This window comes from Phaenicophaeus curvirostris, chromosome 1 (assembly GCF_032191515.1).
Source record: "Phaenicophaeus curvirostris isolate KB17595 chromosome 1, BPBGC_Pcur_1.0, whole genome shotgun sequence".
NCBI classification, from domain to species: domain Eukaryota; kingdom Metazoa; phylum Chordata; class Aves; order Cuculiformes; family Cuculidae; genus Phaenicophaeus; species Phaenicophaeus curvirostris.
Window position 1 is genome coordinate 109397908 of NC_091392.1, and position 128894 is coordinate 109526801.

The 128894-nt window shown below is 39.7% G+C and overlaps 4 protein-coding genes across 6 annotated transcripts; 2 read left to right on the forward strand and 2 right to left on the reverse strand.

Annotated features, from left to right (window-relative positions):
* Positions 1 to 28267: 28267 nt before the first annotated feature.
* MRPL39 (mitochondrial ribosomal protein L39) lies at positions 28268 to 38497 on the reverse strand. The gene is made up of 10 exons (XM_069870722.1): positions 38376 to 38497; positions 36544 to 36750; positions 36072 to 36211; positions 35480 to 35579; positions 34770 to 34837; positions 33267 to 33379; positions 32011 to 32076; positions 30596 to 30749; positions 29659 to 29706; positions 28268 to 28430 (listed from the first exon to the last, which is right to left on the reverse strand). Exons 1-10 carry the CDS (start codon positions 38425 to 38427, stop codon positions 28320 to 28322), a joined length of 1059 nt encoding a protein of 352 aa, XP_069726823.1. The 5' UTR covers positions 38428 to 38497; the 3' UTR covers positions 28268 to 28319.
* Positions 38498 to 48026: 9529 nt separating this feature from the next.
* Positions 48027 to 88507, forward strand: JAM2 (junctional adhesion molecule 2). Its single transcript, XM_069870732.1, has 10 exons — positions 48027 to 48156; positions 73836 to 73901; positions 78243 to 78356; positions 79515 to 79667; positions 81445 to 81650; positions 83132 to 83234; positions 84779 to 84886; positions 85557 to 85572; positions 86458 to 86491; positions 87621 to 88507. Exons 1-10 carry the CDS (start codon positions 48102 to 48104, stop codon positions 87651 to 87653), a joined length of 888 nt encoding a protein of 295 aa, XP_069726833.1. The 5' UTR covers positions 48027 to 48101; the 3' UTR covers positions 87654 to 88507.
* A 270-nt stretch (positions 88508 to 88777) lies between these two features.
* Positions 88778 to 93504, reverse strand: ATP5PF (ATP synthase peripheral stalk subunit F6). Of its 2 annotated transcripts, none has more exons than XM_069870758.1 (4): positions 93435 to 93504; positions 92309 to 92497; positions 90937 to 91061; positions 88778 to 88901 (listed from the first exon to the last, which is right to left on the reverse strand). In XM_069870758.1, exons 2-4 carry the CDS (start codon positions 92476 to 92478, stop codon positions 88873 to 88875), a joined length of 324 nt encoding a protein of 107 aa, XP_069726859.1. In that variant the 5' UTR covers positions 92479 to 92497; positions 93435 to 93504; the 3' UTR covers positions 88778 to 88872. The 2 variants fall into 2 exon arrangements, with proteins under 2 accessions (XP_069726859.1, XP_069726849.1); XM_069870748.1 differs by lacking the exon at positions 93435 to 93504 and adding an exon at positions 93347 to 93431.
* A 275-nt stretch (positions 93505 to 93779) lies between these two features.
* GABPA (GA binding protein transcription factor subunit alpha) lies at positions 93780 to 119911 on the forward strand. 2 transcript variants are annotated; one of them, XM_069870702.1, is made up of 10 exons: positions 93780 to 93951; positions 97713 to 97813; positions 101471 to 101615; positions 102453 to 102537; positions 107701 to 107946; positions 109498 to 109692; positions 110485 to 110541; positions 111583 to 111723; positions 113072 to 113264; positions 116296 to 119911. In XM_069870702.1, the coding sequence occupies exons 2-10, from the start codon at positions 97737 to 97739 to the stop codon at positions 116522 to 116524; spliced, it is 1368 nt and encodes a 455-aa protein (XP_069726803.1). In that variant the 5' UTR covers positions 93780 to 93951; positions 97713 to 97736; the 3' UTR covers positions 116525 to 119911. The 2 variants fall into 2 exon arrangements, with proteins under 2 accessions (XP_069726803.1, XP_069726811.1); XM_069870710.1 differs by lacking the exon at positions 93780 to 93951 and adding an exon at positions 94539 to 94558.
* Positions 119912 to 128894: the final 8983 nt, after the last annotated feature.

Below are 128894 nucleotides of genomic sequence, written 5' to 3' on the forward strand. Positions count from 1 at the left end.
TAAAAGAATCTGAAGTGTATTTGAGGAATTAAAAATTAACTAATAAAAAATGATCATGAAAATACAGACAAGCAGGTATCATTACTTTTACTATGCTCAATGCTTCACAAAAAGAGATAAATGCACTCTTCTCTGACATATTAAACAGATCAGTTCCCACTTCTCTGCGCATAACTACTTACACTTCTGTTTTGTCAGGAAATACTGAAGTTTTAGGTCTCTATTCATGCCTTACAATTTGCCTGCATACAAAACTTCCCAATGAGTAGGAAGAGATATGCTTTTAAAACTGCTTTGGTAAACCACTGTTAACACTCATGGGAACCCGGTGGGCCAGATGGGGTGTTATGCTAGGAACATAAAGTCTATTTTAAGTAAAATATGAGTATAACTACTACATTATCCAAGACAATTTCTTAAATTGCAGATTGCTTATCTCACACCATCACAGAAGGTATTTACATAAGTATTTTGTTGAAGGCCCTAAGTCAACACAACGAAATATCATGGGTCTATAGTCCCAGCAAAAATGAAGGGAAAGTATCACTTTGTCTTCTATGAAAGCAGAAGACAAGATTGGGAGCTCATCTCTCCCCTGTGCTTGGCAAGAACCCTGAGTAATTTCATGTGAGTACATGAAGTTTCAGGATGAAAGGTGTAAAAGTGAGAGAAGTTTAAGATTTTCCTTGTAACGTTCCCAAGAGATATATCAAACTAACCCCACACTGATTTGTTTAACGATGTTTTCAGCTTTAAATTATTGCAGACCACTGCAAAAATTGGATTCATTTCTTGATAACACACATGGAGAAAGGACATCTATGTAAGACTCCATCTCCTTGCAACTCAAAACAGATTGTCATCCTGGGACTTGATTTTATTTAAAATAAAAGACATTACCTGAGTGTCAAGTTTAATTTATAAAGAAAAAGTAAACAAAAGATTAGTTTTTCCTCTTCAAATAGAGAAATCTGTTTCCTAATAATTTCTCTAGCTTTTGAGTCATTTGACAGTCAAAAATAAGAAGCATTTGTGTGTAACAAAAATAAGGTTACACAAGAATTTCTATTGAATTTAATATTATGTTTTCAAAATATCTCTGAGTAAGTACATATGTCTCGCAAAAGTATGCGTGTGTATTACTTTTCTTTATTCTTAAAAATAGTTCAGACTTTCTGTCTTCATAAACTGAATCCAGATGTCACTGAAGGAAATTCACGCTGAAGCAAGTTGGAGCCTTCCATAGATACAACATTAGGATTTGTATGTGGGACCAATATGAATAAATTCATTAAATCTCTCCAGTGGCTCTTTATTAGTTTTACGTAATATTCAAACAAAATAAATACTTGCTACTTCTATGGTACATGCCCTATAGGCTTCAGTATTAAGAACACAAGACATGAGTTAAGATATCTTTGAATAACCAACTACATTTAAGAAACCATTAAACTAATGAGGTAACAATTATTTGTTGTTAATAACACATTATATCCTGCAAGAAAATTGGCTTCCTGCTCCATCAGTCTTCCATCTATTTATGTATTCCAGATGATATTATAGAATTTGCTTCTATTTATCTTTATTTTATGTATTTTCTAAGCAAATCTTCTCCAACTGAAATCTCTTGATCACTCATACTTCTTTAAAATATCAGTGGAAGCATGTCCACCATCCAGAAAGTTTTCTTGTTGTGATTTTAAACTAAATGTTACACCTGTGTGTGGTATTTAATTGACAAATCAACTTACCTAGTACCCTACCCACTAGGAGGAACTCAGCATCCCAAATTTCCAGTAAAGCCATTATATAATTGACTGGAATGAAACATCTTTCATTTTCATCAAGCTCAAATACAATATCCTCTCACTACACCAAGCTCTTATAGGTCAACCTGCTCCTAAAGTCGTGCTGAAATCTAAGACCACTTTTTAAAATAATTTCTCTTTTTTTCCCCTGTGCATGTGCATGTCTCAGAATTCAGTCAGAATATAGTAATCTTGTTTCACATTGTAAATGCTGTGGTTAAAACATAGTCCTGTTTTGAAAAATCAGACATATTAAGTGGCATTTCCTGTTTGAAAGAAGGGAATAGCAGAATTTTTCAGGAGCATGCAATGCTAGTGACATTTCAATGAGGCAAATGCTTTCATGGCACATCTCTCTGAGGCTAGCATATGGCATACGGTTCAGAATGTAAGAAAATGTATTTCCTGCACAAAAAAAATAATACAAATGTGCTCATGCAAACATTGATATCACATATTAGTGGGTTCAAGAGTGAATTCAGTAACATCCAGGCAGCCAAAATTTTGTGTGGTCAAGCAACTTGCAGCGCTACTGAAGTTGACATCTATGGAACACTATACAGGTGACGCTGTCTTTTGGTTGAAGTCAAAATTAAAAACTTTTGCCTTATCTGTTTACCAGGAGGTAGGAATGCAACATTAGAGTAAGTCCTTAGATGAACATCTAAATAAAGGTTTAAAGTGTAATTCTGCAAAGCTGTGACTAGATTCCTTCCCTATCATCCATTTTTACTCTGCATTTGTTAGATCAGGGGAGCAGAGAAGTAGACAGTAAATCCAGTCTACTACTTTAAACAGAACAGATCAACTGAATATGACAAACCTTTAAGGACTAAAATATGGTTATCAAAATTCAGACCCCTGCATATAAATATCCACAGAAAGCTTTGTTATTTAGATCAAGATAAATTTTCTTATATTGTACTCTATAAATAAGAAACTCATCAGTTAGTTAGCTATAATCACAGCCTGCCAAGAATGCCTTCACATTCCCAGATGTTCAGCCTCTCTCTCCTTATTTACGGTCTTTGGCAAATAGACATCGTTACAGGTACATTTAGTCAGATGCTGTATTCAAACCAGTTGTAAATAAAACCACAAACTGATATATTCGATTTAGTAGTTTTGATGAATCGTTTTCAAGCATTTTCTCCTGAGATTTTTGGTTTCATGGAATCTTATAGCCATATTTGGACCATGTCACAGTAAATTGAAGCAATCATCTGCAACTTCATGTTAAAAACAAAGCCAAATAAAAATTGAAACAGCAATTTTTTAAAGTAAATATACACCCTAAATCTTGTAGAATAATGCCACAAAAACTTTACGATTGTGTTTATGTTGCTAATTTTGGTAATCAGTACTGGATCTTAATCACTATAGCTGTGTAACCCCCTGCTTGAGGAGGATGCTGAGGTTAGTGCATTCCATTGTGGTGTCCTAGTTAACCTTTGACTTGGCCTGGGCTCTGTGAATAGGGTTCACTTGAAAAAATGTAGAGTCAAGCATAAGTAGACCTCAGCATCCGGGATAAAAATATACATTTTCTGAGGAATCATGGAGATAAAGAGTCTTCTAGGTACAAATCATCTCCATCTAGAGCAAAAATCTAAAACAGTCCAGATGAACTGTGTCCAAAAAAAGTCTGTTTCTTCCCACTTACAGATCTTGCAGAGAATCCAGGGTAACTAGCACAGACACAGTTGTCATTACCATGTAAGCCCGTCTTACATGACATGAATCCCTTGTCAGGTTCTAAACCTGATCACATTCAAGCCCATAGGGACTTCTGAATTGTACTCTTCCTGTAGAAAGACCCAAGTCCATTAAAACAACTTGGACCTGACATTTTTAAAATTGTCCCTAGAACATCCCTAGCAACAAAAGATTCCACTAACAGGCTTGTTCATCTGCATGCAGAGCAATTCTTGAGCAAGGACTGATCTTTCCTATGCATCAAAACACCCTCAGTTTTAGTTTTCATGTTAAATAGTTCTACCCTGCCCTGTACCTGTCATTTCTTATTGGAATTTTCAAATATCCAGTAGCCTGTCCTGGCAAACAACTGGAAATCTGGTAGATTGCCACCTGCAGAAGCAGGGCAAATAAATTACTATTAAAATGACTGTCAATTAAGTAACCAGTAAAATTAGGTCAGCAGTAACCGTAAGATAAAGCAATGCACCTGTAGTACGAAATATAGGAGATAAAAATACATGTAACTTGACAAGGTGGTTTTTAGAAGTCTTTTCTGAATGTCTGTTTTTTTCTAAGGTAAAGTATCCAAGTGCCTAGGCAACAAATCATATACACAAAACTCTATGTAATATGATAAATGGTGTTTCTGTAAGTAAATGAACACATACCCTTATACAGGAATTAAATACAGTCTAAGACAAGAATGAGTGTGTAAGTTTATGAATAAGTGAAAGTACACAAAGTAAGGCATATGTAAACTTATCTTGTGTTATATGAATCATTCTTGACATACAACTATAACGGTAGCCTTCATTAGAAAGAGGAACAGCAAAAACTTCTAAGAAATGAAGAAGGAATGCTTCCTAACGTTCAGTGGTTTGGCACTCTTGTTAAGGTGAAGAAGGCATAAACAGAGCCCGCATGCATTTCATGAGTCACTTAAGACATTAAAAGTTTTTCATATCAAGTTATGTCACTTGGAAAAGAGGACGATACATATGTGGTGGGCATGAAAACACTAGATACATCTCTTGTTGCTAGTTGTGGGCCCTGCTTTATAAATGCTCATCTTTCAAAGCATGATATTTTGAAGAAACAGGTAATATTTGATACCTGAAGGTTTGCATTTTATGCTATTGTGTAGGTACATCCTATAGAAAGGATGTTGTCATTGGGATTTCAGGAACTCAGAAAATAAGTGTGTGGTGTAAACATGTATATCCTCTTGTATCATAAATTAATTTACAGACCTATTGATCCTCCAGCTGATGTTGTCCTACCTTTTCTGAAAATCATTCATAGACACATTTAGTATTCTAAGAAGTGCCTATATGGCACACAGTCATCTGGAGGCCTGCTGCGAACACTGCCATGGGGTGGGGGCAGAGAGAGGAGGGATGCATCTAGACATTTATAACAATCTCATGCAAATTTCTGACAGGAGACTGAGCTACATCTTTAGAGAGAAAGTCTTAGAGGAAATGGACTGTTATTTGCAACCAGCCACCTCATCTCAAACTAACTTCCCTCCATCTGAGAGATTTTACAGGTACTGGTCTGTCTCATCTCCTCCAGCTAGATCATTTCTTTTAATCCCATCAGCACTGCTTTGGCAGCAAACTTTCTAGACAGATGGTTGTTGTTGTGCATGCTAAAAAGAACTAGAAAAATATGAACCAGTCTTTCAACTTCTCTGAGCATCAAATACACAGCAACATAATTGTTTGATATTTTAAATTATTTGAAGGGAATAGTCCTCTCCTAAGTTTCGTTTTGTGCTCAGTTGTTAACTACTGCATGGAGCTAAAGTGACAGAGGCAAATGTTTTGACTTATACATAACCTCTCTTGCTCTGCTGTGCCACCTGCTCTTCCTGCAGGATAGGAGAACTCAGGGAAATGGAGGACAAAGTGAAAGAATGAAGTTGTGCAGTAGCTATGTACTGCCGCACAGGGCGCAGCACTGCAGTAGTAGGTGGTTTTCTTAGCAAACTCAGACTCAAGAATTCTGCAGTAATATCATATTTACTGTTGTCTCTCAAGGAAGCTTGCAAGCTCTCACAGTTGCACACATATACACTGAAAACGTGATCCGAAAATGCAGAATACATGAAGGAACAGGAAAACCTGTTTTACCATTTCTGAATCAATGTGCTGAATCAATCTATTTGCTCTTTACTCCAAGTATTTGCACTTGGAGGCATCACATAGAGTTGGTAAAGAATACTGCAATATAGTGTAATTTTATGATGACCCTAAGCCTCACGGAAACACTGGAAACATGGAATCATCAAAGGCTTTTACTAAATAGTGAACAGCATTCACCTAGTATCCTGCCAGCTCATCTCTCCACTGTGAACTGATGACTGAGCCTTGTGGCCCCAGAATACCACTTCCCTTCACTGGGACTTCCTCAGGACCAAACTGCCCCAAAATTAAAGTAGGACATCAGTAGTAAAGTAGTAAAGATGCCTTAGCAAAACCTCCAGCTGCTCTGGAGAGCAGAACATTGGTCACAGTGGGTTTTTGCATTCCCCACTATGCAGAGATGTACGATGTTTTGCTCAAGCCAGACTTTCTCTGGCTCCTAGGCTTTACAATTCATAGCAGGAATATGCCCTGAGGGGCTTTCCAACCACCCTTGTGTGCCAGAGACTGCCCAGGACTCCAAATAGCTTCCAAATATCCGCCAGCTGCTGGAAATAGCCCCTGATCAGACCAGAACTCCAACTTCATGACATTTGCTGAATCTCACCTCCAATTTTACCTTATAGGGCAGCAATTGTGTATGCTTATGTTAGCCATGTGCAAGCTGATGAGTTAGCTTGAAAGTATAAGGGATCATTCACAGAATCAAGACCTGCACAAATACCTATATACTCTGCTACATTTTCACACTGTTAGCCAGTTTATTAGGTGTAATGCTACTTCCCTGCTAGTGTGTTTGCTGTTGAGTCAGGCTCTGGTCTGAGGTATCTGTTTTTCTCCAGTTCCGGAAATGTAGGAGGAAGAGATGGTCTAGATCCTACAGTTAACAGACACAAGTGTAATCTTATTTAACACAGCAGCAAGACTGGTCGTGTGAGGAAGTTCTCCTCACCTGAGCAAAACCACAGGGTATCCAGTCCTCAGTGCTACCACGTCCTTCTTTAAAAACATAGCATGTTGTTACAAATGCAGCTGTAACTTTTTCTTGGTGCAGGATTGTGTTACTCCCTTTTGAACGAGATATATTCCTTCATTCTTTCCTCTAAGGGAGAAGATATAAGCCGAGGCTGTGACTCAAACTGTTGGCCTCATTGAAAACCACAGCCTCTCCTTCGAAGGTTGCATTAGATGTGAGTTAATAACATGATTTTTAGGCACATAATTACTACTTGGTTTCTCCAAACAACTTGATGCTCGTAACACATGCTGTCAGCCCCTCTGAGGCTTGATTATTCTAGTTGCCCCATTACTACTCACACGACTTTGTAAGTAAGGAGTCCTAGGGCTCCTCGTGACACTGAAACACCTTCATATATCACCTTCCCTGAAGCTGCTAGCTTTCAGGAGGTCAACCTGAAAAATGGTGGACTCTATTTTTTTCTTTTTTCTAAATACATGAATAGAAGTATAGTTATAGTGATATTGTTTATAGTGAGATGGTCCCTATTCCATGAGTTTTTGCTCCCAGCTACACTTTAGTTTTAAGTAAGTGTGACACTGTCCCACCTAAAATCCTTTCTTGGAGGCATTTTACCTCACTGAAGCCAGCCCTTTTCACTTGTTTATTTATGTGTTGCTTTTGTTTTTCTCACCTATTCAGACATGTCTTGAATGGAGACGTCTTATAATTAATGAGAATTTTTAATTACTGTTATTCAGTAAATGAGTTATGCATTAAATTATTAGTTGTTTTTACTATTGTTACTGCTGCAGTTATTAATAATAAATATAATTGACATTTACCAGTAAACCTCACTGACATTTCAGGAGAAAATGTAATCGTGTAACCGTACTTTCAATATGGTTAGCAGATTTATATTTACAAAATAGTCAGTTTTCCTAGAAATACACAGGAGCATAGAAGACATCCAAACATATAATTTTTCACTCAACATATCTGTCTCTGTGACATAAAGATACTTATAATGATATTACCAGACAACCTTTTTTCTTTTTCTAATCCCATGTCTCTGTAGTAGCAACCAGTGTTGTCAATAAGGGGATTCTGGGAAGGAAATATTCACCACTGAAAAAAGCATAAAATCCCATGTACTTTACAGAAAGAAAGATCATTGATTGAAGACTGACTTCTTCAGAAATTTCTGAACTTGTGCGTAGACAGTAAAAATTCCCCACCTACATTATTCTCTTTGAAGCACACTCTCACAGAGCTGCTCCTTCCATTTCTTGCCATAAAACTGTCAGCTGAGTGTTTCATGTTGTGATACAGTTCTCTATGTTACAGGAAATTGACTTAAGTAGTTTTCCTGTGGGTATAAAAGAGGCAGATAAAATCCATTAACCCTTTCAATACGTGATATATTTACACACTGGTAACTTTGCAGGTCTTAGAACAAAGAAAAATAGTCTCAATTGGAAACAGCAATGGATGCAGGGAAGGGTTTTTCTCCTTTAAGGATATTTTTTCTACTCATTGGAAAATTTTGTTTATCCACAAAAGATATCTGTGGGTGTTTTCATGAGTGGCCTTTCTTTACAACATTGGTGTTTCCAAGAGCTGCAAAGTAATTATTTTCATACTAAACATTAGCATACTCTCTCAGAAAATAAACATCCGGTTTTCTCCTTGCTTCTCTCAGCCCCATAGGTTGCTGAAAGAGAGTTGTGTTATGAGCTCAGACACAGCTCTAAATTTTCAACGTGTGATAGATATTTCCGATTTAGTTCTTGCTGAAACCTCTTGCTGGATTGTCAGAGGTGTGCAAACTGCAAGAGGTCAGGAGCTTTGAATAAGCCTATACAAATTCATAATCCTTATTTAAATTCCCCTAGGCATCCAGACAAAGAGAAAGTCTGGTACTGTGATAAGGATATCTTGCATTGTGGAATTCTTAATAATTCTTAATATCCTGCAGATGATGGTTTATCAAAACACACACTTGCTAAAATCATCCTAATATTTTTACATTAATAAAATTTACTTTGCAGTCCAAAGTGGAGAAGACATCAAAGAGGCCCTCAGCTTATATCATAGTACGAGGTGAGCAGGGATCTTAAACTCAAGATTCAAAACTCAAAATGTGTAACATTAACTCCAGCAATCAGAACTTTTTGTCTACTACATGTGAATTTTGTATTATTCTCTAATAAATCCTTTATCTGTGCTCTATTATATAGTGAGCTGAACTGTGCTGTCAGAACCACTACATAATATCAAGTTGGAAAGGACTTCATGCTACAATACCGCTTTATCTCACTGCATCCGACTATACTGCAAAACGACTAAATAAAATCATTGAAATGGTACACAGACATAGCTCAGAAAGGAACAGCATGAGAACCATCTTCAAAAGCAAAATAGGTCATATTCCAAGGAAAGGATTTTTGACCTTCAAGTGCCTCTCACAAATAGCTGCAGACAGCCCCTAATTCGGATAGAATATTGCCAGGTCTTCTATTGTGAAGAAACACCAGGCTTGCCTAGCCTTTCTTTTGCTTTGTACTCAGTCTTATATTCTCATAAATTCTGAACTACTGCTTCTCACTGTTCTACTTCCCACTCTCTGGCTGAGGATATGTCCCCATGCATCTTTGGTATATCATTTTAATTCTTTTAGTAAGTTCAAACAGCTAATTTTTATTGTTGAAGTCAACCGTCCCTTCATTCAATTTCACATCTAAAGCTACTTATCCCGGGAAAGTCCGGTTTGAGAGAACGCACAATTCCTTTCACAGCACCAACCTGGCTTACACTAAAACAAAAAAATTTACCTCCCTCAGATATGCAATAAAACTTCTGAAATAATGTATTCCACAAAATGGCAGTTCTCCTCAGCATATAGATCAATAATCTATACAAATATTCTTCTGATTCTCAAAAACATAGTTCTGATTTTTCAGGAGGAAATAAGAACTGAAGGATTTGGTATCTCGACTGTGGTGACTAACTTCCTCAGTCATATTTTCAATGGCTACCCTTTGCTAATGCAACTGTGGGTTATATTATGTAGCTGAACAGGAAATCTCTAAGAAGTTCTTAAGAAGCCGTGAGGACAAACATGCAAATTCAATTTTTCTGAATTCTGCCAAAGAAGTATCATTTATTAATTTATTATTTTATTATTCAGCAAATGCTCCCGTCCCCTCACTCCCTCTTCTTCCTGTCAAACCCAGCAGAGGCTTCTCTTCCACCTGTCGTATATTGTCCCTTAACTGGTACCTTCTGAGAGAGGCTGACGGGGTTTATGGGTGCCACACTGGCAGGGAGCATTGCTAGTGGACAGCATGCCCCCATGTTCCTCGACAGCTTCCCCCCAGGGCAGAAAAACAGGGGGCTGCCCCTGAACCGTGCCACTGGCAAAGCCATGAGGGAGACCACAGAGGCCACATGATAAAGCACCTGCGCATGTCCAGGGCTGTTCTCCATCAAGTAGAGGCTCAAAGTACCAGGTGTGCTACTTGGCACCACTTGTGGTGTGAGAAACTAGGATGAAACAGAAGATTCCTACAGGAGATTTCCACAAACCAGAACAGTGCACAGAACTCATCTGAGCAAAAAGTTAGAAGAAAGCCAGCCAGCTGTTTTCCCCCATTGAATTCCCCCATGATACTAGCAACATTTGAGAATTATAGAAGTGCACGAGTTAGAAGAGTATGGGCATCAGATTACCTTGGCCTCTGGCCCTAAGGTTTGTAGTGATATTCATATTCCCTCTGGTATTCTGTATTTGAAATGGTGACAGAAGTTTTTACCATCAACAAAGTAATAGGAAGGGACTTCTAGTATGTCAAAATTATTTCCAGTTTGTGTTTTATTGCCTTCTTTCCTAGAATTTAAGTGGACAAAGCATGGATGCTAAACATAAGAAAAAATAAAGGTGTACCTCACAGGTTGCTAGAAATTAAAATTACTGAAAGTGTGGGAAAAAATGTGTCCCTTCTCCCCCAAGAATATAAGGCTTTAGTAAAGAAAATATCCAGAAACTATGAGAGCTGCAACTGTAAGTTGAGAACACTCAAGAAAGATATAAGAAATGCCTTTAGAATACAAATCCAAAAATTTTTCTGTGATGCCTGGATGCAAATCAAAACATTTAGAAATTGCATGCAGTGATTTGGCATTATTAAACATGCTTTTAATTATACATGAGTTCTATTCAGTCACACTTATCCAGGATGCATTAGAATGTGTATTTCATAAACACAACTCATTCTGCCATGTAAAGATAATCTCACTTCACGATAACATTCATTGCTTTTTTGTACTGGAGTCCTCCTTACTAGTTCTAGTTTTATTGCTTCCCAGTACAGAGGCTTTTCCTGCCCTTAAAGGAGAAGAAGGAACCTGTTTTCCCTAGGATGTGGCTTTTTAAGCGGCTTTCTCCATCACTGTTGCCTTCTTCTGTAGCCTTGAGCATGGGGGCTCTGAAGTTTGCATTCAAAGCCTGATCTCCAGCTTTTTCTGAGGAACAGCCCCCAAGCTGCACTCAGGTGTCTGTGCAGCCTATTGCTCTGTCCTCCTGGATTTCTCAGTGGAAGTTTCAAGACAAGTGGAGGACCCCAAGCAGTTCATCTGCTTTTCCTGAGCCTCCCCAGTTCCTGGGATACGCAATGTAGTCCTAGTTCCTCAGGTAAGGCCACAAGTTCCACTGGAAAGTAGGACCCCAGAACATCTTGTTTGTGTGGTAGGTTTAGAAAGCAGCATCTCCATTGCATGGACAAGAGAGAGTGTAAAGAAAGGGAAGGCATTGATCATCATCGTTTAAACCTGCATCTATGACTTATGACCTTTGAATCAGAAAAGGAAGATAGATCTGAGCAATCACAGTCTAGCCCCTCTGTGACTCACCAGTAGGATTTCAATATCACAAAAAAAAAAAAGATAGGCACTCAAAAAGCTACTTCAGAAGAATTTTGGTGCTCACAGGAAAAAACTGTTTTCCTATAAAAACAACCTAGTTGTTATTAAGATCCAGGACTGCATAAGCTGCAGTACAAGTAGCTGTTGCAAAGGGATAGAGAACACAGAGAGACGGCTTGAACAACCTTCAAACATCCATCTCAAATTATGTTTTAGACACTTCACTATGCAGTGTGACAAGAATTGATGAACCATATACAATAATTTTTGGCTATCTGAATAGTTAGCTTTCAAAGAACTTTCATTCAAAAATATCTTGTCTAATCAATGTCAAAATTTCCATTAAAGTATTAAAAGCGTACTCAAAAAAACCTTTACATTCAGCTCTTATAGTAAAGCCTAAATTTAGCAGTTTGGGAATTTTCAGCTAAAAATCTCATTAGAAGAATAAAAAGAATTATTTCAAAAAAGAGAAGGCGAGTCTGGAAAGTCTGAAGAAAATTGGAGTTAATTTAAAGATAAGTTTGTTGCCTCTAAAGTGTTATTAGCTTTTCCAGTGACCTATATTTTAAAACCCTGCAGTTAGTCATGAACAAGGTCTATTTGAAGATGGTACTTCTGTTATTAAACAACTTTAATTAAAATTGGTGTTTCCACCTTTTTCATTGTTTATTCTCTAATTGAGCTCAAATTGTGATCTGCTTCTGTCTCTGATAGATGTCATTAAGGGTCTTAACAACTTTCTCAAGCAAAATTAGTATTGAGTGTTATAGTATATATATATACAACCAATGTTGTACTAAGCTAAAACTCTCCTTGATTTCTGTAAATTTTGGACCAGGGTCTGTTGCTTGTATGAATGTATTGCCCTCTGTTGGTCAGGCATATCTCACAGGACATCGTAGCAGACAGGAATCCTAGCCATCTTCACCATGTCAGTTAGGAAATTCATGTTTCTGTATATGCTGGACAGCTAGAAAGACTCCAGGAATTTAAAAATACACGGCCTACTTTTAAAGACTGATTTGTTTTTTCTAAATACACTAAAGGTCCTTTTTAACATTCTTGCAAGGCGTTACTGCTTTGCATCTCTTGGTGTAATCACTGAAATTACATTCACACATTTGAAAATAAGAAGCTATGGTTCTGTGCCATATTCAAGCAGAGAACCACAGTGGCAATAGCTGTAAGATGCGAGAAAGAATCTAGAGAATGATACTCAGAGGAGCAGGAAGAGAGCATGGGGCAGCCTCAGCAGCACCCTGGAGCATGGTAATGCCACCAGACAACCTCACAGCATTCGTTGGTCTGGGCATTTAAAGCTGATTTCCTGCCTGCTTTCAAACACAAATGCATGCACATAACCCTAATCAGGCATCAGTACCTAATGGACACCCTTCTTGTTAATTTATCCACCCATACTGTTCTTAGCAACATTAGATTTTGTTTACTCTTTAACCCAGAATTGCTCGATGCATTAACTGGTGTTTTCATACATACAATACAATCCCTTACAAACCAGATCATTTTGTGAATGGCAAAATGAACAAAATCTGATTGCCTATGGATTTGTAATCCAGCCACAACTTCAAACTTTTCTCTATAACTGCAGGAGCCAATATCCAATATATTTTTAATGAGGTGTGAAGGTCTGATGTAATCACATAAGTGTAGATTGCGAACAAGCACCCAAAATTTATATGGGCTCAATGGGGAAAATGAAGACATTTCTTATTACAAGATATTGTTCTAAAACAAAGAGAAGAACACTGTGTTTAAGATAGGATTTGACAGATTTTTTTTATTTCTTTATATTTCAGTGTTTCTTTCAGCCGTCTTGATGAGTTCTGAAATTAAAATATTTCTTTAAAATGTCACTGAACTTACAAAGTGCAAAAAAAAGAAATTCTGTCATTCATGGAAAATGTAGTATTTTGAGGGTACACAACTGTCAGCATCTGAGGAAAATCAGGAGGCAGCAGCCAGACCCTTCCTTGTTGGAAATTCACATAAACTGTATTTCTCCGGGGATATGTTCAGAACACAAGAACTGTATAAATTTATCTCTCCTCCACATTTAGACCAATCTGTCTTTCCAGTTATCTGCAGTGGACTTTCAAAATGTGAAAAATGCCATATAATTTTAATAACATGTTTCTAGAGTCCACGTTTTAACAGTCTTCTGTGTACACTCTAATTTGGCTAGAACTTGTCCTGGTTTTAGAGGTTTATAATTATTCCAGCTACAACTGTCAACTGTCCCCACATGTTTCTTGAGGACAGGGAGAATTTTAAATAACCTGCGACTATTTTTTTTCTGCCTGGATCTACCAGGGTTAATTATAATACAAAAATTCTGGGCAGGACAATTCTGGATGACAAAGTAATAAAGAGAAAAGTGAGAAACAGCTCACCACAGTGAACTCCCTCTCCAGTTAGATCTCTGAAGATAGCAGCATGAACTCTCTCTCGCACAGCATACCCCTAAATTGTTTAAGTGTATCGTCACTACTAAACAATCATTTGCATTTATTATTATTACTCAAATCAAAGGCTGATGTCAAGCTGTCTGAGGGAAGGAAAGTACATGGTGTATTTTTAAAAAATCCTCAGTTTGATTGAAATTTTCTCTTTTCCTTGGGTTTTCTCTTTTCTTTTTTTTCTCTCTCTCTCTTTTTTTTTTTAAGCTCTGTTCTAAGAAAAGGAAAGCAGGGGATTTACTAAAGGCAAGGCAAGTCGGTTAGTTATGAGTCACCTTCATGACTTATAAAGGGTCTCAGGTTGTTTGGAGCGGGCTTTCTTCATCTAACTTGTGCTGCAGGGATATCAGGCAACCAGCCAGACCAACAGCTTCTGTGGCAACTGCTGCTGCCTCCATTGCTTTTTTTTTTCATTTTTGACTTGCTTTGTTTCTCTTTCTCTCTCTCTCACTCTCCTTCTCTTTCTTTAGAAGAAAAAAAAAAAAACACAACCCAAGCTCAGTGATCATGGTTAACCTGTGAGATGGAACAAAGGAAGTCTGTGGCCTTCTTGCTGCGTTGGTTTTGCTTGCATCTCTGTGTAAAGAAACTGCCTCATAGCAGGTAGGTTTTTCAAATTGGTTCTTCAGCTTTTTTGTTTATTTTTGAGTGTGTTCCTTTTTTTTTTTTAAATAAGCTTGTACATTGCAGGAGATGGGAGCAGGACAAGGGAACGGGCCCTCAGACAGGGTTTAGAAACCTCCAGACTGAGAGAGAGTAAACTTCACGCAGGCAGAAATACTCAGACAGGCATCCTTACAGATATGTGCCTGCCTTCAGCCCTTCAGCATCACATGAGGACAACCAGTCTCGAGCAAAATCAAACCCAGCCCCCTTGCTGTCTTTGCATTCACTTTTGTAGGTGCCTACACCTCACGTATCGGATAGAACAGGGCACACAGGAAAGGTTTCTGCAGACAACTGAGAGGACATAGGAGATGTGTGCTGCTTCTTAGCTCCTGCAGCCCTCCTTATTTTGTTTTGAGACGAATAGTTTAGAAGACCATGTAGTATGGAATATAATTTCTACAACATTTCAGTTATCTATTTGGAAGTTTAATCACTAATCTGCAGTTATGCTCTTGCCTAGCACTTGCCAGAGACACCTTGAGGAGGGGAAAAGTAACTTATCTAATTTTGGCCATACAAATAGTTTTGGGCATGGGACAAGTTCTGGTCCTCATTTCATAAATAAGCAACAGAGAAATGCCTTCTTTAAAGCACACCCATTAGACTTAAATCATTTAGTTACAGGTTGTTTTAACTCTTTTCAAAATGAAGATGTTTAAAATGTCCACGTAAGAACTTTGCATAACTTTCTTGACATACGTATCCATACTGACAAAACAGGAGCTCCATGTGCAGCATTAATACCTGTCTGGTGAAAACTGTGAGGTTTAATTTGATCACAAAATGTTGATCTGAACTCAAATTTGGCCATCAATATTGAAGATTAATAATTTCTTTTATTAGCTTATTAGTATGGTGATTTTTAATTTACAAAGGAATGGGCAAAATTGATGAAATATAGTATAAAAAAAAAATTCAGTCCAGCTACTTGATGCACAAAATGAAATAGAAGTACATTTTATTTTAGAGGCAAGTAACCAGCAGAGAAAAACCTCTTCAACACAGATACACACCTTTGGAGCTCTTGAAGTGTCTTAATTAATAGACTTGAATTCAATATTTTAATAAGTGTTTTAAAAAGAATACCTTTACTGTATTCTTAAAACTTAAAACCCTCCCAAAAATAAGGTACCTGAAAATGGGTGTCTGGTGTACTGTTTACATGTAATGACATTTTATAGGTAATTAAAAGAATTATAAAGTATGCTTATTATATTAAACTTAATTCTCTTTCAGTCAGAATTAGATTTCTGCCATTCAGGGGTAAAAACATCTCTGAAATTAGTACATTTAATTTTGGTCTTATTTTTTACAAAATTAACTTTTTTATGGCTACAGAGGAAGATATTGATGCACTGTATCTGAGTATTAAACCAAGTATTAGTTTTGACAAATAAAATCAAATCGGCATCTCCAGAGGGCAGTCTGCAACACTCTAAAGAAGACATAAAATAGGTGAACCATATTTGGCCAGTGCCTACTTCTCTCTCTCTTTGGTGAATGTTAAGGGAGGATATGCAAATAGACAGCATAGACAGACAACCTAATTTTTTATAGCTGCATATGGCTGATGTAAGTCCAGTCTTATGTCCCCTACAAACCTATTCACACAATCTGTTTGCTGGCACATCTCTTTCAAGACCTCAAAATTCCTTCAATTTTATTGCCCCAGAACCAGGCCTTTAATTTATTTTCAGCAAGTAATCTGACGTTGTGCTTGTGAACTATGCATCATTTGTATGCAGGTAAATGGAAATAAAAGACTGCAGCTCGCTAGGTCTGTTTCAAAGTCTATTGCGGTCAGAGTGTGTCTCTATTCTATAACTTCAAAGCATTAGGCTTGGGGTCCATTACAGTCTAATTCCTCCAATGTGATTGTGAGCATAGATACTCACAGGCATGAGCACTGCAGATCTTTGGCCTCTGTGAATTTTCTTTTCTCCTTCATAACCTCCCACTGAAAAGCGTTGATTGCACAACCCTAAGCACCTTCATGTAAGGCTCCCCAAAAGGCAAAAAGCTCCAAATTCTTGTTGCTGTTTGGAGAAGACCTTTTATCTTTTCTAAATTGGCTATCAAATTTTGCAGAGTTGGTATTACTTTCCTAAACTGCATGCGGTTTTCATAAAGAAAATTATATTAGGAAGTAATATCAAAGCTGTCCTCTTGCTACCAATCCAAAGACAAAATGTTGAGGTTTACTCCAGACTCATGACAAAGAATCCTCTCTAGTTGACCAATAGATAAATAATAATTGGGTCATTTGGACTGGAGAGGCAAAACTGGCTAATGATCACATAACTAAACTAACAAGGTGGATGCTTTTAGTCCATTAGTTGAGCAGCGTAAGTCAACTCAGACCCCTGAGGTACCATGCAATGATGCACAAATGTACAGGTGGGGAAATGAGCTCTTCTTTCATTTAAAGTTTGACCTATATTTGTGTAATCCTTCTGAAGAGAATCTGAATATAGACTGTGGTATGGATTAACTGATTAACCACTGATATTTCAATGACCAAAGAAAATCCTAGTTAGAAAACAATGAGCTACCTACACTTGAGCAGACGTTTTAAGTGCCTCAATAACTCATAGATTTTTTTTTAAAATATATTAAGAACAAAAATAGCTATGAATATGATGCCCATTCTCACATATTTTGGAAAAGAGATTGCAAAGTAAAGTTACTGTAGTCTTTAAAATTACTAGTAATTACTTATTTTTCAATAATGTCATAGGTCTCAGTAAGTTCTCAATCAGTTACATTAATATTGCAACAGAAACAAAGATAAACTTTGTCACATACTGAGGAAATTACATAGAGAAGAAATTAAATATATCTGCCTATGTGTACACAAAAACAGAGAAAATCTTGTCAATGTTTACTAATTTTACTTTTTTTTTTATTGTTTATAGTTCAAACTAAGTCATATAGCTTCCCAGTTTATCCCAACAGCCTTGCAGGCTTTGCAGAAAGCACTAGTAGATTTCTTGAAGGTGACCTTTAGGAGGTACTTGAACTATGGAGGAAAAATCTTTTTGTCTGAAGAAGGGTGGTCTGTAAAAAAGTATGAGGAGAAATAGCATAGAAAAGAATACTTCAGTTAGAAAGTACCTAGTCCAACTGCCTGACCAATTCAGGTCTGGTCAAAAGTTAAAGCACATCATTAAGAGGATTGTCCAAATGCTTCAGTGTCCAAACACTGACAGTCTTGGGGCATCTAAACCTCTATAGGAAGCCTTATCTAAGCAGATGAAGTACAGTAAGGAACATGGCTGGTGAACAGATCACTTCTTTATAGTTGACAGGAAAGGTGGAGAATGCTGAAGCAGAAATGACACTGGAGGAAAAACTGTGTGTTGCACTTTATATGTCTCAAGTCAAATGTGGCTACTAAGGAATCCAGAGGGACATCTCAGAGGAACAGGCAAAGTCAATGATTAAATGAAGGCTAAAAGTGCAGAGACAGGTCTGTGGCCACAGAGGTGGAAGGACCAAGAAAGAACAGTCACAAAAAGGCAAGGTGGGACAATCTTTTATTGTATATCTGACTATATGTCCATGTCAAACAGGGGTAAAATAATCAAAGGGTAGAGCATCTAGCCTAGGAGATCAATTCTGATATGGACAGTTTCCGTGAAGTCAATAGCAATGAAAGGAGATATGAGGTTTGAAAATTAAATTAAAACACACGCCTATCTGAAGTCACTACAACAGATGAAGAAACAGGAGAGCAGATGAGTAGATGGGACCTGATAACCAGACATCAGGACATAAGATATGAAGAATAAACATGTTATTCTGATGTTAGTGGCTGAAGGAAGACAGTGCTGGGAAGAGGGAAACCACACCAGATATCATGAGATTTTTCTTTTTTAATGTTGCAAGGGAATTAATAGGAGATTTTTATTTTATTATATTTAAGCATGAGTAGATTGTCATCATTTCCATTCATGGCAAGGCCATATTTTTAGAGCTGTGTGAGAAGACAAGCAGCAATGTATGTATTTGTTCATGTAATGGAAATCCTACAGCTGTACAGAAGACTGTTACAAAGGTTCAGCAAGAGGAAGCACGTGTCAATTCTCACCACTTCCTGATAAAGCATGATTCTTTTTTTTGCCTTTAGTACACAGAAGCAAAACAGTTTGCAGCTATACAGGTTTTCAACCCAAAATTAAAATACTAGGGTATCAGCCTAAGAAAAACTGTTCCATTACATAAATTCAGGGTCATGGGAGTAGAAAAGCACCAAAGACAAAGCTTATCTGTGGTTATGGCTATCCCCTTCCCCACTTTTGCCTAAAAGCACTGGCTCTGGAGTAAAGCTGTGGAGAGCAAATGCTGTCTTGAAGTGTCTCGCTTCCCTCACTGTTCGACAATCATGTTGGAAGTAGGCATGTGCAAGTATAGAATTCCTTCTTTAGAGAAACAGTTATTAGATCTATTCGAATGATCAATTTCAAAAACATCCCTTCTCCAAAACTGAATGCAGGGGAAGGCAGACTGAAGAGGAAAGTGTTGTCAGCCACAAATGGCTGCTGCAAACCACAGATAAAAACAGTATCTTTTTTAGTAAAACCCATAGGAGCCTCTAGCAAATCCTAAAAAGATATGAAAGAATTAGGCTTTGTGAAGCATAGTGTGAAGAATAGCAAACTGGAATGCATTTGCATTTAAGAGAGAGCTAATTTATAAACAGCCTGCACATATTCTTGGGACAACGGGCTCAGAGGTGACAGAAGCTTCTTGTAGCAAAGCTCTTGTCCTACTCCCTGGTGTCATCCTTATCCAAAGTTTAATGAAGCCAAATTTAGTGTTCCCACCAGAGGAACACATTTTTTACATCAAGCCTTCATGAAGTTGCATGCCAGCTGGGTAACCGAATAAGAACTCAGAGACTTAGAGACATTAAAAGCACAATAATTAAATCAGAGAATAATTTAGGTTGGAAGATCATGAAATCCAAATCATTGCTTAAAGCAGGTTGAATCCACACTTCAGAAAAGACAGTAAGCTTTAATTGACAGAATAAATTTGTTTTCTTTCTTCCTAAGAAAAAGAAAAGAAAATTAATACCTTAATTTGCATATCTCATCCTCCTTCCCTGACCTGCGCCCCTCACCCTCAACGCACATGCCACATATGCTCACACAAGTATTGATGTATAGGTTTAGAAACTGTTCCCTTCTTTGCCCACAAATGCAAATGTTATACCACAAGTCTCAGTGTCTGACTCCAGTAGGAGTTTAACCTGAACACTCACTAGAGCTCTGAATCATCATTTTAAATGTGAGGTGTGGAAATTTCTAAACCACTCTTTTCTGCCTACCAAAATTCTTCTATTCATCTTGGAATTTTTGTTTGTTACTTACATATCATGATCACGTACTTGGCTGGTTTCATTTAGAGTGGCACAAAGTGAAAGGTAATTTCCCTAAAATCTCTAAATTAGTTCACAGTCTTACTATGACATTTTAACTTCCTCTTAAAACATGTGTTAGTAAGAGTAGGGAAGTTATAAAAGTACATAAGTTTCTTTACATTTACATACAAAAAAAATCTCAAAAATAGTGTCTCATTTAAAATGTCTAATTTCCTACATTTTTTTTCTTACTACTTTTTTCTTAAACAGTAAATGTTTGGGGGTTTTTTTCAAAGTGGTTACTGGGAGACCAAACAGAAAGCAAACAAGATTCAACCATTTCTGAACTCTGCCCAGGAGATGATACTTTATTTTACAAGGTTGGAGAAAGGAACATGTATTTCAATCAAGACATGATTAGCAGAGAACTGTGTGTGCATTACTTAGGCCTTTTTAAACCTTCTTGGAATGACTGTCTCAACTATTCCATCCTTATTACCCATGTAAGTAACTAAGAATTATAAAAAATCAGATAAATGGATAAATAATGAGGATTCTCTAAACTTTTCTTCTACTGAGTGCATTTCTACTTCATTATGCAATTTCTTTGCAGATTTTTGAAATATTTTATAGAATTACTGATTTCTAAAACTCTTTTCCTTGTTAGTTTTCAGGAGAGAGCTCACAATAGGCTGAAAGAAGTAAAAACAAAAGGTTCAATTTTGATTAAAAAAACCCACTTATTAATTTTATGGTCAAACCATCAGTAACTGGTGAGTTTTAAGAAGCAATTAGCAAACAATGCACTGCTCAACAGAGACAATTATAATCATTACTATCTTTCTAGCCTACTGGAATGACGGTGTAGGAACCCTGTATATAGATCCTCGACCAGTAACTAAATCTTTCCAACAGGTTTTCTCTCTGATCAGCACTTGTTTATTCCATAATTCAAAGGAATATTTGTTGCTTAATAACAAACACTGCATACTAATGAAACTATGATTGTGTCTTACCTCTGTTTCTCACATCCTATTAAACAGTCAGCTTTCCTGATAGGCATTGTGTCTTATTTAAGTAAAAATAAACCCAAGTCATTTTTGCTTTTATTTATCTTGGGTTCTTAACATTTTGAGGAACTTTGCTGATACTAGAAGTCTTCATTAACTGTTATTTAAAGGGGTTCCAAGTTAGGCAAGATCTGTATTCCTTCTGCTCAGTGTAAGTAAAGCAGTACAAAAAACACAATAAACGGAATGATGGAAGTCCTTCAGAGAAGTAGAGTGAGTATATTCTAGTTCTCTTATAAAAGTAACTGAAATAATTGCAGGTTTGATTGCTTTTACATGTACAGCAGATGGTTCCTGTGTATTGAACTAACTACAATCCTTTTTCTCTGGTGTTTGTCCTTTACCTGACGTGATTTTTATGTGCATTTCTGTCTTTTTTTCTTCTTCTTTTTTTTTTTTTTTTAGGTATAACCAGGGGAAAACCCAGTGGTTTCAGTTCTTAGTGTCTCAGTACTCCAGTCCCTGGAGTTCTTCTGTAGGCTGTATGTTGTTAATGCTAATCGTGATAGGGGTTTTTACATCTGACTGACTCCTACATATTAGCATTAACACTGTATCATGCCTCTTACCAGAATGCACATGGAACAAACTGCTGCTGTGGGAGGAGAACAGAAATCATGAATCATTCAGTACTATGCTGGGAAAACCTCCGTTTTAAGTGTAAAAAGACAAGCTGTTCTGCATACAGGCAAGCTTGCTTGAATGTTTGCTAGGTTTAAAACCACTGGAAAAAGCAGCTTTATGTATCATTAAGTCCTCAAGGATACAGAATGTGTAACATTTTAAGTGCAACAACCTGTTTATTATCTTGTTTTAATTCTTTTTCAGCTCTTCAGGCTTTACTTCCCATACAACTGTTAAATTTCTTCATTTTATTTAGGAAAGAAAAATGATGAATTGAACTTTTGGCATGCGTAACTGTGCATTCTATGTCATTCATATGGAGTTTTATCATATGTAAGTGAAAAACTGACAGAAAATGTTTCCCTGAGATTTTACTGTCAGTTTATTAGGAGAAAGGGGTCAATGGGTCATTAGGGGAAAATTCAAATATATTTATCTTATGTTAGGATTACCAATGCATTCTAAAACTTTAGAAGAGGTCCCAAAAAATTCTAGAGAAATAGGAAAGTATTGTTATATTTATTTTGTGGAAGGTCAAAATAGATACTGAATATTCAGTCAGAAAATCTGAGTGACGGAGACAGTCTTTAAAACTCTCTATCTTATGCTTGAATTAAACCTGCTTTATGAGTAGTTTAGTTAAGAAACATTAATTGCATGGGAGAACAGAAGAGGGGGAAAAAACACTCAATGTACTCACCATTAATTAAGAAATAAGGTTAATGTTTGTTCTGTATCAGTACATATACCCTTTTCTGTTTGCAGTGTTTTGACTGTGAACCCCCAGCATGAGGTATGATTACAAAGCACCTTGAGACCGCAGACACTTATGAATCAATGGTCTCACATATAAAACAGTCTCACGTACAAACAGTCTCACTGAATGTGATTTTTCCACTCAGAAAGAACAGCTGCAGGGTGTTAAAAGTTTTCCAAATCAGGCTATAAGTTCACCAGCTCCCCAGGGGTGCACAGAGCCAGGGGCTATGGCCACCAATAAGGAAAAGCCAGCTTCATCCCTTCCAAAGTCAGAGCCATAGCTCAAGGGGATTCTCAATGTGGTAAAGCACATCTTGTTAAAGAAAAACCTACTCCTATTCATTCTGCAGAAAAAATAGCTTTGAAAGTGGGGTGGGAATTGTGGCAAAAGAAAGGAGAGTCAATAGAAATTCTCATTTCCTGAGACTATGGGCAAACAGTGAAATGCAGTTTGATTTCCCTCTTCATTTGAGGCAACATTTGGCAGTATCAGTTTTCTTATTGAAGCCAAGGTGGTCCCCCAGTCCCTAGGAGCAGGGGAGTCCTAGATTGCTGGTCACTGCTGATTGTCTTCTCTGTGGTACAGTTACCAGAGAACCAGCAGCAAGCCCAGCCCTGCCCTGACACAGTTGCAGAGTGTATAGCTGCGTGACTGACAGAGAAAGACAATTTTAAAGCTAAGATTTCTATGAAATGCAGAAATCTGGAGATGCTGTTGAATTTGTCTCCACAACTTCAACTCCTCTGTGGGATGTATAGACTAAAGTGAAGTATTAATGAAGTGATTACATTTATTACATTAATTGTGCTCGCAGAAGGAAAATTACACATTTTTTCCTTGGTTCCTCATTGTGTTCAAAGAAGTCTCATTCACTGCCCAGCACCCCAAGCCTGCAACCAGTAAAAGATTTTTTCTCTTCTTCAAAGGTTTTAATTAACATTAGAGCAGTCTACTTGGAATACAGTGCCGTCCTCAGCGTTTGTGAATGACACAGTACAGAAACAACGATCAACTTTGACTTCCTTACTTCACCCCACCTTTCCACTCCCCAGCCTGGACTTCCCATTTCTACCTTATACAGACACATGCCAATGGAAGGTATATTAAGGAAGAAAATGGGTCTAGCCACTCACCATTCTGATTCATAGTCATGCTATGAAAGTCAAATATATGTTCCCTTGCATTCTCGTTCTTTAAAATGTAACTTGAGTAACCTGCAAACTTAAGAACAGATAGCATACATACATATGGTCATTAGACCATTTATATGTACTTTTCTGCATAGCTGATTCCCTAGAAAAGCAGGCATATTGAGTTACAGATACTATATTAGCAGCTATTTTAAAATAGCTTTTCTTTTTACTCTGAAAAAATGTTAATGCTGTCCATGACTGGGGTTAAATCTTGTGAAAGACCACAGCATGACAGCATTACCATTTTCAGATAGTTGGGATTCTTCAAGAAATATCCACTGCCAACTCTTCCCATTGAACACCTCTATGACATTGAGTTCTTGTGTCTGAATTCCCTAAAAAAAAAAAAAAAATTAATCTAGCTGCACCAGCAAGTTCACTGGCTTCAAATATAACAAAGCATTGTGATAAACTGAACAGTATAGCATTAGATAAGTTACCAAATAGCAGCAAGAGATTACTGCTTGCCAGAGGTTAAAATAGAATGGGAAGCTCATTCTAGGTACTGTCATAAGAGGACTTGACGTCTACCGATGATTGAAAGTTTTCATCACTTGCATGTGTTCAATTTCCCAAGGAAGAAGAATTTCACATCCTTTGGTAAGAAAAAAACAACTCTTTCTTGACATTTAATTCCTTCTGTTATGAAGGAAGTCAGACAGTATCCTAATTGCCTTTTCTAGCTCCAGAATCCATGATAACACAAATTACAGAATATTTCTTTGGAAAAACCTATCTCATTTGGTAAGGTAATGTGTATACAAAGCTGGAACTGACTCAGCTCAAAGTTCCCACTAACACTTCTTAGGATCAGGAAAATATGTAGCTTTAACCGTGTTACAGACAGGTTTATTTAACAAAATCAATAAATAAAAGGGAACACTCAAGAGTCCTAATCTCAGAGCAAAAATTCTGCAATTTGGAGAAGTTTTGACTTTCTTTCAAACAAGGTGTGGAAGGAGGAACAACTTGAATGTAAGAAACCATGGAGTTACTATTGATATGCACAAGGAAGAAGGCTTCAGTTGCTGACTTTTCCTCATCATCACAGAATTAAATAATTATTTGAGTTGGCAAGGACCTTTAAAGATCATCTAGTTCCAACCTCCCTGTCATAGGCAGGGACACTTCCCAGTAGATCAGGTTGCTCAATTCACCTACCCTTTAACACTTCCAGGGTTGGAGTATTCATAGCTTCTCTGAAACACCCATTCCAGTGTCTCTCCACCTTCACCATAAAAAAATTTCATCCCTCTTTACTTTTTATCAGAATCTGGCCAGTGTTGTCTTCTGCTCACGTATGTTGACCTAAATCAAACTGCCTTCCTCTTTCTCCATCTGTATTTTGCAGAATAGATTCTTCCTTACCTTTAGCTGGCTCTGCATTTCTTCTACTGAATGGATAAAGTAAAAACTGCTCCACTGCACCTGAAAAACAATTTTTAAAAGAGGACAAATAGCCAAGGAGGGGACTTTACTCAGTTCTGCAGCCTCTTTTGTCCATGTACCCTAATCCCTGTAGTTTCTGGGTTCTACAGCATTCAGCACTGAGAAATAACAGTATCTACTTTGTTGTCTTTTTTTGAATGCTGGTCTCTTTTGGCTGCTTCCAGTGGAGAAGACTGTGTCAAGCCCCATGGTGGGCAGAACAATGCACACACATCTAGAATCCACACACAGAGCTTTGCCATACCTAAGTTCATTTTGGTATTTTACACTACCCCACAGCTTTAAGTTTGATTTATAGGTACAGTTGCAGGTGTATGTCGCAGCACAGCCCCAAATAACCAGCCTGGCTGGTTCCACCCTGTGGTTCAGCTGAAGTTCATAAATGCTTGAGCCAAAAAGATAAAGGCAGCATTACTTGAGCCTACCTGCTGTAACATTCTTCTTACTAGACACTTTCAGCATTTTATACAAAACCAATGTCCTTAAGCCTGAGGTCTGGATCTCCCTGTTGCTCATTGACTGCCCTGCACACTGTTTCATTTGTTCCCATGCTTGTCCAAGAAACATTTGGAACTTTCTTCTAGTAGTGGCAAAGTACCCAGCCACAGATGTTTCCCCCAGCAACTGCAGCTCCAAATCCTTCTCTAGCAGAACAGGAAAATGGGAAAATGAATTTACATCTGCTTCGAAACATGCTGTCACCATCATATTGGTGCTAAGAAAGAATGGGACACTACATTCTATTGTACAGTTCTCTTTTAACTGCCTTATCCTCTGAGAGAATCCTGGCCCTTGTCTAAAACGTCCTCCAGCTCTTTCTGTCCTAAAGGAAAACCCATCTTCTGGAGCCCACGTAAGCTGAGAGTGACCCAGCACCAATTTCTGCATAAGTTTGAGCTTCTACGTTTTTATGCACAAAGCTCCAGAGAAAAGCAGGGGTAAGTTTAATCATGCTAACTTCAGCTGGCAGCCCTCAAAGGCAGTTTCACTAAAGTAGTTCTGCACTGGAAGAAGTCCCTTCCACGGGGATTCATCCGTGTACCCGCAGGGCGACTCTCTTGCCCCCGCATCCTGCCGGTCAGACAGCATCTCTCTTCCCCAAGCCACTGCTCCCACCTAGCGGTACGAGCTCTGCAGGCTCACCACGCTCTGTGGTGAAACTTCCCGACAGTCGCACACCCACTTGTCTTAGATCAGGACATTCTAAAATCCAGGCTCCCTCCCACTTACAGGAAAAAAAAAAAAAAAAAAAAGCCAGACAAGCTTTGAAACATGAAATTCCAGCTAAGGTTAAAATATTTTCTAAGGAAGAGCAGCATTATCACTTTCTTCTTCAGGTGGTGGAACCCAGGAGGAATTCTGAACTAGAACCCTGAAATACAGAACAGACATCAGGAGACTGTGTGGGTTGGTGATATAACTTGCTGAAGATTCAAAACAAACCACCCACATCAGATCCCACTGGTGTCGTTTCACTATAGCCGTGGGTTGATTGGAGACAGCAGGTACTTCCAGGAAAAAAAAAAAAAAACACACAACCCACCAGCAAATTCTGTGCTCCTGCATACAGGAACCAACACCTGCTTTTCCAGTAGCACCAGGCACAAAGCTGAAGTATACACTGGAAGACTGGATTTGAAAGAAATACAAATATTTAAAGTCCAATGCAAAGATTATACATGATCTTAAGAAAATATAGGGAATGTGTATGTGTGTTTCTTAAGGTAAACCTTGAATCAAAAACCTTATTTGAAAAAATAAGCATCTGATACCTCTGCAATACTAACCTGAGGAAAAGAAAAAGTTTTTCACCTACTCTGAGAAGGCATGGGCTATCCTTTAAGATGCATTCTATTTAATAGGAAGCTAAACCAGAGGTCCCAAGCTGTTAGCATACTGACAGACTTCACTCTATGTCAGTGGATCTGAATAGCTGAAGATTGCAGTAAGCACAGAAATGCATGGCAGCAAACAGATTTAACACATACCTTAAGCAGATTCCTGCAATTTCACCAAAAGCTGCTTTTGCCACCTGCATTTCTTCCTCTGTGCTCTGACACATTCAGCATTTATTAACTTATTATCTATCTTAATTAAGATTTCATTACCTAAACGTATTTTACTGCTTTTACAGAATTGTAGTGCCAATTGATTAAGAAGCAAATGATGAAGTAAATGGTTAAAATCGTAATTGGGATAAAATTCAGAGAAAATATTAGCATTTCAGAAAGTAATAAAATGTCTTCTGGTGTAATGAGAACAGCTCTAATGAGCTAGGGATGAAAACACAAAATGTCAGAAGATGTCATCTAACAAAAACCCCTTGTGAACTTTAATTGAAGTCACCCTATTTAAATATCAAAGAATGAAAATACATAATAGATCTCACTACACTGGGGATGCAAATAATGGACTACATAGCAGGTATTCCGGAAAATGATCTTTAACTGCACTTTTACAGCAGAAAATATTAAACTCAAAGACCTTTTCAGCTCTTACATTCTGCTATTTTTGTATTAGCAAAGCAATGACAATTACACAGTGGTCTCCTGAATGGAGTCTTTTGAACCGGAAACACAATAGAATATCTAATTTAAATTCTCACAGGAAATCAAGATGAGTAAAATAGTAACTTTTTGTAACCCTTTATGGGCTTCTGAAAAGGCCTTATTTTTTCTTTTTCTATTTTTTCTGTAAAATTACTGTGTCTCAACTTTATATTGCTGTAGGCAAAGAAGTCCATGGAATTTCATCAGGAAATTGTAGCAAGAAACAAATACATCAGGTCAGAAATTGGAAAGAAATACTTTCTTCATGAAGGACCTAATCAGGGATCTTGAAATTATATCAAGACCAACTGTCAGTTCAACTACAGTCTGCAGGCCAAACCGCACTAATAACAGAGGACGATGTATGAACACAGACAACTGTTGTCAAGGCAAGGACAAGGGTAACTAAAAAAATTAGTTGTGGCAAATAAAACATTATCTCCCCTCTCCCCTTTTATTTTAAAGTGAAATTTTAAGTGGACTGAAATGTCTTATAACAGTTTTACATCTATCCATTACGTAGGTCTACAGAATTCAAATTAATTACCCAAGATATTTACACACGTAGCACAAATTAGACATGTAAAAAAAAAAATTTATTATATACATTCAGAAGGTAAAGTAATTTAAATTGACAGAGGTTTTCCTTCTTCAGTTCCATCTTTTGCCTCTTCAGTTCCATCTTTTGCCTCTTCAGTTCCATCTTTTGCTGCTTCCAAATATTTTTCATCAGAGACCTGCAGAAACATATCAATTTTGTTACTTTTTTTTTTTAATTATTTAATTCTCCTCGATCCTGGAAGTCCTCCCCTCATACCGGTATTGTAACAAAAAAAGACAGCCTACAAAGACAATTATTGTCTCCAAACTAAACAACCTGAATGACAAGCATCTTCAAACTAATTTCAGAGAAAAACGTTAAAAGTCTAGGTTCTGAACACGTTCTTGGCTAACAAGTCTCAGTAGGCATACAGAATCTTTCTTCTCACTCTTGCCACAGAAATAAGTAAAATATTTGGTCTGAAGGCTCCAAAACATCTGCTGTTTAATACTTATGAAGATTTCCTAGATTTAAGGATGCCCTGATAGTAAGCCCCTGGTTGTATGCAGCTTATAACATTCTACAGTTCCACTTATCTTGACTTCCTTTGGTATTTATTCAGCCATTGTAAAGCTTCTCTTGGATAAGTACTTTTCAACTTTGAAACACTGGCTGTTTAAACAGAAGAATGTTTCCAAGGAACTCTCATTTTCCATGTAGGTTTTAAACTGGCATAAAATAGCCAAAACCAGTCCATTTATGCAGTTTACTGAAATAATATTCCCTTTTAGCTCCAGTAACTTCCATCCAGGTTCACCCAGTGGTATTAGGTTTTATCCCAACATTTACTTATAAGAAACATGTTCACATTCGGTCTCTCAAATCTGTGGCAGAAAATTTGTTATTACCTAAAATCTAGGTAACTTTAAATATATTATTCCAGTTTTTAGTTTTCTTATTTCATGTTCACAATTAAAAAGGAAAAAATACTTTTAAATTTTACACGTGTGATACCAACATTAATTTTAGAGCTTAATTTGAAAAATACTACCATAGTTTAAAGCAATAATTAACAACAGCTTAGAGAGATTATTACAGAGAACATGTGGGATTCTCAGAAGCAGACAACTCCAGAGTCATGGATGGCAAGCCTAATACAATTTGTTTTGGGTTCTTTTTAATAGTACAAATTATATCAACTGAATAGTGTTTTATAATAGGGTTTTATAATAATCAGACTTCAGAAGCAATACTATCATATCCTCTACTACACAGTAGCTGATTTTTTTTTCTTCACCTGTGAACACTTCCATTTCTAATGATACGTTCTTGAATATTTTACCCATCTCTAACCATTCAAATTCTACTCAATCACAGCATATCTTATATTTGGTGAGCCATACTTTACCACTAGCAAAACTTACCAGCCTCTTCGATCTTTCCAGCAGTTTGTGCCACACGGTGTGGTGAGCCTGTATTAAATGTCATCGAATTACATTGCTGAAGGTCAAAACAACCCAAAAACTTTCTCATACAATAGATTCTGACAAGTCTATAGAAATGATGGCACAAAAACATAACAATCCTAATTCAGACACTACAGCTTATCATTAGAATGTCAAATTTGCCCATATTCCTCTGGGGGACTTGAATACATGTCTGCTGAGCATATCCACTCATTGTGTAAAATCATCAAGGGGGTAATGGGCAAAGACAGGAATTAAAATCTTGTGATGAGGAAGGGAGGTGAGGAGGTGAGGAACCCAGTGCTCACTTGTGCCTTGAGAACTTCCTCTACTGAGACAACAGCCATGTGTTAGACCACAGGTCAAAATCATATACGGCAACAGGAACAGGAAGAAAGACTCGTGCTTCCACCTTTGATCAGCAAAGTCTTTTTTAAGACTGACCAGTACTAGGACTTTTTTTGTTATTAAGTCTTAGTTCAGTGTCATTAAAGACTTTAAAATGGTAAACTTTATCGTGAGTATAAATTCAATGTTATGCTCTTTCCTGAATCTGAATAAACACTGTCAGCAGCCTCAATTTCAGAAGATTAGCATCCACAACCAACTAAGGCAAGGTGAAGAAAACATCCATGCAGAAATTGCATTCAGTACTGAAAAACACATCAAAGGCCCTCTGAAGCAAGCTTTTCTAGTTCTGATTTCACATCCACAATAATTCCAGGAAAACAAATCCAAATATCCAACACAATCATCATCACGGGCCTTCCTTTTCTGCTACTGTTCTCAGCGCCGAATTAAGTTCAGTTACTAGCACAGCATATAATAAAGATCAGAAAGTAAGATAAATGCCCTAACTTAAGGAAGAAAAACATATACAAAATGGATTACTTACCTTTAAATGGACTGGCAGGGACACACCCTGGAATCTCCTTATCAATTCAGATTGGTTAATATGAAGATTATGGGCTGCCGTTATCTCATATTGGAAACAGAAACTTGTCCTTGGAATATGAGGGCCTTCACTAACATCTACAAAGTCACCAAATCTAACGGGAGGGAAAAAGAAAACCAACACACTATGTCAAATGTATTTGGAAAGAAGTACAAATCTATTCATTTCTATTTTCTATTAGAAAACTCCTATCTTCAAAACAGACGAAAGAAAATCCACGCAAATCCCAGTCCAAATCAAAATAAATCCTCAGTTCAGTATTTATAGGTTTCCTGAAGCAAAACAACAGGTCACACAATTTCTTAAGATGAATTTGTGAAATATAAACCTCAAGTCTACAAAGAAGATCCTGGGTCTAATAAATCTTCAAAATCATGTTTGCTTTAATAGCAGAATAATTCTTGCCATTCACCAGAAAAAGATTTGTCTCCAAGATGACACATTTTCCACAGTACACAGTTTACAACCTGCACAAGTCTTTCCCTTTCAGGTCTTGGAAAACTGCAAATCAACTAAGAAACGTGAGAAACAAAAAGAAGTACAGCAGAACGTTGAGAATAAACCTCTCCCGGAAATCAACAGGTAAGCCCATTTTCCCTCTTATTGAGCAAAATTGAGTGTGGGAGGAAGGACAGAACCACAGACACATCATTCTAAAACGTCAAGAATCATGACTGCAAAGATATCTTTTCCTTGGAGAGATGTGCAACTCCACAACCTAATGCATAACAATCTAGACATCTAGAAAACTGAATATCCTACACTAGCCTAAGTTAGTGACAAGTTCTTTTATATACTTGAGATACAACACAAGCTTATTGTCTCCAGCCTAAAAACTTTCATCTTACACTGTACCACAGGAGCCAGCTCCATTCTCATATCTAGCACTACAAGACAGTAGCTTGCTAGGAAGATCCTGACAACTTTGGAAGAAAAATCCATTATACAAGGCTAACTCTTGTTTTCAAACAAGTATTTGGTTTGTATTTTATTTAACTTACCAAGTTCTAGAGATTTACTTAGATTTTATGTAAAAGCATTTAAACCAGTAAGACTACTCTGGCATTTACCACCTTTAACATAGCATGAAACAGAAATGTAGTAAGAACCACCAAGTGCTAAGTACCATAAAGGTTGCATTAAAAACCAAAGGTTGTATTAAAAAAAAAAAAAAAAGAAACCGAAAACCTATCCAAACAACAACTTAAGACAGATTAGGGACAGTAACAAATAAAAGTGATTTCTAAATTGAAAACCATCACAAATAAGTTACTCTTCTCACCTGCAGAAAGTACTTGCAATGCAATCAAACCCTTCAGTAAATCATTAAAGAATGAGAGTTCAGTTTTGCTCACCTATGTAATGCTACAATTCTTTCCGCATTCTGAGAAGCTTTCTGCTCTACAATCTCCATTTTGTATCTGCACAACACAAAAAAAAAAAAAAAATTAAAAAATCCTCATCTTTAACACCCAGTTCTTATAAGACTACTTAGAAGATCAACTTAAGGAGTACTCTTAAAAATCATGCCTGTATTTATCAGATTTGAAACAGCATTAAATTCTTACTTTTTTGTGACAACACATATTGGAATGTTTCATAAAGCATGTATATGTTACAGGAGGATCACACTCTCTCTCAGCAGTTTTATTCAGAAAGATAAAATGAACCCACTAGTTCAAATAAAAATAAGAGGTTTTTCAGTCACATGAAAGACAAGAAGTTCACTTAAGAAGACTATCAGATCACTTAACCTGATTTTATGCAATGTGTGGTGCTCAACAGCAGCTCATCTGCAAGAATGCTGAGTGTTTTCTGCTCTTTCTATACACACAAATATACCAACAATGTCTAAAGCTATTATCAAAAGCCAGCTTACACACGCTGTCAATGCTTGCCAGCCAACATTGCAAAAAGATGCTCATCTGCATGTCACATTAATATCATCTTCATTATTAAGCTAGAAAACCAGGTATTTTTGCAACTTTAGCTTTAAGCATTATTTTATTTTGGTTCACAAAGTGATAAATTATTTATTATTTCTCTTCAATCTCCAAAAAGTTGTGGACCAGAAAATCTTTTTCTCATAACATAGCTTAGGTGTTTTTTCAGCAAAGACAAACAGAATTTTTTGAACAAGCCTTTTATAGCACAGGCCAGAGCATTTTACCCATCTTCCCTTGCAGAGCTCAAAAACTGCATTTCATCAAACCTTCATTTGAATATACCATGATATGAAAAAAAATTCTTTGAGTATGAAAGCCTTTCAGTAAAGGCTGAGAGTAACTCGTGTGCAAAGTCTAATCACCAGAGCTTCAATTTAAAAGCAATGAAACCTTGAAGTTCACTATGAAACTAATAAGTCTAGTCTTTCCATTTGTCACAAAACTACATCCAGTAAAGGTGCCTGGTGTTGGCCTCCGGAGAGAACATTAAAAATGAAGTGGGGGGAGAGTGAAGAAGAAAACAGAGGCACATTCCTTCAGTGTACTTGGAGAAGTACCTTCTTACGTCACCTATCCCATATTATTTTAGATTTACAAAAACAATAAGAGATTTAAAATAATTTATAATTGCCTTTCTAAAAAAAAAGGCAAATTCAGACACTTACCTGTTATGCTGAAACATTTCAAGTGCTACTTTTGCTTCAACGTGCAGTGTTTCAAATGGCAGGTCTTTATGAATTAGGTTTTTGGCATCCCTTGTAAGAGAACGGAAGTTGTCCTAAAACATAATTGATACAGATAAAACTGTCACCACTGTTTCACAGCTGTATTAGATAGATAGACAAAGCACAGGAGACACTAAATATGAGTCAAAACAATAAGGATCATCTATTACAAATCCTAAATATAATAATATGGCCATAGGATTGTAACTCTTACTATTTATCAGCAACAGATTGCCACAGATCATTGTTGTTTGAATGGACTGATTTACTGCCCAGTGAAATCAATCAGCATTTTTCCACCAGAGACAACATGTATTAATTGGAGTTAAACTTCTCAGGTTTTCCCAATGTGATATATACATATACAGTCTTGCAACTGTTAAATATTAATCTGCGTATGCTGTTTCCCAGAGTTTTGATTCCACTTATAAACGGCCTCTATTCTGACAGAATCAAAATTAAAAGTACTGAATAAGTAATAAACAGACATTGATCACCTTGGTCCAGAATCCAAATCTCGGCATACTCGGATTCGTCAACAAATAAGAAATTGTTACTAGGAGAAACTGTATTTATAATGTAACTCAGAAAAATATTTCAAATTAAGTTACTTCAAGACCATATTGAAGAAAAATTCTGCATCATACCAACACTGCTTTGTTTGCAATACACACCTCTGCTGATATTTGGACATAAGAACAAGAATAGGCACCAGATGAGTAAAATACTCATGATTCCACTGCTTATGAAATGGCTATAAGACTTCAAAGGTTTGTAGGTTATTAGACTTACTGAAGAGTGTGAAATATTATATAAGCAAACCATTAAGCAGAGCTTTGGCTGAATGTGGCCACGGTTCTTTTACAACAATAAACTGAGTATGTTGTAAATCGCTACCAGGAAATACACACATTACACACATACTTATTTTCAGAGGGCTCTGTTCATACAAAGGCTATAGGGCTACGGTTGCATCTACACTACCAGGCAAGAGCAGCTGAGTAGGAGTAGATGTTTATAGGAACAAAAATGGCACTGAGGTCCCAACAGCCACACCAACGATTTTGAGAGTTCTCTTTCAGACTAGAGCTACTCTAGTCCCATATACCTAAAACTTGTAAGAGTCCAGAAAACAGCTCGAGGTTTAATTTCATTTGAAAGAAACCCAGTCTCTGCATGAAAGCCAGTATACGGTAAATATGGAGATTAGTTTCCAAAGAGTACTCCTGACCTAAAATAAAATACTAGAGTAGATGGAAGGTGTCCCTGTCCATGGCAAAGGGGTTGGAACTAGACAATATTTAAGATCCCTTCCAACCCAAACCATTTTATTCTATATACCTTATAAAAAGAACTCACTGCCCTCTCCCCACCATTAGAAAAGAACCACTGAAAAACAATGCAAGCTTCATAACTTTTTAAGGAAGACGTGACTGTGCTTACATTTGTTGGTTTCCAGTCATTCAGTCTATTGTCCAAAACCACATCGTAACAGAAAGCTCCAGAGATCACTGTAATTCCAATGAGAAAAATATTCATGTTTGTAACAAGGTATGTACTCATTACCATAACACACACTTATAAATATGTAAAAATGAATAAGAAGAAAAACAAAATTATCACAAGAAATCCATGGTAAAACAAAAATGCTCAGTTGTGATTATACAGTCAAATGACAGACTAAACCTGTGTGAGGTCACAGGTGAGCAACATTGCTGCTAGCCCTGTTTGTACTTCAATAATCTTCCAACTTGATGCATACATCATTTTTACTAACGTAGGTGCTCACAAGGTTATGCAGTTATTAGGGCAAATTTCACAGAAACACACTACTTCCTCTAAATACCTTACTCATGTAACATCACAATAAAAAGGTTATGTCCTTAAGTTACTACCTTCACCTATGAAATCCTAAAGTAGACTGAAATCCAGTTACCACAAAGACAACATTCTGTACTTTGACAACAAAATTGTTCTCAGTGCAGTGACTATAAATTAGAGGCTACAACAACACCTTGTCATACACATATCAATACTAAGTACCTTCAGTCATTGGAAAAGGACCCTCTGATATTTTCGGTAACACTATTACAAACTCATTGAAGAAGCAGCAAAAACACAAGGTAATCAACATTAAAAAAACCTTCGGTCACCTGGCACTTCTGGAGCTTTAATCAGATTCACTGAGTACTCATCTTTGAATGCCCTCTTTAACACACATGCCATGATCATGGAACAGGAACGCCAATAGGCCTATGAAGAGAATTTCAAAACACAGATTTATTACCTAGGAGCTAACAACCCATACCAGGTGAACATCAGCTACTTGTTCCAAAGGAGTACCAACACTCAACTGAATGACACACAAACCTAGCTGTGAACCCAAACATCACCTCCTTCGGTATTTAAACTTCTATCTGGAGATGATTCTCCATATAGAATAAATTAAAAAAACAAAACTCAAAATTGCATTTAAAATGCAAGCCAGATGTTGCCTGGAGATATTTAAATCTGAAATCATAGAATAATACAACCATATAGGTTGAAAGAGATGCTTACACATCACCTAGGCCACAGCCAGGTCCAGCTAATGATAACCATGATGTGCCAACCAACTATTAAAAACATCTGGACTTTCACAATAACATAGGTCATGAAATCAGATGAACAAGGAACAGAAAAGGGCATACAGAATCAAGCAGTCATAATCAGTGTCACTTACAATGGGATAATATACAGACTTACCTTATTTACTTCCTCTGGATCTTCATCTTTGAAAGTAAGGAACTGAATTTCACATGATTTGGTCAAGGGTCTATACATATCCCAGACTTCACCATCCACGACAGCTAGAACAGATTTCTTGCAATGCCATTCACTTAAGTCTAAAGAAAGTAAAAAAAATACAATTATTAACTATACTCCCAGAGTTAGCAATTCAGGTCCCTGCATTTGTAATAACAAGGTGCAAGCCTCACTTTTGTAAACAGCTTGGAAGGATAAGCTGTTAACAGAGCCTCAAAAAAACATTTCTGCTGATGTATTCTAGAATAAATGTAGTTTAAACTTTAAAAAAAAAATATTCTGAATGCATGTCTGTTATCTTGGTCATTAAAATGTCAATACTAACATTTCAAATCTAGATAACAAATACCTCAATTAGTAACAAATTTACATCATGAGTGACATGCCATTAGCTTAAGAGTCATTCACTTACGCATAGCACAATTGTACGGAGTAGACAAAGCTTTGTTCATTACAAACACAGTGCCCGGATGCGATTTCCCAGTGTATTTCACTTCAATTTTCTCAATTCGTGGATAAAGAGACAACTGCCTCTCTTTCTCTTTGGTAAAGAGCTCATTACGCATCTGAATAACTTCATCAGATGTCAGTCGGGAAACAGCTGGTATGGAGATGAACCCTGGTAAAAGAAATTATCCAAAATAAGCAATAAGGAGTTTTCAAAGTCTCTTTACAAGACGCTGGTTTCTACAGAAAGGAAGACATACCACTGCACTGCTGATCGGCGTGTCTGTCTCAACAGAGTCATAGACTTGCTAGGCTGAAAAAGCACTTTGAGATCATCAAGTCCAACCGCACCTGTCCACTACTAAACCGTATCCCAGGCACTTCATGTACCCATCTCTTAAGTAACTCCAGGGATAGTGATCCAACTACCTACCTGGGCAGCCTCTGCCAGTGCCCAATAATCCTTTCAGTGAAAAAATTTTTCCTGATGCAGAATCTGAACCCCCATTGGCACAACTTGAAGCCATTTCCTCTCATCCTATCACCTATCACTTGGGAGAGGAGACCAATACCCACCTCACTACAACCTCATTTCAGGTAGTTGTAGACAGGGATAAGGTCTCCCCTCAGCCTTCTTTTCTCTAGGATAGTTCCCTCAGCCACCTCTCATAAGCCTTGTTCTCCAGCCCCTTCGCCAGCTCCATTGCCTTTCTCTGGACACACTCCAGGACCTCAATGTCGTTCTTGCAGCGAGGAGTCCAAAAGCAAACACAGTATTCAAGGTGCAGCCTCACCAGTGCTGAGTAAAGGGGCAGAATCACTTCCCTGGTCCTGCTGGCCACACTGTTTCTGATACAAGCCAAGATGCTGTTGGCCTTCTTGGCCACCTGGACACACTGCTGGCTCATATTCAGCTAGCTGTTGACCAACACCCCCAGGTTCTTCTCTGCCAGTAAATATGCACTACGGTGAGTGTTTCAGCAGCTCCTGGGCCTTGCAATGCTTACGGAAAAAAACAACAGTAAACTCTAAAGCACCGAGAGCTTGAATTGATACCAAAAATGCTGGCAAATTAACTCTCTAAGACTCATTTTGGAGTTTTAGAAAGCAAGCATTTTTTATGAGGCCTGGGCAACACATGGGAGCAATCTCCATCCATCGTGTGCAGCGAGACAAGAGCTGGGACAGGATGGATTTCTCACTCACATGCCCAGGGATAATTTTTCCCAGAAATCTTCTGAAAATTCTATTACTTTCCAAGGACTAATTGTAATGCTATTATGAACTTCACAACAGTCAAATCCCTTGCTGATTTGGAGCTGGCTCCAGCTCTGCCTGATCCTACACTGGAGATGGGAAAGGCTACAAACAGAGGAGATCGCAGCAGACACAGCTGCTAGGCACAGATCACGCTGTGCATAAGGCGTTATCATCTCCAAAGAACGAGCTGTGTCTGGGAAAACAATCTTTTGAAAGAAAACACGCTGTCAGAGGGACATTCTGTCTATACGTCAAACAACACAATTGCTTACACAAAACGTAACCTTACTTTAGCTTAAGTCAAATATTCCACGTTTTGTAATAATAACTGCTTCTCGTATCAAATCCCTCCTTTTCTTTTTGGACCTTCGATGGTATCAAAATGACCTTCTCTGGCGGCAAACGCTCTTCCCTCACACAGGGTCCCCCCGACAGGACCCGCCCTCCGCCACAGAGCCCCGGCCCCGCCACCGGGGAACCCGCCTCAGCCCCTCGCAGCAGGGCCCACGGCTGCCCGCCCCCACGGCCCCCACTCACGGCGGCCCCGCTTTCCGCCGCGCAGGCCCCGGGCAGCCCAGCGCGCCGCCATGCTCGGCCCGCGTGCCCCGCCGCACCGGCCCCGCCGGAAACTGCGGCGGCGGCGCCGCCGTTCCGGCAGCAGCTTCAAGCGCGGCCGCCAGGTGGCGCTGCGGAGCACCGGCCGCCAACAGGCGCCAATGGAGGGGGCGTGGCCAATCACGTGGCTTCGTGGAAGGGGCGGGGCCAGATGGGAGGAGCCAATGGGCGGGGAATTGTGTGAATGGGCGGGGACAACAGGGGGCGGGGCCATCTGGGAGGGGCGGGGCCGGCGGGGCGCGCCGCTGCGCAGAGGGAGGTGGCCCTGGTCCCCTGAGCCTTTACCTCTCTACTCAAGAGGCCCCGTCGCGTGTCCATCACACGCTCCCCCTCCGCCCTCCCTTCTCCTTGAGGAGGCCTCGTGCCCCACGAGCGGCTGCGCCATCGCTTAAAACCGTGCCGAGTTTTAGTTGTTCTGAAGGCATCCTGGTACCCACAACGCCGGCAAATAAACTCCCTGAGGCTTGTTTTGCGGTTTCCAAAAGCAAAAATCTGTTATCAGGGTGGGGCAACACGAGGGAGTGATCTTCATCCAACGTGTGCAGCCAGACAAGAGCTGGGACAGGATGGATTCCCCACTCACATGCACAGGGATCAGTTTTTCCAGAAATCTTAAGTACTGGGTCCAGCCCTGTTCAATGTCTTTATCAATGACCTGGATGAAGGCATCGAGTGCACCCTTAGCAAGTTTGCAGATGACACTAAGCTGGGTGGAAGTGTTGATCTGCTGGAGGGTGGGGAGGCTCTGCAAAGGGATCTGGACAGGCTGGACCGCTGGGCTGAGTCCAATGGGATGAGGTTTAACAAGGCCAAATGCCGGGTCCTGCACTTGGGGCACAACAACCCTGTGCAGTGCTACAGACTAGGAGAAGTCTGTCTAGAAAGCTGCCTGGAGGAGAGGGACCTGGGGGTGCTGGTTGACAGTGACTGAACATGAGCCAGCAGCGTGCCCAGGTGGCCAAGAAGGTCAATGGCATCTTGGCTTGTATCAGAAACAGCGTGACCAGCAGGTCCAGGGAGGTTATTCTCCCTCTGTACTCAGCACTGGTGAGATCGGACCTCAATTAACGTGTTCAGTTCTGATTCACTCACCGTAAGAAGGATGTTGAGGCTCTGGAGCAAGTCCAGAGAAGAGCAACAAAGCTGGTGAAGGGGCTGGAGAACAGGTCTTATGAGGAGCAGCTGAGGGAACTGGGGTTGTTTAGCCTGGAGAAGAGGAGGCTGAGGGGAGATCTCATTGCTCTCTACAACTACCTGAAAGGAGGTTGTGGAGAGGAGGGTGATAGCCTCTTCTCCCAAGTGACAGGGGACAGGACAAGAGGGAATGGCCTCAAGGTCTGCTAGGGGAGGTTCAGGCTGGATGTCAGGAAAGGGTCATTGGGCACTGTCAGAGGCTGCCCAGGGAGGTGGTTGAGTCACCTTCCCTGGAGGTGTTTAAGGCACAGGTGGACGAGGTGCTGAGGGGCATGGTTTAGTGTTTGATAGGAATGGTTGGACTTGATGATCCTGTGGGTCTTTTCCAATCTAGTGATCCTGTGATCCTGTGATATTCTATTACTTTCCAAGGACTAATTTTAATGTTATTATGAGCTTCACAACAGTCAAAGCTCTTACAAACTTGGAGCCGGCTCCAGCTCTGCCTGACCCTGCACTGGAGATGGGAAAGGCTGCGAGCAGAGGGGATTGCAGCAGCCACAGCTGCTCAGCACAGATCACACTGTGCAGAGGGCATTATCATCTCCAAAGAATGAATGGCATCTGGAAAAACATTGACAGAAAACACGCTGTCAGAGGGGTAGTCTGTCTAACTTTCAAAAAAAAATACAATTACTTAGATGAAACAACTCTACTTTAGCCTAAATCAAAAATATTACACTTTTTCCAATAGTAACTACTTCTTGTATCAGTGTTTTCAGGACCACAGACATGCCATGCTGAGCAGCATGGTCCAGTGAGAGGTGTCCCTGCCCGTGGCAGGCGGGTTGGAACTGGATGATCTCAAGTACCCAAGGGAATTGCAGGAAGGTGTGCCAGGGTTGGGTTAGGTTGGATATTAGGAAAAGGTTCTTCACCCAGAGGATGGTGGAGTACTGGAACAGCTCCCTGTGGAAGCAGCCACAGAGCCAAGCCTGACAATATTCCACAAGCATTAGGACAAAGCCCTCAGGCACACAGTGTGAGTCTTGGGGTTGTCCTGTGCAGGGACAGGAGTTAGACTCAATGATCCTTGTGTGTCCCTTCCAACTCAGGACATTCTGTGATTCTGTGATCTTTAAGGTTCCTTTCCAACCCAAACCATCCTATGATCCTACGATTCTATGAATCATGGGCCCAGTGGCTGGTGGAAAGGGTCTTTGGTGCCTAGGTCCCTGCCATGGCCAGGCCACGGGCAGGCAGTACCTCTCTGCCAGCTCCCCTTCACCACCACTGACCTCCCTGCCACTCTTCCTTCCCAAATGATTAAAACAAAACTAGCTACTGCCTGGGTACGAAAAGCAAAACTTGTGTTAAAATTTGTTAAAATTCTGAAATTACTCACAATTTGTTTCAATGATGTACAGTTTAGGTGAGGATAGTCTCCAGGCTAGTCCCCAAATGGCAAAGATGTAACAACAGTCATCAAGAATACTACTGTCAAGCAGTTACACTGAATTGGTGTCATTAGGAGCTAAAGGATGTAATTAAACTTGGCATAAAAACATAAATGTGTTGATTCTGGCAAGGACTAGTAACAGACAGAGAGTTTTCCACTGTGGAAGCACGTCTGCGGAGCAGCGGGACAGCTGGCTCCTCTTCATTTAGTACCTGACACAGGCTTCTCTGCTCACCTGGGCTCTCATCCAGAAAACCAGGTGTGCAAGTACAGTAGTTGTTCATGACCTTCATTATGTTATTTGAGAGATTAAGAATTTCTGCAAGCCAATCATCCTGCCTCCTCATTTTTTAAAACTAGTTAAATAGAAATTATTTTTTAGTGCACAAGTCTTATTGTTGTCAACTTGCCTGTGTGTATAAAACAGTTTATAGCCTCGAGGTGAAAGGTCCTGCGAAAGCACAAAGATGCTATTATTATTATTTATATCATTATAGCTTAACCAAATAATTTCTTCTATTAACTTCTTGTTCTGTGGCTTGAGGAATCATATGCAGCCAGTAATCACATCACATAACTGTTTTGCTTTAAACAGTAGAAAAACCTAACAAATTCACAGTATAGAGTATAAAAACATTTTTACTCTGTGAGGAGATAAATTCAAAAGATTTGCAGAATGAAAGATAGAAACAAAACTTATTCTGTCACTCTGACGAAGTCTTGAACAATAAGAGTAAAATCCTATTTGATACTGCACATTCCTTATTATATATATCTCTGCTTTAAATTGCCACTTTCTAATCTCTAAATTTTCTTTTGTACAACTGCTTGCAACTTGTAAATCAGTTAACTCTTCAGAAAAAATGTTGGTAGGATAAAATGGTCCCTCCTTCCACTTGTTCAGTGTCACTCTGGAAGCACAATTTGGATAACAACCATCTGGGACTTGTAACACACTGAGAACTACAGGAGGACCATGGCTGTAGCTCTCTGCCTTATGGTAATCCCTGTCCAATAGAGTGACAGTGCAAAGCTTTACCCCTCAGTGGAAATCAAAAGAAAACCAAAAATGCTGGAAATTTCACCCAGGCTTCATCTGGCATCTTTACAGCCCCTGGACAAAAAATAAAAAAAAAAAGAGGAACAACAATGGCATACATTTGCGGTTAGTTAGAAAGTTCAATCTTTGAGCTTATTTTTGATTCATGCTGACACAGCTGGCTCACAACAGTAATACCATTTTTTTCTTAGCTCCAGTATATTTACTTGAGGTTTCTGGGAGAGGGTAAAAACCCCTGGGTCTATTCAGACTGCATGGCCTGAGCCAATGGCCTGCTCAGGGGTTACTCACAGCTGCCAAACATGGCTCTGTCAGCAGCCTGGGGGGGACCTAAAGGCTCAGTGCAATCCCTCACCTATTGTTCCATCAATGCCAAAAGACAAAGGCCTTGCAACTGAGAAGCACTCTGGGAAAGGTTTGGCTGAAGGCCAGTGGCTTTTAGTGTGTCATAACATGGAGCACGTTTGTAGTACCAAGAAGAGACAGGTAACAAAAGTGAAAAACCGTCCAAGTATAATTACAAGGTATCAGACTTCATAAAGCCCTTTGACTTTCAGGAAAACTGTGGATGTTATTTTATAATAAAGAAAATGGGAGGATGCTCATTGAGACAACAACAACGTTTTAAAGGCTCTTATGTGACCCAGTCATAAAGGGTAAGTGACAAATCATGACGGGTTATGGTCCTCATGAAAGCAAGATTGCCTCAAAAGCAAAACTGGCTTAAAAACTACTGCCCCTCCCTTTGCCATTCTTATTTATTTCCCACTGCTTATCCTCTAGGTAGACAACTGTAGCACCACTGTACAAGGCGCTGAACATGAGATCACTGAAGTGATACAAATTGCAGGATCAGTATTGCTGAAAGGTTATGTTTTATTCACATTATTTCAGTGATCTGTATTAAAGTACAGCTTCACACATGCATTCCTGTGCACACTATGGTGAAATAATTCTGAATCTACCACCACCAGCATTGTGGCTAATCCATTGTCCACTGCTGCATAGGTTGAATTGAGAAACCCTACAATGCCATCCAATTTGGTGGATCTTTTTTAGAAATGTGCCTTTGATTGCTACTGAGCTGTCTGCCCAGTGGCAGGTACCTTGCAGATTCAAGTGGGAAAAGAAAATGGCATTAATACTGTACTTTGCAAGTCAATGATAAAATTATACAATACATTCCAGAAAATGGAGGAGAGGATTCACAGAAAAGAGCTACTGAGAACAAGTTATTTGTATTACTGTTATCTTGTCCTACACTCACATTTTCCAGATTTACTGGTTCAAGTTTGTCAGACACATTAGATCTGAAACATTTTAACAGTGTAATAGGGATACAGTATTCTATCACAATGTTCTAGTTCATTTCATTGTAGCAAGGCAACTAATCTAGGGCATACTCTGTCTTTAAACAGCCATTAACAATAGCTTCATTGAATAAAAGAATATCTGAATTTTTTTTTGCTTATTTTCTCAAAATATAAATGCTCACAGTTTTCACTTTCACAGTACAAAAAAAAAGCAAATAATCTGCCAGCTAAACCAGATTTTTTTTGCCTAAGCAGGTGTTCGAGCAAATTATGTGAAACAGTGAACAAAATAACAAGATGCCACAGAAGTAGAAAAAAGACAAAGCCTCCAGTAAGGAGGGGAATGGATAGCCCTTAAAACAATACCCCAGAACACTAAAAAGCTAGATGTAGTGATAGTGAAAATTGAAAAAGAAAAAATATCCCTTGAAGTAGGGATATTTATATCTCTTAAAATAGATATCGGCCTCTCTACACACTTACATGTGACTGCTGACAATTCTTCTCCCTAGAGAGCAAGACTTTCAAGTTAATACATTCAATATGCTGCAGGCTGGTAGTCTGGGCACAAGGAAAAACACATAGCACATTGTTCAATGAGTTTCAGAAAAAAAAGGTTTGTTATATGGAGCATGTGATATTTATTTTGGTGATTAAATTAGGTAATTAAATGGAACCTGGTTTATCAGTTTTACAAAACAAATTTCCATCAACTTGTTCCATTGCCATGCCCAGAGATTTAATCCACATGTTACGGCCCTAAGTCTCAAAGAGCATCTCTGACCACCTCAAACATAACAGTTCTCTTTTTTAGGAATATGAAAAAAAATCTGTTTCTTTTTCTTTAAATATGAAAAAATATACAAAGATGTCTTCTTGATCAAAACCTAACCAATGTAAATTCCAATAACAATCTGGCCTCCAACTCTTCCTGTATGTAAAGATATAGATATACTTATGCATAGGAGTGTTTGTTTACTTTCTCTCTCAGTGGCTCCATATTCTAAATCTTCCCCTACTCTTTGCATCATAATCAGGCACAGTTATCAGCAACCTTGCTGGCCTACCTGCTAATATAGATCTGTTAAGACACACTAAAAAGTTTAAAGAAAACTAATTTAAGAGAGCACAGGAGGAAAAGGGGAAAGTAGTGCAAAAGTGTGATCTTCAATGCTTTCACTGATGTTTTACCGAATGAACAAGAGGTGAGCTGCTCACAGATCATCACACATCCATAATACCTGCTCATCAACACATTAAAAAATATGAACTTGCTTACATGAAACTAGGGTTACACTACTTGATCTACCTAAATGCAATGAGTAAACGTGAGATATGTCAGGGTTTTGCCTGAATGGGATATAGTAGGAAGCATTGACATTCATTAAACATTGTTTGGGTTTGGTTTTTTTTTAATGGCAGTGCAAGGGTAAACATTCATTAGCTCTCCCATGACTGTTTTCTTGCTTGGTACGTGTAACCCATGACAGATGAGTGATGGGAATCTTACTCTTCTAAGTATTCATTAAGCAGCCAGGTCTCTTCTGATAGTGCACTACCTTCCCACCCTATCCTACACACATTTCTGAGAAGAGGAATCATAATCATATTCTTCTCTTACCTATCTGTAATGTGTTTGAGTATTTACATCACAACACCTTTGTAATAACTTTCAGCAGTTTTAATTTATTGTTCTGTTCTAGGGTTTTTTTATAATATACCTCAAAATTATTCTAGAAAGCAGCATGAAATGTGCAGAAAAATAAATCTAGGATTAATTGGTTTGTTCTCCTGGCAAAATAAAACCTATTTTGAGTGAAGAAAACACCAAAAGCAATATTTTCTTCATATAGATTACTTTCTCTGTACTCATTTTTTATTACCCTACAGCTAACAAAAAAAAAAAAATGTTCCCAAAATGATGAGTCAGAGTTTTGGCATATAATTTTCCACAGAGTTTTTGCAAAATCATTTTAAAAAACAGTTTTCAGACAGAGCTCTTCAAAAAGTGATGGTACCATAATAAAAAAGGTAAACCTGTATTATTAGAGCAGACTACCATCAGCACTCCACATTTGCAATAAAAAAGTTTTGTTAAAAGGACAAAGAATTCCATTGCAATGTCAGAATGAATATTTACCTAAAATATCATATAATGAAATGAGGGTAACCTTTTTGTTTATTAATTTCTGAGATAATTAAGAAGCAGTCAAGTCTCAAAACCACGTTGCACTTCCACACAATACTTAAAGACTTCCCTACACAAAGAACTTGACTAGAATAGTTCTTACAAAATAAGATAGCTATTCTTGACCAACGTTCCGTGTGCAGATGTTGATTATAGGCTATTTTTATTATTCTAAAAAGGAGTCTCTATGAAAAGTTCTCCAAGAATAACTGTTAAACTGAGTATCTCAAACAAATTGTTCCATGTTGGGCTTTATGTATTGGTTCATTAAAATATTTTTACTACTTTGAAGTTAAAAAGATTAAAAATATGGATAGCAGTCTGGTACTCCTCTAAGAAAGTTCTTACATTATTTTTAAGAATACCATATTTCAGCAAAGTACATACGGAAGAATTGTATACGTTATATGAACTGTATGCATTAAAATCAGTTTTCCAATAATTCTTTAAATGCATTTGGAATACTTTCATTTAGTTGCTGGTGTTTCTTGCAACTGTATAAAGCAAGCAGAAAAACTATGATCTAGTCATTACTGAAATACAATAAAAGAGAAGAATATAAAAAAAACTGTGAACATACTGTGAACCTATACTAGAAAGACAGATAAATGTTGGGGAGACGGCCTTGTACGCTGAATATTTGCTTTGCTTGCAAAGGGAACTTGACTCTGACCTCATGCTTATATAAACTCCATGCATTCAAGTGGATTTTCTGTGGTATGAGAGTCATGCTAATTAAATCCAAATTAAACCCTGTGTATAAGTCCATGTATTTGTGCAATTATATATGAATGTTTAGTATGCTTCCATCATTTGATGAAAAGCTGTTGTACCAGTACTTCATCCCACTGTCTAATGGGATACCTTCTCCTCACAATTATCCTCTTAATTCCCCTCATCAATTCATTGTCATTACATCAGCTTCAGTAGTCATCCTACAAGCTATCACTCAATTTATATCTGTACTGCCATTTCTTAACATTCCCCATCTCTATACCTTTCCTGCCAGGCTCCTACCATATATTTAGATTTTATATCAACACAGTGTTTCTATCACTGTGTGGCTTTAATCAATAAAGCAATCCTACTGAAACCAATGAAGTGTATGTGCTTAAAGTTGTGCTGTGGTGGGCCACGCCAAGCGCTTTTCTGTTGCCTATGGAATAGTTTTTATTTTATTAAATGCATGTCAACATTATACTGGTCACTTACATGTACGCACATCTTTTGCAGAAATATTGTGTTCTATATACATTTTTGCGTGTGAAAAATTAGATAAGAAGATTGTGGCATAAAGTGCATCATGGCACCCTGCTTCATTCGTCTCCATTAAAATAGCCATTTGTGATTTTATTTCTAAATCATCTTCCCTCGTTTTGCTGCAATCTAACAAAATATAGACAGTGTTGCTGTTCTGATTATGACAGAAATGCTTATACTTTTCTTGGTATGGAACCATACTACATCAGTAGCAATATATTTTCAAGATGTCATTAGAAACTACTTGGATGCACTATTAACTGTCACAATGAGTAATTTTCCTCGATTTAAAGGGCCGTTACCACTCCTGTATATTTAACTAAGAATCCCTTCTCAGACTGGTATAAACTATTAATAAAAAAGGCTTTGAAGGTCACAGCGTAGTCCATCTTCTGCTGCTTAATGGATGTACCCTACGGTGGTCGGTGCGAGTGTGCCTGGTCCAGCTGTACAGGCACAAGGAGTCACTCTGACTTTATTTAAAGGTTGTGACTCAAAACAGCGCCGCCCTTCAGACCACTCCCTTTTCATGCAGAACATCCTTATTCCTGTTTCATGATTTCACCCTTTTTGTTATTTCTGTTTTCACCCTAGGTGGAAATGCATGAACAGAGGGTACATGTTGGTAGTCTTCTTCGAGAAGTTTAAAGCTTTTTGTAGTGAAAAGTTTATTCTGTTGCAACAGATGTCCTTGGGTTTATGAAGATCTTGCAGCATAGTAAATAAATTATTTAATAGGAGATAACTGCTGCTGAATACAGTATGCTACGGCCCTGGGGGAACATGGGGGCATTGTGCTGACCTCTGGGAGAGGAGGAGGGAAAGGGTGGGGATAGAGGATGAGGATGGAGGATGAGGATGGAGGATGAGGATGGAGGATGGAGGATGGAGGATGGAGGATGAGGATGGAGGATGGAGGATGGAGGATGAGGATGGAGGATGAGGATGGAGGATGAGGATGGAGGATGAGGATGGAGGATGAGGATGGAGGATGAGGATGGAGGATGAAAGATGCTCCGGGAGCGGGCGGTCCGGGTCTCCGCCGCGGGGAGCCTCCACTCCCCGCGCCCGACGGCGCCTCCCGGGCTGGTGCGGAGTGAGGGGGGGCGGGCGGGGCGCCCCGGTGCCGCACCTGCTCCCGGCCCGCTGCCCAGGCGCCGCCCCGCCGCCCCTCGGCCGCGCCCCGCGCCTCATTCGCCTCTGCCGCCCGCGGGGAGCGGCCGCCGCCGGGAAGATGGCGAGTCGCAGCCTCCGCCTGCTGCTCCTCGGCTACCTGGGGGTCCTGAGCTGTAAGTGGCCGCGTCCCTGCCCCGCCGAGCGGGGAGCGCTCGGCTGTGGGGCGCCCATCGCGCCCTGCCCCGCCGCCACCCCGGGAGCCGGGGAGAGAGGGGACCCGCGGCGGGATGCCTCCTCCTTCTTCTTCTTCTCCTCCTCCTCCCTCCCTCGCTCCGGGAGCCGCAGGCGGGATGTCGTCTTCTTCTTCTTCTTCTTCTTCCTCTTCTCCTCCTCCCTCCCTCTCTCCGGGACCCGCGGGCGGGGTATTTTCTTCTCCCCATCCCTCCCTCTCGCTCCCTCTCTCCGAGAGCCGCGGGCGGGATGCCTTCTACTACTTTTTTTTTTCCCCTTCACCCCCTCCCTCGCTCGCTCCGGGAGCGCGAGGAGCCAAGTTGTGTCTCCGAGAGCGAGAACTAAAAGCGAGCGCGTCCTTCGCCGCCGCCGGGGGAGTGCGCGCTGATTGTTTCCATGTGTCTCTTGTTTTCACGCAGATGTAAACCCGTTTAAGCCGGGTCTGTTGCGGCGCAAGCCGGTGGCTTTCTGCACCGATGCAAACTTTAGCATGCGGGCTGTGTAGTTGGCTTTCCTGCTGCCCTTTACACGATGAATGAGCAAATGACGGGAGCGCTGCTGCCAGCGCTCAGCGCTTCAGCTCCGGGACAGACCGAAGTTTCCAATGTTTTTGCAGCCCCACCGTCTAACTCGTTAAAACTAAAACTGCGGGGAGGAAAGGAGATATCAAAATAAATTGGCAAAAGCTGTCCCATCCTTTGGTAACTGGGGTTGTTTAGCCTTGAAAAGAAGAGGCTGAGGGGAGACCTTATTGCTTTCTACAACTACCTGAAAGGAGGTTGTGGAGAGGAGAGTGCTGGCCTCTTCTCCCATGTGACAGGGAACACGACAAGAGGGAATGGCCTCAAGCTCTGCCGGGGGAGGTTCAGACTGGATGTCAGGAAGGAATTTTTCACAGAAAGGGTCATTGGAACAGGCTGCCCAGGGAGTTGGTTGAGTCACCATCCCTGGAGGTGTTTGAAAGACAGGTAGACGAGGTGCTCAGGGACATGGTTTAGTGACAGATAGAAATGGTTGGACTTGATGATCCAAGACATCCTTTCCAACCTGGTGATTCTATGATTCTATGATCCAGAAAGCACATGAGCACAAGAATAAAAAGATTATGGGGCCACATACTTCTGAAGAAGCAGTGAATTGATAGTGTTAATGGTGGAGTTATGTAATAAGGCTGCCACTTTCAGATCACACCTTACTGTGCTCCTGTTGTATGCTTCTTGTGTTTTGCTGGTATTTTAGGGACAGAGGCTGTACATAGAAATAATATTTTGAAAATAATTACATAGCACAATCTTGCAACTTGGTGACCAGACTGGGATGGGCTCTCAGTGGATTGGAATGTGGGACATCCAAAGTGCTGAAGGTGGATATGTTTTGTGGCTTACCTTTAATTCTTCCTCACATAACAGAAACTTGTGAGCGTGGAAACCTCTCTTTTTCAGAGGAGGGATGAGGTCTGTCAAGGAGAGACTTGAAGTGATACGTACTCATTAATTCTTTGGGTTGTTGATGGTTTTTCATTTTCTCGCACTTTGCTTATATGAGACCTTATGGAAATATGAGGCTGTTAGATGGACAGCTAGAGCAGGCTTTCTCTTTAATATAATAAATAAAAATTATTTTATTTTTATCTTTTTTCTTAATTTGTTTTTACTTGCATGGGTATCAACATATATGTGAGAAGATGAGGCCAGCTGTGTTTTTTCCAGTGAGGAAATGATAGAATCATGGAACAGTTTAGGTTGGAAGGGACCTTAAAGGTCATCTAGTTCCAACCCCCTGCCATGGGCAGGGACATCCCACAGGATCAGGCTGCCCAAGGCCCCATCCAGCCTGGCCTTGAACACCTCCAGGGATGGGGCAGCCACAGCTTCCTTGGGCAACCTGTGTCAGTGTCCCACCGCTCTCCTAGTGAAGAAATTCTTCCTTATGTCTAGTCTAAATCTGCCCCTCTCCAGTTTATACCATTGCCCCTAGTCCTATCACTACAAGCCTTTCCTCCCCAGCTTTCTTGTACCCCCCTTCAGGTACTGGAAGGTCACTATAAGATCTCCTCTGAGCCTTCTATTCTCCAGGCTGAACAACCCCAACTCTCTCAGCCTGTCTTCATATGGAAGGTGCTCCAGCCCTCTTTGTAGCCTTCCTCTGGACCTATTCCAACAGTTCCATATCCTTCTTATGTTGAGGATTTTAGAACTGGACACTGCAGTCCAGATGAGGTCTCACAAGAGAGGAATAAAGGGGCAGAATCCCCTCCCTCACCCTGCTGGCCACACTTCGTTTGATGCAGGCCAGGATACGACTGGCCTTCTGGGCTGTGAGTGCACATTGCCAGCTCATGTTGACCTTCTCATCAACCAGCACCCCCAAGTCCTCCTCCTCAGGGCTGCTCTCAATCACATCATCCCCCATCCTGTATTGAAATCGGGGATTGCCCCGACGCAGGTGTAGGACCTTGCACTTGTCCTTGAACCTCATGAGGTTCACACAGGCCCACTTTTCCAGCCTGTCCATGTCCCTCTGGATGACATCCTGTCCTTCTAGTGTGGCAACTACACCACTCAGCTTGATGTCATCTGCAAACTTGCTGAGGGTGCACTCGATCTCACTGTCAATATCATTGAAGATGTTAAACAGCACTGGTCCCAGTACCGACCCCTGAGGGACACCATTTGTCACAGAGCTCCGTCTGGACGCTATTAACCACTACTCTCTGAATATGACCATCCAATCAGTTTCTTATCCACTAAATAGTCCAACCATCATATCTATATATCTCCAGTTTAGAGAGAAGGATGTTGTGGAGGACCATGTCAAAGGCTTTACAGAAGTCCAGATAGATCACATCTGTTGGTTTACCTGTGTCCCCTGCTAAGGTTACCCCAACACAGGAAGCCCCTAAGTTGGTCATACAGGACTTGCCCCTGGTGAAGCCGTGCTGGCCGACATTAATCAGCTTCCCGTCATCCATGTGCTTTAGCATGGCTTCTAGGATCTGTTCCATGATCTTCCCAGGCATAGACGTGATGCTGACAGGTTGGTAGTTCTCAGAGTCATCTCTTCTACCCTTTTAAAAAATGGACACAATGTTACCCGTGTTACTCAATGTTAGAGGGTGGTTTGGAGGCAAAACAGTAGATCAAAGTCTGGTGTCTACATTGTTGTTAGACTTTGAGGTTTTTTTTCCTCTTCCTGTCCCAATTCCCAAGAAATGCCAGGTGGGGAGAAAGTTTACCAGTAAAGTCCTGATAAGAAGTTGTCGCATGAAGAAAGTGACTGTAGGTGGGTGTGCAAATGCTTATTGTTTGTGTGAGACGGAGGAAGTCCAGTCAGAAATTTAGGCAATCAGGAGTCTGCTGCTGCTCCTGTGGCTGGAGTATGTTCACATTAACATAAGACTGAGTAATACTGGCATATGTCCAAGTCAGATGTATAGGCTGAGTAGACTCTTTTGTGGGACTGAGGCCCAGCTTGCCATGGAGATAGTGGGGAATGGGTGGAGACTAATGAAGAAAAGAAAGTGGTGGTTGGTTGACACTTCTGAAGCATGTGAACATTGTACTGTGGAGTAGGTCTAGAGAACTTGCTTGGTTGTTTAGCTGCAAGAATTAAGTGCTTGTATAAGTTGGTCAAAGCATATCAGCTTAGCTGAAGCCAGTACTGAAGTAAATGAGGTTTGGATTTCTTTTCAGTGAGAACCTACTAAGAAATATTAATGAAATGACCTGCAGAAACAGTGGTTTCTCTGAGTTAAATCTTCCCTTTCACCTTAAATTTAGGGGAACTAAGGGAGTTGGAGGCCTTCAATCATGTGTTCTGTTAGCATGAGCTTCTGAAAATGATGTTATCTGGGAAGTTTTAGAACGTGCCACAGAGTAAGACTTGTGAGCTCTGTGCCAAGACAGTCAGAACACATACAAAAGTTACTGTGACTAATCATTGTGGCTTCTTTGGAGGAGATAGTATCTACTGATGAACTTGCTTTTTCCTGAAGGTTCTATATGTGATTTTTTTTTTTTTTTTGCTACTGTATATTATATATTAAACTTAAGCTGATGATGCTGGAAGCAAATCCAGCACAATGTGTCTGTGTGAGGACAATGCAGAGGCAATGAAATAGTAGTCTTACACAAGCATTTGATGGGGTAGTTTAACTGATAAATAAGGTGAGAGTTTGTTTGTTTGTTTATTTTTGGCTTTTAAGCAAGGACTCCTTAGTGCTTCAGAATCTTCTGGCCAGAAACAGTGGTTCTAGAGAAAAAAAGCCTTTTATGTCTTCCCCCCTGCCAAGAAATCATGAAGTGACTGCACTGGCTGTAAGAATTGACAGTGGAGTCTAGTGTTTAATCTATACTTTCTTGATTATACGTGATGTACGACTGATGTACTCAAAATTGACAATATTGTCAACCCTCAGTCTTGTGTTGAACCCTCTTTGTTTGGATTAACTTAGTAGGGATTTTCTCTGATTCCTAAATCAGAGTCCGTATTCAGGTGAGGTGGGATTTCTTAAATTTGTAAGACTCCATGCTTCTCAGCAATATCTGTACAACATAATACTACTATAAACCAGACTACCTATTTTCTTGAGAGGGAGGTGGGGGAAAGAGACATCAAAGGAAGGTTCTTTCTCTTGCTGTTTTAGCTGAGAAGCGATATTTCCTTGCTACTAACTGCTAGTGGTCTACAAACCTGCACAGACTCTTAGACACTGTAGAAGGCTGCGAGATGACAGTACGCTTCTTAAGCGTATATATAAAAATGAAAATTACCTACAGAAAAGCAATGCTTCTTTCTAATGTTCAGCCTAATTTTTTTTTCATTTATAAGTGTGGTTACACTGCACAACGCACCCAAAATGCTTCTAAAATCAATGAAAATTGAGGGCTTGGTTTGAAGACTTTCTCTCCTTAAAAGGGATTCATGCTATTCTTTCTAGCTTATGTTACAACCTTCACATTTTCACCCTTTTAATCTGATCCTCAGGGCTCTGAAGACACTTGGCTGTGATTTACTGGCACATCTCTCAGAAATCATGGCGTGTGCTGCATTTGAGCAAGTCATGCTATTTCCCTTGAATCTAGGCACGCTTCTTGAAAAGAGCTTTCTGTTTCTGAGAAGTCTCAGCCAGAAATAATGCTGTTCTGTGCTAAGGGCTTAGTTTCTTTCCTCTCCTGTTCCAGCAGAGAGGAGGCAGAGAATGCTGGGCTCTGCCTGGCCCTGCAGTATCCTTAGTTCAGGTTACTGGCCTCACAGCCTGCTATTGGATGTGCTAAAGGTAAAAACGAGGGTGACTGTCTTCCCTCACTGCATGCAGGAGATGGGAAATGTACCTGGAAATGTCACGTTAAGACAGTCACAATTCCTGTTTTTTTCTGTTTAAGGCAGATGAATGCAAGTGGAGGAGTTGTTTTTGCTGTCTCTTGGCTTGTGGGGTCCTGTTTTCTCAGCTTTAACATTGCAACAATTCTTTGTTCCTGTCATAGGATGTGTGTTTCTGGTAGCTGCAAATACTATGGGGCATCTGGCATTAATAACATGAGTTAAAACTACCACCGTGATTAGCAGATCTAATTGAGCCTGAATGAAGTCTTCTCATTGGCTTTTTAACTGAATTACACAAAGATATTTCAGTGAATGTTTCCTGTATTATATCCATATTTTCTACTGTGGACCGTTCTGGCAGCAACATGGTAACTGCCAGGTCTGCTGCAGAAGCTGGCTGATGACATCACAAATGAGTAGGCAAGAACTTGCAAGTATGAACTTTGACTTCACCTCTTCTCTTTAGCTGACTGACTAAACAAAACATATGGGGTTGTCTTTTGTGACCTAAAGCTGCCAAACTTGTCTACATCCACTGAGTAACCTTAAACGTTATTGTGGGGGTATGCGGACCTGTTTTTAAAGTAAGATGTTAGAAATGTTAAAAATGTTAGAGGGGGCTTTTGCCCTTCCTCAAAGGGTGCTCCAAGTGCTATAACTTCTTCTCAAGTGCTCGTGGTCATAAGAGAGAAGCCCCCTTCTTAGGTATAGGAGAATCCTATACAACTGATATGAGAAAACTGGATTTATTTTAATAATTTCACGAGTAAGTAATAGTGGCATTTCTTCACTGAAGGCAGACAAGGGCATGCTTGTGAATCTTCTGCAGTAAGCAAGCTTCCCTTGTGAGATGAGGGTGTAGGTTTAGGTTTGGTTTGTCTGTGCCTTTGTGGGGGCAAGAACAACTAGTAATTCAGTTCTGAAATTGGGATTAAAAAGCTTACATATGGTATGATCCATCAACACTCAAAATATCACCTTTCTGTTCGAGCACTTCTGAAGGCAGTTTGCTTATCATCGGTCCCTGCAGCTGGCAATCCCTTTTAGGAATATTTTTCTTAAAGTAAGGCTTACTGTCATACTTTCTCTTAGCAATGCTGGAGGTGACTCCAGTGTAAATGCTGACATAAATGAAGATGATTAAGTAATGTCCATACAGCCAGAAATGTCCACATTGCAATAAAAATATCTTGTATATCAAAGCAATTGAAGTACAAGATAGTAATTTGTGTTTGTCATTGCAGACTTATTGGCCAGGGCCATATGGAATGGATAAATTAAGGCTCCCTTGAAGTCATACAATGATATTAAACAGAAAAAACGTTTGTTAAAATAGATTCCTGTGGATGTACACAATGAACTATTTCACTGCTATTTTTTCTTGTTTGGATACTTAGGGTTTTTCTCCACTGTGATAACTCTGTGTTGGTATCGTATGTATGTGGGAAGGTAGATGACGTACAAGTACTTTCCAGTTTAGTGGCTACTTTACAGTGGGGTGAGCACTTTAAAGGAAATTGAGGAAAATGCTATATGGAAGCTGAAAGGCAATTAATTTGCCAGTAATTATTCCTAGTACAGTTAGCTCACCTTTCTTCTTCCTGCCCTCCTTTCTCATCTTTTCCCCACCCCTGGTTTTATAAACCTACCTTTGTTACAGTTTTTCGTTTTGGCGTGTGTTTTCCCATCCCTAGTACTTTTCAAAGAAATACCAGTTTTAACAAAACATTTCTGCAGGAAAGCCTGTTGTATCTTCCTCAAAGCATTGTATGTAATTGTGCTGTAGTTCCACCACAGGAAACTTAGGGCAAATGTTATGGCGTCTAGTAATTGAGACAAATTATTTGTTTTCTTTGTATAAATATTTTTTTTTAGGGAAATGAATATGTATATCAAAGAATGAGACAGCAAATGAGGCTGGAGGAGCATTTGGACGATTGCCAGTGCTTGCACGCACCTGTATTTCCAAAGCCACCTCTTTTTTTCTAGAGGGCTGCAATGAGTTAGGTCACCCCTATGTTCACAGTATGTCATTGAGCACTGGAGTGCTTATATAAAATTGCTTAGAGGAGGCAGAAGCTCGGCAACTGAACATCTGGTCCTGTTTACTTGTCAGTTTCTAACATGCAGCGGGAGGTGAAGGAGCTTTTGGAGAATGAAGAAAGGGAAAATAGCCATTTCTGAACAACACCAAGTCACAAAAGTGGAAGTTGTTGAACCATTAGTAAGCCTGTAACCCCTCCTGGTTAACATGTGTTAAAGTAAGCATCCAGTTTCTCTCAAAGATTATTTGTAGAGGAAAACATGATAGAGAAGTCTGGTAATAAGCCCTTTTTGAATGCTTATTTCTAGAAATTCCAGTCTTAGCAGTTTTCAGTATGAGATGGGGAGAGCAAACTTGCATTGAAATTGCTGCAACTTGATCCTAGCTGTTTAAAAAAGTGAGAAATGGTCAGACTTGAGCTAGAAAGAACAGACCCTACAGATATGAAATTTCAATAAATATATTCACATATATTTTGTTTGGATTAACTTCTTAAGAGTTGAACATACTTTCAAACCTGTCCAAACAACTGGATCAGACTCAAAGGAAAACAAAACATACTGTCTGGATGGAAAATGATGCATTATAGGGTTGTTTTGGTACCAGATAATGTTAACAGTAGGGGCTGTATTTGCTATTCACAAACTGCTAGCATAGTACTTGGAGGTAACAATGGAACGTGCATTCCTGAGAAATTACTTTTGCTCAAATTAATATCATAAAGAAACCAAAATGATTGTGTATTGTATCTCAGCCTGCAGAAAGTGTCTGGTATGAACTGGGAAAAATTCTTGGGGGTAGTATGCTAAGGGCTTGGGTGTACTGTTTAGAGCTTGGTTGCAATTGGGGAAGTGTTTGTGCTCGGCATATGTGTGAACATATGATGAAATGATATACAGAAACCCAGAGTTTGAATACACACTGTGGGAGTTAGACAGCAGTTTACCACTTTGCTGTTTAGATAATACTTATCTCCCCGAGGCCCTGGTTCATAACTTCTAGTAGCTATACTGGCAAAAATGAATCAAAATGCACCATCTGGAATTATATCTGTAGAATGCACAGGTGTGTTTAGGTGCACGTTATGACTAGTTTTGGTGCTCCAGTACCCGTTCAGTTTCTATTAAATGGTCTTAAAACCTAAATATTAGTTCTTTGCCCTTAGACTCATGGGCCATCTGAACTGATTTTCTACTCCTGCTCCAATCTTTAAGCTAGCCAGCCACAAAGATGAGAAATTATCTCCTAAACTCCTGGCTTGTTGTTTGCAGCTCTTGTTTATGTGCCCTTGTGCCATATTGAGTGAGATTTTGGTGAATGTGGCAGGGATTTAATACAGCTTTGACATTGTCGAAACTAGCGGTGGTGAGCACTTCTGAAATTCAGGGATTCAAATAAGCTGTCCCATGTATTTAATAATGAAGGGCTACCCCTCAGTATTTGGAGAGGTTCCTTCCCTGCATAAATACAGAAAACTCTGAGAGGATACAGTGGATGAGGATGAGAATTCTGGCCTTTGTTATGCCAAGATCCATGCAGAGCTGCTGGCTGGGAGCCCCTGCAGCTCTGGCTCAAGGCATTACACAGTGGCATTGACTGCGGTGTTCCCGAGTTGGTATTTTCATGCTATCGAGCCTTGCTGGGTCTTATTGACTGGTGTGAAGGTATTGAGCTTGCTTGAGATCTTGAAAATTTTTAAAATGTAGACTAGGAAAAAGTCAGGCCCTGCTCAGGATGAAGTTGTGCAGGTTAATTCTCAATAGAAATATATACTTTCTGTAATAAATGTGACATGACTGAAGACCTTTAAATGCTAATGCTGCTGAATTAGACAAATTTTTATGTAATGTCTTGCCAATTAAGATGTTAAATGTCAATATTTGGAAAAGAGTATAAATTTTAGTAACTTCTAACAGATAAATATATATATTTAATTGCTTGAGACTTAGAAGTTTATAACTAATCAGTAACTTTTACTGCACATAAACAATTGCACCTTGTTTCAGATGTTTGCAACTCCTAACTGCAGGAGTAATTAAACAGAGAAGGATTACCTCTAAAACCCAAGTAGTAGAGTATCAAAGGAAGACATCAGTAGCAGAGCTGGGGTTGTTTAGCCTGGAGAAGAGGAGGCTGAGTGGAGACCTCATTGCTCTCTACAACTACCTGAAAGGAGGTTGTGGAGAGGAGGGTGCTGGCCTCTTCTCCCAAGTGACGGGGGACGGGACAAGAGGGAATGGCCTCAAGCTCTGCCAGGGGAGGTTTAGGCTGGACATTAGGAAAAAATTTTTCACAGAAAGGGTCACTGGGCACTGGAACAGGCTGCCCAGGGAGGTGGTTGAGTCACCTTCCCTGGAGGTGTTTAAGGCACAGGTGGATGAGGTGCTAAGGGGAGTGGTTTAGTGTTTGATAGGAATGGTTGGACTCGATGATCCAGTGGGTCTCTTCCAACCTGGTTATTCTATGATTCTATGATACTATCTGCTTAGCACTGTTCAGACAAAAAAAAAAAAGCGATAAACGTTGCTAGGTTGAGTTATTTGTTTGTTGGGGTTGATTTTGTCTCTGCTCAACCCCCTGCTTTTCTTTAAAGACCAATCATGGGGTTCTTTTTGGAACCCCAAGGAAGGCTTGTGTCTCTTTCTTTCTCCTCTAAAGTCCATATTAAGTCCAGTTAAAAGATAATTAATAGCAGTGCTTAGATGTTGGAAGAGTTTATGAAGAGCAAGTATTTATCCTTCAAGAAGCCTTAGGAGCTTTCTGTTTAAATGTCAGTAAATACCTTATGTCAAAGGTAAATATTTTATTTTTAGCCAGTATTTGAGTATTGTTTGTATTGTGCAACGAATGCCACTGTTGCCTTCTGTTCACCAACTTAATGGTCCTCCCTGGTGTAATGTGGTGTTCACTGATACACAAGAGTGTTGCAAATATTTGAGAGACTGATGAAAGGAAAAACAATATTTCAGTATTGGAACAGAACAATACAGCCTTTGAAAGCGTAAAAGGGGGAGGATTGGAACAGCCAGGTAGTAGTAAGGGCTCAATTTTTTTATGATGATGCTGTTGTAGTATTTGAGCAACTAGTAAGGCAAATAGATTCAGACACTCCAAATTCACTGGTAACATCAAAGCTGGTGCCTGGGAGAGGGGATAGGGAGAAGTAAGCAGATGCATTCATAGCAGAAGTATGCTTAGACATTAAGAAGCAACCCTTTGGGCTGCATTAATATATGGGTTTGTTATTTGTCATAGTCTAAGAGGCCTTAATATAATTCCATTTGTAAGTCAATTGTGCTCTTTTTTTTTTTCCTAATGCCTACATCCTGGACATCACCTAGAACTGTTTGAATCAAGTGATGCATTTCAGAAGACTTCTGTATTAGGCATAAAAAGTAAATGTGATTCTTCTCTTGCTACATGTTCTGTTTAAGTGTTGTTGAAATGATGGCTAAGGGATACATCTAGAAGATAATGTACTTATAGCACTTCTCTTTGGAGCTTTTCAGTAATTAATGTCCCAGGGGATAAAAGTCATCCAAGGAAGCTGTTTATCAAAATGGGAGATCAGCAACATATATAGAGAGAGTAACTAAAATATTTTCAGTTCTACTTTTCCCCTGTTGCTGCATCCTCTATTCTTATTTCATTTATGTACCAATTGTATTTCTGTAATTTCTGTAACAATCCACACACAGTTGTCTTCTATGGAACATCAAAGCTGTGCATAAGTTTTTTTCTTCTTCTTTTAAGCTTTTCAGTCCAACAAAAAAAAAGTTACAGAAATCTTAGTTTTACAACATTTGCATAAGAAAATATAAGAAATCTTCTAGTAAAAGAATAGAATAGAATAGAATATCCATATAGTAAAACCTACTAAACCCAAAAGGTTAACACTTCAATTTGTAAAGCTGGAAATAAGTCAGTATTTAGGATCCGCCTAGCATTTGATAAATTCTGAACACAAGTCATTAACTTCATCTGATTTGGTGGAGAGGTGGGGAGGGGGAGCAAAATTGAACTTAGACCTTATTGGCATCTTTAACAATTGACTGTATGCATCAGCGTATGCTGCTCACATCCCCAAAGCAAAAGAGCAGTTTGGAGGTAGAATAGGATGCACAGTGAAGAGAGCTGCTGCTCATTACTGAGGCGGTGCTCTACCTCTGAATTCCAGCAGAGATTAGATGTTACAAGCAGTTAATGAAATATTAGGGGAAGATAAGGAGGAGTTTGTCATAATTTTGAAACTTAATTGGCTTAATTGGGTCACATTGCATGAATATGATAAAAAGAAGGACAAATCATAACTAGAGAAAATATCAATCGAACTAACAGTGTAGCTTGTGTGTCCAATAGGTGCATAAAGAAATGGACTGGAGTCCTTAGTAACCCTGTTTACAGGCATACTATTTAAAATAGTATGTCCAATATAGATATGCTAGTAACTTAAACACCTTCAGTTTTTGGGTGGGACTAATAATCTGAAAACTAGAAAAAATATCTACTGCATGATATTGCTGTTAAGAGTGCAACTCTGCACCTACATGCTGCATTTGTATTCCTTAATTTTATGGAGCTCTGCTGAAATCTTGTACATAAAAATGTGGTATGAAATATGATTATTTTAGATTGTCAGTTGTGGTGACTAGGAGTAAAGAGTCTGTGTTCTTTAGCTGCCTCTGCCTTCAGGTGGGAAATGTGTCCTGGTGGACAGGTAGTGTGAAGCTCCTATGGCTAAATGTGTCGAGGGGCTTAGTTAAGAAATCATACTGTTGAAGCAGAAGATACATATAGACTTGGTTATGAAGAGCTGCATATCTATAAGCTCTGAAGTGGACACTCTTTCCTGTGAAAGAGTAATTATTTGTTTTCTTGTGAGGAACCTGTTCCTTATCTGCTCCAGAACAATACCTAGCACTCATAAACATAAACCATAAAAGCTTATGGGCTTATGTTACAAAGGCACTTTCAGCAGAACTGTTGAACTTCTACTTAGTTGTTGAGGAGTTCCTCCTTTACAAGAGAAATGCTGGTAGCACTCTATTATCCAACAAGCTATCTTGTTCCCTTTCTTGATTTCTTGGCCACTCATAGCTTTGCTGTTGCTAGCTCTGCACCATCCAGGCTCATTGCAAGAAGCTTATTCCTGCCACAACAGTGGGGATAAATATGTAAATATGCTCAGATGTTCTTCTTACTAAAATATATTGTTCTGTGAATTTAGAGCTGAACTCTGAAGAAGTTATGTTGCATTTGGGTTCCTTGTGATCACAGTGTTTATGCTGATGTGAGTCTACCTGTATAATCTGTTCGTGAATGTAGTCATCTTTCTCAAAAAGTCATCCTTAAACTGAAATTAGTTGACCTGAGTTGAAGGAGCATGATTGCTTTCAAGGTGGCTTTATTTAGTCTTATTTCCAAAGGAAACTGCAGCTTAAGCTGTAATAATGTCACACAAGTTTTCAGGTATTGGCCTCTCAATTACAAGAAGGACATTGAGTTGCTGATGCTTGTCCAGAGGAGGACAACAAACCTGGTAAAGGTTCTGTAGAACAAGTCTTACGAAGGCCAGCTGGGACTGTTAAGCCTGGAAGAAGAGGCTGAGAGGAATCATCATTGCTCTCTACAACTACCTGAAAGGAGGTTGTAGTGAGGTGGGTGTTGGTCTCTTCTCCCAAGTAACAAGTGATAGGATGAGAAGAAATGGCCTCCAGTTGTGCTAGAGGAGGTTTAAATTGGATATTGGGAAAAATTTATTTACTGAAGCAATGGTCAGGCATTGGAAGAGGCTGCCCGGGAAGTGGTGGAGTCACCATCACTGGAGGTGTTCAAAAAGCTTGTAGACATGGTACTTCAGGACACGGTTTAGTAGGTATGGTGGTGTTGGGCTGATGGTTCGACTCAATAGTCTTGGAGATCTTTTCCGACCTCAATGATTCTATGATTCTATTACGCTAAGTTTCTACAGCATTAATATCTCATGAGCAGTTGGTTATAAGAGGAATACAGGCAGAAATAGGCAAAGCAGATGGGAAGCCACTAGTTTAAAGCGACTTATCTGCACATCTGAAAGTCATGGTTTAATGAAATCTATTGACTCTGACAAGTATTCTAGAAATGTGACACATAATTTTGATGATATTGTGCTGTGGAGTATTTCAGATACAGCCATTTTAATCACCAGACTTTTAAGAAATAACTTGTGCTTGAAAAGGTAATGACCCAGGGGGCCAAATCCTTAACTGAATATAGTATATTCTAAAAACCAAAACCAACAGACTTAATGGGTTTAAAAGAAAAATTGAAAAAAATGCCAGCTCTACCTGTTCCTGATACTGCTTCAGTCTCTGAACTGTGACTAGATGGACCGTTTTAATTTTGACAAGATTTTGTCTTCCATCCTGGATTATTTTTTTGCTGTAGTTTTACAGCATTAGAGAATTGCTGATACTATTTTTCTGTTTCATTTTTTGTGAAAGTGAAACAGCTGGTACCTTCTTAATTTCAGTACCTGCAGACAAGATCATCAAATCCTTTTACATAAGGAAGCAAGTCAGTGAATATTAGCCCACATACTAAGTTTTCCCTTCTGACATAAAGCAGCAGAGTGTTTCATTAGCAAACCTTACCCAAATGTTCTTGATGTTGCTCCTAATGCATCTTTTCCGTAGAAGAGCTGTGATGATCACCAAGTTAACATTTATGCTTGATATAAAATAAATAAACAAAGCACAGAGTTTATTCCTGTTTCCTGTGTAACTTTCCAGTGTTGTGCTTCTAATGTTTCCTAATTTTTTTTTTTTTTTTTACCCTTTTCATCCTCTTTAAGGCAAACTTGGCACATATTATACTGTGACCTATTGTTCCTAGCTACCTTCCGGAGGATTTCTTCTAATCACCCTTCTCCTTTACTCATGCAAAACATCTTCTATTTGTTCTAGCTCCTCTTGATAGTGTCAGCCTTAATTGGATTGAAGGAGTGGCTTCAGTCTTGTTGAAATGTGCCAGAAGGTGCTCCTGTTTAAAGAACTGAATTAGCTATTAAAGGCCTGTAGAATTAAGGCTAAAGACATGCATTCATACTGTAAACTGTGATGCTGATTAAAAGTAATAGTCATTAAAGATGACTGTTAGCTGCTTCTGGCAGCAAGAGACTATTGAGCAAACTTGGCAATGTAAGACATCATGTATGAATGGAAATGGGATGAGCTAATTTGACAATTACATTTGGATTATTAGGAAGAGTTCATCAAATTTTTTTGGCCTGGAGAGAAGTGGTCATCAGGTTCCCAGCTCAGCAAAGAATCTGTTGTGTAGTCTGGAAGAAAACAGTTAAAAAGCTAAGTTCAGTGCTGTTTATCACGAATAGGATGCATTCCTAAAATTCATGGTTCAAATGAAATTTGCTCAAATGAAAACAACGCTCCCACCCCTAGTTACTGTAAACATCTCCTTAGAAATCCCAAATTCAAAGTGTGTTGCACAAGGTTCTTGTAGAGTATTTGTATTTAAAGAGCATCTCGCTGTTTTTGGAAAGATTTTGGCTTTTTGTTTTTAGTAGGCTTGCTGGCTACAGTGAAGTCACAATATGTCACAAAGTCAGCAACAATTGAGTGGGAGAAAGCCAGTGTAAAGCCCAGCACATGGAATTATTCTTACATCCACTGCATATTAGCATAGAAGTATATTCTAGGTCAATATTTGCTTCAAAGAACAATTTTTAAAAAAATAATATCATTCAGATGTGTCATCCCCTTCAGTGACATAAGGTGACTGCTGACTTGGCTTTGTTTTTATACTTTGCTGAAACTGAGACATTTAGATATAGTTGGTCAAATTAGCTATTCTACCTGCTAGTTAAGATCTGTTTGCAATGCAGAATTCCAGTTAGTTAACTACTCCTATATCTTTAACAGTCAGAACTTAACATGTAACTTGAATGTACTCAAACTGCAGTGAAAGCACTTTGTGGAAATAATCAAAACGGGGTTGAAAAGACTGGAGAACAGCAGCTATAAACTTTAGAAGGGATCGAGGATGCACGGGAAATCTGGTTTCAGGTTAAATTAGTAAGACCAACTATGAGGAAAGACATTCCTTCACTATAACAATATATTTACTTACAAGGGTGTTTAAAATTGTAGCATCTTGATCTTTTTCCTAGCATCTGGTAACATGATCCTACAGCTCTAATCACTCTGGTTCTGAATGAGCAGAATCTCCAGTTTCATATGGTGTTTACTGATATTGTAACTACAGATGGTTGGCACACTTGGAAAATAAACTAGATTTGTTTCCAGGCTTTCTTGGATACGTAGTGTGTGTATTTATAGGTATATAAATGACACGACTGTTTAGCCCTTTCAAATTGCTTGGCAGTTCCAGCAAAAGTCACTTAAATATTGCAGGAGATTTCAGAGATCTTTAATTCAAGCTGTGGGCCAGAATGGTGGTTCTGTGGGGTTTGGAGGGTGGGTATTTGTTTCTTTAGGTTTCCCAACTTTGTTTGTGTTTCAGTGCTGATTTCATGGTTGATGTAAATCGGTCTAGTACTATTGAGTTCAGAGGAATGTGCCAGTTTGCACTGGGTACCTAGCTTGTTTTGTAAATTTAATAATCGTTCTAGGACAATTTCTTGACGTATTTGCGCAGGCAAGTGTTTTGCTGAATTGTTACATCTAGCAATGCCACTGGAAATCTTTCTTCAGATCACTGCTGTAGTGTGTGTTATGAGGTGGGTGGGACAGCAGAGCCAAGGGACTTCTACTCCCATAGCCTATTCTCATGGTCTTTGAAACATGATGGTACAGCATCCTGATGCATCTTAAAATAATCAACATCTGAAGCAGCTATAGGCTTGCACTGCACTTACAAGTTGTCTTTGAGCTGCTGTTCAGTTGCCATGGAAACCAATGTTAAGCAGGACCGGGAGAGAGCTGGAAAATAGGCGCTTTTTTTGTGGCTGCCGGACTACTTTAAAACCCCATCCCCCATTTTCAGAAGCTCTCTCTGAATTGCCATGGAGACAAGAAGAGTAGCGGAGTTTTGAATCTGTGGAGTTTTGAATCTTGTAAAAGTGTGAGCTATAAATATTTTTACTTAATAGCATGTGCTTTCCGGATTGTCTCTCTGTTGGAATAAATTCTATGCTACATTGAACCTTTGTAAGCTGTGAATTCAAATTGTCCCTTTCTTCTGTGCAAGTAGGAGAATGCAAAAAGAAACTTTCAAGGGAATTGCATTTTATATTTTGATCATTAATTATATAAAAATTAATTGTAATCCCTTCCACTCCCAGTTTCCCACATCATCTCATGCAGGACTCTTTCAGTGTTGAGACTGCTGAAAGCATCTAGGAGGCTGTTCAGTTTATCTGGAATTGTTTTGCTTTGGTGCTCAGTTTCTTCAGAAAGGCTGACCTAAATAATCTCTTCCTCTCTTGTCCCAAGCCACTTGATTTTTATTCTCTACTTTCTCCTCTACAAGCACTTCCAGTTTTGTGTTTCCAGGGCAAACTGTCCTTGGGGCTCTGCTCTGCTGTGAATCAGTAACATAATCTTAAACTCTTAGGACTAGCACTGGTAACTTTAGGTAATTGGCTACGAAAACTTTGGTCTTTCTTCTTTTTTTTTTTTTCTTCTTAACTGGAAAGTAAATCTTGAAAGTTAAGGATAAAGGCACCTGGTGTGCTAGCCTTTCAAATTGCACTGAACTATACACACAAAGCCGAGGATTAACTCATTCTTTCGTTGCATTATGAACGAAACCTCTTTGCTAGTCTGCCCTGTAGCTGAGACCTTTCACACAAGATCTTCTTTCTGAGACGGAGAGCTCCCTCAGATCATAAAATACCAACTTTTAACACAGGTAGAAATCCTGCTCTTGGTCACTTTCAGACAAAGCTTTTCTTCCCACTTAAATAACTCCTTGTGGGATGAAAATGCAGTTCTGTGTTGTGTTTCTCATGTGATTTGATTACAAAGCCAGAATTACTGAAGCTGATTAAATCTGACTTTCTGTAACGGTTAAGTATGAAGAATTGTTTTTTGTTTTAGGCCACATCTAAATAAAATGGTACACTTTTTTTTGTTAAGCTTTGGACCTCTGGATATGTAATAAGTAGTAAATCCAAGAAAAGCTATTTGAACTTTGTCACTCTAGCCTAAGTTTTGGGTTGGTTTGTTTCGTGTCTTTTTTTGGGGGGTGATGTTCTGAAACAACTTACTACTTATCAGGTTTTCCTCTTCAGAGGAACCACACTAAAGTACACTTTAGGATGAGACCTTGCATTGTTGCAATACAGGCTCTGCAGACAGGATGCCTTAAAACCTGACTGCTTTGTCTTACTTGAGTATCTGTAGATAATTTTTGATTTTGTTTTTGTCTGCTTTTGCTCTTAATTTGAGACCTTTTAATTAAAAAAAAAGTGAAAAGTAGATGCTGACTTCCCAGCGAGACATCTGATGTGTGTGTTAGATATCTAGCTGACATCCTACCTGGCTGCTAGCCTTGTTATCAGCTTCAAATGTATAGCTCTGCTTGGGAGAGCAGAGTGCAGGATTACTCCATTGTGCATGGCTCTGAGCCTAGGCTAGAAAAGGGGGGAAATGTCTTAGGTTTTGGGGGACATTTTTTTGGTTTTGCTGGGGTTGCAGAGAAGGTCAATTTTGTGTGTGTTAGATACTTGGCTAGAGATGGAATTTTAATTTTGTAATAGCTGCTCTTCCAAAAGAGAAGCCAAACCAAATATTGGACTTAGCTGTTTTCTTCCCACTGCATCAGCTTTTCCCTTGCTCCAAAACCTAGTCTATTTCTCCACAAGTAAAAAATTTGTCAGGAGTTAGGAGAGTGCTTCTATGAAAGGAGGACAGGGAAAGCTAGCATATATCTATGTGCACAAATTGTGGTTTATTACAAAGCTTTTCATGACCTTACTAATAAATTTTACAGAAAGGCACCGCCTACAACATAGAAGTTAAGCTGTGTTACTCTGCCAGTGAGTTTGTACTCCCTGCACCCTTGTATTACTTGAACCTTCTGAGTATATAAAAGCCTGCTTCTGCTGCTGTATCTCTGCCATTTCAAAGAGTCAAGACGAAGATTATGCATTTCTAGTACTGTCTAAGGAGTGAAAATAACTACCCATATTTTCTTCTTGAAAATACTTGAAATGTTACCAGCACAGATACACTAGGACAGCTTCCTTGTAGTGCCAGGAAGCCAGCACTGCATCTGCTTGCATTGAGAAACAGTTTCCCCTGTAGTTGTAAGGGCTAAAAACTTCTATGTTAAAAGCAGTTTCTTCAAGCTGCTAGAAAAATTATTCTCATTTGTCACTGACATAGGGATGACACGTGTAGGATCCCTAGGTTTCCTTCCTTGATTAAAAACATCTGCAATGCCTATGTTGTAATTAGCTAGTAAAAGTGTTGAAAATCTTGCCACATATTTCAACAGCAAGTTAAGCTACTCTCAAGTGCTGTATGTGTTACCACCAGGTCTCAGAGAGTTGCAGCATCTCCAGCGTCTAAATGACTTAAACTTGCTGTTTAATTCTACCAGTTTCCAAAATATGACAGAAGCACTGCTGACAGTCACCACATAAAAGAAGAAGGAGCTGAGAAGCTTTTTAAGTTCCTTTTGTGTTTTAGATCTCTTTAGCTGGTCAGCCAGAAAATGTTCTGTCTCTCTTGGATTACATCCTTTATGCAGTCACACTACCCCAATTATAATACAAACTTGCTCACCACGTCTGGGCTTAGAGGGGCTTATTATTCCCACCCTGCAGACCCTCCTTTCAGGGAGGTTTTGTGTGGCTGAAAATATGCAGGGCTGTTTTTTTGTGAATCTGATAAACTTTGCCCAAAGTAAATCCTGTTCTATTCTTATTGTTAAGATTCAAGAAATTTTGTTACTTGAGGTAACTGAAAACTTGAAGTTGAGGTTCTTTTACCTTTTTCCCATGATGTGGGATAATTTCCTCTTAGCTCATGTTCAAAATCTGAAGTCTTAATGCTGTGTTTGCTATGTTTACTTAACTGGAGTAAACTCAGCTTCATTATTTCTGGCTACATTTTGGTGCCTACATCACCAGTTTTGGAGATCAGTTAAGGACTCTGGCCAACACAGGAGACTCCTGCACAGGCTCTGAGTATTCCTGATCTCACTCCAGCACATTTGCTGGAGGTTAGCATTCACCATGCAGAAGTGATGCAAGATGAAGGCTGCTTAAACAGTAACCACTGACAGCAATGTGGCTGGGAAGGCTGGTGGCTCTGAGCTCTGGCTGCCTGTTGTTAAATGTCAGAGTTAATGTAGTCTAGCCTGCTAATGCTACTGTGAATGGAGTTGGTAGCCTTTTGATTGTAACAACCTCATCTTAGACTACTAAGAAGAATTCAAGTTAGTACTTTTTTTTTTTTTAAAGGTGATTCACAGCTAATTCTGTCCAAAGGTGGATAGCTTTTCCTCACCCTTCCTGATTTATGGGTGATACGGTCTATGCCCTACTTCTTTTAGGAAAAAACATGGCAACAGGAGAGCCAAAACAGATGTGAATGCGTAAATGATGTGACTGTGGCAAAACTCTAGATATCATTTGAGTACTTCATGGTAGAGAGTTACATAGCTGAGAAGTCTGCATCAGCATCTAAACATGTTGCTGATTGTTTATCCTGAGATTGTCATGTGCCTGAAGGATAATAGCACCAAACAGATTTCTAGTTTCCTATTCTCTTTCAGGATTTCAGTGAGACAACTGGCTTCATTATCGCTTTATTCTTGGGACATCGGACTTCCTAAACTTACAGTATCCTCTGAAATAACTTATTAATCTTTGCTCTGGACCACCTGCTATTTAGAACTTGGCAAAACAAATACCACAAGACTGCATTTTTCTTTCTCATGTATTGTTTTGATTCTGTTCTCATGTAATTTCCTCCAGGCACACTGTTTCCTTTCATTTGGCTTCACTAACATGCTTTTCCTTAATGATTCTTCCAGCTAGTAGTATCAGTTTACAGCTGTGTCGGTGATTATCAAAGGAAAGTCTGTATTTTGGCGGTTTACTTCTAAGCAAATGAAGTTACAAACACATAGGAGTAGGAGTTTTTTTCAGTCTGTATAAAAGTCTTGAAACAAAAAGTTTACTGGTACAGTGACATGTCATCTTTTCACTATTATTTTTTATATGGTGAATTAAAATCCAAACCTTACATTTTAGATTCTGAATAATTGGTGGAAACATTTCTGAAAGGACATTAAAATAAGCTTCAAGGAGCTCTTCTTTCTTTCTGCTTGATCAGAATATATAATGGTTTTAATTTGGTCAGCTCTCTTTGCACCACCTTAAGTTGCCGTTCAGACTCTTGAAGAGGATCATGTATACATGTGGTTTGTGTGTGTGAGGAGGAGGGCTGTGTGTAAGTTGAACTTTTTTTCTGATGTATTTTGTATTTATTGCATTGCATAGTAGGATCTTCATGTATTCTAGAAATCCCTTGATGCAAGAGGAAATATAGAGATTTTGGGCAATTGCAAGCTCCCAATATAAAGTATGCAAAGTAATGTCATGATAACTTCCATCATGAGAAGTAAATAGTATGATCCTGCCTCAGAAGTCATAAAACTTGTTTTCATATTGTGGTTTCTAGCTTATTAATACTTAGACGATGACATTGAGCTGCATGACATCTGTGTTAGAGAGGAGGAGAGAGATTTCCAGGCTCATGAAACAATGAACGTAATACAGCGGTGAATTGCATGCGTTTGAGCTGTTTCTTGCCCAGACAGAGAAGGTTGATTGCAAATAATTAATAAATAGGTTTACCCACATGCTGGAGTCCTACAAATGCTTCCTAAGTATTAGCAAGTGTTTGTTGTTGTCAGAGCCTCAGATCAAACTTGTCTCCTGACCATCAACACATAGAATGAATCATAGAATGGTTTGATTTTGAAAAGACCTTAAAGATCATCTAATTTTAACCCCCTTGCCATGGGCAGGGACACCTTCCACCAGATCAGGCTGCCTAAGGCCCCTTCCAACCTGGCCTTGAACACTTGCAGGGATGGGGCATCCACAGCTTCCCTGGGTAACCTGTGCCAGTGCCTCACCACCCTCATTGCAAAGAATTATCTCCTTATGTCTAGTCTAAATCTGCCCCTCTCCAATTTATAGCCATTCCCTCTTGTCCTATCACTACATGCCTTTATAAAAATCCCCTCCCCAGCTTTCTTGTATGCACATGAAGGAAGATATTTCAATAGACAAACATGATTTTTTAGAATCTGTTGGCCTATAGGGTATGAGGGAGCATTTATTTCTAGAACAAGTATGGTTTGTGTAAAAGTCCAAATGTAACTTTCTTTTCATGAATCTAGGGCTTACTAGGTTAAAAGGAAAATTACTGAAAAACTACAGACTTTATTCTAGACCAAGCTTGGACAAAACCAAGGAGATGGGCTCTGTGTGGACATGCAGGAGTTAATGCTTACTTTGGGAGGTGCTGGAGAAGCTGTTCCCTCCTCTAGTTTCAACAGGGTGTGTGTGTGGATCTTTTTTGGTTTTTTTTCTTTTTTTTTCTAAAAGTCCACCAGGGAAGTTTCCTTTCTTGATGGGATGGAAAAAATTTCCAAGCTCTATTTTTAATGCAAATATTTTTTTGCTATTTCAGTATTCTAAGGGTATGCAAATGGCATTGCTGTAATTGTCTTCTTCACTTCTTGTTTTCATATTCTAAACTTCTGCTGTAACTATTTTGTGGTAAGACGAAGGCAATGATAAATTAAAACATACTAAGCACAGGATAGCTGCACACAAATTAGGATCTTTTGGTAGTGTGCACATATGAAAATTCACTTTATTTTTTCAGATGTGAAGCTATATTCTCTTAGAAACAAGAAAAATGTTGGACATACATTTAGAAGGGGGGTAGGAGATGATGAAACATCTAAAAAGCAGCATCTCTGAAGAGTAATGCAGGATGCAGGTGCCCAGGTGATGTCATGGGTGTTGCAGGGTGGCCTCTGCGAGCTGCAGGGCATGGCTGATCCTCACAGCGCCTTGGGCAGAGTCTGTGTAAGGAAGGGCAAAATGCTGCCTGGCAGTGGAAGGTGAGGGGAACATTGTGGGAAACAGCCCTGTGAGCCCCACGGGGAGAAGTGGAGGGTCCTCTGCAGCCCATGGCAAAATCACAGTGGAGCAGGTATTGCCCTGCAGCCTGTGGAGGACTGTGCTGGAACAGATATCCACACATGAGCTGTTTGAGGATCCCACGCTGGAGCGAGTGGATATGCTTTAGGATCCATGCTGGAGCAAGTCTCTGACAGTAACTGTGGCCCGCGAAGAGGAACGTATGCTGGAGAAGGGGAAAAGTATGCAGAGGAAGGAGCAGCAGAGAGGAGCTGTTATGGACTGACCTCAACCCTTATTCATCTCAACCACTTATGCTGTTTTTAATTGGCAATAGATATAATTAATTTTCCCTAAGTGGAATCTGTTTGCCTGTGGTGGTAATTGCTAAGTGATCCGCTTGTCTTTCTCTTGAACCATGAGCTTTTTAATTTAATTTTCTCCTCTGTCATGTTGAGGAGGGGTTGTGAGAGGGTGGCTCGATGGGTGTCTGGCAGCTGGCCAAGGTCAACCCACCACAACAGGGTACAGCCAATGAGCAACTGAACTTACGCTACAGTGCTGGAGAATCCAGTACCTATTCTGACTGTTGCTTCATGACTCCATGACAACGGTTATAGATACTGATAAAACCATAGCCTGTATTTTTAAAAGACACTGAAAAAAACCTAGAAAATCATAGAGGGACAGGGCAATATGAACAGTTTGGGTGGAGAATTCCCTCTGTAGTGCTAGACAAACAATAAGGAATGATCTTTAATTGAGAAGAAAACCATGATGGTATACGGGACCAGTACTGTTTAGTATCTTCATCAGTGACATGGACAGTGGGATTGAGTGCACTCTCAGCAAGTTTGCAGTCAACACCAAGCTAAGTGGTGCGGTTGATGCCTGAAGAATGGGATGCTATCCGGAGGGACCTCCTGGACAAGCTGGAGAAGTGGGCCTGTGTGAACCACATGAGGTTCAACAAGGCCAAGTGCAAGGTCCTGCACCTGGGTTGGGGCAACCCCTGGTATCAATACAGGCTGGGGGATGAAGGGATTGATAGCAGACCTGCCGAGAAGGACTTAGGGTTACTGTTGAATGAAAAGATGGACATAAGAAGACAATGTGCGCTTGCAGCCCGGAAGGCCCATATCCCATGCTGCATTGAAGGAAGCATGGCCAGCAGGTCAAGGGATGTGATTCTACCCCTCTACTCCACTCTGATGAGACCCCACCTGGAGTACTGCATCCAACTCTGGAGCCCTCAGTACAGAAAAGACGTGGATCTTTTGGATTGGGTCCAGAGGAGGGCCACAACAGTGATCAGAGTGATGGAGCACCTCTCCTGTGAAGAAAGGATGAGAGAGAGATGGAGCAGTTCAGCCTGGGAGAAGAGATTACTCCAGGGAGACGTTATTGCAGCCTTTCAGTACTTACAGTGGGCCTACAAGAACATTGGACAAAGTTTTTATTAGGGCCTGTTGCAACAGGACAATAGGATAGGTAATGGTTTTAAACTAAAAGAGGGTAGAGATAGAGTAGATATAAGGAAGAAATATTTTTCACTGTGGGTAGTGAAACACTGGAACAGGTTACCCATTCCTGGAAGCACTCAAGGTCAGGTTGGACAGGGCTCTGAGCAGCTTGTTGTAGTTGAAGATGCCCTGCTCATTGCAGATGGGGTAGTGGACTAGATGACCTTAAAGGTTCCTTCCAGCCCAAACTCTTATATGATTCTACAATGGTACCTTCATACAAAGAAAGCATCATGCTAACTCTGAACAGTGAGAACCCATAGCTGAAAGTCCAAATGGACTTGCATAAGTGAGAAATGAAGCACATGTTTCAACAGAAGTAATCGAGTTTCAAAAGAAAACATTAAGAAACAAAAGGTTCTTCTTTTTATTGAAGGCAAAAATTATCAAGACTGGATATCCATCTTCTAGATTGCATGCAGGTCTTCCCCTGATAGGCAAGGGAAAGGGAAATTAATTCTTTGGGATGAACAAAGGAGGTCTGTATTTGAGAGAGGCAAATAGCAAGGTTATTAAAAAAAAAAAAGTAAAGCCAGACTAGTTTCTATCAGTCAAAAGAACATTATGCTATTAAACAAGCCATGTTTTTAAACATTGTTGATGGGAAAAGGGGCTCAATTCTTTCTTATACCCCTCTGTAGCAACTGGCTACGTTGGCTGATGCAGATGGAGGAAAAGCACTGCTTTAGAAGTGCCTGTGCTGTCTTCAAAACTGGTCTAAACCCAACAGAACTTGAGATGCTTTGGTGTTGTGGGAGGAGGAAAGTTGATGTAAACCTGTATAAAGAACTGTATTTAGCTGGTTTTAAGCACTTCATAGACTTGTAGCCTGTGGAGTTATCAGAATAACTGACTCTTGGGCCTTGCAGGAATGATTCTGAATCGTGGGGGAACATGGTGGAGTCCTTTCTGAGTAGGAGAGCTGCTCTTCAGAGAGGATGTATAATTAAGTGCAGTGGGAGAGGAGGTAGCAGGGTGGGGGTTGATGTAGAACTAGAGGTTATTTCACTTGTTCTTTCTGGAATTTCAGTATTCCAAGAGAGAACCAAGAATGTATGGGGGGGTGTCTCTCTTTAATATAAAGTTATAAAATTGTTGACTGATGTTTTCCTCCTCATTTCAACAAGGATGAAAGAACTGCCGAGTACTGCACACATTTTTTTTTATCTTGTAGAAGCTGTGCGTGGTGTTCTCCAGTAAACATGCCTGCCTTGAAATAGGAATACAGTGGAATATACGCCTATGGATTAATACCAGTCTCTCCTGTTAGAAACAAACTGAACCATTACCCCATTTATGTAGAACCTACCATTTATATAGAACTTGTCACATGTAAATATTATCATGATACTGTAAAAGAGAAATAAATGCTGTTTTTATAGGTGCCAGGGCATGAAGACGAAAAGATAAATCATTCAAGCCCACTTACATGGCCAGCCCCGATCTAGCTCTTAGTCCCATGCTCTCTCCAGTAGGCAATATCTAATCTGTCCAGTGTAAGGAGGTCTCAAAAATATTGCTTATAGCTGTTGAAGCACTTATGAAATTACAAGTCTTTATTGCTGAATTGTCTTTTTTTTTTCTGTCCTCTTGCAGATCATAAAGTGTCTGGAATTTCCATTGAAACAGATAACAAAAACGTAAAAGCAGAGGAGTTTAAGGGTATGGTATGAGCATTGCTGTGACTATTTTTAATACACACATAATGCATGCAAACTATATATATATATATACGGAAGCTGTGCATCTGTTGATTGTCATTTCCTGAGAGATCTTGCTCCTGCTCTCTCCATTGAATCTTTGTGTAATCTCAATCTTGTCCTCGTTTTCTCTTACTTGGTGTGGGGTTGGACTAGACACTCCTCAAACGTCCTTTTCAACCTCACCTATTCTGTGAATCTGTGACTTGTTTGTCAGTCCTGGCAGCTCACTGTAACTTCTGCCTGGTTATTGGCAGAACTGATGATGGTTATGATGAGAACTGATGGAAGAAGCATTAATTATCTTACAAGACAGAAAGGTGAAAGGCTAGAGAGGGAACAATTAAGTTGGCGAATTGTCAGTTACTTTAATGGCTATTTACATATTTTTATATGTCTGTGTCATATGTAAAATGACAAATGACTTCTAGTAATGTGCTAGAGAGTTAAGGAGACAGGGAGGAACAACTGATGGTTTCTGGGTAAATGAAAAAGGGATACTAGTAGTATTTACTCATATATGAGGTTTGTGGGCTATGTGGGGTCTTTTGTTTGAGTTTTTTGCATTTGGTTGGAATGGAGAGAGATGATAATTTGGGAACTCAAAGAGCTGTTTACTGAGCTTATATAGAGTTTATTGATCTGTTTGAGGTAATAAATATTTTGGAAGTTTCTCAAGCTGTCAGCTAGGTGCCAGTCAAATATTCTTGTCACTTTTGGGGAAGAAAAACTTAATGCATTTGGCACTCAGGACAGGCGAGAAGAGAAGCTCTTCAGCTAATATTAAAGCCTAATTAGGTTCTGTCTCTTTCTATATGGCTTGCATTCTGTTCTTTTGTTATTTGTATGATAGAGTGAGATCAGTTTAATATAGCTCAGATGCCGTGCCAAGTTCTTTTTATGTAGCATCAGTAGGGGAGTGGCTGAGGCTGGTTGATGTAGCTATTCAACTGAATGTAGCTGATCTGAAATGCATTTTCCTCTCTCCTCCCACTACAGTTACTGTAGGGACGAGTGGTCAATCACTGCAACAGGATCCCCAGGAAAAGTGGCCACAGCACCAAGCTTGTCGAAGTTCAAGTAGCATCTGGACAATGCTCATAGTCATATGGTTTAATTTCAGGTAGTTCTGTAAGGAGCAGGGAGTTGGGTCTCCAAGTTCCTTATGGGTTCCTTCCAACTTGAGATTTCTATGATTCTATAATGAAATAATAGCCTCCAGACCAGATGTACATCTAAATTAAACATTGTCCAGACTTCTCTGAGATCCCAGAAGGTTCTTCCAGGCTTGTGCAATCCTGTGCACCTACCTTAATGCAAGTCAAATAGACCTGTTCTGGAAAATACCTCTTGCTGACTCCATTAGTGTGGGTAAAAATTGGAGAAGGGAACTCTAAGTTAGGAGGGTTTTATAATGTTACATTGTCTCTGTTCTGCATGAACTCCCTTTCTTTCATTCTGTTCCCTTCCTCCAAATAAGATTAGGGGGAGGGCATCAATGCTAGATTTTTGTGAAATTAAAAACTGTAGGATGCAAGCAAGAGGCAGCTCATTCAAGACAGAGGTGACTTGTTTAGCTGGGAACACTTCAGCTGAGCTGTCAACTAATATAGACTAGCTTATGAGACCAGCCAGCTGTCACAAGGTCAGAAGCAAAAGCAAGCTGAGCTTGAATGATGGATTTTCTTTGTTAGAAGGATACAAAAACAAAATGGAAAGGAAACTTTAGCAAATCTTAAGATTCAGGAAGCCTCCACCCATCCACTCAACCTGAAGTCAGGAACCTCAGGCTTCCTGAGTGCACAGCGTGTTTTCTGAAGCCGACAGTGCATATGTAACATGTTTCTGGCAAAGAATGCCTTGCTGCCTCACTTTTTCTTTCAAGGCTGGACACTTTTTCCCCTATGAGACATCACCAAGACTACCAGTCTGGCACCTTGGAAGCTTTTTGTTTCTCTACAGATCAGACCTGGGAGAGGTCTGAAGGGTGAGTGGGTAGATCTGTCAGTAGCTCTTGCCCCTCAGCCTTGTTTGCTGAGGCTGGAAACGAGGGTGGCAGTTAGTGCAGACTGATTCTGTGTTTGAGCACTGGATGTTTGCCTCCTGAAAGCTAGACACGTATTGCCAAAACTGTAAAGGCTTTTGATCCTTGATACTCTAGCTTGTATTGGTAGATGAGCAGCCTAAAGGTGGCAAGATCAATATTGTATTTGTATTTTTTACAGAAGTTTCCGGGAGATACTAGTTTTTATTTTACTAATAGATTTGGAGCCAGACAGATGTGTGGTTGGATATTTTCCTCTGATATTGTTTCCCAACATTTCTTATTAATACCTGGACATAAGAGTTATTTCATGGGAAAAATATGGATATGTATTTCAGCATGCTGTTCTGCAGTGAGTGGAACTACTGAAACACTGAATTTGTCCCAATAACTCACTTGCCCAGTTTGCCGTGTTCTCTCACCCTTTAGTTCCCCCCCTAATAACTATAGGCTTGACCACAGACCCCAATTACTGATGCAGGCTACATATTAGTGATATATGCATACGCTGATGCCCTGCCATAAGAGAGGAAAAAAGAGCAGTTAAGCTCCCACTATGACCTGCTTCTCATTAGGAGCATTCATTTTTGTTTCTTTCTTACTCTGTTATGGCAAATTTAGCAGCAATCAGTAACTTCTGAAACCTCAGTCTCTCTCTGAAATTTGGTCAGTGATGCCCACTGTACTTAAGTTGGGGAAACCTGAGCGGACAGTGAGAAATGAGTAAGGTGAACAGTTGTATGAGCCTTCTTTTCTTGAGAACTCAAGAAAAATAAGAGGGAGCCACCAAGATATGTTATGAGCAGTCTCTGCCACCAGCAGCTCCAGAGACCTGGGGGTTCCTCCTGCCCAGCCACTGGAGCCCCACACAATGCTCCTGGAGGTCTTTGTCCCATGATGATGGACACAGTGCTGCTTTCCCATTTAGAGGTTCGACCAGTAGCAAGGCTGCGTGAGTCCCAGGGATGAGTGCCTGTGTGTGCACACCCATCCATACACACACATGCAATGCTGGCACTGTAGCTGCACAGACCGCTACAGACAAAGCGCTGCCTTCAACAGAACCCACATACAACACTGACTAGGCTCACATAAAGCATTAAGCATAGACAGCTGAGCCTCCTTCCTCCTGTCTGGATGATGCAGATTGATGTTCCGTGGTGAAAGGTGTAACACCACACAAGGACATGCACGTTCTTGGATCCCCTGAGTACTAGCACAGCCCCTCTGCCCATCTGCTGCCACTGCCCTACTTACCAGCTCACCCAGCTTGAGGTTTGCTAGTGAACTATACACACATCTCCAGGCACACCAATTTTAGGGAAGATAAAAACTGCATGCTCACACACCCACTTCCAAAAGCCAGCATCACAAACCCAGGCATACCTACACCCTCAGTGTGACCGCAGTTGCTAACCCTAAATTTACTCAGAGCATCCGTCTCTGCCCCAACAGCTAGCAATCTAGATACACATTCTTTGAGACTCACCAATACACACTCCCAACATCTGCAGCCCATCCAACAGATGCAGAGACCCTCAGTCATTCCAGTTGCCCACACGAGTCCCATCAGTTTGTTTGATCTTGATCATCATCTCTGTTAGTCTCTGTCTCTTATCTCTGTTTTTGTTTGTTGCTGCTCCATTTACTTGTTATCACTTTTGCATTGAAAAGTTTATTAATTGGGAAACCTTACTGAAGCAGACTCTCGCCTTCCACATAGCCTTACAATAACCAATGTCAAATTGTAACTAAACACATCAGTTACCTAGGAGAATATTTAACCATCTTACCGGCATGTTTTCCATCTGCATTAAATTATACATTTACACAGGTAAACTACTGATACTAAATTCAGAATGGTAATTCACAAAATACTGTTGATAATAGGGTCAGATTCCTATTTTTAATGGTGGTCTGCTCACTGACAAAAATATCTAAACCAAAAATGAGAGTAGTAATGCAGAATCTGTGCCTATCCAACATGGGAATATCTAGTCCCCAACATCTCGATCCAAAGGCCATTGAAGGATGGGAAAACTGCTAGTTTCTGTTTCCCCATTGTATTTGTGTAAATCTAGAGGTCTGATGGCATCACTTTGAGAAGTAGGTCTGGCCTTTGCTGACTGCTCAGGTTCTTTTGTAGGGGGAATATTAATTTCACGAAGTCTGAATGTGTACCAAACCCAGTGCTGAAGTCTCTAATTTTCCCTTTTGTGTTCTCTGTTTTTGTTGGTGGTGGTATTTTTTCCCCTCTAGAGGCTATTCTTAGTTGCAAGCACAAATTTTCAAAAGGGATGAGCTTCAGAATAGAATGGAAGAAAATCCAGCCTCAAGGAGTCTCATTTGTCTACTACAATGGTGAATTTACAGGTACAGTACTACAAGCTTAGACTGGTGGTTTAACATGTCATCCACTAGCAGAGATACTGACTCTTTCTTGGGGAATAATATTAGGAAACTGACTGAAAGAGTAATTTTGAGAGTCTTGACTCTCCATACTGAACAGCGGTCCTTTTGAGGAAAAGAACTCTTCCCCAGGGGAGGAAAGCATTTCTTAATAAAACCATCAGTGATTAGTTACCTTTTTAAATGAAGTTAAGTACACTGAAACTCAAGACTAAGAAAAATGGCTTTGCACGTTCCTTGACATTTTTAAAAAATTAAATACGTTCAGATATAAACTTCCCCAAACTACTGCAAGCTCTGCACTCCTACCCAACAAAGAGGTTTCTGCAGGAGGCTTAGGTATGAATAATGCAGCAATTTTTATATACATAAAATATAAACTCAGCTGTATATTTTAAATTATTTGTATTCTTTTCAGAAATGGAATTTCTGTTTATATGTTCTGAAAAGGACTTACCTCAGCTTTATGTGTTGAAGGAAATAAGGGTCTCTGGTACCTCGTACACAACAAAAGAAAGCTGAGAAGTAAAATAAAAGCACAGCAGTTTTGTTAGTTTGTAGAGCTTGCAAGATTGGCTGGTCTTGGGTTTTTCTGCATATATTTAATTTAGAAAAACACTACAACACATGGTTCTGTGTGTGCATGTAACTTTAATTTCATAACAAACTGTAGAATGAAGAAAACCTCATTGTAAGAAGTCTGATGGCAGTGCCTTGCCAAGTTAATACGTTGAATGCTTTGCTGTGGTCTCGCTCACAATTATTTCTGTAAGGTGATTGCCGTCACTCCAGTGGAAAATGACGTCTTTCTTTTGTCACCTGAATACTACTTAACATGTTTTCTTGAAATATCAACAGGAAAAAAATATTCAAACTACAGAGTGTATGACAGATGCAGGTTTTTTTGAACTGAGGTGGGTTTTTTTGGACTAAGCGTATAAGTTGTGGAGGTCTCTCTCTGCTTTAGGAAGGGGATTACATATTGCTCCCCGGTGACAGATAACTAACACTGAACAAATGAGCAATAGTTTATAAATTGTGTGACTTCAAAACAAGCCAATGAGATGTAGACATTTGCCATATGCAAAAAGCAGAAGCCTGTCTGTCTGTTCTCCCTTAAAGGTGATCTTCGAGGCCGAGCTGAGATGCTGAATACAGGAATCCGTATTAGAAATGTGACCAGAAAGGATTCTGGGACCTACCGATGTGAAATCAGCGCAAAGAGTGAAGAGGGCCAACGCCTGGGAGAGGCTACTATTACTCTCACAGTATTGGGTACAAAGTTTTGTTACTTGGGCTTCTAGAAATAACTTGAATAATAGAAAGGGGTATTGAAGGTAGGGTTGTCTATATGGTGTGTGGCTGCTGGGTTTTTGGGTCTTCTTTGGGGTGGGTTTAAACACACATGTGCATATGCATGTTCCACTACATACTTCACAAAAGAGCTTTGCAAAATGCAGGCTTATATTAGAAAGGAATATAACTAGGATTTTATCAATATAAACATGGGTTTTGGTTCTCAAAACTTAGCAAGTATTCTGATTTATGTGATGGTGAAATTTCTATTTCTTCTAAACCTGAAGTCACTCAGTGGCTGAGAATCTGGACAAGCTGATCATGGAGTTTGGCACTGGAAAGTCAGCATCTGTCAACACTTATCAAATATTCTAAGCAGCAGTTCATTGCAATATGCCACAGTCTCCTCCTGGTTTTGGAAGGAGAAACTGCTGCAGTGTCTGCATAATGCCAGCCAGGGAGCCAGCAATCTGTGGACTTCATTTACATGAGAGATGCCTTGGGAAAAGGGGTTGTTCTTCTTGTTTGTTTGTTTGCTTTCCCATTTGGGGAAAGGAGGGAAAAGTGAATACTGAGCACTTGCTTCTCACATTGTTTATACTGTTTTTCCCAGTGGATGAGTGATAGAGGTTGGTGGTTTTCTTTTCTTTGTATAGGGAGAGAAGAAAACATTGGCTTTTGTAGTTTCTGTATTTTTATTCTATACAAAAAAATTGATCTTTTAAAATTGTATATATAGTCTCGAAGTTCTTCCTGAAGGATAATAATGAATTTCTGATTAGCTCCAACAATGAGCTAAACCCCATCTCCTTCTTTCTTCCACTCTCTCAACTGCTTTCCTCTTTTAAATGTGGCTTCTTAATTGAAAGTTGAAAACTTAGAGCCCAAAGGAGAATGTGTGTCTGTGTGTTCTGCTCAGAAGCCTTTTTGATAGTTAATGTGAATTAGTATTTCACTTCATATTTTTGCATTTTATTTAAAAATTAGCCAAAACCTCCATGAATACTTTTTAGCATGTCACTGGTGCTTTTGGCGTTCCATGCACGCCTTTTCATGCTTAGTTATCTTTTACACAGCTTCAAGTTACAAAGACAAAAGAAAAATAAGTGCCTGTTCTGTTCATGTAATAAAAACTGCAAAAGAGATGTTCATCTTCATGGCAGGAGGAACAATAGGTTCTCCTGCATTTGTATGGGGGAATGTTTATTTTTAATTTATGCTGAAATTTAGTAGCCAATTGGTTTTTGTCCTCAACCTGGGATTTAGGCAATGGCTGTGGTGATGGCCAGTCTTGGTAATTCTTTCTGACAATAATATTTCAAAAAACAGTTGACTTGTTTTAATACAAAAAAATCTTTCCTTTTCCTCACTTCTGCTTTTAAGTACGGGGGCAGGAAAAGGGGGAATTGCTGGATTACAGATTCCCCAAAGTTATCCCTCCTCTGTCTATGAGCAAGAGGCCCTGTACAAAAAAACAAGGTGAAAAACAACTCTGGGTCTGGATGAGAGACAGGATGACACAGCATGTGGTGGAAGCAAGCCTCATTCTTCCATTTTTAGCAGCTCACAAATTTTACTGTGCTCTGCAGTAGCAGGACTCTGCCTTCAGCCGCTTCTCCAACACCTCATTTCATTAACATGGTAATTGTTAAGCATGTTTCTAAGCACACCAGTGCTCACCTCACCAGTGACTAACAAAGTGTTGTTATACAGACAGTACTGGTAAGACTGTAACAAGTGCAATTTAATTTTCCAGTTGCTCCAACTACGCCAGTGTGTGAGGTACCCAGCTCTGCAATGACAGGAACAGTAGTGGAACTGAGCTGTAAGGAGACAGAGGGTTCACCTCCATCGGAGTACCAGTGGTACAAAAATGGTGTTGCCTTACTGGAAAAGACAGGAACAGGCAGCGCTAGAGCTGCAAACCTAACTTACACCATGAATAAAAAGTCTGGCACTCTGGTAAGTGTAATAACCAACTCTGTCATAAGCAGCTATCAGGAAGACCAAATGTACTATTTCGTACAACGATGCAAAAGGGGTCTTAATAAAAAAAAAAAGCACAAAGTCTTTGTTGGAGATCAATGTCATGCTGAAATATGTGCTAAGGAATGTAGAAGGTAGTTTCTGCCTCAAACCAATGACAAGACATACGCATTGAATGATGTGTGCAAATGGGTGAGTTTCAAGGCTGCAGTAATAAATGAGCAGAATCTAAAAAATACATGATAAATTTCACCTTGTCATTTAACTAACTAGTACCAGGAGAGACTGATCTCTTAGTATGTAAACAGTTGTATTTAATAGCACCTTAAAATCTTAAATAGCAAATTCAGTAGAAGTGCAGCACTACCTTAGTCCAGAATTTGTGCAATCCAATGGCATCTACAAGTTCCACTCCAGTAGTTGTGAAATCAATGGGACTGAGTCTGGGCTTTAAGTGAACTTAACGGGCTTTTGGTTTAGTTCTAGTTTGTTTTGTGGAGGTGTTTTTCCCCTCAGAACTGGCAGTTTCTTTTTCATCCCTCCCTCATTAGCTGATCCTTCTAAAAAAAGTGATACATGCTACATACAGATTCATTGTCAGCTGAGATTTTTCAGAAGTTAGAGAGTTGTTCTTGGAACACCCTACTCTTGTGCATGATCAAACATGGAAACTGCAATGTGACTAAGCATTCCGAGGTGCTGTGGATCTTTCAGCACGCTGAAGAAATTAGGTGCACTACTCCAAATTACTAAACACTTTGGAAAACCTTGGTTTTGAAGTATGGGATGTGTTAAGAGGGAGAAGGTTTAACAAGTCTAGTGTTTAAAAATTAATACAGAGAAACACTGGAATTGACATGAGATCAGTCTCTGTCCTACTTTTGCTTCCTCATTTTCATTTTTAAAGTAATAGTATTTGATAAACAGTACAATTTAGCATTTCTCCATGAGAAGAAGAGAGAAAGTGCTGTTTCAGGGGAGGGGAGAAGGGGTGGGAATGGGACCTTGCCAACTTTCTGTGGAAATATTTTTTTCTAGTACATAATTTTTTTCTGTGTATGTAATTTCCTTTGTTGGTGGGTATTTTTTTTGGTAAAATGAACAAAATGTTCTGATGTCAGGGATTCTGCAATTAGAGTATGTCTAAGACAATGCATTTTATTGGAAAGTACTGATTACCGAAAAGTAACCTCCTTGTAGATACACTCAAACTAGTTGAAATGTCCATCTAAAAGACCCTCTTAGACCAGAAGCTGAAGTTAAGGACCAAGGAATGTGACTGGGTTGCTTAATTATGAGGTTGAACTGGACCAGAATTTCTCACTTTCTTTCAGGTTTTTCTTTTTTGAAAACAAACAAACAAAAAATACCCTGTTTGACATGCCAAAATTTCTATTCCACAGGAAATTCTGAATTTTTTTCCATTCTGATAATGGTTTTGGACTCTGTCTTAACAGCTATTTAACACAGTTACAAAGAATGACACTGGAGAGTATTTCTGTGAAGCCTCCAATGGGATTGGATTATCTCAGAAATGCTCAGTGAAGCGAATGCAAGTTGGTATGTGTCAAAGAAAATAAGGGTGGGCAACAGTATTGCAATAATGCAACTGAGAAACTAAGACCAGATTGAATTATAGCATTTTGTTTATTTTTGGCATTTGGGGGGAGGAATAATAATATTAGTAGTGGTAATAATAATAGGAGTTGCCCATATGTAGTTGCTGTGGCTACTTAACGTATTCCTTCTTACAGCACAAACTTTTTTTCATAGAAAAGCAGCTAGTTTAGTATCTTAAAATTATTGCAGTTGCCAGCCTTTAGGTTGCTCAACACTGAACTTCACAGAACAGCAGTAGCCATATGAAAGCTTTAATATTTCAGAATGCTTTTGTGAAAGGTGTATAGGGCAATGTGCCAGTCCACTGGGTTATTTTCTTTATGAAAAGCCTCCCTTTTGAGATGCATTCATGTGAGAGCTTAATGTTACAGATCAGAAATTTAACTGAATGGCTCATTTATACCTGCCAGAGGACACTGAAGAAGTCAGTGTATCTTAAAAAAAATCCTGCTGCCTGTTTCTTTCCCACTTGCACAGCAAATGTGAAGTGTAACATTGGTTAGCTAGTAAAGAATTTAGCAAAGGCTGGAGGGACAGAGTCTATAATAACTAAAAATGCGTGAATGTTTTTGCAAAATATAAAAATCTTTGAAGATGTGATGGGAAGGCAGATGGTAACAAATACTGCATGGAAGTTCACGTTTAAGTATTCCATCAAGCAATTGACTGGTGCTTTCCTAGAACTTAGCTGAAAATCACTGCATCACAGCTTTTAATGCATTCCTGATTGATTATGAGCAATTGTTCCACAAGATACCAAGACAGAATCCCTCTGTTGTGGAAATATGCACCGAAGTCCTAAATTGCTGTTAACTAATGCACAACAATTGGTAAGTTTTGAGGTAAAATTCCCAACCATAATATATGAAGCTCTTAGTGATTATATAAGGAAATGGCCATGGGTCATCACCTTGAAAACAGAAATGCCTAGATGTTTCAGTAGCCCAGTGTAGAGTTTAACTTTCAACATCTGGGCTAAAATATTTCTTGACCTTTATTGTGTTGAATTTTGAAAGCCTTCCTGTTTAAAAATAAAAAGTAAAAGCACTAAATTCAAAATAACTTGTTCAAGGAGTTCATCAGGACTACGGACTTGGTGCTGACATCAGCTGTTTAATTTTTTTCCAGGCAACTAACTATATGAAAACACTTGTTTTAAGATTTTAAAGATTTCAAGGTATTGACTTATTGGGGTTAGGTATAATGAAGAGTATGTATCCCTTGTCACCTCTTATTCGTTCCTTACTTTTGACCCAAACTAAGCAGTTGAAGTCTATGAAGCACTCCTTTCGATGTGGCTGTGACACAGCAGTGCTTTTGGACTGCTTCTCTACATCTAAGTGTTAGTACTTAACTTGTACAGATTGGACCAAAGACCACTCATAGAAACAAAAGGTGCCTGGAGTAATCAGGGGGGGAAAAAAAATCCAGCCAATGGAAATTTTTACAATTTACTACATTGGACTTATGTTTTATATTTACAGATGACCTTAATATAAGTGCCATCATCGCTGCTGTAGTAGTTGTGGCTCTGGTAATGGCATTATGTGGCCTTGGAGTATTTTATGCCCAAAAAAAGGGCTACTTTTCAAGTAAGTAAAATAAAGTCACTCCTTGCTTGTGTGAAAAAAATGTCTGTACTTCTGTTGACTGTAACAAGTCCTCCTTTTCATGAAGGTAGTAAAGCTACAGAGCACTACAACAACTTTTTCATTCTGCCAACTTCTGCTGCAAAAGATACTTCAGGAATGACATTGAGAAGTTCATGCAGCTGCATAAGGCTACCAAACAGCAGTCTAGGGAAAGTAAAGTACCGAAGCCTGGTTCCTGGAGCTTCTCTGCTCTAGTCTGGAGAGGGAATGGCTAAGAAAGGCAAGATAAAAACAAGCCATGCCGAGTTCACTTTTACTCTAAAAGGTCTGAGCAGCTGAGTTCTGATGAAGGAGAAACTAAATTACTGGCTCCCTCTTCTGGGTCATGATGAAAGTGCACGAAGAGAAAGTCTGCTTTTAAAGATTGCTGCAAAAGGCAGGACATCCAGCTGTAGCATTTATGTTAGGGCTCACCTGGAAGGTCATTTACCTTTGAAAGCAACCTTATCTTTTTCTGTTTAAACTCATTACACCAAAAAGAGACATTTGTTTCAAAACTCCCTCTAGAAACAAAAGAGCTGAATAAGCTGTGAATAACTATTTTAAAGAACTTTAAATCAGCTGAGGAAACTGTTCTTATGCTAATTCTTTTTTTTTAATTCTTTTTCAGAGGAAACCTCTTCCCAGTAAGTACCTTGATGCAAGTAGTACCAAATCTCTGCAAAATTAATTTAAATTTCTCATTATTTAGTAAGTATGATGATTCTTAAAGGCCTTTCTCGTTATTTTTGTGCAGTGGCTTTTTTGAATATTGAAATAAACCTGATCCTACACATCAGCTGCCTCCCTTATTAGAATCAGTGTGCTGGTTAGAAAACGAATCGAGCATTATAACTGTGATAAATGTGCAGAGATGTGTGTCCTTCTACACAGTTAAAGTTTATACCACTAACTCAACTACAGGCATGCATTTCTCTCCTCTTCAAACTAGACAAAAGATGATCAGAACCAAACCGAACTCTCCTCATATCCACGTCTACAGGTTATTTCAGGAAATGTTAAGTAAAGATATGACTGGTGGAGTGTCTGGTCTACTCCTTTGACAGGGGTTTATTTCGTGCACTTGAATTTCTTAGTAGCAAGTCAGAATTCTTCAAGCTATTTTAGTGTTCCCACACAAGGCTAAAATTGTGTGCTGCACTGGAGGCTGCCCTCATCATTTTTAATTTTAAAAGTTTATCTTACCATTTCTAGATAACAGCAGGTTAAAAAAAAGAGTACTAGAGAGAAATAAATATTGCTGTTTATACTGGCCATGAGCTAGACAAAAAGCATAACTAGAAGCACTGAAAAGAGAAGCTAGGGAAGGTAACTTGGCAGTGGTTCATGAGATAACCAAAAATGCTGCCAAAAAGCATTCGAGGCATTTGTTATTCTGACTTTTTTCTAAGGGGCAAAAAACTCCAAGAAGTGCTGGAAATCAGGAAAAGCTGCATAAATAAGGTTCTCATAGAGTTAAAACTAATACTAGAAAAGTCACTATTTAACCAATGTTCCCTTTCTGTTAACAGAAGGAAGACTAACTATCAATCTACAAGTGAAAAGGCAAGTATTTCGCATTCAGCATTCATGCATTAAAACGTTAATAGTCTTCAAAGTTCCTTAGATCAGTGAGGCTTTTACACACACTCCTAAACCACACAGCCACCAATAACTGGAGCTACCTTATTTGTCTGTATTTATAGCTTCCTGTTACTCAGGCTAAAGTGCGTACCACTAGAGCACCTTGCTCCATACTTCACCTTTTTCTTTACTGCAGTAACCAGACTTTTATCTGCTTGTCTTTTACCTACTTCACCCTGTCAGCTTCTTTTGCTATTAGCTTCTTTTATTCTTTCCCCTCACTTTTCATGATTACTGTATCTCCATCAGATAAATTAAGTAGTAACACCATTACACTATTTGCCAATCTCATGTCTAGATTGTCCACTTAATGGTGCCCTTTCTTGCTTGTGAAGTATTCCACTCTGCCTCGCTGTTCATACCAGTTGACCAAGGGAACTAAGTCAGCTGCAGTCCAAGTTAGCAATGAGAGAAAGTCTGGGTCATAATTCCTCTAAGATAAATGTGGGTTAAGATGCTTAACTAAATGTGGCAGCTAAACTTGCTACTTTTCCCCCACCCCCCCTTTTTTTTTTTCCATGGGGGCTTAAGTGCTTTAACTACACGTATATTGTTTGAGTTTTTCTGATTTGTGAAAAAAAATGAAATGGAGTTCCAACTAAAGCTTTAAGTAGGAGCAACTTAATTTCACTATCTATACTTTAAGGCCACATTAGTAGACTTAAAAACTCACTGAACTCCACCCATGTCTCTAACAACATAAGCTTTATTTCTTCATGTAGTATGTAGGCATGCAATAAACTTTCTTGGTCGCTCCAAGTGGGAAGGAGGAAACTTTGAAGAGCTGTGGTGTTTTGTTTATCAATATTAATGCATTTATGAATTAGATGCTCAACAAAGCTGTCAGATACTTGTATTTAAGAGGTTATTATTTCTATTCTGTGTAACAGCACTTTCTGTACATTGCCCTTTTCAGAAAGGAGCAAATGTTAAGTAACAGTGCTCCAGGCATGCTTCTTCTCAATCTCAATGCTTTTGAAATGTATACTAAATTTTAAAATGGTTAAAATCTTTGAACTACTACTTATGTAAACTTGTTTGCTTCATTTAGGATTTCAAGCATACCAAGTCCTTTGTTATTTAGAAGACTTCAGCCTCTGTGAGGGACATCAAATGACTACTTGTTATACAAAACTATCAAAGGGATCTTTTGACCTCTACTCTGTAAATAATTTCCACATACTACACACTGAAAATGGGAACTGCCAATATTTAGATCTATTCAACCTAATTGCTTGATTGCTTTTAAAAAAAAACCACACAGAACTCAAAAAAAAACTTAAAGATAGACCTAAATGGAATATACAAGTCAATTTGTGTGATGACTTCTCATTTTGTCCATGCATACATGCAGCAATACAGGATTCACTCTTACAGCTTGGAACAGTCTATTCAAATAACTTCCACATATGGCCTTGCTACCACTGCTTCTGCTAAGTCTTCACCATTGTCAAGGACTCAAACTCTCCTGCAATACTGACTTATTACTACCTTGACGCTGCATGAGATTTGCCAAAGCCATCTCTAAGTGTGTAAGTAATCATGCAGACTTAAACTCACTATGCTGATGGAATAAAGCTTCCTGTACTCGAGGCTAAAGCAGTGTTTTATTGTTTAATAAAAAATGCCTACAGCTCCTTCACTACAGGGAAGTATCACTCTCTCTTTGTAGCCTAGACACATAATTTTAATCTGAAGGAAAATCATGCCAGTACAACTTAAGCTGTAGCATCTGGACCCTAACTGTTGAAGTGTCACAAATAAATAGTTCCTCAGAACATTAAGTGTTTGTGTCAGTCATTCAGTTACTGAAATTTAAATCTCACAGCCTCATTAACAGGTTTCAGCTCCTTCTGTAAGAGTAACACTTGTGTGTTCATTGATGCACTGTAAAACTAGTACATTTGTGCCTATACTTTTGACTATGCAGGACCATTGCTACCACTGGGCTTTACTACAAATTTAGGGTTCACAGGTTTTTTTTCCTGCACATGCTTTTTGGATGCAACAAACTCAGAAAAACAAGTAGTTCCTTCTTGGTCTACCATTATTGGTGTTGCAATGTATCAGCAGCAAAATGCAGCTTGTCAAAGGAGTTTTGCAGTTAACAGTGAGAAACACTATTCAGATGCCTCAGTCATTTAACGAGTTTATGATATAGATAAGTATGCTTACCATACAATCAAGAACTTATTCACACTTCTGAAATTGAACTGAAACACTGCATTTATTAAGTTACAACTGGTGCTATGTTCAGCAACTCCATTGATACACACTGCCATTTCATGTACAATGTGCAGGGATCACTTTGGAGTCTCCTCAAACTTGGGCTCTAAAATGAGAAAGAGGAGAGAGAAGATATTAGTCTTTGTATTCTGTCCTCAAACACCACAAGTCATTGGTTATTCAAAGAAAACTAAACATTAAGTTGGCAAGCTAAAGCAAACTTACTTTGTTGGTATCATGGTATGACTGGATATGCACAGTACTACAGAACAGACTGCACTACCTGCGGTAGGGGAGAACGCAGCAGAGAAACTTAGGTAGCCAACCAGTATGTTACTGGACATGACACTAGTATTTCCAACACAGCTCTGGTATTACAAGTAGCCAAGCTCTTCTTGATAAGAGTCTTATAGCTGATTAACAGAATGGAGCGTGCAATGTTGACTCCACTCAGCAAAAGATGCTCTCCACATACAAACAGCGAGGAAGGCATTCTTTATGTCAAGGGTACAAACTCAAAGGTTAAGGCTTTTGACAGGTAGGCTATCAGTGCCTATTATCCTTGCTTCAAAGGGTGAGAGAGGTGAGACTCAGCTCTTATAATAATCTTCACTAAGACAAAAAAAAAATTAAGTTTCTACATATGTAGCCACATAGTTTTGAAAACTTGTTGAAATTAGATTAAGGATAAGCAGTAGTGGTAAGTCTACTCCCCTTTTTTCTGTACTTATAGTCACAGAAATGCTGATTCATTACAAAAAGAATCCTAAACTTCAGTACATGCTGTTCACATAGCAACTAGGCAGGGGGAACACCACAGGTCCCATGTTACAGACACTCTGTTTTATTTGTACCAGTAACAATCTGACACCAAATTATTTCTTAATCAAGCTGAAATACCACCAAACCCCAAAATGTTTTTCAGGTGTGCTCCTAGTCTACATTAGAATTTCCATTTAGTCTGATTAGAATTTCAAGTCACTGACTACAGTGGCTTGACAGTGGCTGGCCACCAGCTGCCCACCATGCCTTGCACTCTCATTCCTTCTGTCCCTTCACAGGAAGGCCAAGGACAGAGATCACATTTTTCACCCTTTTTTAAATACGTTGTCACGGAGATGCCATTAGCATCACTGTCTGATTCAGACGTGTCCTGCAATGGGTCCATTTTGGAATTGGCTAGAACTAGTTTTGTCTGATACGGGGATGGCCCCGGGCTTCTCCTCAGAGGCCACCTCTGCAGCCCCCGGCTACCAAAACACTGCCTTGTAAACCCAGTTCACCAGCACATTCCAAGTATCACTGAATCAAAGCCACCAGCTGTTTACAGATTATGGGAAAGACAGCTTACCCCCTCAAAACCTCACTTCAGCTAGAACTGCTTGTCAGCAATGAAAATGTTTGAGCTGTACTTACATAAGGAAGCAAAAAACACTATAGAAATGAGCCTGTCCATAAAAAAAATAAATGGTTGCCTTTATCTCCCAGGGCAGACAGTTTGAGCAGTTTCTCTACATTTTTGCTAAAACAATCATCACAAGCATTCTTCTTGTCATAATCAGACTGGGTAATATGAAAACATACTAAAGCAAACTTAGAGCAGTTAAGCAGAAGTCCTATGCAGGCAACTGAGGAAAAAGATTTAATGTAATTTTATTACTGATTACTTTGTGACTAAGTTAAGTTCTACCTTCATTTTCTGAAATCACCTGCTCTTCAGCTGAGCTTATAAAATTTACAAATTGCACTTTGAATGACACAGACAACTGGCTTTCAGATTATAGTCTGCTGACCACTTCAATGAGGAAAAAAAAAAAATAACATTAGGCCCTGTGGTATTTCTACTGAGGCTATTTCCTTAGCATCTGTGAAGGGTAATTAAGATAGCCTAGTCTGACTGCAAGTTTATGGAAGTGTAAGCATCAGTACAAGTAAATCCAGATTTTACTGAAAGAGTTTAATTATTTAACTAAAGGAAAAAAAAAGGAGTTAGGTGGAATTAGAGGTGAACTACGCAAAAGCAATGAGATTCACTAAGGGCATCTCAATGGTCCAAATAAAAATGAAACGGAAATCAAGAAAATCACTTGTTGAACATGTCCCTACTTGCAATTACCAGTTAAATAACATTGTTAACTCACCCTCAAATTTAAATTCTGGAAACTTGGTTAGATCTCCTTCACCGTACGCCCGCTGAAGTCTAGCAAGGGATTCATTGACTTCTTTCTGAAATTCGGGGCCTGCATCAACAGGCCCTCCAGCTTGCCTAAAAAAACAAAAAAAAAAGTTCTGATTAGCTGTTCAGTTCTGAAACACCATTTGAAAGTTCTACATTTTCATGGCTACTTATGAATTAAAAGCCTTGTGGACAACCAACTAATGCAACGCATTTAAAATATTTCCAGAAGTCAAGATATGACACACCTTAGGTCCTACTTACCTTACACATAACCAAGGTTCTCGGGGTAAAGTACAGGCTTTCTACTATCAGTCATGAAAATCCAAGCTACAGACATAGCCTTTTAAAACATAAACTATGCTGAGTATCCAGGCTTTCAGGGCTCTTAAGTTTCATTTCTTCCAGGTGTGACTTCCTAAAAAAACTGTTATTTTTTACCTCTGCTATTTCTAATTTTTTGATCTTTGTTAGTAAAGTTTACCTGTTCTTGCAAAGAGAACATGTTTTGAATGCTAAACAAGAAAAAAACCCTAGATGACAGGGCACTGTGCACTCATACAGATTCAGATACAAATTTCTTGGGATACAAATATAAAATAATGGAAATATTAACTCTTTAGATTGCCAACACTCAGTTGTACCAACAGTTATCACTTACTATCTGTAGAATCACTAAAAATAAGCCTCTCTACACAGGCTAGTTTGTAGGTGTGGAAACACACGTTTTCCTTCACTAGAACTAAGCAGCGGCTTATTTCCTTCACAAGAATAATCCCCAAGAATAAATTACAGAGAATTACAATAGTTTCCTGTTAAGTAGTTCATAGAAACATTACAAGAATCCAAAATCTCACTTGAATCAACTGCTTATTAACTTACTATGTTTAATAAAACAGCCTCAAAGTTCCATTAAACCTCTATTGGTTTTGGAGGCTATTTTCATTCAGTTCTGGGAAAACAAGACTGAAGAGTTGTTGTTTGCCCTAGACAAAAAAAAAAAAAGTGGGGTGGTTCCTTCTATTTATAGAGCACGTAGATGGGTAAAAACTAACAAACTGGATGTCCACATAGCATGCAAAAACTAAGTGCCTTAGCTCCCCAAGAAGAATGACATCAGCTTTACTTTTTTTTTTTTTACGGCAAACAAAAGGGACATTTTCTGTCAGGTATGCAAAAACAAGCCTTCTCACTTGTGATACTATCACTAAGCATTGCAGGAAAGCATACCTTAAGTACTGAGAGACCAACCTACAAAGCTATCACACTTTAGCATTTGTTAAGATTCACATTTTCCTCCTTTTGCCATCAGCCTTAAAATACTTTCCTTTACTTACTTGCTCTTTGTGTTGTATTCTCTGATCTTGTCCACGAAGAGCTTCTGAATGGGATCAAGCTCCTTCGCCTTATTAAAAACAATAGCAGAAAGCCCAATGTTTCTGCGCAAGTGAATGGAAACAGCAGAGCGAAAAAGGGAAGAAAAATGCAGAATCTGATGCAGAATCATGGTGACACTGATGCTTTACCTAGAAATCAAAACAGAATCACAGAATCAGATTGCTCTTCCTGCAATGCAAATGCATACAGAAGCAAAATAATTGGCTCAGAGATGAACTTTACAGCAGAGAGAATATTTAAACTAGCATGCAATTTGGGGTGAAAACTCCAGCAGACATGACCTCAGGGAGCCCCACACCGTTACACATCCTGTTTGACTGCACACAGAGAAAAATCAGCAATTTTGGGCATTGCCTTTTTTTGTTTTGAGAAAAATTAAAATTTTAGCCCAACCAAAGCCAGCAGAAGCAACAGCCTCCAGCACCATCACTTCCCCCCTGCAGACATCTCTATCTCTATCCAGGTAATGGAGCTGTCAGTCACAGAACTGCAATGGTTTGGGTTGGAAGGGACCTTAGAATTACCCACTTTCTACCCCCCTGCCATGGCCAGGAACACGTCCTTCTGGATCAGGCTGCTCAAAGCCCCACGCAACCTGGCCTTGAACACCTCCAGAGACGGAGCAGCCACAACTTTCCGGGGCAACCCGTGCGAGTGCCTCACCACCCTGCAGGAAAATATTTCTTCCTAATATCTAACCTCATTCTCTCTTCTTTCAGCCTTAAACAATTACCTCTCAGCCTACCACAACGTTCCCAAGTAACGAGCCCCTCCCCAGCTTCCCTGTAATCCCTCTTTAAGTACTGGAAGGCTGCTTTGAGGTCTCTCTGGAGCCTTCTCTCCTCCAGGCTGAGCCACCCCCAGCTCTCAGCCACGGCCAGGGCGAGCTGCACTACGGGGCCCACTGGCTCTGACCGCAAACCAGCGTAGGAGAAGAATCAGGCGCCCCCCAGCACCCCCAGCCCGGCTCCGGTCACCTTGGGACGCTCACGGTCACCGCCCCACCTCCTCGCGCAACGCACGCCGGGAAATCCAGCCCGGCGGCCGCGCACACACCCGCCTCACCTTTCTGCTGCCAGCGCGGAAATACCCCACTGACCGCCGGAAGTAGAGGTACGCTTCCGGCCGAGGGGCGGCGGAAGGAAACACTTCGGAGTGACGGGCACTGCCAGCCCCACCCGCTTTCCCGCCGTCGTGTTACGGCGCGCGGGGGCTGCCGGGAGTTGTAGTTCCCTCCTCCCGCGCGAGGCCCGCCGGGAGCTGTAGTTCTCGTTATAGCGCTTGTTGGGGGTGGGGTGGAGGGATGGCGGCAGTGTCAGCGCGCGCCCCTTCTTCCCCACCCCGCGCTGTCGGATTGGCGGCGCGCGGGGGCCGCCGGGAGCCGTAGTTCTCGCTCCGTCGCGGGGGCCGCCGGGAGCTGTAGTTCCCGCTCGGGCGCGGGCGGTGTCGGCGCGCCCTCCCGCGCTGGGCCGCGCGCTGCCCAATCGCGGTCGCGCGCGGCCTCCTCCTCGCGCGGGCGGCGGCCGGAGCCGGCGGGGCCGCGGGAGGCGCCTGTGCCCGGCGCGGCCGAACGGCGGCCGAGGTGAGCGAGGGGCGAGCGCGGCCCGGCCCCGTGTTTTGTTTCCGTTTGTGCCCGGCGCCGCCAGTCTCATTTCCGTTTCGGGTTCAAACAACGACGAGAGGCGCCGCGGGGAGGATGGAGGGGGGGGAGGAGGAAGCGGGCAAGGGGGGGGGCGCGGGGACAGGGGGAACCGGGGCCTGCGGGGAGCGGCGGCCTTACCGCGGCCTGGTAGACCCTGAGCGCTGGGCTTGGGCGCATCCGGGACGGGGAAATGGAACCGGCGGGAAACGTGGGGCCCTGGGGGGATAAAGGAGGGCCTCCCGCCCTGCCGTGGCGGCTGGGGCCCCGGCGGTCCCGTCCGGGGCGGGAAGCACCGCCACGGGCTGCCCGGGGAACCTGTGGCTGCCCCATCCCTGGAGGCGTTCAGGGCCAGGCTGGATGAGGCCTTGGGTAGCCTGGTCCTGTGGGATGTCCCTGCCTATGGCAGGGGGGTTGGAACTGCATGATCTTTAAAGTCCCTTCCAACCCAACCCGTTCCATCATCTCTACTTGTGAAAACTTATTTTGTGTTAAAACTTAAAGAGGATGTTTGGCATCTTACCTGGTTTACTCTGTGGTGCTTGGCCAGGTATGTGCTGCACAGCTACTCTTCTCCCAGTTCAGGTTTGTTTTCTAACTGATAAGGGAGGAAAACATTTGAAATCTGGCATGAGTCCATCTCGTTTAGTGGTCCACTGCCTTTGTCTTAAATCCAAACTGACCAATGACTAGTAAAGTCGCTGACTTGTAAATGATAAGTTGTCCATTTCATTGCCTAATTTGTGATGGTATTTACCAGCTCGAATAATAATTGGGATGGATAGTACCAGATACCCCATGAATACCAGAGCTTCTTGGGAGCACAGATGTCTCCATTTTTTGGCATCAGTATCAGCTGATAAGTATGTGGCCTTTGGTAGTTGTCCCCAATTCACAATTACCTGATAGGACAGCAAATGCTCATTCTACTAGTAGTTTCTGCTCCTGTCATGATGGGCTTGTTACTTGCTTAATTCCTTGCGTTCTAGGGAAAAAAAAAGGATAGATCTTAACACTGGGACTTTTCCCTTACTGCAAAAGCCAAACTATAGAAAATATTGGAGTAGTACTGGGCTGTCCTGCAGGGAAAAATAAACTGTGTTGTCAGATACCATCTTTTACATTAGTGGAGGTCTGTGTTGGGCATTATGGTCAGATTCCTTCTTGGGGAACAGATTTTAGGGCTTCTTAGGTTGAAGGAAAAATAAAATTAAAGAGAAACCAGTAGGCTGTACCTTCCACAAATTGAGCATTTATTTATGTGTTCCTCAAAAAGAAGTGTTGCTGTTGTGATATTGCTGCCACATTGACCATCCTAGCACACAGGGCTATTTGAATTCTCAGTGGCCTTTAGGGAAGGCTCAGGAAGCTTAGTTCCAACTGAACTTATGAACACTTTCAACCTCTGCATCATCTGGTAGCAACAAATTTTGCATGAAATGTTTATATCATCAGAAACTTCCCTATTCTGGCACATGAAAGAGTGTATAATTTTCCCCATTAGGTTTCTCTCAACTGTTAGTGATTTCACATGTTTTCATGATGTTATTCTTCCTCTTTCCACCCATCATCTCCCTTGCTTGCATCTGTGCTCACTGGAAACACCTTCCTCTTTCTGTACCTGCTGTCTGTGCCTGTGGTTCTCTCTCCTACCTCCCCAGGGTAACCAGAAATATAGTAGAGCCTGCGATATGAGCTGCAAACCACCTCTGAAAGAGTGAGTGAAGAGATACTAGCTCCCAATTTGGAGTCCAATCTGTAGGGACTTCAAAATGTCTCGCCTAATTCTGTACAGTTACTATATTGTTATATATTGTTATAATATTGTTATATAATATTTGCTTACTGTGCCTCGCTTTGCATTTACTAACGCTGAACATTTTGCTCGAGAAATCATTAAAAATTGTGAGTTCTTTCTGCAGGTCTGCAGTTTTCTTGGTAAATTACTTACAATAATGTCTAATACTAGAAGTTCTAGCCTAACCCCTTTTGTGACCTTACTGGTAAACTCCCTCACAAAAAAACCCCCAAAAAACAACAAAACAACAAAAACTTACTCTTGTTGTTTGGGGTTTTTAATCTCTTTGCTAACACGGGAAGGAATTTCCCCTCTTTTTTTGTTATACCAGTTAGCTGCTTTACAAGTTTTCAGTAAAGGACTTTGCTCAGACCTTAGCTTCAATGAATCTTTTAACAGTCAGCTAGATCACCTGTAACCATGCAGGTGTCAGTTCTTTCAGATATTTAATTAAGTCTGTCTGCATTCTTCTAAAGTGGTGTTTCATTCTTCCCTGTTTATCATGAGGATGATATACACGATTAAGTGATAGGAAAATTGGACTCCCAGGGCCTTGTTTGGTGGGCACTGGCCCTTTGGTTCAGTGGGCCCTACCCTGGCATTTAGGTGATTTTCAGGGAGCCAGATCTGTGACCAGAGCAGTTTCTGGTTTTGCTTCGACGGATGAGATATTCATGAGGTTCTGTTTGCTTCCTCTCTGGTCCTGGTAGCTTCTTACAAGTTACTATCATGTGCAGCACTTGGATTTCTTCAAAACTGATTTTACATAACAGCTTTTGAAAACTATTAATGAGTAGTTTGAATTTCTTTAAACCTTTTCAACTGTGTAGCTTAGTTGGTTACTGTTCCTTTTGTGGAGTTTTAAAGTTTAGTAAATTCTTCAATAACTTGAAGACAAGTTATTGACTTGTCTTCAGTAAATTATCTTACTAACATTTAGGTTTGAGATAGAGTAGTCCCTGGAAAAGAAGAATTCCAAGATGAGAACCTTGATAATCTCTTCAATTGTGAATATTTAAACAGTAGCATGGTTCACTTTTTCTGCTACAATTCTTTTTTCCTCTTTGCTCCTCATTCCTACTCCTTTTTTCTTGTGAGTTGGTGGTGTTATTTATTGTAAACTGTTAACATGATTTGTCCCAGCTCTTTATCGTGTGTATTTCATGCTTATGATATAAGCATGGTTAATGAAACATGGTAATCTTATACAAACTATGTCTTTGCAGACCAAATGCTGTAATTCTTTCATTCCCTCTTATGTTCCAACAGACTCCAGTTTCTACATGGCATGACATTCTGTAGCGTCAATGAGGACATTGTCACAGAATAGCTTTCCTTTTAATTGCTACCATACTATGTTAGTTTTGGACTTAACAAGACGCATTCATTATGTACATATCAACAAGTGATCGCTTTTGAGAAGGATGGGTGGAAAGATAGGACAGTCCATAAATGCTTAATTGTTGAGTTTATTTAACTATGAGGAAATCATGGATCTCCTATTTAGCATCTTTCAGTCTTGCTAGGAAGTTAGCATGTAGCTAAATCTAGATGGCAAAATACATATAACTTCCAAAGAATTTTCAGACATTTTGTGAACAGACATTAAAGCTGTGTCTGGCCCATAACAAAACCAGTCAGTACATTTGGATGTCTCCAAGACAATCAGGCTTGGGGCTCTGTGCCCTTTTCATTTATAGACCTGAATTTGCCTCTGGAATGTTTGTTTGAGGAACAGTTATTATATATTTTGCAAAATCTGCATTAGCTTTTGCCTTTGTTTTTTAGGTGAATTCTTGTCTTTTAAAAAGCTGTCCTGATATGGAGTTTAAAAAATGCTTGACAGGATGCAACCCAATTTGTTTTGTTTGTCTGTAACTTATAAAAAAATATTTTCCCTTCATAGCTCTGTTCTTAAGAAATTTTAGCCATGACTAAGAGAGAGGCAGAGGAGCTGATAGAAATAGAAATTGATGGAACTGAGAAACAAGAATGCACTGAAGAAAGGTATGTAGTGTTTTTTCTTTTTGGGGCCCTTAGCCTGCAATTCATTTATTCACCCCCAGGCTTTGTTACTAAGGATGGGACACATGTGTCTCCTAGCAGGGGCTAAAGCCCTTGCTAAAAACCTAGCTAAGCTCATAAACCGAGCTTTAAACTAGAAGTGAAGGGGGAGGGGGTTGAGACCAGGCTAGACAGGAGTAAGTCTGGACGTGAGGCACTGGTGATTTGGAGAGGGTGTGCTGGTGAGGACCGCCAGTACATCACCACACAGAAAGTGGGGGAGAACACACCTGGGGGTGGTAAGGGAGATATGGGCACTCTGGAGCTAGCTACTCCAGTTACCAGGCAATTGGGAATGAACTCTGTCCCCTCTAAGAGGGCTGAAGGCTCGGCAGCTCAGCTGAAGTGCATTTACACCAATGCATGCAGCATGGGGAATAAGAAGGAGAAGTTGGAAGCTGTCATAAGGCAAGGAGGCTATGATGTTGTAGCCATCACGGAAACATGGTGGGATGACTCATATAACTGGAGTGCAGCTATGGTGGGGTACAAACTCTTCAGGCGTGATAGGAAGGGTAGGAGAGGAGGCGGGGTAGCCCTCTTTGTAAGGGAGGACTTGGACACTGTTGAGATGGATTGTGACGATGAGGAGATTGAGTGCCTGTGGGTTAAAATCAGAGGAGCCCACCAGAAGGTAGATTTTGTGATGGGAGTCTGTTACAGACCACCCAGCCAAGGAGAAGCAGCTGATGAGCTCTTCTATAAACAGCTGGGGATAGTCTCTAGATCAATGGCTCTCATTCTTGTGGGAGACTTCAATCTTCCTGATATCTGCTGGGAATACAGAAAGAAGAAGAGCAGAAAGGAAGCAGTCTAGGAGGTTCCTGGAGTGCATGGAAGACAACTTCCTTGCGCGGCTGGTGAATGAACCAACAAGTGAAGGTGCCCTCCTGGACCTGCTGTTTGTGAACAGAGAAGGCCTTGTGGGGGATGTGGCAGTAGGTGGACGCCTAGGACAAAGTGATCATGAGATGATAGGGTTTTCTGTTCTAGGTGAAGTGAAGAGGGTGGTTAGCAGGACAGTAGCATTAAGCTTCGAGAGGGCAGACTTTGAACTCTTCAGAAGGCTGGTTGGCAAAGTCTCATGGGAGACAGTACTTAAGGGCAAGGGAGCCCATGAGGTCTGGGAGCTCTTCAAAAAGGAAATCCTAGCAGCTCAGGAGAAAGCCATCCCCATGTTCCAGAAAAAAAGCCGGCAGGGAAAAGAACCAGCTTGGTTAAACAGAGAGATCTTGAGTGATATCAAGAAGAAGAGAAATGTTTATGGGCTCTGGAAGAGGGGTCAGACCTCTTGGGTGGACTACAGGAGGGAAGTGAGATTGTGTAGAGTAAAAATCAGAAGGGCTAAGGCTCAACTAGAAATCACATTGGCAAAGTCTGTGAAAGAAAACAAAAAATCTTTCTATAAATATATAAATAATAAAAGGAGGACTAGGGAGACCATACAGTCCCTATTGGACACAGAAGGAACAACAGTGACAGGGGATGAGGAAAAGGCTGAGGTACTTAATGCCTTCTTTGCCTCAGTCTTAAATTGTAAAGAAAGTTGTTCCGTCTCTGTACAAACCCAGGAGCTAGAGGAGCAAAATGAGGCTCCCCATGATCCAAGAGGAGGTGGTCAGAGCCTTGCTAGCCCAACTAGACACCCACAAGTCTATGGGGCCGGATGGGATTCATCCAAGGGTATTGAAGGAGCTGGCAGATGTGCTGGCCAAACCCCTTTCCATCATCTTCCAACAGTCCTGGAAGACTGGGGAAGTCCCACTGGACTGGAGGCTGGCTGATGTTGTGCCCATCTACAAGAAGGGTCACAGGGTGGACCCAGGGAACTACAGGCCTGTCAGTCTGACCTCAGCGCCAGGGACAGTCATGGAGCAGGTGATCTTGAGTGCTATCATGAAGCACATGCAAGAGAACCGGGTGATCAGGCCCAGTCAACAACGAGGGAAAGGCTGTAGATGTGGTCTTCCTGGACTCCAGTAAAGCCTTTGACACAGTTTCTCACAGCATTCTGCTTGAGAAACTGTCAGCCTCTGGCCTGGGCAGGCGCACACTCTCCTGGGTGGAAATTGGTTGGATGGCCGGGCCCAGAGAGTGGTGGGAAATGGTGTTAAATCCAGCTGGAGGCCAGTGACAAGTGGGGTTCCCCAGGGCTCAGTGCTGGGTCCAGCCCTGTTCAATGTCTTTATCAATGACCTGGATGAAGGCATCGAGTGCACCCTTAGCAAGTTTGCTGACGACACTAAGCTGGGTGGAAGTGTCGATCTGCTGGAGGGTAGGGAGGCTCTGCAAAGGGATCTGAACAGGCTGGACCGCTGGGCAGAGTCCAGTGGCATGAGGTTTAACAAGGCCAAATGCCGGGTCCTGCACTTGGGGCACAACAACCCTATGCAGTGCTACAGACTAGGAGAAGTCTGTCTAGAAAGCTGCCTGAAGGAGAGGGACCTGGGGGTGTTGGTTGACAGCCCACTGAACATGAGCCAGCAGTGCGCCCAGGTGGCCAAGAAGGCCAATGGCATCTTGGCTTGTATCAGAAATGGTGTGACCAGCAGGTCCAGGGAGGTTATTCTCCCTCTGTACTCGGCACTGGTGAGACCGCTCCTTGAATACTGTGTTCAGTTCTGGGCCCCTCAACACCAAGAAGGATGTTGAGGCTCTGGAGCGAGGCCAGAGAAGAGTAATGAAGTTGGTGAGGAGGCTGGAGAACAAGTCTTACGAGGAGCGACTGAGAGAGCTGGGGTTGTTTAGCCTTGAGAAGAGGAGGCTGAGGGGAGACCTCATTGCTCTCTACAACTACCTGAAAGGAGGTTGTAGAGAGGAGGGTGCTGGGCTCTTCTCCCAAGTGACGGGGGACAGGACAAGAGGGACTGGCCTCAAGCTCTGCCAGGGGAGATTTAGGCTGGACATCAGGAAAAAAATTTTCATGGAAAGGGTCATTGGGCACTGGAACAGGCTACCCAGGGAGGTGGTTGAGTCACCTTCCCTGGAGGTGTTTAAGGCATGGGTGGACGAGGTGCTAAGGGGCATGGTTTAGTGTTTGATAGGAATGGTTGGACTCGATGATCTGGTGGGTCTCTTCCAACCTGGTTATTCTATGAAATCCTTTTGCTTATTTCTTATGTATTAACTTATCCATGTGCTACCGGGTGAAAAGACATGGACAATTACTTTGTATGAGAGGGGGAATTTTTTCCTTCTTTTTTTCCATGTCAATTTTCTGTGTTTGTTTTTAATTTGAATATCTCTTAAATACAGCCTAAGCAAGGCAAATAGAATCATTTTGCTGTACGTGCAAGTTAATAACGTATAGGATACTAATCATGACTTAACCTCTTGAAACAGTGATCTGAAAATAATCTTGGTATTTAACCTAGCTTTTTAACTGTGACAGAGAAAAAGAAGAGTTACACTGCTGTAATATCAATGGGTCCAAATCCTGTAATTCAGTCTCTACTCAGGCTAAGAGTTTTTCTGCACCATATCAAGATTTCAGACTCAGTATTGACTTTTATGTAGTTTACTTCTAACTTTTTTAAAGCTTTCCTATTCCTGCTGTACTAACATGTAGGTAATGGTTTGTTTTATTATTTGGTATTTAAGCATCGTTGAGCAAACTTACACCACAGCAGAATTTGTGAGTCAAGCTATTGACATCAATGAACCAATTGGAAATCTTAAGAAGCTGCTGGAACCCAGACTGCAGTGTTCCTTGGATGCACATGAAATTTGTCTGCAAGATATCCAGGTAAATTGAAAGGTTATGAAAGATTTAACCTCATTATTGAGAGGTATTTTACATATTTTGTCCCTTTCTTCCATTGTTTGTAGAATTCATGCTTCATTTGGTGTCAGGTTCATTATCATCAGACTGTTTAATATGTACACACTAGTTCAGCGTGAATAAAATAAAAACACTTCGAGAGTTCCTGGGGTAAGTGCGTGAAAGCAAAAAAAATAGCACCTTGCAAGTGAAAGAATGAGGGCAACAACAATTCTATCTTCTTTCGACATAGCCCACATCATTTGTTGCTGCCTGAAGTCCCATGAGTCTAATCTTGTTTTGAATCTGAATAAAGTGGGAGGAGTTATTCAGGTGCTATAATAGCAAAATATTACTCAAGAAATTCCCCCCTGCACTATTTTCACAGGCATCACCACATGTTAGACGGTATAACTGTTTTATTTATGTTATTTGTGTTTTGTTGTTATAACCAGACATCTGTGGCTTCTCCAGAAATGACAGGGAGAGTAGTGTTTTAAAGACAGGCATTTTAATGAAAGTATTAATTGAGAAAAGGAACTGTAGATACTTTTCACGAAGTGAAGGCACTTCAAGGTCTTGTATTAGTTTTTTTCTAGGCTGCAAGATATCCCTGTAACTGGAACTACTTTAAAGAGAATGGAGTGGCAGTCTTCAAATTCTGATCAAATTCTTTGTCATGTACTATGTCTACATAGTACTTAAGAGTATTTGTACACTTCTTCAGAAAATATGCTGCAGACAATAAGTGTTTCTAAAGTTTAAAGGAGAATAAGTTTCTTATAACTGTGAGGCTAACACTTTTTTTTTGCTATTATCAAGTTGGACCCAGATCGAAGCCTTTTTGATCAAGGAGTAAAAACAGATGGGACAGTGCAACTCAGCGTGCAAGTAATATCTAGGCAAGGTAAGTGGTTATGTTGGTTGGTTTTACAGACAAATTGATATCGTAGGAGTGCTTGTGAGCAAACCTAATCCTTTACTATTTCTAGCTGTAGATTTGGGAAAAATCACTAAATGGTCACACAGCTTCAGAATGTGTCTTTGATTGTGTACATTGTGTGGTTATAGGTAATAGTAATTAAAATTGATGTCACTATTTGAAATGTTTTTCATAGTAACTTCATGTCAATTTCTGAATTAAAAATAAAATCAAAAAACCCCAAACCCACACGAACCTAGGTCAAATAGTGACAATTACAGTATGCATATTTCATTAGGTATGAATAGTTACTCATAACAAACCAAGTATCTAAGCAGGCAAAAAATTCTTGTCAAGGTAGGTGACAGTTTCATCTTTGTGAGGTAAGTGAGCTTCTGTGTTTCTTGGACAATTAGAATTTAAGAGTCTGTGCAGCTAATTGAAAATAAGAAGCCAGAGTAGACCATTGTGACAGGAGCATTAACCAGGTGGGTAGAGATTTGTTGACACTTAGTTTTTATTTCAGTTATTGGGTATGATAGGATTTCCCCTCGTCGAATCCTCAGGAATGAGTAGCTTCATTGTGTTGCTTTTTGTCCTGTTCTCATTTGCCCCCTCCATATGTCTTGAGTGAAATAAAGGGCTGCGACCACTCGACATTTGTGTTGGGCTCTGGAAACAGCTATGGATTTTTGTTGCGATGTTTTCAAACAAACAGTGAAAACTCCTACTGGAGTAGGGTACTTTAGATTATCTGTTTCAAAATTATGTCAGCAAAGCAGATTAGCAAAATTTGGGGAGCACGTTTTTTTTTCTTGTGGCTTCAGTATAGATCAGACAAAAGAAAGACTTTCTGTTTTGTATTAAGTAAGACTGATGATGTGCATTTAAAGCTGAGTGTCAGGTGACTAATGCTAGATTGAATCCTCAGTTCCACGTATGTAATGGGGATTGAAATACCTTTCTGGTTTTAAAAATAGAGAAGAAATATCCTTTAAGGAACTGGAGTAGCTCCTCTTGATTCATGCTGGTAACTTGTAGTATGAATGATCAGACTTCCCATTTTCAAAAGGATCCAGGTGAGAAATATCTTCACTATTATCTTCCATTTTCTTCCTGTTTTTTTTTTTATTCTTCTTCTTTAGTATAAAACTCAGGTGTGTGACCAGATAGCTGAAGGAGTTTTTTCTTTTTTTCAGTTTTCCTGTTCTCACTCCTCTTAAAAGGAACACTTGAGTATTAAGTAGTTTTGTGTAACTTCGGAACAATTCTCTATGTTGTTTTTCCGGCCATGATACTTGACACTTAAGCAACTCTTAAGTCTGTCTGTTGAAAGCAAATAAAATATGGTGAGACAGAATATCAGAAAGCAAACAGCATGTATGTAAATAATAAAAGGAAGATATTTGGATCCTAAATTGTTACTCTGACTACAGTGTCCCTTTGAGCCAGAGAGAAGTGGCTTCTTAAGCCATACACAATTCTCTTGTATGGATGAGATATTGAAAGATTCTCAATTTACTTATTTTTAATTTTCCTTAACTTGTCTAGTGTCTTATTCAGCTAGCAGTCATCAGTGATGCCAATGGATTGGACCATTAATTCTTAAGAAAGAAGCTGTTATATTGGTTCAACTGTTCTGTCAAATTTTGATTGGACACCTGCAAATTCGAAGTAATAAACACCAGCTGAAGTATTTCCATTGTAGCTCTTTTATAGCATTTCATACAAAGATATCTTAATATAAGTTACAGCAGATAAAATATCAGTACTGTTAATTGATTTTACTAGAAGGACCTGTCACTCCACCTTGCCCTAATTCCTTTCTTCTGGTTTGAAGAATGGAGATATGTATGGTTTTCCTGCCACTGAGAGAACAGCAGTTTGGAGGGCAGCCCTGTTCTGTCCTGCTCTGAACTAAGCCTGTTGCAAGTCTGTGGGATCTAGGTAACTGTGTTAAATTGTTTGTCAAAATTTAAAACAAGCTTTGATTTTAAAGTCGTCCGTAGCAAATAATTTGTTCTTTGTTTGTTTTATTTTTTTTTTAATCCAGACCCAAGTTATATGTGATCAAGGCTTTCTCCTGCCTGTCTGAGTTTAGATAATACCAAATTAACATTTTGCCATGTTGAGATTTATAGGTGTTTATTTCCTTGAGATATGATAGAATGGATTCTGAGCCTATCTTTCTTTACTTTACTGTTTAAAAAAAAATAGAAAGAAAAGTAATGGGTAGAAGGGAAGGGCAGGGAAGATGAACTTTTCAGATTATAAATTCCAGTGCTCGACATAGGCTGAAACCTTTCTCAGGAAGACTTCAGAAGTGGAAGATCTGGCTGGCAGTCTGTCACCTGGAGAGATCTTTTCTTGCTTTTTCTACTTCCTTAATCAACAGAGCAGAGGCAAGCTTGAATGGAAGTAGTTACTGCGCTTATTTCAGATGAACTGTGAGAGACAGAGATACTAAATTAAGAGGGCTAGAATAAGAACGACAATCTCTGACGGTCTTCAGATTGAGCAATAGGAGGAGAGAGGCCTGTGTTATGGAGGCAGGCAATATAGTTTTGCTTTCTATTTCTTTTTGTTTGCCAAGTATGTGAACAGGTAGCCCACTTAATGTGAAATTCAAGTTGTTCATGTACCATATACACAAAGTTAAACAAGTCAGTGTTTGTGGATGTAAGTGTTTGTAGCTGCTGTTTGTGTTGAGCTCAGTTGTCTGTCATGCATACCTGCAAGATTAACATTTTCCTGAACAGATGCTGTTCCACCCACTTTTTAAATGCTTGACTGATATTAGAGGTTAGTGTCTAGCTGCTCTGAGAATTTCTGTGCATGTGAGTGTAGCTATACTATAGATATATAGATATTTATCAATACATACGCACGCAGATATTGGGACTGAGTGGTGGTTAAGCACAACAAGTTCTCGGGATTTAGGTAGCTGAAGTCCGAGTCCTGTTTTAAGTGTGTAACTCCTCATTTGATTGTGTTTTTTAAACCATTTTTTTTGTGCAATGACTAGGCTTTTATTATGTTTAATGTATAAAGGAATGATTTCTGAGCATAATGAAGCACGTTGGTTTAGATTAAAGGTGCAGTTTGACAAATGTTCTTTTTCTGGCTGTGATTAATACTAAGCATTTCAAGGAAGAAACCAAACGGGTCTCCTGTAGGTCAGTCTTAACCCTAGTATATTTTCTATCTTAAGACAATTAGCAGTGAAGGGGCTTGTACTGGCAACATCTGGACATGTCTTTGAATTTTTTTTACTTCTTATACCAGTTTATACTTTTGAAGTATTTGTTGTCACGTTGTGTTCCACAACTTGTATGCTGTCCAAGGAGGACTGGACATCTGTTTCCTTATGCAAAAGGCAAAGGGAGAGATGAGAGAAGAGGTGCAGACCAACCTAGTGAATTAATGTTAATCTAACATTGCAGTAGGTTAGGTGACACACTGTTGCTTCACAACATTTTTACTTATAAGCTGATTTCCTCTACAGGGACTCATCTCTTTGATCTCCATGTTTGCATTATGGATAAAGCAGTAGATTAACAGTTCGTTTGACACGTGGTAATTTGACAGACAGTGAATTATTCTGTTAAGCAATAGTGAACTGTTCCTCTCTGGAAGCCTTTTTTCTTTACTTTCATTTTTTGAAAATCAGGAATAGAATCCTAACCCATAGTATTTTCCCTTACCCATTTCTATCTGACTTTAAAACAAGCCTGTACTGTGCATGTTAATCTTAGATGGCCTAGATAAAACACTTAACCCTCTTCAGGTACTTGTTTGCTTTTTCTTCATGTTTGCTTCTTCATCTAATCAACCACTTACTGCTTGACTACATCTGTTTTCACTTTCTTAATTTCATATTGCAACATGTTATACTTGCAGTCTTTGTAGTGTTCCCTTTCTAATATTTTTCTCAAGCCGAATTCCTTTTAAAGTCTAGAGGAATACTTGTCTGAAAAAGGCTTGGTTTGTTTCTTACTTGTACTATAGATAAGTACTCCATTTGTTTGCCCTTGCAAACTGTGAATGGACTGTGGTTTTGGCTTTTAAGATTGTCACCTACAGGATCTACTGTCTCAGGATGAGCTTTAATATAGATTAGGCAGGAGGGACACAAAGTAATAACTCACGGCACAAGATATTGAAGTTATTCTTGCCATGTGATGTTCTGAGAATCCTACTTACTTAGGGTTTTCCTCATCTAGTTAGGGTTTCCGAAGTCATAATAAAATGGAATTTTACAGATTTTTCTTTTTTCCTATGTGCAAATATGTTTGATAAAAGTCTCTTAAAGAAGTGTGGTTGTTGGTTGTTATTATAATGGAAATTATATGTTACAAAAATTGAAATAATTTTTATCTGTTTAACATATTATAATGACAAGAAAAATCTTCCATACAATGTCAGAAATTTGATGAGGCACTGGTTGAAAAAGATACCTTCTCAGAAGATGACAGAGAAGGTGATGATACAAAGCATTAGTAGTGTTACTGAATGTGTTCTTTATTGCTGCAGAATAGATACAGACCTATTTTCCAGCTCTGTGGTCTAGTATCTTACATGACAGACATAAAACCAAAACATGAATAGCCAATCAGGTTTAAAACAATTTTCTAGTTATCTTTTAACTTGCTGTTGAACACACTGCCTCTTGCTGGGTACTGATAGAAAACGTTAACTCCTGAGTATAGGTCCCAGAGACATCAGGGAAATACTGTAAAGGGTGAAAGAAATGCCTCTTGCTTGGGGGCAAGAGGTGGATGCCTGTTCTGGTTTTTTTGGAGGGTTTCTTTTTTTCTTTGGCTTGGTATTTTTCGTACAGACCAGAGTGCTTGTTCTTTGTGCCCACATGCTGAACATTCCATTCAAAGTATGTGAAATGGATCACCTAAATAGAATAGGAAGCTGTAATAGTGAGGGAGGGAAGAGGGTCAGCTTTGTATTCACCTTACTAAAGTATATAAAGTGTAATAGAATATGTAATTTTAATTTAAGACGTTTGCAGAAATTTGAGCCTCCTTTTGTGTCCTGCTTCTTTCATAAGTATGCTAACACCTATCAATTAGAAAGCTTTAAAACAATGCTTTTATTGGTATCTTTAAGTTTTGTGTTTGTTCTTTCTGTACCTAGGGATAGAGCCCAAGTTAAACATCCTTGAAATTGTGAAACCTGTGGAGACTGTGGAGGTAGTGATTGATCCAGATGCTCATCATGCCGAGGCTGAAGCTCACCTTGTTGAGGAAGCTCAAGTGATAACCTTGGATGGAACAAAACATATTACAACAATTTCAGATGAAACCTCTGAACAAGTGACGCGATGGGCTGCTGCGTTGGAAGGCTACCGAAAGGAGCAGGAACGCCTTGGAATACCCTATGGTAATAATACATGACACTGAGTGCATGTGCGTGAGTTTAGGTAGGGGCTGGGTTTTCACAAATGATTATTAATTTTTATTAGATAATTGAAGTGCCCCATATCTCAGAGAAGACGTCTTATGGTATGGTTCGGTATAATGCAAATGTCTGCATAAGAGAAGGTTAAAGTAGAATTGGTACTTACAATGGTTTTACTAAAATAGTGCTTTTTGCTCCAGGAAGCTGACTGCTTGTCATTGCACTTTTCTTCTTCTTCCCCTCCTCAAAAATGTGTATGTTAGTGATAAAGTTATTTTTCATGTGTGTCTGAATTTGAACGAGACTCAGTACTTAGCGGGGATAGCCTCTAAAGGTAATGAAACAAATGGTTCATAGGTTGTAGAATGCGAAGTATGGTGTTAAATCAGATTTTGCATAGAAAGCCATACTTGATTTCAACATACTGGAAAAAGCTGTGACTTGCAGAAGTGTACTGTCAAGACACATTCAGCATGTGAGGCTGGACTATCTAAGTAAACCTGCGAAACTGAAATGTATTTGCCAAGTGGAATATTTAGAAGTGTTTAGAATTCCAGTGAAGCCACAGGTCTTTGTAGGACATGTAGCTTGCCAATATTTTGAACATATTTTTGATAACTAAAGCAATGTCTTTTATGTCTCTTTGTTATTCTCCTTGGCAAGCACTTCCAAAATAGTTTTCATCATGCTGGCTGTCTGTTGATAATCAGGGATTTGAAGCAGAATGTTTGAAAAAAACTGTGAGGCATTATCTGGAGCAGACTGATAGTTTTCTGCATGCTCTCCCATTAATACAAGAACAAAATTACTTAAAAACATGTTGCTATTATGTTCAGTAATGTTGTTGTTAAACTTCAATATGGTTGTTGCTTTAAGAAAACCCGTAACCCACAACTCTGACTGAAAATTTATGAATATATATCTTAAAAAAATAGAAAAAGAGGCCAGGTTCCTTCAAAGAGTTGTGAGCCTTGGTTCTGTGAAGTTCTCAGAAATTATTTATCTGAAATTATTCCCTGAATCATTTCAAAATACATAATACGTTGATTTTAGAAGTCAAGTCCAGTCAGTAAATAATCATCATCCAGAAAGGTAGTGGTTAAGTGTCTTCATCCTCATGTACTTGCAAGTGTCTTTATTTTGCTGCAAATGGAAAATTAGCTTTTAGTAAGTCTTTTAAATGTTTTGCCTTTCCCATTGTGTTATGGTTTCTTAGGTTTTCCTAGAGATTACAAGTTCTTAGCTGTTAAAGGTGTTTCTTCTAATAGAATCCAAAAGTTCCTTCAAAGGCCCTTCTTAAAAAAATAGATAGATAACAAGAGCCCTTTAAATAAAGTTCTTTAAAAGGCCTTCAGAAAAGGTCATATCCCAAAAGGAATTCTGGGTTCTCCTTGTTTGAATGCTGTGGATTACTGGTCACTTGTATTTTATTCTTGTTATCAGTTACAGTAAGGACAAGCTCTGTATCCTCACTGAGGAGGAACCTTGCAGTATGTAATGGGATGATTTGCAGCTTTGTGTCTCTCTTCCCAGACCCAGTGCAGTGGTCAACAGATCAGGTGCTCCACTGGGTGGTATGGGTGATGAAGGAGTTCAGCATGACTGACATTGACCTCAATTCACTCAGCATTCCTGGGCGGGAGCTCTGCAGCCTCAGTCAAGAAGACTTCTTCCAGCGCGTCCCACGGGGAGAAATCCTCTGGAGCCATTTGGAGCTTCTTCGAAAGTGTATGGGAGTTTTTTCTGGAACTGATTTTACTTATTTCCCCTCCCCTCTTCTCTCTTTTTTTTCTTTCTTTCTTTAAAGATGAAAACAATTGTAAGCAGTTGTTTTTCCTCTGTTTAATATTGGCAGTAAAAATGAGGGCATCGATACAAGATAATAGGAGGTACTAGTGAGAATGTCTGCTGTTTTGAAACATATCTGCATACTAAACACAGTTTGCCTGTCTTTCATCAAACTTCATAAATAATAGGAAGTAGTGACTGATGATTCCTCCATTGTTTTAATAAAGATTTTTAGTTTGTGCATCTCCTGAATTTGACAGTTTTATAATTAAATATTGATTGTGAGTTATTTAATGTACATCTCTGTCATATAGAAGTGAAGATTATTAAGCATAGGCAATGAAATCCTTAGATTGTACACAATGCAACTAATAATTGATGCATTGTATGTGCATAATACAATAATATATATGTGCATTTCGAATTTACTATGTTTGAATATAACTTGGCAAACTAAAATCTCTTTCCATCTTCATTTAAATGATATAGATAAAGGTTTTAGGGGATGGAGAATGCATAAGATACCTTGAAATTCACCATGTACATCCTTATTTCTAAAAATTTAATGACAGGTGTTAAATGTCTCTATTTGTGAGACTGTGAGCTGTGCACGTCTCTTGCAAATGGATAGCAAGTTCTCCTTTTTCCCTCTATGAACTATGAAAGATTTTGATCTCCGAGTGACTTGAAATTTGTGGGTTAAATAAAAACTTTTTTTTCCCTGATTTGCAGATGTGTTGGCTAGCCAAGAACACTCTGGAGAAATAGCAACTGTTACTATTGATCAGCGTAAGTACTTTTACCAGCAGCTAATTCACACAATTAACTGTTTGCAGGTTTAACACTGTACTTTAGTTCAGAGCTGTAGTAGTATAACATTTTGAAAATAATTTGAGAGGGTAGTTTTGGTGAAGAGAGTGGGTCGTATTTTTAAACTTCAAAGCAAAGCGTTGAATGCCTTGATATTTTGGTTTTGGCTGAAATGTGGTGTGTAACCTGAACTATAGAAGTTCTTAACTTCCGTTTTGGATGGTGGGTTTTCCAGTCTCTTCAAATACACTGTTTGGGATATGTATTTCAGATCTTGAGTTATTCTGGATTTTTTTAGGCTGCATATTGCATTAATGAATGGATATGTTGAATGTTATGATTTCAACAGAAAGTATTTCCAAGAAATTGAAAGGGATCATGGAAGAGAGGACTTGTTTAGAAATCAACAACAGAAAAAAAATTTACAGTTACTTTCTGGTTATTTGAAACTCATGTTTCCAGCTGAAGCAGTGTCAGCAATTATTAAAATTAATCAATTTTCAGGACAGTTTTAAGCAGCTTATAATATGCTGTATAGATAAACTGTTTTTTACATCCTGGATCTGTGTCTAGTTGAAGCCACTTTAGAGAGCCACCTTGTTATGGACATTTGTATCCTCTTACACCATTGTTATAAAAGGGTATTTAATTGCTGTTTTAAGTATGGCGAGTTGTCCAGTGACTATAGAGAAAAGTGCATTAGGGTGGATCATATGGAAACAGCATAAAGATGAAAACAAAGGTATGAGAGGGGTTTTAATGGAAACATGTAGTACACGTGATAATAAAATGTTTTATCTAATGTGGCATCTTTACTGCAAGTCTAAAACTGCAATTTCCACTATAAGAGGTAAAAAGTCTTAAAATTATTCTTAGCGTTGTGACTTATACAGTGTGTCTTTATAGCAAAGGAAAAAACTGACTCCTAGATGTTATGATAATACAGGTAGCAAATAATAAATGCCTATTTCTGTGCTATCAATTTATAATTGATGTTCTGCAATGTTCTCTGATTTACAGCTGTGCAAATTATCCCAGCATCTGTACAGCCTGCTACCCCAACCACCATTAAAGTAATAAACAGCAGTGCAAAGGCAGCTAAAGTACAGAGATCTCCAAGGATTTCTGGGGAAGACAGAAGTTCCCCTGGGAATAGAACAGGTATTGTCTCGATTATTTTTAAATGCAAATGCAGTAAACACTCATTAATTTGTATTACAGTTTTGTAGAACACTTCTTTGTCATCCTAAATGTGAGGTTTGTGGAAGTCCATGTGGGGTTGTACACATAATATATCAGAAGAACATGCAGACCGAGCAGGTTGCTTAGCTCTCAGAGACAGTATGTTAACATGGTGCTGCAGCTTTTGAGTTCTGCAGTAAATGAGATGCATAAAATTGTTTCTCTTCCTGTCGCTTAACAGTCTGTCCTCTCAAACCCCTGCGTAGCATTTAGTGAAGCTTTTAAGTTCTTTCCACTTTACATTAGCAGAAAGGGGAGAAAATAAACTGTATGTTGTAGAACCCTAGCCTAGCTATTTCTCACTCCGCTTGGTCTCCTCCTCCTACCCTCTCTCCCCCAGTTTGGTGAATTTATAATTCAGCAAGTTTCAGATTCCTGTTTTTTAAAATGAATGTGCCTTCTGGAAAACTGCACAGTAAGCCTGCTGTTTATTTTTTAAATTACTGTTACACTTGTACATACTGTTTGATGTTTAACAACTCAATTTCTTTATCTTAATGTTTCTTGCCAACATTTTTGCTTTTTCCCTCTGCACAGTGAATTTTTCTCTTAGATCCTTTCCTCTCCTTCCCCTTGAGTTTTTATTTGTTTTAAACTCTCCATAGAAGTCTTATTATAATGTCATTCAGGATTCTTAGGCCAAGATTTATTGGCTGATGTCAGTGGGGAATACTCCATGATTCTCCCTGTAGACATTAGGTCAGTTGTCTGTATCTTGTTGAGTGTATAGAAATGTAACTGCAGATACTTGGGTTAAAAAGAAATCTTGATGATCAGATGTGAAAGATGATATGTTGGCTTAAGCTGAAGTTTGGCATGGGGTGGATTGTATTTCTAGTATTTCTTGTTGGAAATTGGAGACTAAGCTGTTTTTTTAAAAAACAACTTTCATTAGGTATGTAAATACTTATGTGTCTGTGCCTGAAGAGGAATAAGCAGCTCTGGCTATTTCAGGGATAGATATGTGTCTAAATTACTGTGTAGTATTAAATTTTTTTTTTTCCTTTAAATTCTACAGACACATTTATGAGAAATCATGATTATGGGGTTTTTTTCTGAATTCATCAGTTTCTTTTTTAATAGATTTTAATACTGATGACTTTAGAAAATGTTTACAAGAGAATAATTAGAAGAAATTAATTAAGCGCAAATTTTCCTTCCGTTGTATAGTCTGTGTTGATCTGCTTTAGTATTGGTTGAAAATTTTCAGCTATGAGAATGTGAAAAGGACTACGTGAAATGGATCTTGTTATCCCTATTTCAACAGGAAACAATGGCCAGATCCAATTGTGGCAGTTTTTATTAGAACTTCTCACTGATAAAGATGCTCGGGACTGTATTTCTTGGGTTGGTGATGAAGGAGAGTTTAAACTCAATCAACCCGAACTGGTTGCACAAAAATGGGGACAGCGCAAAAACAAACCCACGATGAACTATGAGAAGCTTAGTCGAGCTTTGAGGTAAGAAACTTCAAGAACTGATCAGCTATAAAGTAATTTGCTTCACTTGGCTGCCTTGTTTTTTAACTATCGTAATGCAAAACTTTTGGCCTTTTTGATAAAAGGATAAGCAGATCTTCTGAAGCTTCCCAACAGATCATATTAGTCTCAGGGGAAAAGATATTGGTTTTTTCTTTTTTTTTTTTTGTAAAGAAGCTCAAACAATAACTTCTTGAATGTTTGAAAATGTATTTTCTTTTTTCAAGATTAATGAACCCTGACTTGATAGTTAATTTGGGCAGCTCACTTTCAGAAATATATTTCTCTTTAATGTATCTTCAGCATTTATGCTTTCAGTGGTGTGACAAACAATATTCATTTTTGTTGAAAGATACAGAAATATGTGAATACTGTGAATTAATGACTTTTTGTTATGTTTTACAGTGTACTTCTTCATGTTCCTCTTGCTTTTGTTATGATATAAAGTGGATACTTTTCTGTAATATGTATATTTTATTAGATCTCTGTGTGTAACAAAGTAGTTAAAATATTCATTGATCCATTCCATTGGTCTTATGATAGGGACATTAAATTTAAAAATACACTTGACAGGGAAGTTGTAACAATTGTTGTGATTCCAACACAGTGAACTTCTATCATCTGAAGAATCTCAGGCAGTCTTCATTCCATCATGATTTTCTAATTTGACATTGGTAGAATGAATTGAATCACTGTAGGCGATGCTTGAGGATGGGGAAGAATGCTACCTCCTGAATTAAGCTTTTTACCATGATTCTTTGGGCCTCTGGAATAATTTGAAGATTCATCCAAGTTCTCTGAAATCATTAAGACTGAACTTCTGATTTCTTATTTCAATATAGTTCAATATGTTTCTCTTGAGTAGTTTTTAAGAAGAATGTTTATTGCCTAATGCTGCAGATATTAAAGCAGTTTTAAGAACTCTTTAAGTGAGTGAAGTTGCATATTGGTTGAAGTGTGAGATGTAAGATTTATTTTTCAGGATTTCCACTTTTGACTACATTGTTTCTCCTGAGAAGGGAGTAGAGGGGGAGAATCGGCTCCCAGGACCTGCTGGCCATGCATTTTTAGTCTGTTCTTTTATGGTTATTATTGCATTATTTAATATACAGGATTTTTTTATAGGATTGCAGAGTGCCTCCGGTGGGAAAGGGCTCAAATTGTCTTTGATCCAACCTCCTGCCCAAAGCAGGGCCTTTGCCATAGAGCAGCTCCCCAGCCTGTGTTATTGCAATCTGTTTTTGTGAATGTTTGCGTTTATGTATGGAAGGTGTATGTGAAGACTTTCTGGAACATCAGAATTATTTAAATGATGCTAATGTTTTTTGGGTTTTGTCAACAAACTCCACAGAAGATGTCAAAGGCAGCTGAAGAACTTTAGAATAATATTCTTATCACTAGGATATTAAACAGATGTCTTCACAGCAATTTGCATAAATCACTATTAGAGAAGTTTCATATTTATATTTTAGTCACAGAATTACAGAAATCACATTTCTCAAAATGTTGCCATTTTGGCAGCTGCATCAATATTGGTGATATTTTCTAATACTTAAATGTCTGAAGGGATGTTTAATGCCTCTTGCTACTCTCATGATAAATGCTGTTGTCAAGCTAAGGTTTTATTAAAACAAAAATGGTAATATGTTTTGTTTAATGTACTGAAATTAGTGTGTCAATCGTTGATTAATACAAAAAGCGATGTTGATATGATTGGGGAAAGTGCTACTTCTTCTGCCTAACTGCAGGAAAACCAGGCAGTGCAAAAAGTAGGGCAGGATAAAAAAGGGAAGAACAGCTTTTCTTGTTACATACACGGTGGTAAATTTTCTAAAGGCAGCATCTGTTTAATTATCCAGTAGGGAAGTGAGACTTGAAAAATAATTACTTTCCTGTACACTTTTCCATTAGAGCTAGAAGACAAAACTTAGTCTTTTAATTGATTTAGTTTTGCTGGTGAATAAGAATCATCTTTGCTTTATAAGCTCAGAGGACTGAGTTTTAGACAGTCAAGAAATCTGGGCTATTTTGTACTACATTTGAGTGATGATTTTACGGACGTTAAATTGCCTGTTGGTCTTTTTTTTTTGGTTACTATTCAGTTTGGGGTTTTTTTGTTGAGTTTTTTATTTGGTTGGTTTTTGTTTGTTTTTTTTAAAAATATATCAGAAGCTTGTGAAGCTCATCAAGTCCAAGTTATGTCCCAGTCACTTGGGTTTTCTTAATGAAAAATGTAACATGCATTCTATTAATGCCTGCAGAGAGACAAGAAAAGCAGCAAAACTGTAGAATTGTAACTTCCATTTTATTGGTCCTGTCTGGAGATTTACAGTGTCTCTGGCGTATAGTGGGTCATATGGACTTTGTTACCTTTACTGCATTTCTGCTCAGTCTGATAACTCTTCTGTGACACAATGTAAAAAGTATTCATACTGAGAAGTCACTTTTAGTTGTAAAAACAGGCAAAGGATGTAGTTTTACCAGCATATGAGCTATAAAAAAAAAAAAAAGAAAAAAACGAACTCTGCTTTTGTCTTTAAGAACAATAGGGAAAGAATGGCCAATTTACTATCATAGAAACCACAATGCTAATCTTCAAACTGTTTCCAATGTGATTCTTTTCCTGAGAAAAGCAGAGACGAGTAAAGGAATAAAAGACAGTAATGAGAGAGGGAGACAAGATTTTCTTACTAAGGCAAAACACTGTATAAAACTTGCATCCTACCCTCACCAAGCTGCTTTTTAACGGCTCAGAGACCTTAATTTCTGAACTGGTACTTCCCACAGCTTATAAAATAATTACTGTGTTTTGTTTCTTCTTAATGTTTCAAGGTGCAGGAAGAACTTTCAAACCTCTTACCTTGTTGTATGAAATTATATGAGATCCATGACGAGAAAAAGCTTTGTGTTTTGGCCTCTGAGCAACCTTAAGTAAATGACTGATGTGCATGGAAGGTACTGATGCTGAAAGTTTACATTGATTTTTTTGTTTTCCTTTTATTTCATTTTACAGGTATTACTATGATGGAGACATGATCTGCAAAGTGCAAGGCAAGAGGTTTGTGTACAAATTTGTCTGCGACTTGAAAACTCTGATAGGATACAGCGCAGCAGAGTTGAATCGGTTGGTCACAGAATGCGAGCAGAAGAAACTAGCCAAGATGCAGCTCCATGGGATTGCACAGCCAGTTACAGCAGTGGCACTAGCTACCGCATCCCTCCAAACAGAGAAGGATAATTAAGCACTGAGACCTGAAAGTGGGAGCCTGAGGCCTTTCCTGTATAACCAGAGCAGTTGCTGCTCTTACCTTTATCAGAATTGGAAGCTTCTTTTGTTTCTTGGCAGTACAATATAGTGCATGATTTTCTACAAAGAACTGGGACTTATGTAAATTTGGATCTTTTTAACAGCATATGTTTCAGTATAAGTTAAGGGATCAGCACAACTTCTGCATCTTTGAGCCAGGGCCTCTATGGTATGCTATCTGAGATTCGTGAGAAAGGTTGGACTGGTCAGTGTTTGATGTCCGCAGCAGTCCAAAATAATTTTTGCAGTGCTCTTAGTGAAATTAAATACCTATACCAGGCAGGCTGATCAGTTGTCTGAACTCAGTCCTTTCCAGTCTTTTATTCTCTGCTGAACCTCCAAATGGCATTTGATGCTTTCAAAGCTAAACATATTCATTATTCTTATTTAATCAGGCAGAGCCAAAAGACTCTTAAGTTACAGAGCATCAGGTTCTTAAAATAGCTTCTGTGTTAATGAGCAAAGGAAAATTAAGACTAGACAGAACCGAAGGTCAGTGCTGAAGAAGGAGATCCAGGTTTAGATCTGGCTTGGGTTAAAAGCCAATTATGACTATTTCATTGTAATATGTAGATAATACGCATATATGAGGGCAAGAACTTACCTGTTTTCAAAGATGTTAGCCATTTAGCAAAAAGCAAAGACAAACTTCTTCCCCTACTACCACTGTCACATCAGATGATTTCACAACTTGAAAAAAATAGACCTCACCCAAAGAGCAGTTTGTTTTGGTGAGGGGGATGTTTAATGCTCCAGTCTGCAAGGTGCTTATACCTGCATGGTGGTCAACCTTAGTAACTGAAGACTGCGGTTAATCATGGTCAATTGTCCCCACTTAGAAACAAAATGCAAGCTGAAAAGAGTTTTACAGAGAATTGAGTTTTGGTTTCCAAATTATTGTACAGTCTGACCTATTTTAAAATGCAAATATATGTAATTTTTTTATTTGAAATTAATTTTTTTCTGAACTTCAGGTGATGTTTTTGAAGCTTCATAAGCCAAATGCATGCTCCAGAGCCAGGTGTAATTTGAAGTCTGGGTGATGAATAGAAATAGTTGGAATGTAAACTGAATTCTGAGCTACAGAGAGTAGGATTTTGTGCAAACTTATACATGCAGTGAAAAGTAAGCTGCAACTTGTGAGCTTCTGTACTGATGCCTACTAGGCTGTTTCTTTTGATGGCTGAAAATTGTGCAGTTCTGGGTTTGCCCCTATATGCTATTAAGCAGTATAAATATTATGTCACTGTGCATATTTTCCAGCTTTTTATACGAGAACCACCCTTTGGTAACATTTAACAATTAAAATGCAAATGTATAAAGGAAATGTATAAAGGAAAACCTTTACTTCTGTGAGAGACAGAGCTACTCTTAAACCTTAAATCAAAAGTGTTTGTACAGTAAGGTTCTAAATGTAAAGTGTGTTAATGCTGTGTAATGAAAGCACTGAACTGTTGCTCTTGATCTGAAGAGGAATGGTCATACTTGCAGGGAGAGGGCAAAGAACACAGAAGATGTTTATTTTAAAGATGAATTGAGGACAAAGCTTGTTTATAGGTTTATCTGCAGACAGTTTTTGCTTAACTAGAGAATCTTGCATGTTATGACATACTTTTTTTCTTTTTTTTTTTTTTTTTTTGCCAGCTTCTTTCAGTTGTCATTCTTGGGCTCCTAAAGCACTCTCGTCTATTGAGCATGCTGATTTTATTTTGGTTTTAAAATATCTTAAGCCCTGAGCAAAATATATAAATGCATCTGTTACGAGAGGTCAACCCTCAATCCATTTATTACTGTTTCAGTAGTCCAGTCCCACCAGTTGGCAAGTGTTTGAGGTGACTTGTATGAGTAGATTCAGGCTGGCTTACTGAAAATGAGGTGAAGCTGATAGTTCCATGGCAGGGGCTGCGTATGTAACACTGCTCCATTACTAAACAGAAGTCCAGTACAAGTCACTAGTTTTATTTAACAGAGTTCATGAGAGGCCTTTTTCACTAAACTACAGTATAAAATACAGTGTAAAATGAAGAGAAGCTTAAAAGATCCACTTTCTACATCAAACTGGACTGTGTAAGGATAAACTAACAGCAAAATTGAAATGTATGAATACTTTATACCCCTGAATGTTCTTGTTACATGCTAAGCCCTCAAGGGGAAACTTCTGATATCACACTTCCTTTGTAAATAAAACCGATGATTGTTTTGCAGCTTTTCAGTAGGTATCATAGTCCTCTGGGTTCTTTGTTGTGGCATCATCTGCTTTTCCACTGTGTTCTAATTAGCAAAGAAGGAATCTTTCAAGCAGTATAAAATCGCTGTCACACTCTCTGTAACTGAGGGAGGAGGCTGTGACTAACTTGATGTCTTTGATAAAGTAAAAGATGTAGAATATATTGTCTAAGGTTGTTCTCTGCTGCCAGAAGGAAAACATAGGAAGAATATCCCAATTTTTTGTAAAACAGAAGTTTTTTTGCATACTTTTTACTCTTTAAATAAAGACACTTATACTCTGCTAATAATTATCTATTTCTTTTGTGGTTTGCATTTTTTTGGTAATTTTACATAAAACGATTATTTTCTATTTTTACTCTGATAAAATATTTGTGCATAAAATGTCAATATAGTAAAATAAAAATGTAATACAGCTAATGCCTGTTGACTTCTTAGTTTTTCAGAAGGCTGTTTATAATGTCATTCAGGTGCAACCAGTTTGAAGGTGAACACATGCACTTTCTTCTCATTACTCTTAAGATCACAAGCTCCTTACAGGAAGAAGGCAGACTCTTATTTTCTGAAGATGTATCTTCTTTGATTTAGTACTTGGCTACGTGTGTCTACTTTTAAACTGGAACTTGGTGTTCTTCGTTACTGTAACAGCTTTCTTTAACACCTTAATTGTAAGTCTCAAAACAGTGCTTTGATAAAAATAATGAAGGAAACTGCAGCAGGACAAAATGGAGTTCTGTAGAATTATTAGTCTTTTGCACTTAGGAGTGTTTAAATTGGAAAGGTTCATGCTGATCTTCAGACTTTGTTTCATCCTTGCAAATAGCCCCGCTTATTTCACATGGCCTGCTAGCTCAGTGGTTGGTGCTGTCCTTGTTACAAGATAAAACTGTTATTACCTTTTTTTCTTTACATTGTGTCTCAATAGAAATATTCTTGTTATACCTCTGAACTCCTCCATCTGGACTGCTAAATTCAAGACTGAAATATTTTGTCATCTTTAAACCTACCAGATCACTTGATTTCAAAACATTTATGTTTAGCTCAGCAGCAACAGCATGGAATGGACAGAAAATATATTTTTTTGAGCACTTCTGTACTTCGTTTGCCTTCTTTTAATGTGCAGTTAAAAATGTTCAGTATCTCATTAATTGAGGACCTTTTTGGTTTTGTCTATAGTTATTGGTTTCTTTGTGCCAGTGGGAGTTTTGTTTTGGGATTCCCATTCTCAGACTGAAATTTTTATTGGAAGGATATAGGGAATTAAAAACTGACAGCTTGCAGTTATTAGTCTTAATCAAAATAATTGGACATGGAACTCCATTGCCTGGCAATGAAGGAAGGGTGACACAAGGTCCATTGGCGTGAGTTTATGGGATTTTATGTTTTTAAAGCAGCACGATGTAAGATCAGTTCATACACACCTATGGGGAATAATTTTACTGAGTAGATTGGTATTTCGAGATGAAAAAAGTGTTAGCTAACAGTTGAGCTTAGGTTTTTCAGTATTCTTATTTTCAAGGACTCCACAGGAACTGCTTCATGGGAACTGGGTTTGCGAAAACATTCAGCTGCAAAAGACAATGAGAAACCAATATGTTTAAAAAAAATCTTTGTAAGAGTGAAAGCTGCAAACAGCATGCCTGGAAAAAAAATCAGTCTGGAAGAGTAAGAAGAGGGAAAGACACCTGCAGAGAGTAGTTCAGGGTTAGGACAAAAAATGTATATTTTATCCCCACAAAAATGATGTTTTAGACCAGAAACTCAAAGTGGCCATGCCAGGGTGTTGGGCTTTACAGAAACTGCCCCACGCAGGAATCTGTAATACCCACCTGGGTCTTTGATTTCCCCATTGAACTCTGTGAATTTAGAGGCAGCTGGTGAGGGTGGGAAACTGGCTGTGTAACTGGAGTATCTTCTGGCTCTTGAATGCTAAAAACAGCTGAGAGAGGCGGAACTGTTAGGGAAGCTGGTTGGCTTGCAATCATAAATTAGCGAGATGACCTGAACTGAACCCAACAAGGAATGAGAACCTGTAACAGGAGCTTGGACTTGTCCTTGGGAATAGTTCACAAGTCCTAAAGTCAACTCTGTAAGAATTAAAAGAGAAAAACATTCAATGGGTTTATTTTAGTGTAGTGGAGGGCTTATGGAGAAGAGGTGTGTCTGTCACTCTGCTGGGGCATTCATAGAATCACCAGGTTAGAAGAGACCCATCAGATCATCAAGTCCAACCATTCCTATCAAACACTAAACCATGTCCCTCAGCGCCTCGTCCACCCGTGCCTTAAACACCTCCAGGGAAGGTGACTCAACTACCTCCCTGGGCAGCCTCTTCCAGTGCCCAATGACACTTTCTGAAAATTTTTTTCCTGATGTCCAGCCTAAACCTCCCCTGGCAGAGCTTGAGGCCATTTCCTCATGTCCTGTCCCCCGTCACTTGGGAGAAGAGGCCAGCACCCTCCTCTCTACAACCTCCTTTCAGGTAGTTGTAGAGAACAATGAGGTCTCCCCTCAGCCTCCTCTTCTCCAGGCTAAACAACCCCAGCTCTCTCAGCTGCTCCTCACAGGACTTGTTCTCCAGCCCCTTCACCAGCTTTGTTGCTCTTCTCTGGACTCGCTCCAGAGCCTCAACATCCTCCTTGTGGTGAGGGGCCAGAACTGGTCCAAAACTGGCTTGTGTTGAACAACTGAACATGTCCTGACAGAAAAGTGCTGTACAAGTTTATAAATATATACATATGTATATATAAATATATACACTGTGGTGGGGGTGGGGGGGTACCCCTAGCTTTGCTTGTTCAGACAGTATTATGTGATTTGGATCTCACCGTGCAGTAGACAAAGCTTAAATGGAGGAGCGTTTTATTTATTTACTGAAGAGAAAAAAAAATGAAGGAAGAAATAAAATCTTGTTCCTTAGAAGTACAAAGCTGCATAGAAATGTCAGCTGTGAGGCTGGACGTGTTATTTTAATAGACTGAATATAAATGCAGGTAGATCATTGATGTTGGCTGAAGGTGCAGACAAGCCAGTGGGTGGCGAAAATAGCCATCAAAGAAAACAGAATACAGGGAAGCAAGGAACTCTGGACTCGGGTAAAGCAGCTCTGAGAAAATGCCGTGAGAGCCATAGCTGCTGCCTGCTGGCTGGGACAGCTGGGACTGTTAGCCAAAGGACTATCTCCTGCTGGCCCCTTATCTCAGAGAGCCTCTGTAACTAAACCAGATGGTGTTAAGGTAGTTCTTGATTATATTCTCTCTCACTGCTGACTGAAGGAACCAGCAGGGATTATTCCCTCAGGCCAGGATGAGTAAACAGATAAAGACAGTTTTCCCTCTTTCATTTTCAGCAGTATACACCTAGAAACATTTCTTCTCTCGCTATCTGGCCTTCACTGGAGGGTTTTGAAAAACCTGCTCTGATGAAACTGTGGGCATCCTATGGAGAATTATTTTCAGTCTCAACCTAACAGATACATCTGGTGAGCAGTGATCCCGGGGAGCAGACAGCTTCCAACAGGTTGCTATATTATAGCATTGTTCAATGAAGCCTTTTATATGAGCCATTGATCCTGAAGCCTCTACCTACTGGTGAATCTTGTGTTTTGTTTTTTTTAAACTGTGTTTTGTTTTTTTAAACTGTATTTTGCCTTGTGATCCTAGAGGGGCTTGTGCTAGAGAGAAGCATGCTCTAATGCTCTCCACTTTTCCTGCAGTTTTCCATTGCTTGTGCTACTGATCTTAATTTTCTTCAACCAGCAGCAAAATTATAGTTCGTCCAGATGCTGTTCACTGTAGAGAAACTTGCAAACGTCATACAAGTCAGTCTGACTTTCATAAATAATTTGGAATTACTGGAGCTATTTTACTCCAGTTAGCACTTTGTTCCCTCCCTTTCCTTATGTCACCTTGGAAACTCTTCAGTGACATTTAAGAACTAAAGGCAAAAATACTCCTTTTTCCTGACAGTGGTCGCAGGGAGCATGCTAGCTCAGCATTTGTGCTTTTACTGAAGGACACTGGTGCCAAAACAAGTCCAGGAGGATGTTCTCCTGGGAAGCTCCGCTTTTTCCCTTCTCCCTAAAGACTTGCTGTGTACAGGCTGATTTTCATGGGGTGCTTTCATCATCTCTCAAATTAGCTTGTGCCTAGAAAGTGTGTTTTCCCTGTGACCTTCGGGGCAAACAGTTTTCTATATGAAAAAGGGGCGACTTCCCTTTGCAAAGCTTATCTTAGACATTGAAAGTGCCTGTCACTTGCTGGAACTGCAAAACCTTAGTCACTAAATAAAACCCTAATCAGAAACCCTTTTGTCAAGTCTGTGGTGGTTCAGCAAGTCAGTAAGAGATTTGAGAGTAGCAAACATCATAGGTATTACTAAGTAAGAGCTCATACACCTTCTTTTCTCAAAAGACGAGCTCAGCTGCACCCATAGAGATTTTTAGCTGAAAAAAATCCATAAACAGCGGTTTCCAGCCCCAGTAAAAAGAATTCTTTTTTTTTTAGTACTGATTTGAATCTGAGGATTTTTTACCTATCTTCCTATTTAGGAAGGATTTCTCCAACCTCACCTGTCACATACCCAGAAATAAAGCATGCATGCTTTTTTGCCTAAAAAAAAATCTCTGTATTTTCTACTCATCTGTGTATGCCAGCATTGTCCAAGGTACTTTTACTGTTGATATGTTGATATCTTTCAGAAAGAAACATAGTCCTGATTTATGTTTTGAAACACATTTTGTTCTTGTGTAGTAATGTGTTCCCAGCCAGATGCAGAAATTATTATAAACTTGTGTGGAACCTCTTAACATTGTGTGGCAACTGACTTGCCTTTTTAATGAGAAACATAGTCTTAATATAACATTAAAATGCAATTACTACTACCAGAAGTACCAAAAAGAATCATATAAATCAGCCAGCCCTTCCGTATGATTATTGCCATCTCCAGCCATAAGAGCTGATGCTGAAGCTTTATTCCTGTATGACTGAAAGAGAAAACCCCACTGTACTCAACACTGTCATTCAGCCAAGCTGAGCTTTACATTCATTCTCCAGTTTTCTCTTGCTCATTTCATGTATGAAGGATTGACAGTTAAAATGAATATTTGAGGTATGAGTTCATATGGTATTAATCTGAATAACCCTTGAAGAAAGAAGTTATTGGTTACTTTCAGATTATGGAAAATTGTGATTTGCTCAGGATTTTTGGATTTCAAGAGAAAGGAGTCGTTCTTCTGTGTAGTGCAGGGAGAACTTACTTTTGCTTGGAAAGAAATTTCTTTAAAATAAAATTCTGCTCCAGTACCAGCTTTTCCCAGCTGATGTCACTCTGACAATGAATTCAATCACACCAGGTAGAAAAGCGGCACTCCATAAAATCGGAACGAAGAGTGCACTCATCCCAAGAGTGTGGAAAAGAGATGTATGCACACGTATGGTGGAGATGAAGGCTCAATGTGGGCACCAGGTGAGCCCCATGGCAGTGATCCACTGCTGTGGCTGGGCCAGCAGAAATGGCTTGGGGCATTTCCACGGTGATGGGACCACTGGCCATGGCCACGTGCCGCCCCTGGGGCTCTGCCCTCACTGGTCCCCTGGATTGTGCTGCCTCATGGCAGTGGCCTCACTGCAGCCTGGCCTCCACTGCTGTGGGGCTGTGTATGGAAGAAGGACATTGCCTAGCAGCCTGGTGGTCCACACCCTCCCTGGGAGGAGCAGGAGGAGCCGCATTTGATTGCTACAGGTTTTTAGCAGCTCAGCAGGAGATGCTTCTTGTCTAGGTTTCAGTACAGTCATCAGGCATTCATACCCCAACCACACTGCTGTCAGCCAAGAAACAAATGGATCATGCTGTCAAGGGTGTGGTGAAAATTAAATCCAGAAAACAGGTAACAATAACTCAGTTATATTTAATATCAGAACGCAGCCTAGAAAAGTCTAATAAGATGACATGCACATGCAGAAAGGAGATTAAAAAAACGAACAAACCAAAACTGGACAAAGATCTGTCAAGTCTAACGCAAGGAATTAGTTAAAACTGGGTAGGCTTAGCACATAAGGGTGAGCATAATGTAAAGGAAGATTGCCAAGTAATGGCAAGTAGCACCACGTTAAAAAAAAAGTGAAAAAAGCTCACCTGATCGTTCATAACTGTTGTCAAAACTCACTCTTGTTACCAAAGTAAGACCATGTGGCATGGTAAAGCTCTCTGTTGAAGACAGCCTCTTTGTTTTTTTTTTTATCCTGTGAAAAAGACGTTTGTGTTGCCTAATTACTGGGTGTCTTTACTGGTGTTGCCTAAAAACTGGGTGTCTACAAAGCATCAAGGAGATGGGGACCACAGTGACGCAGAATCTCAAGGCCCCTGGTCTGAATTTGCAGAGTACAACTGCTCTGAACCTATGAACCCCTCACTTGGTTTTATTGGATTTTTTTAATGCTGCTTCACAGTATTTTGTCACAAAGTCCAGTAGAAAGCTTCCCATTTGCTGCTGCTGCACTTCTGAAGCTGTCTGCTTGGGTTGCAACTCCCCAGGTTCCTTGTCCTTCCCAGCACCCGCAGCTGCTGGCTGTGGGCAGAGAGGTTTTGCCTTCCTTACTGCAGACAAGGCAGATTTTCTGGGGGCAGCAGATAGCAGATGCAATTCATCAACTGAAAATGGAACTGAATTAGAGTGAGGATGGTTAGCTGAAGTAAGATTTAAATCCCTACACTTCTCTCTTCCCTAGGGAGAAAGTGTCGGGCAGTAGCGTTCATACCAGCAAAACCAGTGCCAACAGGAGTGCTGTCCCTCTCTTCACACATGATACATGGGGCATTTGCAACATCCTATCTCAATGTTATTATTTGTTCTCTTACATTTTCAGTGGTGTGCTTGAAGCACTTCAAATGAAGTAATGCAGGGGGAAAAAAAAGCTGTGAAGCTGTGGAGTCTGCGTGCTTTCCGTGTTACAAAACTCAGCCCCGGTGTATTATATTTGCTGGAAAGGCACTCACATTTCCCTGTGACAGTCGGTGTTGCTGCAGCTTTCTCTCTACTAACCTTGTGTTGTTCTCTCAGCCTCTTGCTGGTAGAATCCTGGGTGTATGTGCCTGACAAGATGGATGGAGGGTATATGTTCTCTTAAGTGCATATACAAATTATAGGGAAATTAATAGAAGACTGCAATATCAATAATTTGAATGAAAAATTTAGAATGTCATCTTTAATATTCCTGTTCACTTGTGCTTAATTTCAGCTTCCTAATGAGCTGTTTCTAAAGATATATGATCTTTTTACCTCTGGCTTCAAAATTGGGGCCTTTTTTATTAAAAAATAATTTCCACACTGTCGCACAACTTGATGTTTTAGTGCTGAGGAATGGGAAGCTGTAGCAGGAGCAGAGGGACTGCTCTAGGGCTAAAGCTCGCACAGCAGAAAAGACGTCCTAGCCTGGCTGGCCAGCAGCTCTGTTGGCTGCATCTCTTTTGCTGAGGAAGGCAAGGCCCTTGCAAAGTGCACAGGTACAGCACTTCGACCTCCAGCAGCTTTTTTGGGGGAAAGAAAGCTCAGAAGGAACTACTGCTGACTCCCTGTTCTGCCCTTTTGCAAGCAGGTGGCTTGCCTGCAGCCATGGGAAGTGAACAGAAGCACAGGCGCCTCTGGCTTTTGCAGGGAGCATCCTCACACCTTGTTTCTCCCCATCACAAGGTGCCACCAACAAAATGATGGAGAGGAGCGCTAGTTGAAATGGATAATCTTCTGGGTGGCTGTCATTGTCACCACCTGGATTTTATGCTTCCTGCGTTAAATAAGTTGTATGTCCTGACTATAGGCTGTGTTCTCATGAGGCAACAGGATCTGACCTGGAGTCCCAGCTGGAAAGTAGTACCAGAGGCTGATCAGAACTAGCAACAGAGTATGGCAGAGGCTTTGTGAAATATTGTTGTGCTAAAAATGCTGCGCCTCACAGGCGAGTAAGTCACAGAAATAAACTTGGCCAGGTCAAAAAATGACAAGTGTTGATATTTGGGCAGATATAGCAAAAAATACATTACATGTATGAGAACATATATAGCAATTATATATGACATAGAATATTATTATAGTTAAAATAAGCATAAATATGATTATATCTAAAATAGGCATAGAATAAATAAATAATTTAAAATCACACTCGCAGTATGTTTCCTTGGGGTTATTTTTCAGCTGGAGTAGTATCATAGAATCATAGAATCACAGAATCATAGAATCACCAGGTTGGAAGAGACCCATCGGATCATCGACTCCAACCATTCCTATCAAACACTAAACCATGCCCCTTAGCACCTCGTCCACCCGTGCCTTAAACACCTCCAGGGAAGGTGAATCAACCACCTCCCTGGGCAGCCTGTTCCAGTGCCCAATGACACTTTCCATGAAAAATTTTTTCCTAATGTCCAGCCTAAATCTCCCCTGGCGGAGCTTGAGGCCATTTCCTCTTGTCCTGCCCCCTGTCACTTGGGAGAAGAGGCCATCACCCTCCTCTCTACAACCTCCTTTCAGGTAGTTGTAGAGAGCAATGAGGTCTCCCTTCAGCCTCCTCTTCTCCAGGCTAAACAACCCCAGCTCACTCAGCCGTTCCTCGAAAGGCCTGTCGTTCTGCAATCCTGTCGGTGATGTATCCCCATGAGCTCTTGCATGGACTAACTGGAGATGGCTGAATGGGGATAGAAATGTATATTTGCATGCAACAAGGGCATAGCCCTGCTCGGCTTGGGTTTGCCACTGGCAGCAACACCCGTAGGACCAGCACTCGAGAGATGGCACAGGGCTGATGCTATGAGGCTCTCTCACCTCTTAGCTGTGATCCCTAAAGCTTTCCTTTATCAGTTTACTGGAACTGTGATTTGTAAAGAGAAAAGAAGAATCAGCCAACACTGATATGTATCACTAACATGCATGAAATACAACTGCCCACATCTCCCAAATACCAGCAGCTGCTAAAATTACACTTGGGCTCCAGTAACTGGCCTACTGGTGTTGCTAGACATTGGAGGGGATCCTTCTCTCATTCAGTCTCATGAGAAGTGGTAGGCGACTCATCTCATTTTGTTGGCATCAAGTCCTGCTCATGTTGTCTTGAGGGTGCCATGCTGTCGCATGTAGAGCAATTGAATGAAAAAAACACATTCTTCCCTCAGGCACTTTCTCCAATTTTTTTTTTCCACTTTAAACCCCGGCTAATTTATGTTGTTATGAAATGTCGCTGTGATGATGCCAGAGCCTATAATTCAGTAGCCAGTGGCAGCCACTTCTTGCATTCAGAGTCAGATCAGGAGGCTGGGTTAGTGGATGCCTAGAGAGATGGCAAAATGGGATAGCTACTTGCAGAAATTGATTCACAGAAGTGCCTGGGTAAGCAGTAATTTAGAGACACAGGAGTCTCACATTTTGTAACCATTATTGTTTAAGGAGATAGAAGGCTCCCCCCTTTTCCTTCAACCACCATATTAGTCTTCTGTTCTGTTAAAACTATGATATTTTTCATTTTCAGAGGCTTCCTACTGGTACCTGCAATCACACTGAACCCCAAGAGAGCACATCATGGATTTTCAAGAATCTTCTCTCTCAAGACAACAAGGCCAACAAACCCAAACGGATGACTGTGTGCATTACTCACACTGCTGCTTAATGTTCAGCTCGTGTCATTAGTCTGCTCCAGGCTCCAATGTCAAGCAACACCAACAGGCTGAGGCCATGCGTGAAGGCGGCATGGGGCAGAAAAACTTATACTCAGGTAAGTTCTTACAGCATCTACAGGATCGAGCTGCTTGTGTCAAAGTGAGGCTTATTCCTTTTAAAATCTGACTGGGTAAAGGCAGCCACTAAGGCAGAAAAGTAGTGTGAAACACTGGCTTCCTAGACACAGAGAGCTAAGAGGCTCTTGTGATACCTTTTGGGTTCAGATGCTTTTTTGCATGTCGTGATGTGCAAGTATAAATCACTGCCCTACTGCCTAAAAAAGGAGGCAGTATTCAGTCAAGGTTATTCCGTTTTCCAACAAGTCTATTATTTCTGACAAGTTTGATGCATGGATGAATGTCAGCAAGTCTTCCAA

Excerpts from the sequence above, each read along its gene's own strand:
- MRPL39 (XM_069870722.1), bottom strand. The coding sequence starts at position 38,427 with ATGGCGGCGCGCTGGGCTGCCCGGGGCCTGCGCGGCGGAAAGCGGGGC. Across the intron at positions 36,751-38,375 it reads CGGCGGAAAGCGGGGCCGCC|GGTTCATCTCCATACCAGCT; the intron begins GTGAGTGGGGGC and ends TTCTTTTACCAG. Across the intron at positions 35,580-36,071 it reads ATCCAGAGGAAGTAAATAAG|GCCTATTGGCGTTCCTGTTC; the intron begins GTAAGTCTGTAT and ends TTCTCTTCATAG.
- JAM2 (XM_069870732.1), top strand. The coding sequence starts at position 48,102 with ATGGCGAGTCGCAGCCTCCGCCTGCTGCTCCTCGGCTACCTGGGGGTC. Across the intron at positions 48,157-73,835 it reads CTACCTGGGGGTCCTGAGCT|ATCATAAAGTGTCTGGAATT; the intron begins GTAAGTGGCCGC and ends GTCCTCTTGCAG. Across the intron at positions 73,902-78,242 it reads AAAAGCAGAGGAGTTTAAGG|AGGCTATTCTTAGTTGCAAG; the intron begins GTATGGTATGAG and ends TTTCCCCTCTAG.
- ATP5PF (XM_069870758.1), bottom strand. The coding sequence starts at position 92,478 with ATGATTCTGCATCAGATTCTGCATTTTTCTTCCCTTTTTCGCTCTGCT. Across the intron at positions 91,062-92,308 it reads GAATACAACACAAAGAGCAA|GCAAGCTGGAGGGCCTGTTG; the intron begins GTAAGTAAAGGA and ends TTGTTTTTTTAG. Across the intron at positions 88,902-90,936 it reads TCCAGAATTTAAATTTGAGG|AGCCCAAGTTTGAGGAGACT; the intron begins GTGAGTTAACAA and ends TTCTCATTTTAG.
- GABPA (XM_069870702.1), top strand. The coding sequence starts at position 97,737 with ATGACTAAGAGAGAGGCAGAGGAGCTGATAGAAATAGAAATTGATGGA. Across the intron at positions 101,616-102,452 it reads TTTGTCTGCAAGATATCCAG|TTGGACCCAGATCGAAGCCT; the intron begins GTAAATTGAAAG and ends GCTATTATCAAG. Across the intron at positions 110,542-111,582 it reads AACTGTTACTATTGATCAGC|CTGTGCAAATTATCCCAGCA; the intron begins GTAAGTACTTTT and ends TCTGATTTACAG.